Genomic DNA, 144,179 nt, shown 5'->3' on the forward strand with positions numbered 1-144,179 from the left:
GAAGGTGATATTCTCTAGTGGCCTTGTTGAGCTTTCGATAATCCATGCACACCATCCAACCAGTCACTATTCTAGTAAGAATAAGCTCATTGTTGGCATTAGCAACTGCAATCATCCCTTCTTTTATTAGCATACATTGAATTAGACTCACCCATAAACTGTCTAAAACAAGGTACATTATGCCTGCATCCAACCACTTAATGATCTCCTTCTTGACCACTTCCTTCATAATAAGATTAAGTCTACGTTGATACTTAATGGTGGCTTTGTGGTTGTCCTCAAGAATGATTTTGTGCATGCATAAAGATAGACTAATTCCTTCGATCTTTACAATGGTCCATCCTAGTTCTTTCTTATACTTCCTTTAGCATTCGTAAGAGCTTTTCTTCTAACACATTACTAAAAGAAGAAAAAAATAGTAACAAGAAGAATAGATGAGTCACCAAGAAAGACATACCTCAAATGCATTGGTAATGGCTTGAGTTCCAAGATAAGAGGTTCGTCAATAAAAAGCTTGGGTGGTGAAGATGAAGCAATTGGAAGGTCCAAGGACTCAAATTGGGGATTAAATCTCATGACACGTGATGGAGAATCCAACAAATTCAAGCATTCAATAAATTCATCATTATTCCTTTTAGAAGAAAAAATCAAAAAAACCTAAAGTGGATCATTGGGATTGTTCTTAATAAATACCTCATTGGTGACACTATTTATCACATTCATTGCAAAACACTCATTAGATTCTTTAGGAAATTTTAAACCTTTGAAAATATTAAAAGTAACCTCTTGGTCTTGATTAAAGTAAGTTATTCTTTTTCAACATCAATGAGAGCTCTAGTAATATGTAAAAATAGTCTCCCAAGAATAATCAAAATTTCTTGATCTTTCTATCATAACTTGCAGGTCCGAGAACCTAACCGCTAGACTTGGAAAACTAAAGAGTCATTTTTTTAAAAGTCAATGAAAGACCATTAAAGATGAGGTGATGGCTTGCATGTGGAATTTTTTTGAGATAGGTACACTGGAGGAAGGGACAAACAATTCTTCTATAATACTTATTCCCAAGGTAGCCAATCCAAGTGTGATAATAGAATTTAGACTGATTAACCTCATTGGGAGCATTTATAAGATTGTGGCGAAAGTCCTAGCTAACAAGTTAAGGTTGAAAATTGGAGAAGTTATAGAAATGTAGTAATTTGCTTTTATTAAAGGAAGACAATTGATGGATAGTGTTCTCAAAGCAAATGAAATCATAAACTTGCTGAAAAAAGAGGATGAGGGTAGTTTCCTACTTAAAGTGGATTTTGAAAAAGCGTATGATAGTGTTAACTGGAACTTCTTGGAGTTTATTATGGGAAAAATGGGATTTGGGAAGAAATGGATGAAGTTGATGATGGGATGTTCTTTTAATGCAAAAGCCTCAATCCTTGTAAATGGAGTGCCAACCGAACCTTTTAAGATGAACCAAAGACTTAGGCAAGGTTGCCCTCGTTCACCTTTTCTATTCAACATTGTAGTAAAAGCCTTTAGTCAGATGATGTTGAAGGTAGAAGAAGTGGAGTTGTGTCAAGGGTTTCCCATTGGGAGAAACGGATTAGGTATCTCACATTTATAGTGTACTAACGACACTATGGTGTTTTGTAGACTTGTGGTTGAGAACCTTCGAAATGTGAAAAGAGTTTTGAGGAGATTTAAAGTGATTTTCGGACTAAAAATGAACTTTCATAAAAGTAGTCTGATAGGCATAGGGTGGCAGATCACTTGATAAGGAGAGGGGTAGAGAGCATTGGATGTAGGGTGGGAGAGCTACCAATTACATATCTTGGCCTACCTATAAAAGCTAATCATAACTCCTTGAGCATTTGGAAACTGATTATAGAAAAGTTCAAAAATAGATTGTTTAGGTGGAAATCAAAGCTTTTTTCTATAAAAGGGAGGGTGACGTTGTTGAGATCAGTTTTGACTAGCCTCCATATTTTTACATGTCATTTTTCCAAATCCCAAAAAAGTTGTTAAGGAACTTGAAAAAATTAAGAGGAGGTTCTTGTGGGAGGGGACAAATGAAAAAAAGAAAATGCACTATATTAGATGGGACAAAGTGAGTGATTACAAGGAAAATGGAGAGTTTAGGATTATCAAGCTTAAGCAAAAAAATCGAGCATTACTTAGTAAGTGGATTTTGAGGTATAGGAGTGAATAAAATAGTTTGTGGAGAAAAATGATAGTTGGAAAGCTATAAGGAAATCCTACTAACCTTCTGCCTACGATAAACATTGATAGAAAGGCTTTCAATGTGTGGAATAATATTATCAAACCCTTTGTCCCCACTAACGAATTTTTTAAGTAGTTACAATCCAACATTCAAATGGTAGTGGGTGATAGGAGTAGGATAAAGTTTTGGTCTGACCCGTGGGTTGGGGAAGTTATGTTGCACAAACTCTTCTTAAGTATGTTTGCCCTTGCACAGAACAAGAAAGGGTTCATTAATGAACAAGGAATATGGAGTGGAAATGTATGGACATGGAATGTTAAGTTGAAAAGACAATTGATTGGATAGAAGGAAGACTAGTGGGAGCAACTTAATCACATGATTGGTGAATTTCACTTGTACAAGGAGCGGCTAGATTTGGTAGCATGGAAAGGGTTTGCTTTGGGTCTTTACATGATTAAATCCTTTTGTAAACAGGTGCTTAAAAGAGAATCTTTTAAGGGAAATGTTTGGAGAAACATATGGACCAATCTTGTGCCACACTGGATTGAAGTGTCTTGTTGGCAAGTTCTCCACGAGAAAGTGGCTATCAAGTATGAGCTTCCTAGAAGAAACTTGATAAATTGGGAGGCTACGACATGTGTTTTGTGTAACGGGGATCAAGAGACTGTGCGACATCTTTTCATTCATTATCAAGAAGTATGGAGAGTGTGGCAGTCGTGAGGGAAGGAATGGGGGGTTGAATGGGTTGTCCCTACTGATTGGATTAGTGCATTTCACTCATGGAATAGAATGGAAATTAGAAAGGGAAACAAATCTATGTAGAAAATGGGTTTCTATGCTATAATATGGTCAATATGGCTTAATGAAATGATAAAGTGTTTAGAGTTATGGAATTGAAAACTGATCAAGTTTTTGAGCTAGTTAAATTAAGAGTTGCAAAGGCTAAATGGCCCTAAGAGTATGGCTCAATTTTTGACACATATAGGTTTTAAGCCATGGGTGTTGGTTTGAGGGAAAACAAGACAAGCAAAAAAGTTAAGGAATGGTGTACTCCACAGTGTGGTGTTATGATGTTCAATGTGGATGAGGCAACCCAAGGCTACCGATGAAGTAAGGATCGGGGGGGGGGGGGGGGGGGGGGGGTTAGTTATGAGGAATGAAGATGGATGCATAAAAATGGTTTTCTCCAAATCCATAAGGGTGGAAGACATTCTAGTGTGGTTGAAATTAGAGCAATAAGAGAGGCTTTCATTGCTTTTGCAGCCTCTAAATGGTGCTAAACACATAATCTCATAATTGAAAGTGACACACAAAATGCAGTCTGAAGAAAATAACGACTAAACATTTATTTTTATTCTGGAAAGTTACTTGAAGAAGCTCAGAGAGCTTGAGCAGAAAATAGAGAAGAAATTGAGCTCATGATATTAGATCTAAAAAGCATGGATCCCATTTATAAAAATTTTATTTATACTCAGCTATTACAAACTCTCCTCATAAATTGGATCAAGAAAATACTCTTCACTACAATCAAAGCACAATTTCAACAGAAAAACAAGAAGAAGAATCCATGACCGTTGGGCATTGAAAACAAAAAATGATTACCGAACTAAAATGACATCAAAAGATGTGTATAGGACTCAATTTAAACAAAACGACAACATAACATTGCATATACCAACTGAAAATTAAAAACAAACTAAACGACACAAGTAACCATCGTATTACTCTCAGCTTATTAAGTTCCTAACAACAACATTTTTTTCCTTGAAAAAACTTCTTCAGCCTCCAGAACTGTTACTTCCCTCCAATGACTCCAATAAGTTTGCTTCACAGATTAAGTATCAATCTTCAACACAACCCCTTAATTCTTAATTTGTTGAACTCCCAATACAGGAACTCAAATACTCAAATCTTTCTTTTCCCAAGCCCTTTGTGAAAATGTTAGCAAATTGATCATTAGTTAAACAATGAGCTAACTCTATTTCACCCTTCTTTTACAATCTCTCTCAAAGCATGGTACTTAACTCTGATATGCTTAGTTCTACCATGTGGAACAGGGTTTTTAGCTATTACTATTGCTGATAAATTATCAACATTAATCAAAGTACCTATTTCTTGCTTGAATCCCAACTCATTTAGAAGTTTCCTCAACCATAAAGCATGATTAGTAGCAGCTACACAAGCAATATATTCTACCTCAACTGTTGATTGAGCTATAACTTGCTGCTTCTTGGAGCTCCAGGCAAACACAGCACTTTTAAAAGAAAAACAAAAACCTCATGTGCTTTTAGAATCATCTATAGACCCTGCCCAATCACTATTTGAAAATCCCAACAGTTGATTACTTTCCTGCTTCAAATACATTAGTCCAAAATCCACAATTCCTCTCACATACCTCAAGATCCTCTTTGTAGCTATAAAATGAGTCTTAGTAGGATCTTGCATGAATCTTGATAGCAAATTTGTAGCAAACATGATATCAAGTCTAGTGGCTGCTAAATATAACAAAGAACCAATAATGCTTCTATACAACTGCCCATTTGCTTTAGCAGAACCATCAATTTTGCAAAACTTTTCACTAGTGCTTAATGAAGTGCTTACAGCTTTACATTCACTCATATTAAACTTATTCAGCAACTCTGTAGCATATTTCCTTTGATATAGCTCAATCTTATCAATTGATTGTATGATCTTCATTCCAAGAAAGTAAGTCATTTCTCCTAAGTTTGTCATTTCAAACACCTTCTTCATCTGAGTTCTAAACTCAGTTGAATACTCTTATTTAGGACCAATAATTAGAAGATCATCAACATACAGTGCCACAATTAGTAGCTCAGTGCCATTTCCACTCTTCACATACATTGTTGACTCATTTTTGCTCCTCTGAAACCCTTGATCTCTAAAATGATTATCAATTCGAGTATACTAGGCTCTTGGAGCCTGCGTCAAGCCATATAAAGCCTAAATAAGCTTACAAACTTTATTTTCTAACCCTTGCTTCACATAGCCCTCAAGCTGCTCAGTATAGATGTCTTCAGTAAGAATGCCATTAAGGAAAGGGGATTTGACATCCAAATGATAAATTTTCCATCCCTCATTAGATGGCAAAGCAGCAAGCACCCTAATTATGTCATGTCTGGCCACTAGAGAAAATGTTTCCATGTAGTCAACCCCATAAACTTGAGCACACCTTTTAACCACCAAATGAGCCTTATACTTGTTTATAGAACCATCATGATTAAGTTTGGTTCTATAAACCCACTTGACTCTTATGATGGTTTTGTCAGCTGGTCTGTCAACAAGAATTCAAGTCCCATTCTTAGATATCATCTCCATTTCATCATCCATTGCTGATTTCCAGTGATCTTCTTGTTGAGCTTGCTTGAAGGTTGCTACTTTAACTAATGCTACATTGCATTTGCTGTAAATATCTGCTAAGCTCTTTGTACCTCTAACAACTTAACTCTCATTCTCAAGGTCAAAAACATCATTAGCTGCAATATGTTGTGCCTCTACATCAGCTATATTAGTGAAATCAAATTGTCCAACACCTTATTAAACTAATTCCAACTTTGCTTTTTACCAAATACCACATCCCTACTTATAGAAATCTTCTTCAATTCAGGATCATATAACCTGTAGCCTTTTGAAACTTCACTATAGCCAACCAATACTACTGAAACAGACTTTGGATCAAATTTATACCTCATAGCATCTGAAACCATAGCATAGTAGATGCTTCCAAAGGTTCTGAAATGAGACACTTTTGGTTTATGATTAAACCACATTTCATAAAGGTGTTTTACTATCCAAGACCCTAGTATAAGCTCTGTTTAGCAGATAGTTAGCTGTGTTTACAACTTTTACCTAAAATGCCCTTGGCATATTCATTTGATACAACAAGCATCTTTCTATCTCAACTAAAGTCCTATTCATTCTCTAAGCCTTACCATTCTGTTGAGAACTATATAGAATGGTTAACTGATGCTGTATTCCCAAAGACTCAAGGAATAAAGCCCAACAATGAAGCTTTAGATAGAAAACAATCTTCAACCAGTAAGAAAGACAACACTCATCAAAATGAGCTAGTAAAATTTGATTCTCAAGGTTTGATTTTTGAATTGGAAGATGTAAAAGCATTCTTGTTAGAAATGTTGGCAAGCTTGTTTCCTTTCATTGGTTTGGAAGATGTCAGTCCATTTCTTTCAGACCATGAAGGTTTGAAAACAGAAAACAGAAGAAATACACCTGCCTTGGGAAAGGTGAGATAGAGAAACTAGAAAGTTCAAATATTTTAACTTGTAACTAAAATTTGACTTTATATTTGGCAAGAATCTACATGCTAGACGAACCTAGATGTTGGTCTCAGTTATAAAACATTGCACTACTTGTGTTGGCAATCTTAGTTACTGGCTACTACTTCTAGTTACTCTTCGTCATCAGTTGAAAAACTTGTGCCATAAGGATTCTCATAATGCGGCTGATAAGACTTGCTTACTTGATATGGACATAGAGATAATGCGCCTCTTAAATTTTATAATCTAATAATTGTCAGGAATGTGCTACATATGAAATGACACGAGGTAAATGCAAGTACCATATATGCATATTATATTGAAGCCAGCCTTTTCAGACTTCAGCAACCTAAGCTCTTCACTATTTTCACTCAAATTTTTCCATGATGAGGACGGCAACAAGGCTAGTAGTCTGCCTAGCAAGTATCTTTAATTTTTTTTGCTTAACTTAACCACCTCAAAAAAAAAAAAAAGCCTGGTTCTAAAACCAACAGTAGAATTTGATTTTTGATCAAGACAATGGAATTGACACAAACAATTAGTCCTTAGATAACAACATGGCAAAAGATGTTTCACTTAATTAAAAAAAGTGGTAATGGGACTTAGTTCTAGCATCTTAATGAGTATATAAAAGGCAAAGCAAACCTATCAAGATGTTTCAGTTGAGCCACTAGTGGTTGTTGGTCCTTCTACCTTGAAGCCATTTGTTCCATAACAAACAAGGGAGAAAGGAACAAAACCAAAACAGAGATGTTTGAAAAGTCAAATTCATCAAGGTTCAAGTCATCTTATTATTATTATTATTATTTCTCATTAAATTTAGTTGTTCTATGCAAGACATAGACTCCCATACAATCAACTCCCAATTGCTAACTTTATTCTCGTACATAAGATTTGTTCAATTTACTTACAAAAAAGGGAAAGGTTGCTACTTGCATACAACATACAAAATGGCTATGCTTTTGGCATTAAAACTTCATATTAAACAAGATAACAGGATCCTCTATAAACAATAATCACAATATAACTCATTTGTTCTCTCTCCTTGAGAAATCCAGCTTCATGTGAAGAAATTCCCTCATAAAGATGGCTAAAGTATCCGACGGCCAGGCTGATGACAGCCACCATACAACAATAGAGGAAGGGAAATCCCACCTGAATTGTTCTGACATCAGACTTCCTTTTCAACAATTCTAGTTCACCCTTATGATGGGTTTGGCTATGGATGGCATGCTCAAAATACGCAGCGAAAAGAAAATTAAAACCTTTATAACTAAACAACAAAACATGCCTCCACCCATTGATCACCTTGGTGATATTTAACACATAAGAGCACAAAATAAATTATTATTTAGAAAGTTACCTTGCCATGTAATTTCATAATCACGATGGCACTTTCCGAAGCAATCCCGTGAACACCACAAGGAGCAAAAACCCTAGCCAATCAAGTGCTTGGCCTCTAATGATAGTACACACGATTGCACTTGAAACTTTAACAAAGGAAGGAGTTTTTAACTATACTTTGTGCTAGCAAAGGGGACAACAATTGTCCTTTTCTTCTTTTTCACAATCTTAGCTAAACCTTTCTCGAAAATTACTTCATAAGCAATTTTCTCTTTCACACAAAGGGAGTGGTGGCAAAGAAAGAAAACGTTTCTCTTTTTCTGACAAAAACTACGTTTTCTTTAATTGTGAAAAACTTTCATATGAAAAATAGTTAAAAGGTGACTTATATAATTAGGTTAAAATAACTTCAATTTTGCAATTAAGCCTTCAATATTATAACACATTATAGTATTGGGCCCATTACTTAATTAAACTGTTTTAATTAAGTCATTGAAATTTAAAATCAAAACTAATTTCTTTTATATTTTGCAATCAAGGCCTTATAATTATAACTATTTATAATTATGCCTAAAACTTAATTAAACTCTTTTAATTAAGTTTGTAGAAGTTAATTACCTAGCATGTGATTTAAGTCTAACCTAAATCATCACTCTCTCAATTTAATTCAAATGCAATCATTGTGTGTGACCCATTAGGTTCCCAACATGTTGACAATGGAATTGATTAATGACTTAATTGATTAATATAAATTTCAATCAATTAATCTATAATCAATTCCATAGACCAAGATTGGCATCTAGCAATGCATCATGGCCACCCAATTGTTGGGATGTCAAAGGGTTCTTTGACAACCTTTCAGTGTACAGTCTATCAGTATAATTCATTCCCTCATCATATATCCCGGAGATGATAAGAGTTTGGTACAATGTCTACTCTTTTTTACCTCCATATTTGTTTATGCAATTATAGTATTAGCTTTATAGAGAGTTATTAAACCTTTTTCATAATCTCCATGTCGCCTTGGCCAAGGACTTCAATAAGCTAATGTTAACCAAGAACTGATACGATATGTCCTCTAAAACACTTGAGGTGATGATTCCTATCTTGACCACTCATTTGCCTTCAAATGCTTCATATTATACCCAAAAGCATCCTGCTTTGGCATCCTTTGTTAGGCACCCGTAAGGATGAAATCAAAGTATAGCACTCCACATATAAGACAACCTGGTGTCTCAAGTCTAGGGAGTATTTACACGACTGACACATGAGAAATGTTGCATAGACACTAGAGTGTATTACCAAATGCACTTCTCATGGTGGGTCATGTTCAGTGAACTTGCTCTCCTAGGCAAGCACCTATATTCTAACTCCAAGTATCTCTATACTTCAATCTATGAGATCGATTGCTTACTTCCAAAGTAAGGAACATAGAATATACCAGTCTTTAAACATCATTGATGTCCAGTCTCAATGATACATTGACCAGGAACATTTTTAGATTATACTTTAATGCATAAGAATCTCATAACTGCAACCCATTACAGTTTCCTTGTAAGGTATATTAATCTTATGGACTTCATCCAATTAGACTTATAACTCATTATAATTGATGTCTTATTGATGAAGGAAAACCTCTAATCATTCAACATGAATGATACTGTTGCATGATTGAAATAAAGCCTTAACCAATCTTAATTGGGTGCAAGGCTTATCCCAACACCTTAAGCTTGTCCTTCTCTCGCGTAGCTATGCTTCTCTCTTCTGTCAGCTTCATGATGCTACGCTCAGCCTCTTTAAGCTTTGAATCCATAAAACTTAGCTTTGACTTTAACTCCTCAAAATCATCACCCGACTTTAATTCCACCATGCCTTTTGCAGGTTTCAGTTCCTCCACATCCTTTGCAGGACTTGACTGCACACCATCAGCTGCTCTTAGCTCAGCTGTGTCGTCCTTGGAAGTATCAAACCTTAAAACATCCTTAGTTGTTATTAACTCAACTGCATCCTTAGAAGTCTCAAACCCCACCACATCCTCAGCTACCCTCTGAGTGGAGGTATGTTTTCAACTCCACTTGATGCTCTATCTTTTGGGGATGAAGTTTCATGACCTGAATCTTACTTGAACTCTCCATTAATTGGAGCCAAAACAGGTGACTGTGGTGGGCTAGTAAGGAATAATTTTAGCTTCAACTCTCATCAATCTTATTATTATTATTTTTTGATGTGGCTTTTACTTTATTTACTTATTCACCCTGGCGGCCTGGTCAAGGGAATGAACTAAAAGGAATCTAAAAGAATTAAACAAAAGTGGAAAATAAAAAATACGGCTTCATGAGAAAAAACTAAAAGACTTAACGTGCATTGGATTTATAAAAGGAGCCCGGTGAAAGGTTTCGAAATCACAAAATGGCTTTCTTTCCCATGATTGATAACTATAGAATGAAAACAATGGCTTTGCATTGATTAGTTTTGCAGAATGTCATATTGTTTGGATTGGTAGTTTTTGCAGCAGAAGTGGCCTCACAAACCAACCCAGGGTGCACAGATCGTTGCGGTTCCCTTGAGATTCCTTACCCTTTCGGAATAAGGGATGGATGTCTCCTCGATGAATCATTTCTGATCACCTGTAACACCACTTTCAGCCCTCCAAAACCATTTTTAGGACAAGGCAATGCATCTGCCCCAGTCCTGAACATTTCTCTAGATGGCGAATTGCGAGTCTCTTCCTCTATAGCCCGCCAATGTTATAATGCGTCAGGCCTCATAGTTGAGGACAGATCTTCTCGGCTCGTTTTGACAAAATTCCCCATTTCAAATACCCGTAACAGGTTCACTGTTGTTGGTTGTGATACTTTTGAAGCCATTGCTCGAACACGAGGACAAAACTTTACAACTGGATGCCTGTCTCTTTGTGACCAGATTGACAATGTAGCAAACGGGTCTTGTGCAGGCATAGGCTGTTGCCAAACTATGATCCCAAGAGGAATGAGGAATTTTGGTGCTGCCGTTGGCAGCTTGGAGAATCACACCACAGTTAGCAGCTTCAACCCGTGCAGTTTTGCCTTTTTGGTTGAAGAGGGGTTTTATAACTTCTCCACTGCAGATCTTATTGATTTGCGAAACAAAGACGACATGCCTGTCGTGCTTGACTGGGCAGTAGGAAATGTAACATGCCAAGAAGCTCAAAATAATCTGACTACATATGCATGCCAGGCAGCAGATAGCGAATGCTCGAATTCAAGCAATGGACCTGGGTACCGCTGCAGATGCAAGACAGGTTTTCAAGGAAACGCTTACCTTGTTGATGGCTGTCAAGGTACCAATATATTGTAGTATGTTGTTTCCTCAAACGTTTATGCATTACTTAAAATGAAAAAAGAAAAGAAAACCTTGTTCTTTTTATATGATATCGATTGGAAGGTGGTATTCATTGTGACGGGAGGCTCCATTTTTTCGCAGATATTGATGAATGCAGAACTTCAAATCCCTGCAGCGGGGCATGCCACAACTCGCCTGGAAGTGTTTTTTGCTCTTGTCCAGAAGGGTTCGAAGGGGATGGAATGAGAAACGGGACAGGTTGCCATCGTATAGCCAATACAGGCGATGAAAAGAGATTGATTATTCCATTGAGTGAGTATTCTGTTTTAGAATTTTTATTGTTAACCAGTTCAACATAATTCTAATTTCTTGAAACTGACACCAATGGTAAGAATCACATTAGTATTGAAATTATGATAGCAATTTTGCATCACTTTAGCATTGAAATTATGTTATAGCTTGTTGGCTTGGAGTAGAAGAATGATTAACATGATTGTCACCGCTGTGGAGGTTTAAGAAGTGTCGGAATATCATACTACTTTTTTTTTACTTATTCCTACACCTTTTATTTATTTTGAATATGTGTGATGGTTCGGTAGAGTAGAGATTCAATTAATTATTTTGATTACGACAGGTCCTAGAAGTCAAGGTTGTCAACGATGCCTACCTCGTAACATTTTAATCTGTTGAGGCATGCACCTAAACTTTAGAGATATTTATCTGGACGAGATTTAAAAAAAAAAAATTTCAATGAGTAGAAAACGTTCTTTGGTCCACTGCAGCTTGGTCGCCTCCTCAATTCACAGGCTTAACTAAATTCATAATTCCTGCATTGAGCAAATTGAAAATTGGCTCAGAAGCCCCGGCTGTCTTAGTCGTATTTATGCAGTACAACGAATATTCATTAACTTTGGTTTTAGAAACTTTATATTCTTTATTCTGTATCATATAATTAGTATTAGTTAGTATATTATTATCCTGGAATCTTTAAGAATTCATTATTAGGTCAGAATCCTTAAGAACGTTTTGGACTGTTTCTAAATGTGATAATTTTCTGTGCAGGTGTCACTATAAGCCTCTTGGTGCTAATTGTGGGAGGGTGTTGGATATATTGGGGAGTGCAGAAAAGAAAGCTTATCAAATTGAAAGAGAAGTTCTTTGAGCAAAATGGCGGCGTTATGTTACAGCAACAACTGTCTAAACATAAAGGATCAATTGAAACTGCCAGAATCTATACTGCAGAAGAGCTAAAGAAAGCCACCAAGAATTACCATGAAAGCAGAGTCCTCGGCCAAGGTGGTTACGGAACAGTCTACAAAGGACTATTTCCAGACAACAAAGTAGTAGCCATTAAGAAATCTAAAATTTGTGACCAGAGCCAAATAGAACAATTTATCAATGAGGTGCTTGTGCTGACACAAATCAACCACAGGAATGTGGTTAAGCTATTAGGCTGTTGTTTAGAGACTGACGTGCCTCTACTAGTTTATGAATTCATTACCAATGGGACTCTTTCAGACCATCTACACGATGAACTCCCAGCATCCTCACTTTGTATGGGAATTGAGGTTGAAAGTAGCTGCAGAAACTGCAGGAGCACTTGCATACTCGCACTCTGCGACGTCTATGCCTATAATTCACAGGGATGTGAAGACTACAAACATACTGTTAGACAACAGTTACACAGCAAAAGTTTCAGATTTTGGAGCTTCAAGGCTCGTCCCATTGGATCAAACGCAGTTAACCACTTTGGTGCAAGGGACGTTAGGATATTTGGACCCAGAATACTTCCACAGTAGTCAACTAACAGAGAAAGGTGATGTTTACAGCTTTGGGGTTGTTCTTGTTGAGCTACTTACAGGTAAGCAAGCTCTTGCTTTTGATCGGCCTGAAAAGGAAAGAAATCTTGCTATGGTCTTTGTTTCTTCAATGAAAGAAGACCAGTTGCTTGAAATTCTTGATGGTCGCATCGCGAATGAGGGGAACATTCAACAGATCCAGCAAGTTGCTGAGCTAGCAAAAAGGTGCTTAAGTGTTAGAGGTGAGGAAAGGCCTACCATGAAGGAAGTAGCAACGGAATTAGAAGGGTTGAGAGTCGTGGAAAAGCATCCTTGGGTTAAAGTTGATTTGGGTTCTGAAGAAACTGAGAGAACTTGATAGCTGTACATTCAAATGCATTTGGCAGTGGCAATGTAACTGGTAGTGGCTCCACAACTGCTGGGTTTGATAGCATCAGAGACCAAATAATAATCTCACCACCATTTCATGGTGGCCGCTGATTATAACTCCTCCAGGAAGATTTATGTGCACCAAATTTTTGTTTTAAATTACTGTTCAGATATTCGTTTCTTTCTACAGTATTAATTGCTCCTAAAGTCATTTGATAAAAGATTGTTTTCATTTCTTTTTTAATTGTTTACAAAAACAAAAAGTTCATAAATTATTTAAAAAAAGTTGCTAACGTGAACACATTTATTCATACAACCAGGGGCGGAGGGTGGCATTGTCGTGCCCCCAAAAATTTTGAAATATTTTATTTATTATATGTTTTTAACGCTCTTCAAAATAATTGTTTTATTTAATAAGTAATATACATATTAAATAATAAAATAATCCTACAAATCCTAATCAGTGTTACCCTAATTTAAGTTTATTCACAACTCTTTCTCCCTCTCTTTCTTTTTCTCTTTCTCTACTCTTTTTGATTTTTTATTTTACTTTTCTCTCATTTTGGTAATTAACTAATGAAACACATTTTTTTCTTTAAAAAAGAGATTTATGATATTGTGAACTTGGATAAGATAAAATTTTCTTTTATCTTCTTCTTTCTATTTATATTATTTAACTATTATGTGAAATTCAATATATGGTATTTAACTATTTATATTTTATAAATCTAAAAAATATTGTCGAGCACAACTTTTTTATGTTTTTCTTTCTTATTTTTTTTATTTATATATTATATAAACTTATTTTCTATTATAAATCTCTTGATTGTTATTTAAATGCAATGTATTAATTTAAAAAAATTTTAACCTTTATTCCTTTTCATCTTTTTCCCCCCAACAAAAATTAACTAGCTTCCACCCTTACATACAACCATCCATTTTAATTGATGGAATTGGTTCATGCTACTTTAATCATTGACTAAAATCCAAAAACTAGACATTAATAAAAGAATTTTAGGCATGTATGCTACTCTCAAAACTTTGCAGCTTTACAAAAGAGACATCAAGAAAAAAAATTCACTTAGCAACCAGAAAACTCCTTACCTCCCATCCAGCAAATGCGCAAAACAGAAAAGCCTCATAGGAAAAGGCCACCCGGAAAGGAAACCAAGAAACTACAACAGCTAAGCAAATCATCACGATGATATCCATTGTTAGAATTTTCTGTTATGTGGGCTTCTATTAATTGGTAATTTTGATTTAATAAAACAAACTGTTAGTTTAGTCTCATTGTAAGATGAAGCATGAGAGTCCAATTAATATTAAAGTGATCGGTTAATGATGGGCTTTGCACATCTAATTGGGTTACTATTGTTTGGCAGTTGTGTACGCCTTGGCACAATACACCTTTAATGGGGAAGCTTGTATTAGGGTTTTGTTTATTATATATATATGGCTAAGTCCCCTTTTCCCTTCTAATCTAACAATATCTACCCATTGAGAGCTGTCACAAATAATAGAGAAGTGCGAAGAGGAAGATCTAGCCTTAATTAGGATTCTCTGTTTTTTCGCTATGAACAATGACTACCTCTATGAGTCAAACAGATACGCAATAAATAGTTGATGCATTTGTTGTTCTATTCACACATGGATCTAGGGATTCAACTTACATGTGGTATCAGAGCAACTTGTGTGAAATTAGAACCTAACAAAATTTAAGAATTTAATGAATTTATTTTATAAAATTGTATGTTGGTGTATACTTATTTTTGACTGTTGGAAATTTATTTTCCAGTTATTGTTCCTAATCATAAGGTTAGGGCTTTTATTCCTCACAATACATAGATTAATTTTGTATAGAACTCTTCTCTTAACTCGTACTGTAGAGATGGAAATTAGATAATAAGTTTTATGTTTAAACATATAACCTAAAATCTAATCCTTACTTAATCACTTCTGTTCTATATGTTTTAATTTAAATTGGACTCTTAAAATCAACTTACATATGTTATAAAGTTGATATCTAAGTTTAATTACATAAAATATAAGCGTATTGTGATCAATTTTGACAAAAACTTAAAACGGGCTAAGAATGGGTTTTCAAAATTAATTTTCTTAATTAATTGATATTGGTTTTGTAGTAATTTGATGAGTTTTAATGCATGGGCATTACAGAACAAAGTCTTAATTAAGATTTAAAAGGGTCAATTTCATCAAAATACTTCAAAAGCTAAGAATTAGATAAAAATAAGGATAAAGACACAAATGGGTCGAATTTGACTCAATTGGGTCAAATTTGATCCAATTAAAAGTTAAAGAAATAAACAAATCTATTGGGCAACAAAGCCCACTTTCAAGCATGAAGTGTGAGGCGCGTGGGGCCCATTAGGCCCATAATTTTTGAAATATTTGCGAGTAGTTCATCTCTACTTGCCTAACGTTACATATTGTACTATTTTTTTGAATTTTTAATGCATGTTTAATATTTATTTATTTTTATGTGCATTTAATTAATTATTTTGAATATTTCTAATGGGATATTTCTAGAATGAATGTGTCACAACCCAATTTTTGGGTTATGACCGGCGCAAAGGCTCAATAGGCTCAGCCTACTAAGCCCAAGTAAGCCTATTTATATAATCTTATACATTAATCCATGTTTCTTTAAAATCTAAAATTCGTAGTGTTCGAATATAGTTCTTTTGAGAACAACTCACAAAACCCAATCAAGCATTCATAATGGCATCATTAACCATTATATACATATATAGATCAACAAATGAATCTTAACATTTCACATCAAGTATTCATATACACATAATTGGACTTTAATCGTCAACGAAGTGACTCTGGGTACGGTTGCTAACATCTAATGTCATGGTAAACCTACGACAATGGATAGGGAGGAACACCTCGTCTTGGGATCCAATCACCTTTAACTCAGGAAACCTAAAACATGAAGTTTAAAAACATGAGTACAAACTCAGTGAGTGAACATAGGAAGGGAATAAGTAACGATAAGGGAAGTTTAGAAATCATGATGCACTTAAGTTCAAAAACAATATAATTTAGTTTAATTATTGTTAAAAACCCCTCATTCAAACCCTTGGTTGTTTAATCACTCGATGATGAAGGATCCATGAACCACAAAAAATTGAAGAGTGAAAACTTTAGTAGAATTCAAGCAAGTCAAGTATAATAGATTGATTCTCACTGCAGCGAAATTCTGGCCAAATAAAATCTAAGGGGTTTTCACTGCCACAAGGAAGATCCACTCATGCCACATTGTTCATTAAATTGAACACATTTACAATAATAAAGTTTTCTCAAGATTCAATGCAATCACACATTATTTTCATACCCTTTTCTATAGCATATAAAAACAAATCTATGGCATATATATATACAAGCATGTATACAACCACCACCTCACCCAGCTTATGTGCACTCCACACCGCACATAGTCGGAGTCATCGTGTGCACCCCTACATCGCGTACAGCTAATGCCATCATGTGCTCCCCCCACATCACGCACATGGCATATATCATAATCATCATGTGCACCCCTACATCGCGCACAACTAATGCCATCATGTGCTCCCTCCACATCTCGCACATGGAATATATCATCATCATCATGTGGACCCCCACATCGCACACAACTAATGCCATTATGTGCTCCCCCCACATCGCCCACATGGGCAATCTCATCATCCACACTTTCGCACCTCGTCATCACCGGCATGTGCATCCCCCACATCGCGCACACGCACGATTATATTTATTACACAATATTAACTATCAATACGCAACATATATATATTTACATCAGCATCATATAAGGCACAAGGATTCATCATATTGCATACTCACAACATAAAACGTTTTAATAAAGGCTTGTTCCTATGCATAATCTTTAAGGAAAAATCAAATAAAAATCATTCACACGCTTTGTCCAAATATCAATAGATTTTTCAAAATATTTTCAATGCAAGTTCACTAATTTTACGATAGCGGGATATTACATTGCTATTAGTTCGAAGGTGTATCTAGCTTTTTCTACTTGCCGACCGCTTGTTATTTCTCCCAGCACACGCCACATTACTCTAACTTTACCTTTGCACTTCCTAACAACCATAGAAATGCAATACCTTTAGTGTACATCATTCCTTCTCCTCTTTTTCTTTCCATCATGAATCCTTATTCAACTAACTTATATCTTGACACATTTTTACCAAAGTTGCCTTTATCCTTTACTTGCGTTATTCTTTAGATTATAGATACCAGCAACTTATTGATAACTCTATCACATAAATTAACCTTGTCTAAGGATATTTATCAAGTTTAACTATCATTTCCCTAACAATTAGCTAACATATGGAAGCAACTACAAATTTACTTCCATCAAACACTTTCTAAGTTTACATGGAACACTATTCTCATTTACATGTTGCCACCAAGCATAACATCGATATCCATTCATACGCACCAACATCCATAACCTTTTAAGCTTTTCCTAACAACACATATATTCACACAATTCATTTCTTTTCCAAACTTCCAATTAATATAATTACCTTCTAATCATACCCATGACACCACAATAACACTACATATTGCACACAATCATTCTTACCATAGTAAACTAATCATAGGCTTCAAATTATAGCATGAAGCTTACCACTTGGTTTTAGCTTGGATTTCACCCAACAAAATTCATAATTCCCTTACACCCATGGCTACCATAGCTGCCACAAAATGATTCACTCATTATTTTTCCAAGGATTTAACCAACCATGAACTTAAAACACAAAAATCCTTACCTTAGCTTGCTTGAATTACAAATCCAATCTTTTTTCTTCCTTTCTCTCTTTTTCCTTCTTTTTCTCCTAGGGTTTAGATGTGCTGGAAATTGGGGTTAGAAGTTATAACTTTGGTGCACAAGGAATTGGGAGAAGGAAGAAGTAAGAAGAGAAAGGAAATGAAAAGGAAACAAGGAAAGAAAATGGAAGAAAATTAACTTTCCATGGGGGAAAATGAGAAGATGGCGCTAGAAGCTTCAAGAATGAAGGAGAAAATATCTTGTTGGGAGGATAAGGATGATTTGGCTAATAAAGATGAGAGTCAAAGCTTCCTTTGGAAGCTTTGACCAAACGTTGTATAAAATTATCGTTTTGCCCTCCAAGTTTCTTCCCTCTTTAATTTAGTCCTCCCAACACTCATTTAACTCCAATTTCCTTCTATTATCTTCTTCTACACATGTACAAATAAAGCATAAAGTTTGTACTCCAACGCGGTGTCCCCATAATATTTAAAATATTTATTTACTCATGCTATCTTTACTTAAGAAAGACACATAGCCCCATTAACGTCATTTTTCTCTAAAATTTCTCTCATTCTTCTTCTCCCCCACTTAGATTGACCGTATAATCCTCCTTCATGGAAAATTTTGACACCGAATAAAATGTTAATATTTTAATATTATTTTATTTTAAAAATTTCCTCTTGTCTCCTTGGTATCTAAAATACCTTATTATACCTCAATTCACTTCTGAATCACCTTTTATCTCGCAAATTCTTTTTTGAATAAAATATTATTATTTTATTATTATTTTTTTGTGTGCGAAATATTTTATCTCAAACTATTCCTTTCACCTTTCATCACTTTTAAACATTATAATTAATCTCAATTAGCATCCGATAAGCTTTATTAGTCACCATATCGAAGTACAAGATATTACAAAATGTAATAAAAAAATAAAATGCAAATGTTTAAGTTGAATGGCTATATGTACTTTCCTTATATTAGTTTCTAAATTTGTATACTCTTGGGGTTGAAATTGTATACATAATTTAGAGAATATATTGTATTTATTTTTAAAGTTTAAGACCTTAAGTTTTAATGCTATGAATACTATTTGGGATCAAATGAGAGACACTTAGACTTAGTATCTCAGCAAGAACGGTCAATAGCATACATTGGGTTGAGTATGCAAATTAAGAAATTTGGGCAAATAATTAATTCCTGGTTTAAGAAATTTTTTATTAATTGATGTAAGTGTTTGGCTATCAAAGTGGATCATTTACTGAAATTAATGGATTATTTTCTTAAACAAAAGGTTACAGGATGATTTTTTAAATTGCTTGATACAATTACCTACCTAAAAGGGTTATTGTGTAGGGTAATTTAGAATGAGACATGAAGTATCATAGTTGAGAGTATACAGGTCTAGAAGGTCTATCTGCCTAAAAGGGATAAGCTTTTTGAAAACTAAAATATTCTCGTATTAGCTTTATGTGAAGAATGCCTATTAGCATATCATATTCTCTGCCCAAAAGGGAGTTTTTGATAATGCACCTAAACTTTTTAGCTATTTTCTTTTAGTACATTTCGGACTATTGCTAATTATTCCGTTATTGCCCAATTAACTAATAGTTGTATTTCTTGTCTTGAACAATGACATTTACTGTGAATACTAATCGAGCTATTATTGAGACTCTTAACACGTCTAAATTTAAGATATGGAATGAAGATTTGTCTTTTGCCTTAGTTATGAGTGAAATAGGCATACCCTTGCATGTTGATAAGCTTGCTGCCTTTATTGATAAGAGCACTAGTAAGATAAAAAAAAATGTAAAACCCGACCCTATAAATACATGTCATGACATACATGCATTGAGTAGCATGTTATTACGCTAGAAAAGCACCTAAGAATAGACGAAACCCGATATTGTACCTAACGGTACACTTAAATTGATTTAACCTCGAACTAGTTCAAATAGGAATTGTAGGATGAAATTTAATATTTTATAGCCCAGGAATGACTAAAAATGATTGTTCGGAGTTCGAGGGTTCATTTGGGGTAAAATTAGAAATTTTGATATTCAAGGGCAAAATCGTCATTTTGCCACCTAAGATAATAATTTGATCATGGAGTGAAATTTTTGACCAAGATTAACTATTTGGAGTATAATTTAATGATAGGAAGTGAAAAAGTTTAATTCTGGTGATTTTTGGAGTGTAGGGGCAAAATCGTAATGTTGCCACCCACAGATAAAATTTGAGATTTTGAGAAAATTTAGATCAAATTTGCCAAATTGGAGAATGGTATGAGTATAAGGGATGAAAAATATGTCTATGGGCAATTTTTCAATTTTTGGGGCAAGAATGTAATTTTTGACTTTTACGGGGGCAAAAGTGTAAATTTCAAAAATTACTCCACCGAGACTTTGGATGAGTCTGAGAATTTTATCTAAGCTATGAATATATGAGACAAGTGTATGGTGAAAATTTGGAAACAAATGGATGAAATTTTTAAAATGGGCCAATGGGAAAGTGACATGTGGCATTTTTTTAATGATATAATATTATTTTAATGAAAAGTCAGCCCATTTAAACCCAAATTTTAAGTGCTGGCCGGCCATAAGGAAGAACAAGAGAGGAAATATAGAGGAAAGGAAGAAAAAAAAAAGAAAAACCAAAGAGAAACAAGAAAATTCAAAGGAAAATTCACGATTTTCGACCGTTTACGCGTCTAACGGTAAGATTTTTCGATTTTAGCTTGATTTCTACCTTTTCTATGCCTTTATTTCCATTTAGCATGCTTGAGGAGAGAGATCAAAAAGTGATATCAAGGGCTGGACGAAATTCTAGGGGAGAGAAATTGAAATTTTTAGGTTTTGATTTTTAGTTAAATTGATAGTTTTAGTTAGTTAAATGTGTTTAGAAATTAAATTGGGCAAGAAATCATTAAATTTTCACAATACCCACTCTTGGCTGGATGCTCAATGCTGTACAATGATGATGAATTGATTTTATTCTAAGGAAAATGAAGAGAAAATGATGAAAAATGATTAAACGTGATAGAAAAACAAAGTAGAAAATTAACCGAGTTAATGTCCCATTTTTGGCCGAATTTTTCAAGGAAGGGAGTGAGCTGATTTTGTTGTTTTTAGAAGGTTATTGGCTGATATTTAATGGTTAGAAATGTTGGAGAGAGAATGGGATGATTTAGAGCTAAAATGGAGCACGTTAGCAATTTATCGGGGCAAAGTGCCAAAAATAGGTTAATACCACGTTTAAGCCGTTTTAGGCTATTGCATTTCATACCATGCATTAGTATAGGATTTAAGTTAATTATATAGTGATTTAGCATCAATGTGATGAATTGTGTAAATTTTTGTAATGTGTCTAGGAGGAGAGCCTTCCGAAAAAGGCAAAGAAGTCGTACCCGACGAGTAGTGATCGGGGCGTTTAGAAAGCTTTTAGTTTGTACAAATGGTGAGTAAACTTATTATTATTGTAAATTATCTAGAGTTTATTTTAAATGCCCTTTATGTATTTTATGAAATAAGAACGAGATTAAAACGGGATTTTTGATGTTTTAGGAATAAATGTGACAAATAAAAATATATTGTATTGATTATGAAATTGAGTAATTGGAGGCTACAAATTGACTTGAAAAATATATATTTTCCTAGGAATGGCTTATGAGAAATGAGTATATGTGGCTATATTTTGTGAATGCATTGGGAAATTTATGTAAGTTGTTTTACTATGCAGGCTGGATAAATAAATAAAAGCCACGTTATACTGTCGAAATTTTATTAAAATTGGTGGGTTAGTCACTGCAGTGACGGGTTTCCGTGGACTGCCTATTAGAGGGGCACGGTAAACCCAGTTATATAGTTACTCTGGTTGTAGAGGCGATGAGGGTAACTCCTGGGGTAGTATTAGAGCTCACTTCACGTCGAACCCCCACGTGAATGTGTAACTCGGCCAACGCCAAGGAACGGCTGGTTTTTAAAAATAAAAATGTGTTTCACGTGTGAATATTTTAACACCCTTGGCGGACTCGGTTAGATACCTCGGCCAAGGTATCCCCGAGGATTAGTTTTGGCTTGAGCCTTGTTTTAATAAAAGACATAAGCCTTAACAATTGTTTTGGTAAATTACAAATATTTTATGGTTTAAGAAATAAATTGAAAACATTATGAAATGGGTTGAAATTTGTTGTTTAAACTTGCCTCCATTTTACTCGCCTTTAGATATTTATGATAATGTCTGTTTACTTATTGGGATTGCAAAATCTCACCCAACTCCTTTCCACCCATTTCAGGTTCAGTATAGACTGTAGATAGCTGATCTCATCGAGGACTACCATTGGATCTGCATTTTTCAAACCGTAGGTTCACAGTCCTCTTTACTTTTGTTTATTCGAGGGCCCTCTTGTTATTGTAAATTAAATTAAATATATTGGCTTACTGTATTTCAGTATATATAAATTTATTTAGCTTTTATGCTATAAAAATTATTCACGTATAACTCTATAAATATTTTTTTATAAGAAAATAAAATATTTCCCTTATTATTTCTTTTATTTTCTTATTATATTCAAATAACCGTAATTTCGTTTTAAATAAAGATTTTAGACTTTTAAACTCATTTTGAATATGAATTATGTATTTTGTACTTGAATATTACGTTTTAGCCAGTTTTGAAATTTTTGAGAAAAAAATGACCAAAATACCCCTGTGTGACGAAAATTTTATTTTGATTGTTTTTGATCTAAAATAGTATATATTCTCTAAAAACTCGATATTTAACAATGATTGCTCACAGGAAAGGAAAGAAACTGATATGTAAGCCTTACGGGGTTCCGGTTGGCATTCCGGATAATGAGTGTCAATCGGGACGTCGCGGTGATTGTCATGGGCCTGAGGGAGGTTCCGGGTCGTGACAAAAAAACTCAAGAAAGAAAAGAGTAAGAGTGCCTTGCTTAGCACCAATTCCAAACCTTATTACTAGAAAAAATATAGAAAACCTAGAAATGCTTCTAAGGAAGACAATAAAAGGCATGGTAATGGTCAGACTAAGGGGTAAAAGGTCCTAAAATTATTATAAGGAAAAAGGCTAGGTGCTTTTCTTGGAAAGGTCACATGAAACATCAGTGCCCCAATTATAAGTCTTGGTTAGGGAAAAAGAATAAACAAGTAGGTAAGTCACTAGATCTAGTTTGTTTTGAATCCTATGTTATTAGTGCACCAACAAATTCGTGGTGGCTTGATATTGGTGCAACTATTCATGTTGCTATTACACTATAGGTGCTCAAAAACAAACGGAAGCCAAGTGAAAGAGAAGCCAAGCTTAGAGTTGGAAACAATGCTGAAGTAGATGTCAGTCATGTAGAAACCATAGGTTTAAATTTAGAATTTGGTTTTGAACTTGTTTTGAAAAATGTTTTTCATGTACCGACATTTAGGCAATATATGATTTCAGTTTCTGTTATGGATAAACTTGCTTTTTATTTTGGTATTGGTGAGGGAAAAGTTGACTTGCTTTAAATTCTAAAGTTATTGGCGAGTTTAAGCTAGTTGATAATTTATATAGATTATGCTTGGTCCCTAATAATGAATATAGTTGCATGAATGTTGAAAACATTGTGTCTAAAAGATCTTTTATTAAAGAAAACTCGTTCTTGTTGTGGCATAAAAGATTAGGTCACATTTCTAATGAGAGAGTTAAAGGATTGATAAAAGATGGCATTTTACCTAATCTTGATTTTGAGAAGTTAAACACTTGTGTAGATTGCATAATGGGTAAAATGATTAAGACTAAGAAAAATGCGACAACTCGTACTAAAGACTTTCTAGAAATTGTGCACACTAATATTTAGTGGACCTCTTACACCTACCTTGTCTGGTAACAAGTATTTTCTTACCTTTATTGATGATTTCTCTCATTATGGTTACCTTTACTTAATAGATGAAAATTTTGATGCTTATGAAAATTCAAAATTTTCAAAACTGAGGTGGAGAAACAATTAGAGAAAGTTATCAAAATTGTTAAGTTTGACCGAGAGGCTGAGTATTATGGCAAACATGGTACAATTGGACAGCACATGGGACCATTTGCCAAATACTTACAAAAGTGTGGAATTATTGCCCAATATACCATGCCTAGTAGTCCTGAACAAAATGGTGTAGCCGAAACGCGGAATCGCACCCTTAAGGAAATGATGAAGAGTATAATGAGTAGGACTAACCTTTCCGAGTCCCTTTGGGGTGAAGCTATTAAAATTGCTTTGTACGTTCTTAATATAGTGCCTAGTAAGTTTGTTAGTACAACACCTTTTGAGTTATGGACCAATAGGAAACCCAGTTTGAACCATTTTCAAGTTTGGGGATGTCCTATAGAAGTTAGAATTTATAATCCTCTTGTAAGAAAGACTGAACCCAGAACTACTCGTTGCTATTTCATAGGTTACCCAAACCATTGTAAAAGATATAGGTTCTTTTTCTCTGCACGTGCAACTAAAGTTGTAGAATCACAAGTGGCAAAATTTTTAAAGTTGGATGTTGTTGATAAAGCTATGACTGAAGTTGTTGATGGTAGATAGGCTATCAAACATGTAACCATTCCTTTACCAACTTCACAAGGTAGTACAGTACTTGTGACTATTGAGAGAGAGGATCTTGGGAGACATGATGTAAATCTTCCTCCTCAAGAACCTGTTCTTACTCCATTGATGTTCACTCTATTTAGAAAAATGAGGTTGAGGTGCTTTTAAGGAGATCTTCTAGGCAAAGAAAGTCTGTTATTCCTAATGATTACATGGTTTTTCTTGGAAAGAGTGATTATGATATTAGTCATGTGGTGGACCTTGTGACTTTTAGTGATTCCATTAATAGTCCTCAAATTGCAATATGGATGGATGCAATGAAAGATGAGAAGAGCTTAGAATAAGGTTTGGGAGCTAGTTGAACTTCCAAAGGGATGTAGGCCAATTGGTTACAAATAGGTTTAAGGGTAGGTTGGTGGCAAAGGGATTTACTCAAGAAGAATGAGTAGATTATAATGAGACTTTTTCGCTAGTGTCTTCCAAGGATTCTTTTAGAATCATCATGGCCTTAGTAGTACATTTTGATTTAGAGCTTCATCAAATGGATGTGAAGATAACCTTCTTGAATGGTAACCTTGAAGAGTAGTTTTATATCGTTCAACTTGAAAGATTTCAGGAATTAAGGAATGAAAATTTGGTATGTAGACTTAAGAAGTCCATTTAGGGTCTGAAGCAAGCTTTTAGACAATGGTATTTAAAGTTTGATGAGACAGTTACTTCCATGGGTTTTGAGGAAAATAAAATTGATCAGTGCATATACCTTAAGATCAATGGAAGTAAGTTCATTTTTCTTGTGCTGTATGTTGATGATATCTTGCTAGCCAGTAATGATGTTGGATTAGTGCATGAAACTAAGTAATCATTGTCCAAGACTTTCGACATGAAAGATCTTGGTGATGCCTCATTTATAATTGGGATTAAGATATGCCGAGATAGGTCTTGAAATTTATTTGGACTTTCCCAAAGGGTATACATTGATCGAGTGCTAAGCAGATTCGACATGCAGAATTATAAGGCTGAGGATGCACCTATTGTGAAAAGTGATAACTATAAGCTTAGTAAATTTTTGAAAAATGATTTAGAGAATCTATGAAAGGCATACCTTATTTTAATGCAGTTAGAAGCTCTATGTATGCATAAGTTTGCACTAGACCATACATAACTGTTGTAATGGGGATTTTTGGCAGATATCGTACTAATCCTAGTCTAGATCATTGGGTTGCTATTCAAAAAGTGATGAGATACTTGCAAAAGACTAAGGATTATATGATGGTATAAAGAAAGGAGGATAACCTTGAGATTGTTGGTTATAAAGATTCTGACTTCACTGGTTGTCAAGATGATAGGAAGCCTATTTTTATGTTAACTGGATGAGCTATTTCTTGGAAGAGTGTTAAGCTAATGCTCTTAGCTTCCTCTACGATGCAAGCTGAGTTTGTTACTTGTTATGGAGCTGCCATGTAGGCTATTTGGCTTAAAAATCTTATTTTTGGGCTGTGTTGTTGATTCCATTTGTAGACCTCTTAAAATTTATTGTAATAATAGGTCTGCTGTGTTGTTCACTAAAAACAATAAAAGCACTAATGGGTAAAAACATTTGGAGATAAAACATCTGAAGGTTAGGGATTTTGTTAAAAATGGTGACATTATTGTTGGTTGATCCTTTGACTAAGGGGTTAAGACCTATAGTTTTTAGAAAACATGTTGAAAGCATTGGTATTTTGGGGTCTTTTGATGTACTTGGTTAGTGGAAGTATGTTATTTATATAACTCTCACATCATGGTTTACATTTAGTTGTGATGAGACATTTTCTACTTGTTTTAAACATTCATGAGATGTTTAATTTTATATTTGTTGATGATCATTATTAATTGATAATCCATGCTATTATTTGGTATTTTTTGTACATGTACATCTAATTGTTATTTTGCATACATGCTTTATGAAATTTTGAAATTAGTGCCTATCTTAAGAGTGATTTTATTAGTATGTCTCATGAATGATACCAGTAAGGAACCTCAAGGAAAAGTAGGAGACATACAAGCATGTTGTCAACGCTAAACAGATTTCTCATCAAGTTTAGAGAAATCAGCAAGAGGACTAACAGTGAAAATAACACGTTGGGATCACATTTGGGTGTTATTTTCTTGCTACATAGCTACACTAAGATCCACTGTCAATAGGATCACTAGTACTTGTAACTATGGATTGGTCTTATGTTAAGAAGTAGCATAATGACTGCCATAATTCAGTATTAGATGTTTTTATTAGACAAGATCATTAAGACGCTGTCTCGTAGGGCTTAATATTTTTAAATTATGGCCACATCAAAATTAAGTCAATCAGTTTGGAGTCTTGTTTTCTAAAGTGTTTTCTTAAAGTCAAAATAAACTCCGATTAATATTGCCCAAGTGGGAGAATGTTAGAATTATCTATTATGTGGGCTTCTATTAATTGGTAATTTCGGTTTAATAAAACGAACTGATAGTTTAGTTTTATTGTGAGACAAAGCATGATAGCCCAATTACTATTAAAATGATCAGTTAATGATGGGCTTTACATGTCTAATTGGGTTAGTGTGGTTTGGCAGTTGTGCAGGCCTTGGCCCAATACACCTTTAATGGGGAGGCTTGTATTAAGGTTTTGTTTATTATATATATTTGGCTAAGTCCCCTCTTCCTTTCTAATCTAATGGTATCTACCCATTGAGAGCCGCCACAAACAATAGAGAAGTGTGAAGAGGAAGATCTGATCTTGATCAGAAATTCTCTGTTTTTTCGTTGCAAACAATGACTACCTCTATGAATCAAACAAGTACGCAATAAATAGTTGATGCATTTGGTGTTCTAATATTCACACATGGATCTAGGGATTCAACTTACATCTATGACCCAAGACAAATTTCCTTTGACAATGGTGTCTAAAGGACTTGTAGTACACCACCTAAGCGAGAAAGGCACACAAAACACAAAACTGCATCGCCCAAGAGGACATAGCAAAAAGAATCAGCAAGACAAATGGAAGAGCTAATGATTTCGAGCTCCTTAACTCAACACACTCCTCAACCCAAATTTCTCACTCAAATTAATTCAATGTGTTGTAAAAACTAATAAAACCTTAAAAATGTAGTTTTAACCTATTAACTGAATTAGATCCATTAATTCGGTTAACAATCGAATTAATGGGTCATGTGCCTTAGTACAGTAAAACCTCACTTTTTTAAATTTTATTTTTTCCATGCAAATTACATAATAAATATAATTCGATTATGTAAATTTAACAAATCACAAGATTAATAACATTAAAAAGTTTCAACAAACATATATGAAATGCAATGAAATGATCTAATGATAATTATATTTTATAGAATTATTTTATTCCAATTTTGTTATTAAATATTAGCTAAGTCCTCAATTTTCATTTATAATTTAATTATTTTTAGTTATTTTTATAATCAGTTTATTTTTTAGTGAGTTATTTTAATTTTATGTTATTCCTTTTAATTTGGTTTTTATTTATTAGTTTTTATATTTTTTTGTAGGATTAAAAGTGATTGGGCTTAATTTTGGTAAGTGAGATATTGAAGAACCCGAAAGTCTGTTTGCATATGCTTCAGTGTTTTGGCCATATCTCGAGCTACAAAACTCCAAATGATGCGATTCTTACACCATTGGAAAGCTAAGAGACATAGCTACAATTTCATGAAGACAACTTTTCCTAGTTCTGCCTTGAAGATAGAGAAAATCATGTCAGAAAATGGCTGGACGTATTGTGTCGAGAATAGAAATTTGTAAAGACTGATAATTGATTTTTGGGCCTTTTATTTCACTTTTAAACCCAATTAAACCCTAGGTCAACTTAAGGAACTTTAGTTTTAGTTTATTAGTATAAATAGGATATGTTTAACAACATTGGACACAACCCTTGGGAGATTTAAGAAGCTAAAAGTTGAGGTTGAAATCAAAGCGACAAATATTGTTTTGTTTTCTTCCTTGGCTTTTATTGTTCTTGTTACTTTCAATGGTTGAATTTCTTATAATGTTATTTTATTTTGCAATTATGAGTAGCTAATTTTCTTTTTCTAGGATTGCAATTGAACTCACATGTAATATAAGTTTTTAATCTCTTTCTTACTTATTTTTAATGGGATTTGAATTGTTTATTCCAATTTGTTCTGAATGCTTTTAATTGCTTGGCCACCAATTATATTGTTCTAGGAACCTAAACAAAATTTGGGAAGGGAGTTTAGAGTAGACTAAAATTGAGATAGTATATGATCATATTAATTTATTTACGTATAGGATAGGGGTATACCTATAAGCCATATGTAGCCAGATTAGAGCCTGCACTTAATGAGTTTGTTTTAATTTCAATTCACATAGGGATATAGTGTTTTGGTTAAAATAAATATTTTTATAAGATAAGTGGGGAGACCTTTATAAATAATTTAAATCTCTAGGTTAGCAATTCACCCTATTGAAATAGATTAAGAAAGAGAGGTCAGATTTAGATAAAGTGTGAGGGATATTGTAATCCTAAGCTTGTTTGATTTGATTTTTACACAATTATATTGTTGCTTTGATTTTTCTTTTTAGTATAAATTTTGGTTAATTGGTTTTAGTTAATTAATTTAGTTATTCGAATTTGATTGTTTGGATAAGATTAAATTGTTATAATTTTAGTATTTAGTAAAATTTTAGATCAATTCTCTGTGAGATCAATACTCTGCTTGCTATTATACTATCTATTCGATACGTATACTGACGTAATAGGATTTTAACTGACATCTAACAAATTACAATATGTTTATATTATTATATATTTTATAATATAATATTTTATATTTTTATAATGTTATAATATATAAATGGCTTATATATAAATTAGTTAATTCGATTAATTGTAAAAAAAATTTCAAAACCGAAATCAATCAAATTAATTGATTTCAAAATCTCAAATTATTTTATACATATATACATATATATATATATATATATATATATATATATATATATATTTCTTTAAAAGTCCAAATGTTCTACATCTTTTCCATGAGCAGCATTATTCTTCAAAATTTTCCTTTTTGTAGTGCTAACTAATTTAAAATATTATGTAGAGATAAAACTACAAGTTTATTTATTTTATTATTATTTTCTTATATGCCCATATATATATATTATATACTAATATATTTTCCATTATTATTATTCTTTATCTAAATAAATTTATTCCTACATTCCATGCCAACTAAAAATTACTAGTAAGATAAATTGAAATGACATAAAAGCAACCAATAAAACCCAACAAGGAACAAAATAAAATGACCCAAGAAGATTTGTTACCAAGCTTAGGTTGTAGTTGGTCCAAAATCTGTATGAGTTTTCTCCTAAGACTAAAACGGGCTCACGAGCCAAGCTTAAGATGCCACGGATAATGACTTGCTTCAAGGTATGTTTTTCAAATCCAACCAAGGACAAGGGCTTGCTTCAATCAAACCTTTTTTTTTTTGCCTAAAAAACACCATTTGGTGCTCTTCTTCTTACTTTTCTTGTTGTCACAAAACAGTACCGTTCCTTTTTCCCTAAATCCTAGCTTAACTTTTTTTCTTTTCTTGATTCAAGGTTTCTTTCTTTCTAATTCCTAGCCCTAGCCGCAGCCTTCAAATTCCTTTTTCCTCTATTTCTTTTTCTACTTAATAGCTCCATCTTCTTTTCCCTACCCGCAGCTTTCACTCCTTCTCTCCCCTAGTTGAAGTTTTCGCTTCTTCACCATTTACACAGCTACCACTACCACCGTGCAATCGCCAATCTCTTCTCTCTTCCCTAAATCTCATAACCCCAAAGCCCTCTTAATTTCCTAAATCAATGAAAACTTTTAGAAAGAATCGTATCTCGAGCCATACTTTTGTTGCGATTCTTTTATTTTTTTTTCTTTTGGTTTTTTTTTTTGGAATGTGGTTTATGCAGTTGGTAGGAATTAGAAAGTCTAGTTCTAAGTTTTTTTTTTCTTTTTTTTATGGTTTTCGTATGTGCTAAAGTTTCTTAGGGTTTTTTTTTCTTTTTTCCAAAGACCTCCCTTTTTTCTCCTTTCTTCTATGTTGCTCTCTTTTATTTTTTATAGGTAGTGAGGAAGGTTTTGAAAACCTTTCTCCCATGCCTGCTACCATGGGCAACGCCTTAGATACTGCTAATGGTAGAGCCTAAGTTTGGTTTCTCTCAAAAATTTCTTTTTCCGTACAAATCAACGAAGGTAAAATGGTAAGGGTAAAAACCCTTTTTTGAAAATAAGTAAACTCTCTTTGGAGAAAAGGGAAGACTGTCATGGAAGCAAACTAAGCTAGCTACCATGGCAGTTGTCTCGACTACCATGCCAAGCATGGCAGCAAGGTTAAAGGTGTTTTACTTTTTTACATTTTTTCTTCTTCATTCTTTTTTTTATTTTCTTTTGTTTTGTTTATTTTTATTTTTTATTAATTTTGGTTTAAATTGGTGTCTACAATGAGTATAATGACTTAGTAAGTAACTAGCATCTTTTAAATTAAATTAATCATGTTGTGAAAACATTTAAGCTAAATTATCAAAAATAATTACGCAAAATCAAAATTGAGTAGTCTAGTATTCATAAACATATTTGCTCAAAAATAAGATTCTCGAATAATAGATATTTACAAAATTTCAAAATATTATAAATTTCATATGTTTGTCAATTGTAACATGTATTGACTGTACTTTTTTTTTTTTAAAAAAAAAGTGATTCTATTAGCACTAAGCCACCATGTCAATCAAAGTCTTTAAGCCATTTGCTAAAAACTTTTACTAGCATAATATAACTGACTTATGCAAAATGGAGAATATGAACAATTATAGAAGGAAATTGACTTTCACAAAACCTCTGTTGTAGTTTCTATCCCTATACTAAGCTATCCAAACAAAACAAAGATCTTTACCTTTTTCCTAAAAACTAGAGCTGTAACAAAGAAATAACTAAAACTCTAGATCTCGTCAAGCATGACTTTCAAACCCATTGTCCTGAGTTCATGTACTTGAATAAAAACCAAGAAAAAAAACAACCACAAACAACAGCAACACTTACAAGAGTCCACAACCAAAGTTTCACATCTTGTTTTGTGGAGGAACATGACCGGTGCATGGACCCAGACGGGTATAGCTTGTTAGGCCCAAGTAAGCCTCCTTTCGGTTATACATTCATATCTTAGCCCATCAAACATGACCATTATACATGAAAGCATACAATATTAACACATGCATGCATTCATGGCAACAATACACTATTATGGAACTTCTTAATATAACTATTTAAGCATATTCACTCATTAGCAAAAATTAAAGCTAAAACTCATACATCATGCTATAATCATTCCTCCACACCTTCGGGTGTCCATAAAAGCTCTTAAGCCATCCTTGTACATATGTCTATAGCATCTATAAAGTAAAATAATAAACATTGGCTGCATCACTATAAACATGTGCAACATCCATAAACATAAAATAATAATCGACTCGTCAGCGGAACATGACTCGATTCTTTAAGCATCAAGTGGCTGCTAGACACTTACCAATGAAAGATGAACGGATCATGCCTTTGTGAGTCGAGAGCTGAATGCTATCATTGATCTACAAACAAAAAAATAATTAAGAAAAATAACATGTGAATTTCAAAGACTCCACAAATGAATTTGGGAAGAAGATAGGCCAAGAAGGAGACTTTTTGCACAAATTACATTGTTAATGTAAACACGAATATTGAAATAACATACTTCATTTTTGTATTTTTTTTTTTTTTTTTTAGTTTTGGATTGATTCTCTCTCTAAAAGTTTTAATAGGTTCAATCTTCTTTCTCTCTCTTTGGAGAAGAATTTGACAATTTAGATTTCAAATCTAAAAAATAAGACTTTTAAATATAAGGATTTTATTATCCTTTTAGTGAAACTTATAAGGGTCGTATTTTTTTTATTGGTGAAAATGTTAATAATGTTACCTTTATGGAAATAGTGGTAGTAAAAGCATGAGGTTTTTTTTGGAAAAAAAGAACTTGTGAGAAAATGTCATAGCACAAGAGATCTATGTGAAGTTTTATCATTTTTCTTGATTTGATTTGATTTCATGGGATTTTTTTTTATTAGTGTCGTAACATGAGGGTCTGAGAACCCGACCATTAGACGTATTTTTTTATCTAGGTGCAATTAGCCACCTATTAAATTTGTTCTTTTCGATGAAGTTCTAAATTAATTTTAAGATCACTTAAAGAACAAGACTCGGTCTACGTATTTCAGAATTAGGTTCGGGAGTGCAATTACACACGGGAAAGGATTAACACCTTCATGGTGCCCGTTCCATGAATAGTACCTCTTAATCATATGTTATCCTAAACCATTGATTTTATTCTTATGTTTTCTTAATTATTGTTTATTTACTTTATTCTCTATTTTATTAGCAAATTAAAGCATTTTATTCAGTTTCACTAGTATGACGTGCGTATGATGCAATTATGAAATACATGGCAAAAAATTCAAACAATGCCAAACGAAAACCTTTTGTTGAGAATATTTCTCAAATTCATCCATCTGGGATCCAATGATATTCTTTCACCTAAAGAATTATCCGAAAAACTCGCATTCGCAAGTTTAACGAGTAAATCCCATCATCGGGATAATCATTCGTATTTGAAAAATATTTTTCGTGAATGCAAACCTATTACGAGCATAAGCCTTTTATTAAAGATGTTCTTCGAGCAATCTTATTGTACTGGTGGGACTCGAAGGTATCTTTTCATCCAGAAAATTTTTCGAAGAAACTCTCTTTCGCAAGCTCTCTCAAAAAGTCCCATCATTGGGGTTTTGACTCGTGCACATAATACGTCTACATGCCATGACATTTAAATGATGCAGTGATGGCGTTTAATATAATTACAATTCTCAATATATTTTTTTCAATTTTTATATAACTTTTTTATTATTTCTTTGCAATTTCTTTTATTTTTTATATTTCATTTTCATGTATGTGTGTATGTCCTAAATAAATATTTTATTATTGTTACTATTATTTTCTCTACCTAAGCTTTCTTTTTTTAATTTAAGCATTTATCTACTTTTCTATCAATGTTTATTCTTTACCTACACCTATATTTTTTGATAACCAAATATTCTATTTTACTATTGCCATTATTATTTATCTATATATTTTACCTAATCTACCTTTTTGTGAATAAATATTTCTTGTATTTCTAAATATTCTATTTTTATTTTTACTTATTCACCAAACCTACTCTTTGACCAAATATATATTTTCTGTTCTTTTTTACCTAACCTATATTTTTTGAATAACTATTTTTTTATCTTCTCTCATTAATCTATTTTTTCCTGAATATTTGCCTCTTTGATTTTAGTTGTATTCATTATTCCTATGAGTCTATCATCTTTGTAAATTTTATTTTTATTATTTATTTATTTGTCATCATAAATATCATTATGTTTCATAGTCTTATATATTCTTAAAACTATATATTTCATCTGCCCCTTTTGTATTTATTATTATTATTGCTATATTTATTATTTTCATTTTTTCATTACTTTTTTTTATATTTTGTTTGACTAGTAATTAGGTTAATATATTTTTATTTATTTAGAATTTAAGTATCGAGACTCGAAATTAAAACCCTCCCATCGTATTAGTAGGATCTCAATCGAAATCTTTAACTAAGAAAAATCCATCCGGGGTTGCAACTTCTCACACTCCAAATAAAAATTTCATCATTAGTACTATTCAAGTAATGACACATGTTCCTCACTATTATTTCTATGTTATTATTATTTTTTTATATATTTTTTATTTTATTTACATCCTTTTTTACATTTTTTTGCTTATCTGAATCCATATATTTTTACTAAATATTTTATTTTCCCATTTTTTATCTAGATCTATTTTGATAATTGAATATTTATTCATTACTTTTCTACCTATAGTTTCAATTTGTCTTTTCTTAATATTGCTACCCTAATCTATATATATATATATATATATATATATATATATATATATATACATTCTCAATCACTATTATTACTAATATCTTTTAGTTCATTTTATTTTATTTTGTGTCATCATTTATTTATTAAACCACATTTACCTATATACTAAAAAGAAGTAAAATATTAATTATCCAAGCCTAAGATGGCCCAAAGAAAGGAGAAAGTTTATACCTTAGTGTGGGTCTGAGGCAACCTAAAAGGGACAGGCCAAGAAGAAGCCCGTAGTGCACTAGCCAAACGCACCGTTAGGGCATTATAATCCTCCCAGACGGCACAATTCCAAGCTCCCCCTTTAGCACCAAACCACTATCAATAAAACTATGCCGTTTTGCCCACTTATGCATAGGTATATAAACCCCTTTTTTCATTCTTTCCTTACACTTTCCCTTCCTGCTTTCTCTCTTTAGCGGCTACTCTCTCTGACTTCTCTTTAAAACTTTCAGCTTTTCCTCTCCCTCTCAACCTTTAATAGCAACCGATCCCTAAAACCTTTTTATTTTCGAAAATCTCTCCTCTCCTTCTATTTAGTTCGAAAGCCACCAAATCTGAAACCTAAACTCTCCAAAACCATGGAAATCCCAAAAGAAAAGAAAGAGCAAAAAGAAACCCCCTGATCCCATTGATTTTTTTGTTTTTTTTATTATTTTTGTTTTTTTGGTTTCTTTTTTGTGTTTAGTTTTTTATTGTACATAGGAGTTTCAGCTGGTAGAAATTAAGGGCTTTTCTTTTTGTTGTTCTTAAGTTTTTTCCTAACAAAGATTTCTAGGATTTTTAATCGAGATTTCTAAGGCTTTTTGGCTACTACGTTTTTTGTTTGCATCGCTCTCTGGGATTTTCGAAAATCTCCGCCCCGTTGGCCTTTTTTCAATCCAGTTTTCTCTCCCAACTCTAGCCTCTTATCAAACCAAAAATTTGAGGGTTCTTAAAGAACCCGATTATCCTAGTTTTTGGACAATCAGAAGGTGAAATTATGCTTTTCTGAGCATGATTTCACATATGAGAGCCTCCAAGTCAAAGAAAATCCATGAACGTGACCCAAATCCGGCTATCCAAGGGGCATTAATTGCTCTGTGCAAGCCGTTTTTCTTGAATTAGTTGACTATGGAGGCCAAGTTTCAGTTTTTTTTTTTTGTTTTTGTTTTTCTAACAGTGATTTACTTATTTTATTTATTATTTATTAGTTTATTTATATTTAGGAAAAAGGTGTCTACAATTAGGAAGTAAAATAAATATTTATATTTTTGGATTTTATGAATTTGGAAAAACCTATTTCCCTTTTTAATTGATTTTTTATTTTTTATTTTTTTTAATTTTGGTTTTTTGTCTTAAATGATCCATTTTGGCATTGCGTTTCTGTTTTTCTATTCTTGGTGGGCTTGTTAGCCTAAAGCTCAAGTCTATTTATTGTGGATTGGGCTTTTGATCCAATTGGTATACTGGTCATAGGCCCACTAACATTTAAGGCCTAAAGATAGTAAAGACACACATAAAAATAAATTAAAATAAAATAAAAATTTGTAATAAAATGGGACCAAGCCCGAGCAAATTTGATGTCCATAACTGCCCTCTTTATGCACTCTTTAAGAATCAGGAATTTTATAAAGACGTATAGACGAAGATTTTTGTTCAAAAAAGTCCTTTCAAAATGAGGTTTAAAAGGAATAAAAAAAACTCTACCAAGGCTCCATAACTTAAAAAAAAAAATAGAAAACTCATCCACCAAGGTTCTACAACTTTAAAAGAAAATAAAAACTCCTTCATCGAGGTTTCACAACTTGTCTATCGAGGCTTTACAACTTTAAAAGAAAATAAAAACTTGTCCAAGAAAGCTTTACAACTTTTAAGGCAAAAATGTTAAAAGAAATAAAAACCTCCTCCGCCAAGGTTTCACAATTTTAAAAGAAAATAAAAAAATCTCCTCCACAGAGGTTTCACAACTTTAAAAAGAAATAATAATAATAATAGTAATAATAATAATAATAATAATAAACATTTCTTAGCAAATATCATTATGCAAATTGCTATTATGATATGCAAATGCTTAACTTTTGGGATTGATGTCATGCTAATTACAGCTAGACAAAATGCAATATCTAGACCACTTACTACCAATTACTTTTTGGTGGGACACTTAATAGATGTAACTTATTGTCAATTACTTTTGCTCAAAGTACCCCATAGGTCTCTATACTATGAATTTTTTTGTTAATTTAGCCTCTCTATCACAAAATTGGTTAATTAAGTCTTTATACGTTGAGGTTTTGTTCAATCTAGTCCTTCCTCCTAATGCAGTCCATATTTATTGTTAATGTTGCTAACGTAGCTTTGATATGTCAAACTTTGCTAACATGATAATGACTTGACATTGACATGTTATTATGGCAACGATGATGTGGTAAGGTTGAAAAAAAAATTGGTGAGATGCTTAATAGATGTAAAGGACTATAATCTTCACCTTTGATTTAGTTTGTTGATCATATTCACAAAGTTAGCTTTCCAAGTTGGTAAAACAATGGAAACTAATGATGTGCATATGATTGTCCATAGTCATGTACACCATAGAGACCATCATACCAACTATAATAAAACCTTTATAAATTAATAACCTCAATTAAATAATATTTTTGATCGATCCCAACTTAAGACTAACATAGTAAATTAATAATTAACTAAATTTATAAGATAATACATTTAAAAAAAACATATAGGCCCCACTTAATATATAAATATATAATCTCTTTATACATCAAAATTATATATATACATGACTCAATTAAAAGATCTTTGTAAAATATGACTCCAATGTTACTTATTTTTTCTTGAAATTGATGTCTTCTTGGACCTCATATCTTTAACTTTTTTTGGTGCATTAAGATCCATTAGTGTAGTGTTCTCGTATTGTAAGAGAAAATTATACAATGTGATTATTGCTTTGAGTGCATCTTTGTATGAGACAGACCCTAGTCTAGAACTATCGTCTATATGGAAAGGAAAAACTTTATCTAAGGGAGGACAAGTTACTATACTTAAATTGGTTTTTAGCAACATGCCTTGAGTTTAGATGTTTTTATTTCAAATGTCGGTCCAAGTAAGAAACACCATTGAAAATATTCAAATAAATTTTTGTGAAGAGGCCTGAACCTAGTCTGAAAATTGCACCATGTTACTTGGAGGAATGTTTGTAATTATCGAGATGCTGATGGGTTTGGCTTGGTTGATTGAGGGCTCAAAAATAGGGCACTTTTAAGCAAATGGTTGTGGCATTTCGACAACAAACTGAAAAGCTTCTAGAGACACATAGTTGTAGAAAAATCCAATCTTAAGCATAGCAGTATTACTCCAAGTGTCGGTAATCCTTGTAAAGCGTCAAATCTGTGGAAAAACATTACAAAACCGCTCTTAGGAGTTGGAGATTTCAGCAACCTTGTTGTTAGTGGCATAGGACTGTCTCTTAGAAATGGATGCAGAATCAGTTTTTGGGATGAAGTATGAGCAAATCGCTACATCCTCAAGATTCCTTCCGAGGAATTTTCACTCTCGCAGTGAAAAAGAGGGCAAAATTACTGACTTCAGGGAATGGATCAACAATGATTGAGTTTGGAGTGTAGATTTAAGACGAAATGTTTTCGGATGGGAAAGTGAACAATGGGAAAGCTTTAAAAATCTCATTGAAGCCCAAGCTCTCAATAGGGATTTTCATGATAAATTAAATTAGAAGGAAAGCTTTAGCGATAATTATTCCACTCAATCTTTCTGATGACATGCTATGCTCTCTAATACCAACATTGAGAGGCACTAGAAGTCAATTTGGGTGGGACTTGCTCCATTCAAAATCTAGATCTTCTACTGGAAGTTGCTGAGAAGGCTTGTCGCGGTAAAAGTTATCTTGGCGAATAGTTATATCCTCAGTGCTGACGCTATCTCATGCCTCATTTGTAGGCAAGAACCTAAAACTATAAATCATCTTTTTTCACTTGTGAAAAGTCATGGATGCTCTAGCAGCAATGGGGAGCACTATGGAATGTGCAATGGGTGACGCACCATGACCTTGTGGTATGTTTCCTTGCTTGGTTTGAATTTGTTGTTTTCACTCACAATAGCTTGATTTAGAAAATGGCATGGTTTGCCATCATTAAGGCAATTTGGACAACTCAAAATGAGGTGGTCTGCAAGGGTAAAGAATGCGATGATGAATAAATTTTCGAACTTATTAAGGTATGAGTTGCTTGGTGGATGAACGTCAAATGGCCCAACCTTAATATCTCTATTGGGGATATGTCTAGATTCCTTAATGAGGGTTTGATCCTTAAGGAACATAAAAAGGTCAAGAGTGTGAAGACTTGGAATAGACCATAAAATGGAACTTTAAAGTTCAATACAGATGGATCATCTAGAGGATACCCCGATGAATCAAGTATAAGAGGTATTCTAAGAAATGATTTAGGATATGCTCTTGTTTACTTCTTTAAAGCCATCGGCGTCTATGATTCCAACAAAGCTGAGCTAATGATGGTAAGAGAAGTTGCGCTCATCTATGCTGCCTCTATGAGGGATGAAACGTTCCCCTTTACCTTGGAATGTACAATAGCAATGTTGTTTAATGGATAACAAACCCCAATGAGACCCCTAGGAGACTAAGATAGCTGGTTATCCAATCTTGCAAAATCCTAGAAAAGGTCAAGGTATGGCAAATTAAGCATGTCTTACAATTAGCTAATGAAGTTTTTGACAAACTTGCAAAAGAAAGTGTACAATGCCCTAGTAACCTCCTTTGGATTAGTAATGAGACTCTTATAGATGCTGACCATGGTGAGACCACTGGGAATGATGACCACTAGTGAAGGCCCTTCTTCCATTGTGCTGATTATATTTTGGCATTTCCCTTTGTCCTTCGATTAGCATTCATCTGGGTTGATTTCTTTGAGAATTTACTATAGGTTTAAGTTACAAGATTTATATTTTCATGTGAACTGGATTGCCTTTACCTTATGTATAGAAAGGTCTCTCGTTCTCATTTTGTATGAGAGTTTTGTGCTTATAAGGGACTCAGTTTGTTAATCTCGTTGCTTTAGGAAGTAAATGGTCTTCTCTTATTTTGAGTAAGGGTTTGAAGTCCTTTTTTGTTTGGCTTCAAGCCACTGTACATATTACTCTTCTTCAATACAAATTTACCTTTTAAAAAAAAACTTCATCTTCTTTATTATTTCCCAAGATATTCTCAATAATTTCCATTGCGAATAATGATAATTCATAATTCGGTAATTAGCTAATATTGGTATAATTACAATACATAATACATGTAATAAGTTTAATGTTTTAGAAAAGAAAGAAAGAATTCCTTGATAAATTAATTTTTTATTAATTAATATATAAATTAATAAATTATTAATTTATAGATTAAATAATATCTTGATTAATTAATAAATTTTCATGGTCCTAAGAATATTAATTTATAGAGATTTTATTATACCAATAGTTTATCCCATTTTTCTTTCATAATCAAAATTAGTAAGATTACTCATTAATTGAATCTTTCATGAATATTTTTCAAAATATCCTCATAGGTATATATTCTTGATATTCAACAAAATCCATAATTTTTTTACAAATATTTATGGATATTTAAAATATCCATAATTATCCATGAATATGTATATCCATAGATATTTTGTCATATGGATACTAGATATACCAATTCACAAAAAATTAGTTTCATGATTAAAATCAATCAAAGTATAACTGTTTAAAAGAATTGTATATTTATAGACAATAATTTTTCACTTTACTTGATTTCTTTAATTTTTTGGTAAAATGTATAAAATGTAAAACGATCTTTGTTTTTCAAAATTAAAATATATAATGATTTTAAATGTATAGTATACTAAAATAATAGTTTCACATTGAAAATAAGAAATTATTAGAGAAAATTGTGAGAAAATGACCTCGTGATAAGGTGATTTAAAAAATAACCATCCATATAAAGTTATTTGTTTCTAGCCCAAAAGAAGCATAAGTAGACAAAAATACCCTTAAAAACATTGTTTCAAATAAATGCTTAGCTGTTTGAGCTATCTCCCTCCCGTCAGAGAGAAAATAAAAAAATAAAAATAAATGCTCAGCTGTTTGAGCTCGGTCATCTTTCTCTCTTAACTCTCTGAACTGTCTCAACTCTGCCAGCTCTCTGTTGAGCACCATCTTTGTCAGCTCTCTCAGATCTCCGAACAGTATGAGCTCTGTCAACTTTCTGTTTAGCACCATTGTCATTTGGTTGTGGTCTATCTCTCGGCATTTGGCCATATTATTGTAGATTAACAGACCCTATAGCAAAGATGACATCAAGGTACTTGTTATTGGGTTTATTGTTGCAACACACTTAAATTTCTAAAACATTTGGTGTAAATTAGAACATGGATTAGAAACAACGCCCAGAGTTGTTACACGGCATGCATTTATAACATGTGTTAGCGTTATTTTAGCGTGTCATGACATTGGTTATATGCATGGCGTGTTACAACATTTTACGTTATATGCATGGTGTGTTACCATATTTTACGTTATATTTGCAAGGCGTGTTACCACATTTTACATTATATGCATGGCGTATTACCATATTTTACGCTATATGCATGGCATGTTATAACATTTTAAGCTATATGCATGGCGTGTTACCACATTTTACGTTATATGCATGGCGTGTTACCACCTTTTACATTATATGCATGGTGTGTTACCACATTTTACGTTATATACATGGCGTGTTACAACATTTTACGTTATATACAAGGCGTGTAATGTAATGACTGACAAATTTTTGAACACGGCATGTATTGTGTAAAATGATTGATAATTTTTTTTCCAAAATTTCAGTGTGGTTTCAATTGTGCAACTTGTGATAAGACACGGTAGTCAGTGGGTGGATGGCATTTACAAGGGTGGTGAGTCACGAATGTTGGGGGTTAGGAGTGATTTGTTGTTTGCGAGCTTGATGAAGCTGGTTGAAGATGTTGATGGTGCAAACTTAGAAATTGACGAAATTGAGTTACATGCACTGATCAGTACACCTAGAGAGCTATCACGACCAATTATCAAGGACGATGAAGATGTTGCATTAATTATGCTAAAACAAAGGAATGTTTCAGCTGTGTATTTCAGCATTAAAGGACTCCAAACAAATGTTATGTCACATGAAAAAGTTGAACAACATGGTAATCAGCTCAATCAAAATAAGATTTATAATGCTTCACATATACCGAGGAATTCGGTCCGTAACCCACAACAATGGCAATTGAGGTATGCACAAGAGTTTGTGCTGCTCGGTAGACAGACGACGTTCATAGAACAGTTGGCTGCACAATTCTGATCAGGATGTGCATCAAACCAATTACTTGCTTTTGTCCAACAAATGCAACGATCAGGTGAAACTGTAGAGTGTGTAATGCCATTGTCAAATGAGAATACGACACTTGAGGATAACAATGTGAGGTTGGAGGGTGACACTACGACGTTGGAGGATAATACTGCATTTGATGAGGGAAATGAGGATTTCTCCGTTGCTGGTGAAGATAGATTTGATGACAATTTAGATGATGGGCTTGAACAATGGCATGATGACAGTTCAGATGATGACTGGCTTTATGACAGGGACATTCCAATTTACGATAATGTTGAAGGTGAAACGGAACCTGTTGGAGGTGTTGATGTAGGAGATGTTCAGTGTGATGACCCCATATATAATAACCCCATTGCTGGTGAGAACATGATTCTTTCCCTTGATACATTGCTCGATGACAGTTATCAGGAAAGGAGAAATGTAGGGATATCTCGTACATGGCTAATTGAAGGTGCATAAAGGTTCTCCTTTCAAACAATTACCACTGAGGAGTCAACATGTGCTGATGATCGCTTATACAAAGGAAGAATGTTTTCGTCGAAGGTCGAGTTGAAACGAGCTTTGAACATGTTGGTTATAAAAGAGAAGTTTGCGATAAGAGTAAAAAGGTCATGTAAAGATCATTATGAGGTTGGTTGCAAGGACAAGGCATGCAAGTTCAATGTGCGTTCAGCAAAGTTACCTGACAAAGGAGAATATTGGCAAGTTCGGATGTTCCACAAAGTACACACTTGTACAATTGATGGTTTGCAAGGGCGATTTTCAACTATGAGTGTGAATATAATTGGTGAACTTATGTCACATAAACTTCGGGCTAATAGAATAGCATTGAGACCTAAGGACATAATTTATGAGATGAGGGTTTAGTGGGGATTGGAATGCTTGCATGGTAAGGCTTGGCAAGCGAAGAAGTATGCGAAGAGGCTTGTTTTTGGTCCCCTAGAGGAGTCATTTCAACTACTACCCTCATATTTTTATATGTTGGAACAAGAAAATCCTAACACAATGACTACAATGGCTACTGATGAGGCAAAAAGATTCAAATATTGTTTCTGCTCATACGGGGCTTGTATTCGGGGGTTTAGGGATGTAATGCGTCCTACAGTTGTAATTGATGCGACACATCTGAAAGGCAGGTTCAAGGGTGTTCTGTTTGTCGCTGTATGCAAAGATGTGAATGAGTGCGTATATCTAGTTGCATTTGGCATTGGCCATGTTGAGGATGAAGACTCGTGGATGTGGTTTCTTAGCAAGCTGCGTGATGCGGTTGGTTATCCTGAAAATACTATGTTTATTTCTTATCAACATCTCGACATTAAGAAAGCAATCCAAAATGTATACCCAGAAGTGCACCACGGTTTATGTGGTTACCACTTGAAAAAAAACTTTTAAAACAAGTTCAAGCGTGACGACGTTTGTATGATTTTCACCCTTGCTCGAGATTGCTATAAGGTTTTCGATTTCAACAGACATATGAACCAACTCAAACAGATTCACGTGGGAGCCCACGCTGACCTTATGAGAATAAGGTCTGAGAGATGGGCATGTGCATGTTCACCAGCAAGGCGATACCAAATGATGACATCCAACATTGCGAAATGTGTTAAATCATGCTTGAAACATGTAAGACAAATGCCAATCACTGTTTTGATAGAGTTCATCAGAGGCATGTTCCAGCGTTGGTTCCATGACCGGTACGAGGAGGCCGTCAAGGTGACCACGCCCCTCAGCCCTTGGGTTGCCAAGCAGTTGAGCAAACGGTTCAATGATGCACATCGCTTTGTAGTTAAGCTTATCAATCAAGTGGAGTTCAAAGTTAAAGACGGGAAGATGGACGGACTTGTAAACCTGTCCACGAAGATGTGTTCATGTTGTGAGTTCCAAACAGACTTACTACCATGCAACCATGCCATTGTAGCAATAAGGTCAAAACATATTTATTTCTTATTTGAACCCTAATTGACATAGCATTTACATTGTGCTTGAAGATTGAGTTTGTTGTATTTTTCAGTAAATGGAAACATGAAGCCATTAAATTCTGTGCTGACTACTATAAGACAACCGTTTTGGTGGAGGGTTATTTGAGATCCATTCGCTCGGTAGGGTATCCTAGTGAGTGGGATATCCCCCTTCATGTGAAATAAGTTGTCGTCTTGCCACCACCTTGGCGAGGCCAAGCAGGAAGACCTAGGAGAAGAAGGATTCCATCAGCTGGTGAAAGCAGTCGAGCATGGAGATGTTCACAATACAAGAGGTACGGGCATAACAGACAAAATTGCCCATCCCCATTTGTAGTTCCATCTACAAATCCGACACCATTTCCAAGTCCATTGGTGCCTCCACGAGTGAGCCGACCCAGAGCATGCTCAAGTTGCAAACAAATCGGTCACACACGCAACAATTGTCCAATACGAAGGAGAATGTTTGAAAATGTAGGGTGTGTTGTGGATAAAAACAGCTTGTCCGCCTAACTAAATGTGTAACCCATGTGCAATACCTTTCTCACAATTTTCCCTTGCAATATCTTACATTCATTCATATTTTTTAGTGTTTGTTAGTTTCCTCTTATAGATGAGTCTTTATTTTTTTTTATTAATTTTATAGATATATTATTTGAGTATTCATTTCATTTTGTCCGTAGTTTTGAACACTGAATAGACTTGTGAAGTCTTTATACTGTTACCCCATTTCTCACATTTGATTACCAATTATATTAAACAATTAATGATTTGATTTAATTTTTTTCTATTTCATTTGATTTAACCTTTTATGTTCTTACAATCAAATTCCTTTCTATTTCATGAGTAATTAAAATTCGCCAATACTTTCTGCCTCTGTTTTTCTTCTTGCTTGTTATTCACTTCACCCACCTCAAGTGTAATTATTACTTTATTTTAGATATTTAAGGAAAGCTTAAAAAGAGTAACACCTGTTATAAGAAAAATAATATAACTTGATATTTTAATTGTTATTTGAGTGATTCCAACTCTGAGATGCTTATCCATACTCAATATTAAAAATTCTTGAAGTTCAATTTTCTTTTTCGAACCTTGCCAAATATATGTCTATTTTAACAATGAAAATATAAGTAGAGTTTCGAGAATCTCATCAGCTAAGCACTTTTATTTATATTTATATAATTTATATGTCATGAATTTATATTTTTAATTTAAAAAATATATTAATAACATAGAGTAAAGTTTTTATTTATAAATTCAATAGGATTTGTGGTATTTTATAATATTCAATTGTGAAATTGAGAGATAGTGTTGTCATCAACTTTGGTTTGTTTATATACAATGTTCTTGTTGTATTAACTCTTTTATTCATATAGAAAATTAGTTTGAATGTATTTTGATTTTTGTACTTCGAATAGAAGTACATGTTAATGAACAATTGGATAAACTTTAATATTATTTGTTATAGATTTATATTTTTAATATAAAAAAACTCATTATATAATAAAAGAAATTGATTTATTAATTTAAAATTATTCCATTTGTTAATAATATGAGCTCTATGACATGTAAATATAGAAAATCAAACAAAAGAGATTAATTATCCTTGAAGATATGGACAAAGAAAAAGAACACGTGTAATTAAATTAATTCATCTAAATTATGCTAAGCTAATAAAAGAAATGCCACATGGCAGTTTTGATCATCTAGTGTGGGGGTTGAGATTAGGCTGTAATTGGTATATGTGAATGACATTCTGTGGTGACACGCTGAGTGGGAGCATATGCTTGTGGTGACATGCTGAGTGCATGCAGACTTATGGCATGACATGCTGACTTGTTATAATCTTGTGGGGTGACATGGCAGGGGCCAATTATGGTAACATGCTGAGTGAATGCAGACTTCTAGCATGACACGCTGACTTGTTGTAGTCTTGTGGGGTGACATGGCACGGGCCAATTGTGGTGACATGCTGAGTGCATGTAGACTTCTGACATGACACGTTGACTTGTTGTAGTCTTGTGGGGTGACACGGTATGGGCCAATTGTGGTGACATGCTGAGTGCATGCAAACTTTTAGCGTGCCAGGTTGACTTGTTGCAGTCTTATGGGGTGACACAACATGGGCCAATTGTGGTGACACGTTGAGTGCATGGAGACTTCTGGCGTGACACGTTGACTTATTACAATCTTGTGGGTTGACACGGCAGGGACCAATTGTGGTGACATGCCGAGTGCATACAGACTTCTGGCGTGACACGCTGACTTGTTGCAGTCTTGTGGGGTGACACAGCAGGGGCCAATTGAGGTGACACGTTGAGTGAATGCAGACTTATGGCATGACACGCTGACTTGTTGCAGTCTTGTGGGGTGACACGGCAGGGGCCAATTGTGGTGACACACTGAGTGCATGCAGACTTCTGGCGTGACATGCTGACTTGTTACAGTCTTGTGAGGTGACATGGTAGGGGCCAATTGAGGTGACACGCTGAGTGAATGCAGACTTATGGCGTGACACACTAACTTGTTGCAGTCTTGTCAGGTGACACGACACAGCCCAATTGTGGTGACACGCTGAGTGCATGCAGACTTCTAACGTGACATGGTGACTTGTTGCAGTCTTGTGGGTGACACGGCACAAAATTAATAAAATTAATAAAATTTTAGCTTTTGGATTTTTTGGATTTTTTCAATATGAAGTTTATCTCTCTATTTTTAGCTTTTCACTTTTCAGCTTGATTTTATGTTTAATTGATAAAGAAGAAGTAATGGCAAAGTAATGTATAAAATGTATGAATATTAAAATTAATAAAATTAATTATATATACAAAAAAATGATGTACATACAAGGGTCAATATGTTCAAGGTTCGCTCTCACAACTGTTGAAAAAATTTTCTAGAGCGTATTGGTGACGCATATTTGTAATCATATTCTACTTAACTCTGATATTTTTCGATTGCAAAATATCGTCAATGTACCTTATCATGAACATACCGTAGCTGAAACTATCATTTTGCTTATGCACTTTAGCTTTTGGCAAATAGATATCCAATGGCATTGGCGTCAAATCCCGTGTCTTTCGACATGTTTTGTTGAAATAACCGGCTTGGTGGTAGATGATTGACAGAATAGTCATAAGGGGTGTCATTTGAGTTGCACGCACTCCATTATCTTTAGCATCCGAAGTTCTTGCGGAGTCCGTCACCTTGATCGTCCACTTCACCAAGTCGATCTTCTCTACCACCCAATGCCCACCCACATTGCAAGGTGCGAGGATGAAATCGACATCTTCCCTTTTTTGTCGTATGTCGGCCTCTCACCCTCTACGTAGCCCCACAACTCATCCAGAATTTCCATCTTGGGCTGGGCATTTTTAGTTAGAAATGCGGTGTGTAGCAGATGGATGGTGTCCTATGAAGCATGTATACATTAGCTTACACTTAATGCAAGCAAAAACTTAGTATTTTCAGTATTGAAAAATTTTCAGATAAACTTATGAGGAATATTGTGTCAACCACGCATGCACGTGTAGTGAACAACTTCAACTTCGGCCTTGTCATCCGCTTACAAAGTACGTTGAGGCATGCGTTTATATGTTCACTAGTTATTTCTTCTTTGGGATCCTTTAATGTTGTGAAAAATTCAGCACCTTGATCCCCTAAGATCTCGACGTCATTCCTACATATGTAACAAAATGAATTTCAAAAGCTTTGTGGATTAATGTTTCATTAAAAAACAATATTTGTAATGTTATTTATGAGTTTACCTCGCACACTCGTTTTTCTTGAAAGCTTCGTATGCTTGCACCAGTGCATCCTTGATATCTCGACGGCTCACTGAGGGGTCGACGTACGAGCTTGACATGTATTTGCTCACCAGTTTGACCCATGTCTGCTTAGTTGGGTCTGAAATTTATGTTACACAATGATGGACATCAGACTCTACTGACAACAACCGTGTCCTGCTAGCTTCAGGAATGCTCTGAGGAAGATGATCCCCTTCAACCTGAAGTGATGCAAGGTTCCCATCCCCTCCTTCTACTACCTCGACTATTGCATAGGACTCAAGAAGATGTTGTCTTTCAACCACGAGCGAGTGAAGGTCCCCTTCCCCTCCCGCAGATGCATCGATAACTGAATCAACCTCAGGAACATGGACTCCTTCAGCCACGAGCAAGTGAAGGTCCCCCTCCCCTTTGTTGATGCATCGATAACCGAATCAGCCTTGGGAACATGGACTCCTTCAGCCATGAGCGAGTGAAGGTCCCTTTCCCTTCCCGCAGATGCATCGATAACCGAATTAGCTTGAGGAACATGGACTCTTTCAGCATCATCCAATTGAAGGGTCACATCCTTTGCCATAGCATCATTTTCGTCATGGCCAACAACATCATCGTGAATGTGAACAGTAGCTTCATCATGCTGCCTATCATCAGCATCATTGTCGTCCTCACCAACATCATGAGATGAAGGACCGCCCTATAGAACAAGACAAATGGGAAAATCCGTTAGCTCATAAAATACCACAAACCATAAATCGAGAACAAAAAATAGAACTACACCTACTAAACATAAACGACCAATATATGAGCGAAAATAAAATATTGTACTTGTGATTTCAAGCCCTTTAGAATACGAGCAATGACACAGTCCTTAAACGTCTACATGGCCAGAGTCAATGACTAAATCGAAGCCTTCAGCTTTGACATGTCGTTTTGTACCGGTGCATGATCCGTCGCAACTGACGCTTCGTGACTACTCTGTCATTGACTCTTGTTGAATGGGTCAACTACAATAAAACATATTACTGTGTTATTCAATAATCATATTAGGAATTATTGAACATTAACCTTAGAACTTTAAAATCCATACCGACGACTCGTTACCATTGTGCGGTTGAGCAAGACCGATCGGTAGTTGAGGAGCTACTGTCGCCTCTTTCAATTGCAATGACAGAAATTACTGTGTTACTCGATAAACATATGAAGAAATGTTGAACACAAACCATTACAATCGATCTTACCAACGACTCGTTAGCAGTGTGCGTCTGAGGAGGACCTGTCGGTGGTTGAAGAGTTATCGTCGCATGGTCCAACTACAAACACAGATATGTTATTTGATAATCACATATGGAATTGTTGAACACAAATCGTTAGAACCATCCTTGCTGGCTGTTCACTGCCATTACCATGGTCGTCCCTTTCCTCCATCAACTTAGAGCCCGACAGCTCATCCACTAAAGCAGCGACAGTGCACCTTCACTTCATGCCACCAATGGCTCTATTCTTTTTTAATTTGCTCTTTTTTTCCCAAGCACCTAAGCCCTAGTATGGTCGATCCTCTAATGGCCCTATTAGCACGTACTGGTGGCCCTTAGATAACGGGACATCAATGTCCACAAAATACTATCGGCTGGCCTCATCCGAGGTGGGCTTCAAGGTCTCGACTGCCCACAACTGCAAAATAAGAATTGTGATTAAATTTTAGGTAAAATTATTATACAAATGCACAGTAGAAAATTAGTAGCTGTTCACTCACCTGCTCAGATGACTCCAACTGCTCAACTGTTTTGTAGAAGTCTTTCAGCTTCTGATTGCATTGCCATCTGCACATACGTGGGTAGATGTCCTTCGAAGCAGAGGGTAACTATTTTTTGGGAGGCTGAAATTGCCTCCATTGCCCAGAACTGCAAGTCAAATGTAACATTATCAGACTGTAAATGATAAATGAGTGTAACTATAAATTTTATGTTAAAACAAAATAGATAAATGTTTAGTGACAGTACCTATATCACCCACGTAAATTCGTAAATGTTGTATCGTAAATGAGTAACCTTCTGCGACTTTGAGTCAGGCACTTCGAACCCTTTCAAAAAGTAATCCTCAATTAGCCTTTAAACATAGTGACCCCATGGGAAGGCATTCTAGGCGTCGATGTCCTCCACCAATGAAAATAGCCAAGGCGTCACCCGTCTATGGCAATCTTGACCAAATAAAATGTTATTCGCAATCAAGACAAGTGCCATCTTGGTCATGTCGCCTAGTCGTTGAAAGTTGGCGAAAAGTATCGAGCAACTCCTGCAGCTTAATACTTTAGTGTTCGTTCCAGTATATGGCATGAATTCCATTCGCAACAACCTCGTATGGTTTTATGAACATATCGGGCATTGGACCAAACTTCAGTCCGGTGATAAGGCAGAACTCCTGCTTTGATATTGGCCCCTTGGTCTTGCCAATGGCAAACCATAGCTCGTGCTCCATTGCCTCTGTCTCATTGATTCAACGAATCATGATGTTATGCAGGAGACTAGCGCTGAAGCAGCCTCGTGGATATACGTCTAGCAGCATTTCGAAACATGTACGCTTCACTGCATCGTACTCCATTTTCTCTTTGAGAGTCTTGTTGATGTAATGTAGTTACGACCACTTATAGTGGGTGTTGATAGCGACATTGAACGCCCATTTCTCCCTCGGCGCAAGAAGCAAACTATCAAGATTCTTATACTGACTGGATTGCACCTGCAAAACATGGCACACATGCACGATTGAGTTAACCCATAATGTGAAAACAAAGTATACTGAAGAAAGAAATAAATGTTGTTACACACCATGCATATTAAGTAAAATGTTGTAACACGCTATGCATATCAAGTCAAATGTCGTGACACGCCATGCATATCAGTGTCGTGACATGCCAAAATCTGTAATTAATGACTCGTTATACCTAAAGTCGTGACACGCTAAAAACACAAAAAACCAATTAACCCATAACACACCAGGAACAGCCATGACACGTCAAAAACCCAAAAAACAAGTTAATCGACAACATGCCAGGAATAACCGTCACACGTCAAAAATCCAAAAATCCAGTTAACTCACAACACGCCAAGAACAACCATCACATGCTAAAAACCCAAAAAACCAGTTAACCCATAACACGCCAAGAACAGCCGTCACAGGCCAAAAACCCAAAAATCCAGTTAACCCACAACACACCAAGAACAGTCGTGACACGCCAAAAACCAAAAAATCCAGTTGACCCACTACATGCTAGGAATAGCCGTGACACGCTAAAAATCCAAAAAACTAGTTAACCCACAACACACCAGGAATAGCTGTGACACGCTAAAAACCTAAAAAAACAGTTAACCCATAACACGTCATATGCAGACAAGGACCCCCTTCAACACTTTGGTACAACCATAAAACCAGGAAGAAAACAGTTTAAACAAAGCATAACAATTGCAAAAAAAAAACACCAAACAACCCAAGAAACCAACAAAAAATCAACAGTTTAAGCAAACCAACCTAGCAAAAAATCAACGAACAAAAGAAAGATTAATTTTAGAGTGACTAACTTCTTCACTGATAATCGACATTGTTGTTGTGATGTAGTTAAGCTTGCAAAGAATGAAGTTGAACTCTCTGCTACCTTCCAGAATGAGGAATGAATGAAACTCTCTTACTTCCTTCACACAGACGTTTGTGATTTCAGAAAAATATTTAATTAAAACAAAATGGCCTTTTATATTCATTTCATTCGTTTAGTGGAAGTCCAAACGCCTTCCTCGTCATTTGTTCGCCTTCTTTCACACCATGACGTGTCACATATTAAACCAACGGCGTGTCACACGTTCAAGCCATGCTGTGTCACACGTTTTGACCATGACATGTCACACACTCTAAACGCTGCCATGTCACACCCGTGTCACATATTCTCATTGTGCTGTCTCACACATTATCACTCTACCGTGTCACAGATTCCCTCCATGGTGTGTCACACATTTTAAACCCTGCCATGTCACACATTATCACTGTGTCATTTCACATATTATGACCCTACCGTGTCACAGGTTCTGACCATGGCGTGTCACACACTCTAAACGCTGCCATGTCACATATTCTCACCATGCGGTCTCACACATTATCACCCTACGTGTCATTAATTCCCTCCATGGCGTGTCACACACTCTAAACCCTATCGTGTCACACATTATCACTATACCGTTTCACACATTATACCCTTGTCGTGTCACACGTTCTGACCATGGCGTGTCACACACTCTAAACGCTGTCGTGTCACATATTCTCACCATGCGATCTCACACATTATCACCCTACGTGTCATAAATTCTCTCTATGGCGTGTCACACACTCTAAACCCTGTCATGTCACACATTATCACTGTGCCGTTTCACACATTATAACCCTGTCGTGTCACACATCTGACCATAGTGTGTCACACACTCTAAACCCTGCCGCGTCACACCTTTGTCACATTCTCACCGTGCCGTCTCACACATTATCACCTTGACGTGTCACACACTCTAAACCCTGTCGTGTCACATATTCCCACCATGACGTGTCACGCATTGCTACCATGCCGTGTCACAAACTCCATACCTTGCCATGTCACACCCGTCTCACATAGTCTCACCATGACGTGTCACACATTGACACCATGCCATGTCATAAACTCCATGCCCTGCCGTGTCACACCCGTGTCACATATTCTCAACATGACGTGTCACACATTCTCACCATGTCGTGTCACACATTCCCACCATTCCGTTTCACAAATTGTAAAACGCTACCGTCACACAGACCATATGGCCTACTGTAACATGACCATTTCCTGCTTCAGATTCAGATCTTTCTCCTTTTGATTCACCACCATATCAAGGATTTCTGCTTTCACATTATTCTCGAAACTTTCGATTCATCACAATCGGTTCCTCATTCGATTTAATATCACCTTTTGTATTATCTGAATGCCATGTCCAAAATATCTAAAAAACCATTATTTTGTTTTGCAGAAGCTTCTGGGGAAAAAATAGGATGTTTTGCACAAAAGTAAATGTTCAAAAATTCTTCACATATTTATTTTCTAATTTTTCGCCTGTTTGAAAGTACGCGTTACCGAAGATGTCTCATTAAGGGCATTTTTGTCTCAAAATCTCTTTTGGTAGCTAAAAACAGTTAAATTTATTTGAAAAATTATTTTTAAAAACACTTTATTTTCAAGGGCCAAAAAAAAAAAATTTCCCCAAATTATTACTATCTATTTTCATATGAAGTATGATTTATGAAAGTTAATTCCTGAAAAGTTATTAATCAACTTAATATTGTGGAAGCTCGGAAAACATTGGCCACTAGTTATGATCCCCATGGACCCCATCCCATATTCAGCCGTGCGTCATGGTGAATGCCTAAAACTAAGTCAATCGATAATTACATGGATGGAAAGACCAATTGATGATGCTGTCAACGAAGAAAATGCGAACGTTCGGAAAGCTACTATTGATGCCAACCATGTTTGACTGCAAGTAAATACATCCGGCTTCGGCTATTATTTAATTTAATATGAATATCGATTGCCATCATTATGGAGAAGGTAAAAGAATCAATTGGTCCATATATAGTGATATGTAATTTTTTTTTTTAATACATGAGGAATTCGTTTGAGAACAAAGATGAAATTACTAAACAAAGGGAACAAGCTCTAACCTTTTGTTAAAAATAGAGGTAAAACTACTGGGCAAAGTATAGGTTGTTGCGAAATCATTAAGTGCATCATATAACATATATTGACGTTAAGTTAAAATGATAATGAAAGACCCATCAAGATGTGAGTGATAGTAGCAGTTCATCATATGACTTTTGCTAGGTAAAAGAAAAAAAAAACACAATTACTAGTTCCTTAAATAAATTTAATTTTGTTTCCAATATGATATTCAGATTCTGAAATTTCATTAATTGCAGTTTAGTTAAATTTTTAGAGAATTTTAATATCTTGACTTGATGAAACCAAGATATTTAGTATCTTGACTTGATGAAGCGAAGAAGGACATATCGTACCTCATGCGTAGTTTCTGTCATGATGTGAAGTTGTATCAATAATTCAAAATTGTAAATAAATAAAAAACTAGAAGGACAAAGACTTGGAATCGCTAATTGCTCATCTCCAGGTACGGGTTGGTAGGAATTTGCCGTGTAAAACAGGGCTTGCAATCAACGCTACTAGAATATTACCCGTGTGCAACACACGGACCTCTTTGCACCCCTCTCTTTGCTTCAACATCTTTTCTCTTTCTCTCTATTTGCCCTTCACACGGTTGACTCTGACCCCTTTACACCTCTCTCTTTCTCTCTCTGACCTCTCTCTTTCTCTCTCTCTCTGCTTCAACATCTTTTCCCTTTCACTCTCTCTACTCTCCACGTGATTAATTCTGGAAGCTCCATTGTGACTTCGTTTTAAGTATTCTAAGATTGAACCCCGCATTATGTTGGAGTTAAATAAAAAATTATTTACTTGATTGAAGAAAAAATTGAGTTAAATTTGTTAACATTTAAAAGCAAAGTTATGTATAAATAAAAAAAAAAAGTCAGCCGTGAAAAAAGATCTTAAATTAAAAATTTGTTCTATCTTAAGAAGTGTTAAACATTGAAGTGAAGAATAAAAACCAAAATAGAACAAAAAAAAAATGATAAGAACCAAAAGCTAGACACAACACCCATCTCAGACCACATATGTCAACAATGCGTAGAAAATCCAAAAGACAAATTAATATTCCCAAATGCAAACACAGCACTGAATCCCAAAAATCGAAACTCTCTAATTGAAATCTATGATAAAATATTAAAAATTCATGATTCTTTATTGTTTCCAAATCGATCCAAGAGCAAGCTTGAAATATAGCGTAGAATCGAGGGAAGCTAACAATGAGGAAAGCTGAAAAGATAAAAATGATCAAATAGATCTAAGCCGACTCGAGGAGTAAAAGAACAAGAGATTGGAATGGACAGAGAAATACCAACAGGGTCAAATGACTTATTAATGTGGGCAATTTAAGTTTTATTTGAGAACCCATGACAGAGATTTCAAAACCCTCCTTCAAGTTTGACAGGTTCAAAACTCTTTTCTAGAAAATGTAACTTCTCTAGCTATGGAGAAAAGAGATATGAACTTGACTAATGAGGAAACGTGAGTTGACTGGTTCTTTTGTAAAATTAAACTTTATAATAAGTTTAGAGATTGATGAGAAAACGTGGGTTAACTGTTTCTTTTATAAAATTAGACTTACTAATAAATTTAGAGATTAAAAATGTAAGCATTACCTGAATCGACACATCAATAAATGAAGAAGTCTCTTTAAAACTTCTTTTTACTTATATTATAGACTAGAGTATGACCTGTGTGCAACACACGGGCCTATTTGCACCCATCTCTATGCTTCAACGTCTTTTCTGCATCGCTTTATCGGCCCTCCACGTGGTTGACTCTGACCTCTTTGCACCCCTCTCTTTCTCTCTCTTTGCTTCAACAACTTTTCTCTTTCACTCTCTCTGCCCCCACGTGGTTAACTCTAGATGAGGCTTCCTTTTACTTTTACTTATGTTATAGAAGTCACAACTTTTCATATGGCAGCTTATAAGAATGAAAACGTGATCAAATATAGGGTCAGTTTTGGATCTTTAAATTACATAAGTTATAGGTTATAGATTTTAACCGGAATTGAAAGGAAAGTTCTCTTTTTTATCATGATTTTATATATACAAGTAATTTATCTATAATCAAATAATTTTGTGTTATGTTCTTCCGTTTCAAGCCGTCATGTGTAATGTTTTCGGTTTTCGGTTTTCGTTTGGTTCCTTCTGACTGCTTTCTTATATGCTAGGAATTAAGGTCGCTACTCTTCAGTAGTAGGATAGTGACTCTGATGTGGGGATTTGGGTATGAGTGTGCGGTGCTTGATGTTTTTGAGTTTTAGGTTTTTCATGTTTTGCTCAGATTTTTTAGGAAAAGGGTAGAGTAATTTCTTTTGTGTCGATTGTAAATGATTAGGCTAGAAAATTGCTAACGAACTATGTGAAGCAGCTTCCTAACGGCAATTGAATGTATTTTTATGCACAAGTTTGATGTTTCATGTCAGTAAAAGTCTTTGGATGACATGCTGATTTAGTACTAATAAAATCATGTTTCAAATATATATATATATATATATATATATATATATATATAATTATGTCATTCACTACATATAAAAAGAGCAACAAAATAACCATGAAAATCAACAAAGATATACAAAAATAAAAAAAATCAAATATAGAATTGGATCAACCTCAATAATATCGAGACATAAATTATAATATAAAACTTTTAAGGTCTGTTCTTTTTTATATCATTAAGGAAGGTTTGGTTCATGAAAAAGGGATTCTTAAAACAAAATGTTAATTGTAGGTGAGTGATCAGCACCCTTCTTTCTTATACTAAAAATAAAAAATAAAAAAAAAAACCCCAAAGAGGAACCGTTAGATTCATTTTGCAATAATTTTAGACGTGAACATGCACTTGCTCCAGTGTTCACCCATTGAGGCTATAACTTTTTGGGGAAGAATATCTTCCCAGGTAGAAAAATTATGAATGATTAAAAGGACATGCAAGCCAATTTTCAAGTCAATGGCCAATTAACTTTTTTTCTTTCATCAATAAGAAACAAATTAAAGTTTTAAAAGAGCAAGAAAAAGAGTCTGCACGGTATAGTTGACCATGACTTCTTTATTGTGCACCCTCTCTTGGGTGCACTGCTTCCTAATTAATGGATATGAATATTCAACCTATAAATTATACACTTGTTTTAAGTTTCAGTTAAGGAAACTGGCCAACGGTACAATAACGTTACAAAATGTAATATAATCCCCTAATCATAGTTTGAGAATCCCTTAATTTTAGCTTTGATATTTTTTAGGTGAATGCTAAAGTATTTCACATGTGTGCAATCTGTATAGCTGGATTAACTTCCCATTAAATCTATTACAACTATAACTCCCCTTACGGGTGCCGCTGCTTATATTCAAATATTTGTTGCTGCTGTTTTAAACTTCAATTGATGCTGTTGGCTGTTGCTGTTCCTTGGGGGTCAATCTCTCAAATGATGGGATTGATCCCTAGCAAGCAGTGAGTGATTTCTTAGTTTCTATACAATCCTTTATCCTTTGCAATCAATCTCTAACGGGTAGTGAGTGATCTTTTGGTATTTGTCCAATATGGATTGATCTCTTATCCTTAGGCATTGATCCCTATAGTTCTTCGGCTGGCTTTCTGCTGTTGCTGGTGCTTCTATTGCGATTGTTTGATGAAGATACTACTCAACAAATAAAGAAATATTTCAAATTACGATAACATAACCAATATCATTACACATTAATTTGTTGGAAATCAGAACTTTATAATCTTTTATTAGTATTAAGCACCCAAAAAATTATGGCCATGGAATATCATAGTTATTGCAAAATATTTTTGTTTACCAAACTCTTGTCCCAAATATAAAGACTGAGATAGCTAGCTTTAGATAGAAAGAGTAGTATGATTAACAAGGAAAAAACCATATGCTCAAAAATTTAAGAAGGAAAAGAAATTCTAATAGAAAATTTTATTATCTATCTTTTTTTCCCTACAACCATTTCCATCACTTTATCTCAGGCTAAACAAAGTCATAATTTAGACCAAAAGAAAAAACAATGAAGCCATAATCCAGTTGGTGTGACATACGAACATGGGATTCTTTTGCGGGCAGATATCCTAGAAAAAATTGTTTCATGTAAGAAACATGGCCAATAATTGTTAAGCCAATTTTCAATTTCTTGCATTCTACGTGGGGTCAGTGCTCGTTGACCCAGAATTGATTCATTGTTTCGCCCCGTCTTTTGGTTACCTCATCGTCGAACAAACGTTGAGCTTCCCTAAAACAAAAACTAGCAGAATATTTGAAATTTATCCAAATTAAATACCATATGTAATGTTAATATCAGCCCAAATATGAGAATAGATTTATAATGAATTAATGATATTAACAGAAAGCAATCAGCGGCAGATATAAAAGGAAAAAGATTTAATATTAAAAAAATAAATTATTTAAAATATTCATATAAATCTTTTTTTATTATATTTAATCAAGTCCCCATAAAAATTGTTGACTAATTGTTACCTACTTGTGATTTTAACATGGGGCTGATGTTGAGGGTGAAAATGCCACTTGCTCATGTTATCATACCACATTAATATACCATATTAGCATAAATTATGATACATCAACATATCACATCATCACTAATTATGACATATTAGCATGTCACATCAATGTCGCGTGGTATAAGACAATGACATTTTGATGAAGTCAATCATTAATTATAAGAGGTTATTTGACTTAAAATAAAAATATAAAAACTTATTTTGTTCAAAATAAAAGTACAAGGGTTTGACTAAATGCAATAAACGTATAAAAGCTTATTTAAATTTTTTGAAATAGTTTAGAGTTTTTTAAATATTTATGTTAAAAAACCAATGGAATTATAACAAACACAATTAGAATTACAAAATAATTTTTTTAAAAAAGGTATAAGTCAAGTTCAGAAAGTCTTGTGTTAACAATAGATAATTAAAAATTAAAAACTGAAAATTCAAATCGATAAATTAAAATTTTTTTGTTATAAATTAAGTGTACGAGGGGGGCCTTGTTTGTAGGGTTCTTTTCAAAAATAGGCCCCATGCAAAAGATATTTTTGAAAATAGGATTTTTCATAATTTTAATTATTTTTAGCCAAGCGAAATAAAATTAAGACAAAATTACCTTTAATGAAACCAACCCATATGTTTGGCTCTGCACATCAACCCGTCCTATATTAACAGATGAAGTATTTATAACTCCTCAGTTCTCATCAATAGACCATACATCTCCTTACAAAGCATTCTCTTCAAAGTATTCCTCACTAGTTCAATTGTCAAACATTTTGAGCAGTGATAGAAGCATTTTGGAGTGGTTTTTTACATAAAGGTAGTTCACTTATTGAGTAGTGAGAGGAAGTTCACATTCCACGAAGAAAGATAGGCATATATTTTTATTTTTATTTTTAACCATGCGGAGAAAGGTTTAGGGTTATTCTTATTCTTCATGTTATTCATTTATGGTTCTTAAGTATAAATATAGGCATACTGCTTGTTCATATTGATATTCTTGTTGTTTGAAACTGTTGAATATAAATTTGAATTTTGGTATTGTTGGTGTTTTTTGACTCGAACAGTGGCAGGGAATGCATGACTGGTTGATAGGCATGCGTGAATGGTTGATAAGAATTGGGTTTAGGGTCTAAGAATTACGTGACTAAGGGCTTGTGTGAGTGGTTGACACTCTATGTATGACTGGTTTAGGCATGGCGTCATTTAGGGTGAGCGTGATTGAGTTAGACATTGCGTTTAGGGATTTGACATTGTGTGACTAGTTGATAGGTCATTGAGTGAGTGGTTGATAGGCTATTATGTTACTATTAATAGGTTATTGCATGACTAGTTGATAGGTCATTGCATGACTGGTTTATAAGGTCAATAGAATATCGGATAGTCAACTTTGTTGAAGTTCTACAATGATTTTTCCTCTTAGCACCTCGGGAAGAACTCATCATCACAGGAAGCAGTTCATATTTGGCCATCATCAAATGTTGAAATGTGTTTGGATTATATTCCTAAAACACCTTAATCTTATCATGAGAAAACCATGCAAGTCTTGAAAGAATACAAAGAATGTATCCCTAACCCTTATGAATGATCACAAAATCTTTAGGAAAATGGTGAAATCATGATTAAAGCTATTGTAGGCGAAATTGAAAAGAAAGTTAATTTTTTATCATGATTATATATATAAATAGAAGTATTTTAACTTAAATAATATAATTATTACATTCAGTATATAAATAAAAAATTAACAAAATAACCAAGTAAATCAACAAAGAAATACAAAAAAAATTCAAATGTAGAATTGGATTAAACTCAAAAATATTGAGACAAAAATTGTAATATAAAACTTTTAAGGTCTCTTTTCTTTTTATCATTAATGAAGGTTTAATTCATGGAAAAGAGAAATAATTTTTTAAAACAAAAAGTTAATTGTAGGTGAATTATCAGCACCCTTCTTCCTTATACTAAAATAAAATGAACCAAGAGAGAAACCACTAGATTAATTTTGCAATAATTCTACACGCGGACATCAAGTGTTCACAAGTTGAGGATGAACTTTTGGGGGAAGAATATACTCCAACGTAGAAAAATTACGATTGATTGAAGGACACGCAAGCCAATTTTCAAGTTTATGACCAATTAGTTTTTTTTTCCATAAGAAACATATTAAACTTTGAAAATAGAAAGAAAGAGTCTGCGCCATATAATTGACCATATGACTTGGTTATTGTGCACCCTCGCTTGGGTCACGTTGTCAAGACGTTTGGAGCTTCCCAGTCAATGGCTTTGAAATATTATTCAAGCAAGGTTTCCTATAAATTAGTGGCCAATAATTGGTTGTTCTCCAATTTATCCTAGATATTGCCGAGAGAGGGAGAAAAAAGAGTCATGGGCTTGCATAGAATCTCTAAGGAGCTTGCCCTGTTTGCAGTTACGCTCACATTAATAGCAACATCAGTAGCAGCTCAAGCGAAACCCCGCTGCCAAAGCCACTGCTGTAATATCCGCATCCCATACCCCTTTGGTACAGGCAATGATTGTAACATCAGTACAAACTTTTTCATCAGATGCGACACCACTTTCGACCCCCCCAAAGCATTCTTAACTACTAGTAACCTTGAAGTTCTCAACATCTCTCTCGATGGCCAGTTGTGTATTCTTCCTAATTGACCAAGTTATGCTTGTTATAACTGTCGTAACATGTGAGTCCGAAAACTTAACCGTCAGATGTGAGTGAAAACACATTAAATACTAGGAGTCGTTATCAATTTTTTTTTACTAGATGTGATTAGTCACCTATTGACTCGATTCTAATCGACGAATTCTTAAATTAATTTTAAGCCCCGTCGATAGAATTTTAAACTAGTCTACGTTTTTCTAGATCTAGATTCGGAAGTACGATTATACTCGGGAAAGGATTAGCATCCCCGGAACGCCCGTTCTATGAACGGTACCATTTTTAGATTATCTTATTAGGTTTTAATTTTTTAAGTTCACTATATTTTTTTAGTTATTATTCTCTTATTTTATCTCCTATTTAACCTAAAATGGAATGCAAATGTAAGGCGAGATGAAATGCATGGCGTGAGATAAAAAATATCGGACGAATGACCTTTTATCGAGGACGTTCTCTCGAATCCGCCCATCATACTGGTGGGATCTGGGGTGTTCTCTCACCTAGGAAATTATCCGAGAAACTCGTCTTCGCAAATTCAACGAATAATTTCCATCATCGGGGTTATCGTACGTTTTCTTTAAAAGTAATATTTTCGTGAATAATGAACCTAATACGAGCGAAAACCTTTTATTAAATATGTTTCTCGAGCCCTCTCATCATACTGGTGGGACTCGAAGATATTTTTTCACCTAGAGAACTTATCGAGAAATACTCGCCTTGGCAAGATCCTCGAAAAATCCCATCATCGGGGCTCAAACTCGAAAACAAAAATATTTATATGCAATGATATGCATGATGCAACATATATATGTTATGCTAATGCAATTATCTATTTTTTTGTCATTTTTTATTATTTAATTATTATTTTCATTTTATTTCATATTATCATATTTTTTATTTTTTTATTCTCCTATATTTATTTTTTTATATTCTAAGTTTCTCCTATATATTCCTTGATATTTCTTTTCTTATTAACTTTACATAATATTTATTAATTTATACCTTATACCATTAGATATTTAATACTTGATTTTAAATCATTTAGTGTTTTGGGTTTTCCTCATTAATAGTTTTTATTATTTGTCTATTTATTTAATGTCATGGATATTACCTTTTCACAAATTTATTATATACATATCTGAATCATTATCATTATTGTTTTATTTTATTTATTTTTCATTTTTCTTCCCTTTTTATCTATTATTTGTTTATTTATTTATTTTGATGATTTTGTGTTGTTAATTTTTTATTTTTATAAAAAATTTCTAGATCTCAAAATTGAGGCCCTCCCATCGTACTGGTGGAGTCCTAATTCGGATTCCGAACCTAAGAAAAATTGGCTCGGGATTGCGACTTCTCGCATCCAGACCGATCATCCCATCATCGGTATTAAATTAAACAATTATTTTATTAATAATTCTTTATCTTATCCTATTTTAATTCTATCTCCATTTATACCCATCTCCATTTTATATATAGAACTATCTTTTCACCCAATTGATAATTTCATATTTTATTTTATTACATTTTGATTCTAATTCTTCCTAACTTATTTTCATTCCTATTGTCTCTACATAAATTTACATAACTATGTATCTCATAAATATGTTCCACATTTCATCCTTTCCCATACTTATATTTTTTCTAAACAATATTCTAAATCAAAATATACAATCCTATTATATGCATTTATTATTAATCTAAATAAATCAATTCTTAACATTAAATGTTTACTGTTCCTATATTTACTAAACTAAATCTATTAATTTTCAGTGACTAAGTGTTTGTTTATTTCTCTATGTATATTATGCTTGGATCTGTTTTTATAATTAAATAACTATTTTATCTAATTTTGTTATTATTATATAGAATATATGTACTCTTATATTTTACCATCTTTTTTTTTTGTATCATTGAATGTAGTATTTTTACCTATTTTCTATATTATTTTTTATATATGTTTTTTTTTTCTCTTGATACTTAATCATTTAATCATTTTCATTTTTTATATGTATCTTTTCTTTTATTCTACCTAATAACCTACTAAAAATAATTTGTCTTCCTACCTAACATTGGGCCCAGCACAATCACAAAGACCAAATCAAAAAAGCCAAAGATTTACCTCTTATGGGCTAAAAGCGGCCCAAGACAGCTGGCCACTCCAAAAGATCCGACCGGCCCCTTTTTGGCTCCAACACTCCACCAGCAAAACGGCGTCGTTTAGAGATCTCCAAAAGCTGCCCCTTTTATTATTATTTTCTTTTCTTCTTTTCTTTTTTCCTTCTTCCATTGTCTATCTCACTCTTTCTTCTCTCTAAAAACCAAAATTTTTGACAACTAAACAATCGGTTTACCCCCTCACCGGTAACACCTTTTTCGTACGTCGGTGGCTCCTAGATCGGCATCACCCTTCTCTACCGCTTGGAGTCATCGGCGTCCCTCAACCACTTTAAAAAAACTCTCTTTAGCCGACCCCTTTTTGTCGACTGGGTTCTTCCTCTCACAAAACCACCGATCGACTCCTCAATCGACGTCGATTGACTTCTCACCTCTCCCTCCTTTGGTCGGCAACAATCGGCTCCCTTTTCACTCTCTCTCTCTGCCGATCGGCTTTCCTCTCCTCTCTATATGTACCGCCGGTCAGGATACCCAACAGCCTAAAACGTCTCCCAAAACAACTGCCCCAAAACCCCTCTCAATCTCCCTAAAAATCAACTAAAAGTTTCCTTAAAACAAGATCAGCTACTCTCCTCCCCCATTACGTATTTTTTTATGATTTTTTTTTTTGGTTAAGAACTTGTGGTTATGGCTGCTATATTAGATTTTTTTGGTTTTTGATACTGCTAGGTTTTGGGTTGCTAAGGATTCCTACGGTTTTTCGATTCAATTTTTGGCTCCCCCCTCGAATGCTATAGTACCTTCTCCCCTTTATACTCGGTTCTTGGCCTCTTTAGGGGGCACGCTCCATTACCTTGCCAAACGCGAGTTTTTCGCGTCTAGCACTATAGTGGTGCTACTGGCAAGGGCGTCCGTGCTCTGCCAGTACTCTTTTTTAAAAAAAAAAAAATTATTCAGTTAATTAATTTTTAATTAATATTTAACTTTTATTTATTATTTGTCAAAATTTAAGTGTCTACAACTGCCTCTCTTTGCACATTTCAATAATCCAAAATAGTGCAAAGACGTGACACTGTACTTGACTTAAAATTTCTTAATTCTCTTACCAAAGCTTTTTTCTCTTTTTTTTTGGGTTTTTTTGTTTTTTTTATCTTTATCTTTTTTTATCTTTTTTCTTTTCTTCTATTTTTTTTGTGTGTTTTTTTTCTTTTTGTTTTGTTTGTTTAAGAGAAAAAAGAGACTCTTAGGTAACGAAACTTTAAAAAATGAACTCCTCAAAGCTGAGTCAATGAAACTTTAAAAATAAACTCCTCAAAGCTGAGGCAACAAGACTTTAAAAAATGAACTCTTCAAAATTGAGGCAACGAAAATTTTAAAAATGAACTCTTCAAAGCTGAGGCAACTATATTTTAAAAATGAACTCCTCAAAGCTGAGGCAACGAGACTTTTAAAAATGAACTCCTCAAAGCTGAGGCAATAAAATTTTTAAAAATGAACTCCTCAAAGTTGAGGCAACGAGACTTTTAAAAATGAACTCCTTAAAGCTGAGACAACGAGACTTTTAAAAAATGAACTCCTTAAAGCTGAGGCAACGAGACTTTTAAAATGAACTCCTCAAAGCTGAGGCAACGAAACTTTAAAAAAATGAACTTCTCAAAGCTGAGGCAACGAAACTTTAAAAATCTTGAGACTAATTATCTGAAATTTTTCAAAATGGTTCTCAAATTAACCAAGGCTTGATGTCTTTGCATGGTTTTTGTGTTGCATGGATTTTTACCTTTCCCAATGCATAGAAATATGTGTGAATGTTGACTATTGCACAAAAAATTTTCGACCTCACTGTTGCATGGTCATGTGCATGCATGTATGATGGCATGACAAGAGGAAAAATTACCTTTATCTCATCATTTCATTTCAGTGTCTTCATCTATTGAAAACCATTCTTCCTATCTTTGCACAGTCTTCTATGATTTTTGTGCAATTGCCAATCACTTTATCACAAAAGAACTTTCATGCTAGTCTTGTCATATCATTCCCAATTCTTGCAGTTATTTCCTGAAGATCGACATCCCCATGAGATCATGTATAAATTCAAATTTGATTTCAAAGGTTCCATACCTCTCGATCCTTGAGAAAAGATTCACAAAAATGTTTATCTCATCATTTAAATCTTTTGATCCTCTATTACAATAGCAAAAGCTACTTTACAAAAATGAAGAATTCTCCATTACTTTCAAAGCATCTTGAATTTTGATAAAATTTCCCCACAAAACTAATTTTTTATGACTAAAGGTAGTTAAAGTTTGGAAGAGAACTGAGTCAATTTGACATCTTTCCAACATGTGACACTTAAATCTCTTGAAAATTGATGATTACTGATTGAAATGATTTTGGATGAGCCAAATGATAATCTGGTCTTTCATATGCATTGGATGGTTTAACACATCAGGGTCTTGGTCAACAATAAAAGTTTTTCACCATTCATGGGGAGAAAAAGAAGAAAAGTTGAAGTTTATTTGTCTAAGCTCACAAAGGTATGTTGATTTAGGATCAAATTTGACACTCTCTAAGCCTCATGATGTGTGGAAAGATGATAAATGTCAAGACCAGTTATTACAAGTTTAATATTGCATAAGGCTATTTTGACAGAGATAGGCTCAAAATTCAGTACGGATTTTTTTCAAATGATCTTGAATCTTTAAGGGTGTTTGAGAGTCTTAAACCCTTAGGAAGGTGTCCAACGGATTCATCTGCCTTGAAACAGTCTATCTCTAGTGTTTCTTGTTATCACCTTAGTTGGAGTCATGAGTGGTTTCATAAATTCCCATTTTCTCTCTAGACTACCCTTTCGAGTTTTCACCCTGAAGCTTCATTTTTCACACTTGCTTTTTTCTTTCCCCCTTTTTTCGTCTTCGCTCTAGATTGCCCATTCTGGTTTTCACCCTAGAGCTTCATCTTTCTCAATTGCTCTCTTTTTTTTTTTTGATTGATTGTTCCATCATGCACTTGAAAAACTCAAACTTAGTCCAAAATGATTTAAGGGATTCAAAAAGGTAATTTTAGCAAAGAAAAGAAGTCAAGGTTTCCTTTTTTATGTGATGGTCTCTTTCTATAAGATAACTCTTCAATTTAAGTATCCACACTTGATCAAAATGGACTTCTTCAAGCACGTAATGTAGGCTATGGTTAAGGGTTTTGAAAAAATGGATACAAAGGCCCAAAACCTGTATTTAAAGAGGATTAAACCAAGGATCATTTATTTCTGCACTAAGGACTCTTTTAAGACATTTGTCCTTTTTCAAAGCATACTTTTTTCACCATTTCTCTTCTATGCTTTTTCTTTCTTCCTTTCTTTTTTTCAATTTTCATTTTTACCTTTCTTTTTTTTTTTAACCTTCACATTGATGGATTGAGTTCGAAACTTTCAAGAACTCAAATTTGCATCGACTCCCCAAAATATAAAAGATGTTCATTTTTCCCTCAAAATGAATCTTCTATCATCCATGCCTTTTACAGACATTTTTCTTCATAATTGGCCCCCAATGTGGGAGGTGATCCTTGGTTAAGGTGCATTTTAGAGACAATTTAATAGGCTCAAAAGGGTAGCAAGTGGATAATTTCTCATTTGTGAAGAGGAAATGAAACATGGCTATTTATCCTCTCAACTATGGTTACTTATATTGAAGAGTAAACCCCTAAAAAGGAATAATTTAAGATCAAAGGTTGATTTTTCTTCCTTTTTTTTTTTCATTTTTGACACCATTTGGGTATTTCAAGTGCATAATGTCACTATCAACTTTCCTCACCATTCTCTCACTCTTTTATTTTTCACAACTGAAGATTGAATCAACCTTTCTAAAGTGAGAGGATTCATCAAGAATGTTTTCTTTCTTAATCAACCACTCAAATGAAGGCTTAGGAGACAACTCTTAACAATAAAGGTTCCTTAGAAGCCTTCAAAGATCTAATATCAGAACACCTTATCATGATCAACTCTTTTAAGAAACACTTTTGCTAAATGAGAGGGGAAAATGGCTATTTTTTAAAGCCAAGGTGTCTTGGAGGTATTGGGTAATTTTGTTTTAAGTCATCATGCCCCAAAATAAGATCAAGGATGGTTTTGAAAGGTTTACATTTGGCATACAGTTGAAAAAATTTTGAGAGGTTTTGGCATATTTGAGACTTTAGCATAGTCTTGACATTTATTAACCTACCACATTCAAAGTCTTTACAAGAGTGCCTGGTTTGCTTGATTTTTAAAGAAAAATTTTGCAAAACAATCAATTATAACATTGGTCATTGCCTAGACCAAGATCATTGTCTTTTGGTATCACATGATAAGGTTAATAAACCTTCAAAACTTTATTTCCTTTTGGACTCAAGTTCTTGAATATCCTTATTTGAATGGTCTTGGGCTCCAAAGTGTTTGAATAAATGGTTAGAAAATGTTTGCAATGACAAGTTTGTTCCAAACAGTAACCATCAATTCTTTCGAGATCATGTGCACATTTTATTGTAAAAAACCTTTTTCCTGTATGACCCTTTTTTTTCTTTTTTTTTTTTTGATCTTGTAAACATGTTATAAAACCTTTATTGAAACAAACGTATCACATCATAAAACTTTAAAAATTTTCATTCAACAAAAACATTAACACTTCAATTACCCTAACAAAATCCTACTCATGCCATGCATCTAACTACAAAATAAAAACTCCGAATCATTCATTTTTCCTACAAGTAATTTGCTTGAGACATGAGGCTTTTTCAACTTCCGAACAAGAGCCCACTCTACGGCATAACCGATTTCCAACGTTCCATAAGCTCAAGAGTCAAGCTGCCATCTTTGATGAGATTTTTAATTTTCTCTTTCAATTGCCTACACTTATCTGTTGAGTGTCCAATTGCCCCCATGTGATAGTCACATTTAACATTAGGGTCATAATTCCTTACGGATGGGTTTGGAACTATCTTCATTGACACCAGACTGAGGTATCGATTCTCAATTAGTATAGGCAAAAGTTTCAAGATTGGCATAGGCAATTTGCGAAGGTTGGGTTTTGGCAATGATTGAGGCATAAGTGGAGGTGTGGGTGCTCTTAGATGAAAAATTAGTTACGGAATTAGTTGATAGGGATACAGGCTATGTGAAATATGATTCTGAGTGGGGTTGGAAGGTTGGTTTGCAGGATGAAGATGGTATGGATTGATGCCCCATGGTTGCTCTTCACATGTGATAACTCGTGCCTCCCCTTTCCTTTTTTTTGAGGCATTACAATTTCCCATGCTATTGACATTATTCTCTTCAATTTTACCGTTCTTAATTACATTCTCAATCATCTGCATATTCAACTCGTCCATCCCTTTCATAAATTTGTCTAAACCCTAATCTTTACTTGGGATACTAAGTGAAATGTTGGTTCTATCAAAGACAGATTGGCCTTCCTTCAATGGTCGCTTGAGGAGTGGTTCAGTTTGAAGCGATTAAAATTCTTGAGGGTGAATTCCATTGATTTTGTTGAGACGTTCAACCATATCCATTAATTTGGCAATCTGCCCTTTCATCTCTCAAAGATCAAGTCCGAACTCTTCTTGATTTCGCTCTAGTGCGCTTATCCTTGCTTCCAATTGATGTTCCATATCCTTCAACCCCCTTAACTCAAATCAGATAAATTAGAAAAGAATTTTGAAATTTGACTAAAACCTTTCTAAATGTTTTCCATAAATGTGGATTTGTTTTATTCTCTTCAAACCTAATAAAATTGTGTGGTTTTTTATTATGGGAATAAATATAGCTAAAAATAAAGAAAAGATGAATATATGGATATGGATGCAAATATGTCATGTGTATGAATGCATGAAATGCAATGATGCTTTGATGAATGGATGAAGTGATATGCAATGGAGTACCCCCAAAATGTAAGAAAATTTAAATGCTGTACATGCAATGCGAGTACAATAAAAATCATTTAATTAAAAATCATGTAAAGTGAGAAGTGGAAGATCTACTCAAAATTAAAATCCCCCTTTTTTTTCTATTTATCTTCATTGGGTGAGTTTGAATTTTGGGCTGAATCTTTGGCTATCATATTTACTACTGATTCTGAAGCTTCCACATAGAATTCAATCATTGATTCGTCCATCATCCTTTGCACTTCTTTACGGAAGGAACTACAATCTTGGATTAAATGCCCCACACATCCTTTGTGGTATAAGCAATATGGTCCTCAGAGGTTTCCCAAATCATTCATGTCAGGACATTCTGGCCAAACTTCGAGCATGTCAGTCTTTACCAAGGCTTCAAACACTTTTTCCATGGGGATTTTCATATCCCGAATGTTCCTTTTAACATACACCTCCCCTTCAATCGCATTTACCCCTGCCCCAGCATGATTTGGCAATGGGTTGTTGTTAACGTTCTGTTCCAGCTTCTTTTCAAAGTTCAAGATTCTTACCTTGATCAACCCTTGCACCTTATGTTTAAATGATGTACAATTCTCGATCAAGTGACCTTCGACTCCATGATGATAATCACAATGGGTGGAAGCATCATACCATCTTGGGAATGGAGGTTTTAATGGCTCTATATATAAAGGTGCCACCAGATGATTTGCAACTAACTGAGTGAAGAGTTCAGCATATGGGATTGGGATTGGGTCAAACTGCACTTTCTCTTGCTTGTTTCACCATCCTCTTGATTCATCGACAGTATTATTGTTTGAATGTGTTATTTGTTGTGTGGTTGAAGTTGTAACGGGTGTGGAAGTAAGTGGGTGAATATTTATGGGGTAAAGTGTCCGTTAGATGAGAGCATATGGGTACATGTTAGAAAAGGCATTTGGCATGGGTGGATATAGGTATGGGCTTTGTGAAGTGTTGTTCACAACTGGGTAATAGGGGTATGGCAGATATGGTTGGTAAGGGTTGTAACTTCCTCCTTAGGGTTGTCCCGAAGTGATGGCTTGGGCTTCTCCTTCCTTCTTCTTAAAAGTTCTCCCTTTTTTCGTGTTTGTCGTATCACCTCCTTCTATCTTCCCTTACTTAATGGCAGTTTCTATCATCTTTCCTGAAATCACCATATCAGCGAAGTTTTTTATGGCACTACCGACCAACCGTTCATAATAAGGGGCCCGTAAAGTGTTAACCAACATTACGGTGGTCTCTTTCTCAGTCAATGATGGCTAAACTTGAGAAGCCACATTTTTCCATCTTTGAGCATATTCTTTGAAGCTTTCAGTGGGTTTCTTCTCCATGTTTTGTAAAGAAAGGCGATCCGGAGCCATATCTGTAACATGCTTATACTGAGCTACAAACACCCAAGTAAGGTCCTTCCATGTGTGGATTCAATTGCTGTCTAGTTGGACGTACCATTTTGCTGCAGCACCAGTGAGACTATCTTGGAAGCAATGTATCAAAAGCTTGTCATCATAGGCATATGCAGCCATCCTTCTACAATACATGGTGATGTGTGTGATTGGGCACTTGGTTCCATCATACTTTTCAAAGTCTGGAACTTTGAATTTTGGGGGTATAACCACATCTGGAATAAGACAGAGTTCGATTGCATCCATAGAATAATACATTCCCATTCCTTCTATCATGCATAGTCTCTCCTCCAAAAGGTTAAATTTCTAGTGGGTATCGGGATTGTCCTTCAATTCAACGGATCCACACTTGAGCTTCTCTTGTTCCTTTGGATCGTCCAGATCAGGTATAGAGATGGGATCTGAAGGACTTGTCCCTCCAATTGGCCTCTGTTAGGATAAGTTGGTGGTGGCCCTATAGGCATGGGCATCCCAAAAAATGGATATTGTCCTATCGATGGCATGGGGATAGACGCATTCCTTGCTGGTGGTGGTGTGAATCCTGGTGGATATACAGGATCTGTATTGGCTTCTGTCTGTTGAACATTCTGGCACACCAAAACTCCCCGCCACTCTCTTCCCTTTATCTGTCGACATCAACTCCAAAATCTTTGACAATTGACCCATGATCTCTTATTGCTTCTTCTCAATCTTGTCCATTCTCTCCGAGTGTTCGTCCCGTGTGATCTTAGAGCGAACTCTTGTGCTGTATCTGTGTAGGGTTCGTTTCTCTGGAATTTTGTTTTGATCTAGCTGATCGAGCTTTATGTGTGAGTTAGAATTTTATTGAAAAACATTGAATATTATTTCTTATTTAAATCATGCAATTATAATGCGAATGAAATGTATTGAAAAGAAAAATAGGAAAAATATTGGCCATCCAACATTTACCACAAGAAAATCCACATCAATAAAACTGAAATATCAGATTATATCATTGTCTAAAACCATTACATAACTATTAAAAGGAAAACCAATTTGGTCATATTGGTCCCTAACCATCCTGAGGTGATCGATCAATCGCTCACTCAATTTATCCCTCGGAAGAATCTCTCGCTTGAGTTCTTCGATCTTGTCTGCCATTACTTGCGCTCTAAATGCCACTTCTCTCATCTATCTTAGTATCCATTGCATTTCAGCTTCTTTCATTTGAAGGCTTTGTGTGCACAAATTATTTCTCTCCCTCAGCTGGAAATACTCTTGCCTTACTACTTCATGTTGTGTTTTGTAGCCCTCCATGGCAGTTTCCATCAAGCCGCAGTCATTTTTCAACTCTTGGATAGTCTGTTCTTGTCTTCATACCTTGTGCTGCAAAGTGTTGTTGACATTTTGGATTTCTTGCATTCTGGCTATCAGAGAAGAATTTACTAGGTTTGCTCCCTCAAACTTGCTTTGCCACTCATTCCGCTCTTCCAAAGCCATCCGTACCTTTTTTATCGTCTCTTTCTTCATTTCTTCTAGCTCATCCTCATGCTTCCGCTTCATATTCGCCATCTCTTTTTCAAGTCTCTTTCTTGTCAACTCACCCTCTAGCAGAACATCTTGAGGTTTTGGGCTAACCGGATGTTTTGATGGATTTTTCGAGGGACATATGACATCTTTCACCTTTTGGTCGTGCCAAGTATCATATCTTGTGGTGACTTCATCGGTAAACCTCCCTTGATCCACTCGGCACATTTTCTTTCAGTCTTGTGTAATTTCCTCAATTTTCCTTAACGTTTTCAGCTCTCCATATGTAAACTCTAACTGGTTGAGCTGGTGAGTCATGGGCACGAATTGCTCAGATCTGAACTGTCTTTGTACCATTATTGATGCATAGCTAATAGCTCTCCATGGTCCCATTAGCGGCACCCACGGCTTGTCCCCGCATTTATACATCACTTGCATTCGCGGCATCCATGGAGCTCTCCAAGTCACTTCAAAGCTCATTAACCTCCAGAGCCTTGCAACCCATTCTTCTTTCCTCTTGTAGTCGGGCCATTCACTTTCGCAGAACTCAAGGATAGGATAACTCGCAGACAGATAAAGCTTTCAAAATTTGCTCTTTTTGCATTCGAAGTGGCTTTTGATCCATATGGTTAAGAGTTGGGCACATCCGATGAATCGTCCCTCGTTTTTGCGTCGACAAAAATTCAAGGATCTGAAGGTTTCAGCTAAGATGGATGGTGCCGAGTTGATGCTCCTCGTCACCTGATCGAAAAAGTCTATGAATGATACCTCCACATGACCTAGAACCTTCGAGAAGATCACTAAGCCATAGATTGCCATCGCGAAAGTTAAGAGACCTTGTTCATCCTCCATGTGTTTTTTAATATATCTGTTCAAGAAACTCCACGGAAGGCATCTATGTCTATTTTTTTCTTCATATGCTAATCCACTTCTACCGTAGTCATTCCTAGCAACTTGGCCAACTTTCGTCGGTGTCCCATCTTCTAGGCCCTCTAATAGATCTTGCCAGGCTACATGTGATCTATCTAGAGTAGAGAGGAGTACTCTTCTATGGTAAGGGCCATATCCACCTTATTAAACACAAAGCAACGGTATGAAGGAACCCAAAACTGGACAATGGCTCAAAGCATCTGGTCATTAACAGGTACATATAAGAGCCATGCAATGTGTCCATACTTGCTCTGAAAGTTGTCTCGGTGAGCACATCTCCATTGTTCCCAAATTCCTATCATCTATGTGAAGTCATTCTGCTGAAGGTCCAGGTGAACTTTCTCAGGTAAAGTTAAGATATGTCCTTGGGTCAAACAGTCTCCTCTTTCTTGTTGAATCTGCCCCATCTGTAACTCTATCTCATAGTCATTTCTGTATATGTTGAGTGGACTTGCTGATGAAGATGCCATGGATGTAACCGGGATCTCTTAAGTTCGATATTGTGCAGCCAATATTTCTCCTATATGCAATTACGATGTATGCGAATGAACATGTAAAATGCACATGACAAGCAAAATAAACTTAAGTTAGTATGGTAAAAAGAAAAAATGGAGTGTTAAAAATAATGAGAGAATAATAAGTGATATCATGGGTATTATTAACGTCATTAGACATTATTTACTCCACGATATTTTATTATCTCTTGGGAAAATTTAAAATAGAGGGAGTGAAAGAGATTCCTCCATGTGTACCTACTTACAGGGTATATCCTCACGGGTAAGGCCCTACCTAGGGTTAAGCTACCTTGGTATTCTATATGCTGAGTTGGGATTATAGATAGAGCTAAAGTTCCCAAATCGTTCCTCACTATCGTCCACACGGACTAGTAAGGCACCCTAGTCCTCACCCATTACAAGCTTCAAACGGACTAGGTTCAATTTGAATGGGAGTCTTCACTAGCCCATACGGAGGTTATCACCTCACGAGAGCATAGCTGCTAAACTCCCTCCTAAAAATGGACATGGCTCGGGTAGAGGGCTTATGCATGAATATAGAATGTGTTGTGTGTGTGAAGAAAAACATCGAGTTCGAAGTAACAATCTCACATCCCTCTATCCAAAATCCACATAATTATTAAAAGCAATAAAGTAATAAATGCGAAATAAATGAATGCACCAAACAAAATATGCAGAACAAATCATTAACACTACGAAAACATCAAATTATTTATAGCCTTGGATAACCTATCATTATTTAATGGTTCGACTCTTGGAATCCCCAGTGGAGTCGCTAGCTATCGTAACGTGCGGGTCCGAAAACCCGACAGCCAGACGTGAGTGAAAACTCACTAAAAACTAGGAGTCGCCACCAATCTTTTTTCACTATGTGTGATTGGCCACCTATTGACTTTACTCTAATCGACGAATTCTTAAATTAATTTTAAGCCTCGTCGATAGAATTTTAAACTGGTTAACATTTTTCTAGATCTAGGTTCGGGAGTACGGTTATGCCCGAGGAAGGATTAGCACCCCCAGAATGCCCATTCCATGAACGGTACCATTTTTAGATTATCTTATTAGGCTTTAATTTTTTAAGTTCACTATATTTTCTTAGTTATTATTCTCTTATTTTATTTCTTATTTAACTTAAAATAGAATGCAAATGTGATGTGAGATGAAATGCATGGCGTGAGATAAAAAATGTCGGACGAACAACCTTTTATCGAGGACGTTCTCCCGAATCCGCCCATCATACTGGTGGGATCCGAGGTGTTCTCTCACCTAGGGAATTATCCGAGAAACTCACCTTCTCAAATTCAAAGAATAATTCCCATCATCGGAGCTATAGTACGTTTTCTTTAAAAGTAATATTTTCGTGAATAATGAACCTAATACGAGCGAAAGCCTTTTATTAAAGATGTTTCTCGAGCCCTCCCATCATACTGATGGGACTCGAGAACATTTTTTCACCTAGGGAACTTTCCGAGAAATACTCGCCTTCGCAAGATCCTCAAAAAATCCCATCATCCGGGCTCAAACTTGAAAACAAAAATATTTATATGCAATGATATGCATGATGCAACATATATATATGCTATGCAAATGCAATTATCTATTTTTTTGTCATTTTTTATTATTTAATTATTATTTTCATTTTATTTCATATTATCATATTTTTTATTTTTTTATTCTCCTATATTTTTTTTTATTCTAAGTTTCTCCTATATATTCCTTGATATTTCTTATCTTATTATTTTTACATAATATTTATTAATCTATACCTTATACCATTAGATATTTAATACTTGATTTTAAATCATTTAGTGTTTTGGGTTTTCCTCATTAATAGTTTTTATTATTTGTCTATTTATTTAATGTCATGGATATTATCTTTTCACAAATTTATTATATACATATCTGAATCATTATCTTTATTGTTTTATTTTATTTATTTTTCATTTTTCTGCTCTTTTTATCTATTATTTGTTTATTTATTTATTTTGATGATTTTGTGTTGTTAATTTTTTATTTTTATAAAAAATTTCGGGATCTCAAAATCGAGGCCCTCCCATCGTACTGGTGGAGCCTTAATTCGAATTTCAAACCTAGGAAAAATTGGCTGGGGATTGCGACTTCTCGCATCCCGATCGATCATCCCATCATCGGTATTAAATTAAACAATTATTTTATTAATAATTATTTTATTAATAATTCTTTATCTTATCCTATTTTCATTCTATCTCCATTTATACCCATTTCCATTTTATATATAGAACTATCTTTTCACCCAATTGATATTTTCATATTTTATTTTATTACATTTTGATTCTAATTCTTCCTAATTTATTTTCATTCCTATTGTCTCTACATAAATTTACATAATTATGTATCTCATAAATATGTTCCACATTTCATCTTTTCCCATACTTATATTTTTTCTAAACAATATTCTAAATCAAAATATACAATCCTCTTATATGCATATATTATTAATCTAAATAAATCAATTCCTAACATTAAATGTTTACTATTCCTATATTTACTAAACTAAATCTATTAATTTTCAGTGACTAAGTGTTTGTTTATTTCTCTATGTATATTATGCTTGGATCTGTTTTTATAATTAAATAACTATTTTATCTGATTTTATTATTATTATATAGAATACATGTACTCTTATATTTTACCATCATTTTGTTTGTATCATTGAATGTAGTATTTTTACCTATTTTCTATAATATTTTTTTAATATATGTTTTTTTTTTTAGTTTCTATTTTTCTCTTGACACTTAATCATTTAATCATTTTCATTTTTTATATGTATCTTTTCTTTTATTCTACCTAATAACCTACTAAAAATAATTTGTCTTCCTACCTAACATTGGGCCCAGCACAATCACAAAGACCAAATTAGAAAAGCCAAAGATTTACCTCTTATGGGCTACAAGCGGCCCAAGACAGCCGGCCCACTCTCAAAGATCTGACCGGCCCCTTTTTGGCTCCAACACTCCACCAGCAAAACGGCGCTGTTTGGAGATCTCCAAAAGCTGTCCCTTTTTTTTTCTTTTCTTTTCTTTTTTTTCTTCTTTCCTTCTTCTACCGTCTATCTCACTCTTTCTTCTCTCTAAAAACCAAACTTTCTGACAACCAAACAAATTGGTTTACCCCCTCACCGGTAACACCTTTTTCCTGCCCCGACGGCTCCTAGATCAACATCACCCTTCTCTGCCACTCGGCTTCACCGACGTCCCCCAACCACTCTAAAAAAACTATCATTAGTAGACCTTTTTTTGCCGGTTGGGTTCTTCCTCTCACAAAACCACCGATCGACTCCCCAATCGGCGCCGATTGACTTCTCACCTCTCCTTCCTTTGGTCGGCAACAATCGGCTCCCTGTTCACTCTCTCTCTCTGCCGATCGACTTTCCTCTCCTCTCTATATGTATCGTCGGTCGGGATACCCAACAGCCTAAAACGACTCCCAAAACAGCTGCCCCAAAACCCCTCTCAATCTCTCTAAAAATCAGCTAAAAGTTCCCTCAAAACAAGATCAGCTACTCTCCTCCCCCATTATGCATTTTTTGATGATTTTTTTTTGGTTAAGAACTTGTGGTTATGGCCACTAGATTAGATTTTTTTGGTTTTTGATACTGCTAGGTTTTGGGTTGCTAAGGATTCCTAGGGTTTTTCGATTCAATTTTTGGCTCCCCCCTCGATTGCTACAGTGCCCTCTCCCTTTTATACTCGATTTTTGGCCTCTGGAGGGGGCACGTTCCACTACCCTGCCAGACGCGAGTTTTTCGCGTTTGGCACTGTAGTGGTGGTATTGGTAGGGGCGTCCGTGCTCTGCCAGTACTCTTTTTTTTTTAATTATTCAGTTAATTAATTTTTAACTAATATTTAACTTTTATTTATTATTTGTCAAAATTTAAGTGTCTACAATAACTCAACCGAACCAAGCTCATCTATCAGTATACGGCTCGACCTTGCCAAATTCTCCATATCTCATACCAGCAACAAGTTCATGGCCATTGGTTGTGATACCTATGCCTACATTGAAGGTTCCGTGGGCCAAAAGTATTCAACCGGATGTCTATCATTTTGTAGTAACATTACGGATGTGATAAATGGATCTTGCTCTGGTATTGGCTGCTGCGAGACGTCTATCCCAAAAGGAGTGAAGAGTTATGAAATAAGTTTTAGCAGTCAAAACAAACATGCCGGTATATTGAGCTTCAATCCTTGCAGCTATGGATTCGTTGTGGCGAATGCAGCCTATAACTTCTCGACTTCAGATCTTAATAATGATAAATTGCATAACGAGACATTCCCAGTAATTCTTGACTGGACAATCGGGAATCTAACTTGCAAGGATGCTAAAAGGAATCCAAAAAACTATGCGTGCCAGGAAAATAGCGATTGTATAGACCCAAAAAATGGCCCTGGATATTTGTGCAAGTGTCCTGATGGTTCTAACGGTAACCCTTACCTCTCTCCTGGTTGCCAAGGTAAATAAAAACATCAACTTGTCCATTTTGGATTTAATTTGATGAATTTATCTTATTTCCATGGTCTGTTATAGCTTAATTAAAGGTGGCAATCGGGCGATTGGATTGAGTTTGGGGAGCAATTTTGAGTTAAAAGAAATTTCATTTTCAAGTTATTTTGAATTTAAATCAATTTAGATTTGTTTCATTCATGTTCGATATTCGAGTTATTTAAATTTGAACCATTAAAATAGATTTATTTTTGAGTTTAAATTGTTAATTTTAAAAATAAGATCAATTTAAATTTTTATTGTTTTATATTAATATTTCGAATTATTCACATTCATATCATTTTGAGTTTAGATTAATTTTAATTCCAGTTGTTTCAAATTTAAGTCAATTTGGGATAGGACTATTGACTTTTCTTGATCAATTTGAGTTAAAGTTGGGTTTGGGTTACTTTACCACCTCCCTCTCTCTATATATATAAGAAAGTATTATACTTTTGTGTTCAATATATATTTATAATTACGGATACCGGTAGTATTTGCTAATGATAATCAATATACTATTTTAATAAAAACTTTTGCATTTATTACACTCTTTTCATCAGCTTCAAAAGTAGACAACATAAATTATAAATTACTTTTCCAAAATATCACCTAGCATAACTCAGCGTTAGAGTAACCCCTGCTAACATTTCCTTTCTTTTTAAAATGTTTGAAAATTTTCAGATATTGACGAGTGTGGCGCATCGAATCTTTGCAATGGAACATGTCACAATGTACCTGGAAGTTATTATTGTTCATGCCCCGAGGGGTTTGAGGGTAATGGCTGGAAAAATGGAACAGGCTGCAGTCCTAAAGTCATCCCGCGCCGTCAGAGTTTACTCATTCTTGTTGTTGCACTAGGTTGGTACATATAAATGCTAGTATAATACTTTTTTCGTCTTTTTTTTTTTTGTCCCTTTAGAAATGAAAGTTTTCATTGATACTGGAAACTGCATGTGTAAGAAGTAATCTTTCATAAACATGGTCTTTGGGTCAATTTTTTCCTATATGAATCTCTCGTAATATCACTCTTTAAAAATAATGATTCAAATTAATCATATTGATTAAACCATTTTATAACGACTCTAAAAAGTCTAAGTCATTGAATATATAATGCATAAATCCTTTCATTCGTATATTGACTAATAGATGAAGATTATGACACATTATTTTTTCAATTATTCATTGAGTTTGTATCAATCGAACTTTTACATTCTTCTCTACAGGTACTTGAAAGTACTTTTAGTTTTTAAGGAGTCTTAAGTTTATCCCACACACACTCTATATATATGTGTGTGTGTTAGCTACAAATGGAATTTTAATAGACTATTTTTTTATTACTTACTAAACATATTTAAATCCACATGCTAATTAAGTGCTCTTGATTACAAGTAGTGGCATTGGCTTCTGTAGACACCCATTTAAAAAATAATAATAAAATATAAAATAAAATAATGAAAAAAAAAAAGAAATGGTTGGGCGTACGCCCAACCATCTCTTCCCCCAACCACCATGAGTAATGAGGGTTCTGGCTACCAACTCCTTGCTGCTAGAACTCCATTATCGGGTTGTCCAAATTTTTGGACAACTTGGTTTTTAAAGATTCACAACTTGCAAAAAAAAAGGGGGCATATTTTGAAAAACCAGAGAAAACGATCCAAAAAAAATCCTGAAAAAAAACATCAAAAAAAATAAAAAAAACCTAGTCTACCAACCAAAAACAACCACAAATTCTCAACCAAAAAAAACCACAGAACAATTAAAAAAATGAATCAAAAAATATGCAAAAAAAATAAGAGATGTAGGAGGTGACTATTGGGGCGTGGGTTTTGATTTTTTGGGAGGAGGTCTGGATTTTTAGGAGAGATTTTGGGTAACCGGTGGAGTGTTTTAGTTGGGTGGGTCAAATCTGGTGAAAGGAAAGGTGTGGCTGCCAACGTTAGAGGAAGGACACGGTCTACGCCGGTGAAGGGAGATTTGGAGTTTTGGGCTTGTAGCCGTCCAACGGAGAAAGATAGATTCGGTTAGGGAGCGGCACCGGCACAGTGAAAAGAGAAATAGGGGGTGTCGATCGGTGGTTTGGGAGAAAGAGTGAGGCGGCGTCGGTGACGTCGAACGGCTAATAAGGGCTTTTGTTTTGGGAATCCGGTGAGAAGGTTTTTAGAGAGGAGGAGGAGGGTCCGGCAGTTAGAGAGAGAAAGTGAGGGGAAGAAATGGGAAGAAAAGAAAGAAAATGAGGTTTTATATCTAAGGTTTAAAGTGAAACGGCGTTGTTTTGGGGAAGGTGTAGTGGTGATCAAAATGGTGTAGTTTTGGGAGGCAAAACGGCGTAGTTTTGGGAGAACTCAAAAGACTTTTCCCAAGTGCTTGAAACGGTGTTGTTTTGGACCTTAAGGGAGACTGCTAAAGCTGGTCGAGCCAAACCCAAAGGGAGCTATTGGGTTCCTTGGACGTTAGGCTTAAATAGTCTAAGTTTGGTATGGACTCCTTTGGACCTTATTATTTGGATTACTATTGAGTTATTTGTTTATTATGCTTATTGGGCCATTTAATTTTTTTAGTTTAGTTTTGGGTTATTTGTTTATTATTTTATTGGGCCATTTATTTTTTTTATCTAGTTTTAATTAGGTTTCTAAATTTAAAAGGTATGCTTTTAGTTTTATTTAAAGTCACTAATTAAAATAATAGCTAATTACTTGGATGATACCGATGATGGGATAATCGGTCGGGACACAAAGGGTCGCAATCTCGAGTTAATTTTTCCTAGGTTCGAAATCCGAATTAAGGCTCCACCAGTACGATGGGAGGGCCTCGATTTTGAGTTTTTGATTTTTTATTTTAAATAAATAAAATTTTACTACATAAAAAAATTAGTCAAAAATTAAAAAAATGATAAAAAGTATAAATAAATAATGAATAAATAAAAATTTTGTTTCACCAAGATAACATAGAATCACAAATAATTTATAATGTATCTAATTACAAAAAAGGAAAATATTGGAGAAACTTAGAATGAAAAAGATAAAAAAATAAATAACAAAAAAAATATAATAAATAAAAATAAACTTCACAAACATAGCATATATCTCTATTGTATCATGCAAATCATGGCATATAAACATTTTTGTCCACGAGTTAAGTCCCGATAATGGGATTTTTCGAAGATCTTGCGAAGGCGAGTTTCTCTCAGAAAGCTCTCCAGGTGAAAGGATGTCCCCGAGTCCCACCACTATGATGGGAGGGCTCAAGAAATATCTTTAATAAAAAGGCTTTTGCTCGTAATAGGTTCATGTTCACGAAAACATTATTTAAAAAAAAAACGTACAATAATCCCGATGATGGGATTTACCTAGTAAACTTGTAAAGGCGAGTTGCTAAGGGATTCTCTAGGTGAGAGAATACTTTTGGATCCCACTGGTATGATGGGCGGATTCGAAAAGTACACTCAATAAAAGATTTTCGTTTGGCATTATCCCAATTTTATGTCATGCATTTCACAATTGCATCATGTGCATGTTAAACCCATAAAAAATGAAATAAAATATTCTAATAAAAGATGAAATAAATAAATAATAATTAAGAAAATATAAGAATAAAATAAATATGTTAGGATAATATATGATTAAATGGTACTGTTCGTGGAATGGGCGTCACGGTGGTGCTAATCTTTCCTCGTGCTTAACAGTACTCCCAAACCCAAATCTAAAAGATACATAGACCAGTTTATCATTCTTTCGACAGACCTAAAATTAATTTAGGATTACGTCGAGTAGAACAAAACAGGGTGGCCAATTACACCTAGAGAAAAAAAGATTGGTGGCAACTTCCAAATCCCTCCACGTTTGGCTGTCGGGTTCTCGAACCCGCACATGATGACAACTTCTTTGCCCTGCTCTTGGGCATAACATTGTTGCATTTGATACTCAGACAACGGCAGATTGCCAAACTAAAAGAAAAATACTTCCAGCAAAACGGTGGCAATTTGTTGCAAGGCAAACTTTCCCAACGTGAAGGGTGCGGTGAAAAGGTTAAATTATTTGCAGCTGAAGAACTCAAGAAGGCAACAAATAATTATCATGAAAGTAGAATCTTAGGACAAGGAGGACAAGGAACGGTTTACAAAGGAATATTACTTGATAATCTAATGGTTGCCATAAAAAAATCCAGAATAGGAGATCATAGCCAAGTTGAAGCATTCATTAATAAAATATCTGTGCTCTACCAAATCAACCACAGAAATGTTGTCAAACTCCTTGGATGTTGTTTGGAGACACCGGTTCCACTGTTAGTCTATGAATATGTGACTAATGGATCCCTTTTTGACCATATGCATAATTTTGTTGGTGCCTCGTTTCTTCCATGGGTAGCTCGTTTAAGAATTGCCACAGAAACGGCAGAAACCCTTTCTTATTTGCACTCTGCTGCTTCTATTCCAATTATTCATCGAGACATCAAGTTGGCAAACATACTCTTAGATGAGCATTACACCGCAAAAGTTTCTGATTTTGGAGCATCAAGATTGATCCCATCCGACCAAGCACAAGTAACTACAATTGTTCAAGGAACTTTTCGTTACTTGGATCCTGAATACATGCATACAGGTCAATTGACTGAAAAGAGTGATGTCTATAGCTTTGGGGTTGTTCTTATAGAGTTACTGACGGCGTAAAAAGTGGTTTGTTTTGAAAGATCAGAAGACAATAAGGTTTTGCCTATGTACTTTGTTTCTTTGATGAAAGAGGACCGCTTGCTAGAAATTATCGATCCAAGGGTGATGAATGATGGAAACCTTGAGCATCTTAAAGAAGTAGCAGCTTTAGCTTGGAAATGTGTGCAAATGAAGGGAGGAAAGGTCGAGTATGAAGGAAGTTGCCCATGAACTAGCAAGACTGCAAGCAATGAAGAAACACCCTTAGGGTAAAAGTAATTTACACGCAGAAGAAGCTGAACACTTGCTTGGTGAATTGTGCAACAGTTACGATAATGGTGCATCTAGCAGCTCAGTGGGGTATGACAGCATAAAAAATCAAGTCACATTTGAACTTGAAGGTGCACGTTAAAAGCATAAATTATCATGTGCTAAAATGATTTCTTGTTTCCGTGTCCTATGATCTTTTGAATTTTTCCAACAGTTTTGTTTCTGGTTTTTTCCCCTAGTTGTTAGGGATTTTTGTTAAGTTAATACTTGCATGATAATGTACACTTGTCGGGCTTTTATTATACTTTGTTTAGATGTACTTGTCATTAGTCATGCATGTTTTCTCTTAATTCCATCTCTTACGTGTATAGCTGCATGAGTTTGTTGTCTTTATGTCATAACACTTCTGTTTATAGTATGTTACAAGTGTTAATCATGCTTGCTGCATATTTAACTTGTACTTCAATCTGATCAGTGAAGTATGTTTGCAGTTTCTTGTAACCATTGATTGTCTTTCTTTCAAGTTCAGTAAGCCTCTATTTTTTAGTTTTATAACAGAGCCTCTTTGCAACCTTATACTCTGTTATAGACTAGAAACATGACATGTTACTAGAGCTCTTGCAAGTGTAAGATCCCAGTTGGACTTGAAATACCAATAAACTCACCAAACATCTAAAGTCAAGCCACCACTCTTCAAATTTCTCAACCTTTAGCAATAAGTGGACTCCTATAGTATCTCACCCATCTCCACCAATCTTTGATGACAAACATTACTCAGTGTGGGTCATCAAGATGGAGCTCTATCTCAGAGGATATGACCTCTAGAATGCCATAGAATCTGATAAAGAGCTGCTTGCATTGAGAGATAATGCAACAATTACTCAGATTAAACAATACTCTGAAGAAATAGCACAGCGATATAAGGTTTTGTAAGGTTTTGTCCTTCCTTCATGCAACTGTGGCTAAGACAATATTTAGTAGAATCATGGGTTGCAAGACTGCAAAGGAAGCATGGAATAAACTCCAGGAGAAGTTTCAAGGCTCTACAAGAACCAAACAAATGTGGGCACAAACTCTTTGAAAATAGTTTGAGCTTCTCAAAATGAAAGACACTCAATCTGTCATGGACTATACCGATAAAGTTATGTGCTTGGTAAATCAGATTCGCATGCTAGGTGAAGACTTGAAAAAGGTACAGGTTGTTAAAAAAATTCTTAACAGTGTTCCAAAAAAATTTGAAGCGACGGTGTCCTCTTTAGAGCAAACTAAAGACTTGTCTCAACTCATTATTACTGAGCTAGTGAGTGCACTTGAAGCTTATGAACAAAGGACTTATAAACAAAGGACAACTGCACGTCAAGATACTACTGAGGGAAGTGCATTAGTCATTAAACACAAAGGGAAAGTCAACCTTGATTCTGGTTCCAAGAAAAATTCCAAAGAGAAAGATAAAAAGCCTTTCCAACCAAGTCATGCCTCTAACAAAAAAAGCAAGTTTAAAATGTGTTCTTGTTGCAAGAAACGGAATCATGCAGAAGAACATTGTTGGTTTAGGCCAGATGCTAAATGCAAAACTTGTAATGAAGTCAGTCACATGGAGAAAGTTTGTAAAAACAAACAAGTTGCGATAGATAAACCAGCAAATAAGACTAAAAAAGATGAAATGCCTAAAGAAACCTTGTTTATGGCACTAATAGATTCTCATCAAGTTAATAATCCTCAATGGTTGCTCGATAGTGGATGCTCCAATCATATGACTCCTTTTAAAGCTATGTTCATTGATTTGGATAAGAATTATAACTCAGAGTTAAAATAGGTAACGAGCTTTATCTACAAGCAGAAGGAAAAAGGATAGTCAGTGTGCAAGCTTGCATTGGCACCAAGTACATTTTTGAGGTTCTTTTAGTTCCAACCATCATTCAAAATCTATTGAGTGTTGGACAAATGGTGGAGAACTCTTATGTTTTACTATTCCAGGATTCTGTATGTTTAGTCTATGAACCCACAAGTGATTATTTGATGATTATTCCAATGAGAAAGGGAATCTTTTCCCTAAATTGGAATAATTTTTGCATGCAATCAACCTTAATTACTGATGAGACAAACTTATGGCATAAGCGGCTCGAGCACTACAACTATTCCTCTCTTAATCAAGTAAGTTCTACTAGTTTACTTGATAACTTACCTAAATTGTCTAACAAAGGTCCAATTTGCAATGCATGTCAATTTAGGAAGTTGTTGAGGAAGCCTTATGTTTTTGTCAGTAGAAATTGAGCAAGAATCAGGCTTGAATTGGTTCATATTGATGTAGTAGGTCCTATGAAAGTTAAATCATTGTCTAGCAGTAAATTCTACTTAATATTCATTGATAATATGTCTAAATTTTGCTGGATATATTTCTTAAAAGAAAAATTTGAAGTATTTGAAATGTTCTTGAAGTTTAAGGCCAAAGTAAAGCTTGAGACAAGTTGCAAGATAAAGACCTTGAGGTCTGATAATGGAGGTGAAGATACCTCAAACGAGTTTACTGAGTTTCTCCTGAGTACTGGAATTTCTCATCAACGCACTACACCATATTCTCCTCAACAAAATAGTGTTTCTGAGAGAAAGAATGAAACAATACTCGAAATGTCCAAATGTCTATTGTTCGAGAAGAATCTGCCCAAGCAATTTTGGGTAGAAGCTACTAGCACAGCAGTATATCTGCTCAACTTGCTTCCTACTAGAGCCTTAATGAATAAAACTCCATTTGAAGCTTGGCATGGCTTTAGGTTATCTATTGATCATCTTTGAATATTTGGAAGTACTTGCTACTGTCATGTGCCAAATACACAACGTGACAAGCTTCAACGAAAAGCTCATAGGGGTATTTTCATAGGCTATAGCACACAGTCAAAGGACTATCAAATTTATCTACCAAAAAAGGACAGAATAATCATTAGCAATAATGTTACGTTTGATGAAGCTTCCAACTAGAATTGGAACATAGAAACTATTGCCAATAATCAAGTGCCTGCTTCTATCTTTGTGAATATTGATGTGCAAGAAAATGATGTGGTTACTGATGAACCAATTTCTGTTGATAACATTGATGATGAACCTGTGAGACGGTCACAGTCCATTTATGATATTTATCTTAGCAGCTTTGTGGCCATAACCGAGCCAAACACATTTAGAGAGGCCATACAACATCTTGACTAAATAAATGCTATGTTTAATGAATTGGAAGTAATTAATAAAAATCAAACTTAGAGCTTGGTTGACGAACCATCGAATCATCTTGTTATTCTAGTCAAGTGGGTGTATAAGAGGAAACTAAATCCTGATGGGAGCTTAAACAAATACAAAGCTCACTTAATCGTGAAAGGGTTCAGTCAGAGACCAGGTTTGGATTATAGTGAAACTTATGCTCCTGCTGCCCGTTATGATACAAGTCATTTACTACTTACTTTATCTGTTGTTTTCGGTTGGAAAGTGCATCATTTATGTTAAGAAACATATTTAATTGATGGTTATGAAAGAACTTATAAATGAAGTAAATAGAGTTTTAAAGAGAAAAACCAAAGATATCGAAAACCAGCTACTAGACACTAAAGAAAATGATCATAATAACATTACACACTTGTCTTACAATACATTAGTTAAAAACTGCAACTACAAAATTAAAAGTTAAGGAAAATAATCTAGCTTAGTTAAAAAAGAAAAACCAAAAAGTTAGTGTCGTGATGGGCATATTCTAAGTTTAGTACCTAGTATGGGATAACCACCCATTACATGAAACGTGGCCAAGTACCACAGCCAACTTTTAACATTAATTATTAAATAACCACTTAACAATGAGCAAAGCTTCACTGTTGACACTGTGAAAGACTTCAAAGCTGAGGCATGAACCACTCTCAACACACCTCTTTGGTTCCTGGCTTACAGACTCCTAATCTGGCTTTCAAATAAATGAATTTTTCTTTGCTTAATCCTTTAGTAAGGATATCACTCTGATGTGTTTAGTGCGACCATGCTACACAGGATTTTTGGCAATTGAAATGGTTGACTTGTTATCAATTAATAGAGTAATGCCCTTTGTTTATACGAAACCTAAGTCTCCAAGCATCTTTTTGAGCCAAAGTGTGTGGTTTGTCGTTGAAGCAGCCAAGATATATTCGACCTCTGCTGATGACTGGGCAACGACCTCCTACTTTCGAGAATTCGAAGAAAAAACAACACTACCAAATGAAAAACAAAATCCACTCGTACTCTTGGAGTCATCCAAGCATCCAACCCAATCATTATCACAATATCTCATTAGCTCCTTACTTTCTCGTTTTTCAAACTTAAATCCAAAGTTCATAGTTCCCTTGATATATCGGATAACTTTTTTCATAGTTGAAAAATGAATCTCTGATGGAGCTTGCATATATTTGGATAATAAGCTTGCTATGAATATTAAATCAAGCCGTGAGGCTATTAAGAATAGTAAAGAACCGATTAAACTTCTATAAGTTGAACAAACAGCTGTTGGAGCCCATCATCTTTATTAAACTTTGCATTAGTAACCAATGGAGTTTCCACCATTTTACAAGCTTCCATGCAAAATCTTTTCAGCAGTTCACAAGCATATTTGCGTTGATGTACAAATATAAAATCAGAAACTTGATGAAATTGCAAGCCAAGAAAATATGTTGTTTCCCCCAAGTCTGACATCTCAAATTCTTGTTTCATGCTTTTTTTGAATTTATCAAGAACTGACCCACTAGGACCTGTGATCAACAGGTCATCCACATAAAGAGAAATAATGAGCTTATCAGAAATAGATGAATCACTTACATATAATGTAAGTATAAGCAACAGAAGTATTGATACTTCCACAGTAAGTATCAATACTTTTGTTCTGGGTTTGAAGGTATTGATACTTGTTCATCGAGTATCTATACTTCATTCATCAGATGCATTTTTGGGTTGCAAGTATCGATACTTTTGGTCTAAAATGCAAATTTCAGGATAAAAACAAAAACATTTGACCTCCCTAAGTCTCACCTTTCAAATAAACTCATTTGGCAACCAAAACACACAGTTTTATGTTTAAAATATTCAAAAATATCATTAGAAATCACGAATTTACATGCTCACCAAGTTAAGTTACAACTTTAACCTTTATTAAAGGTTAAGGTTTCACAAAGAGTGTTTTTGATATAGCGTACAATATGCAAAACAACTGAAAATGAGATGAAAGAGGAATAGCCATAAATTGGTGAATTAAATGAACAATATACGTAATATCAGACCAGGTCATTATGAGATAGGCTAAACTCTCAACCAATTAGCGATATAAAATAGAATCAGTAAGAGAAGTATCGTTCATTAGAGTAAGTCTGACATTAGGTTCCAGGGGAGTAGAGACAGTTTTGCTATTAGTAATATTAGCTCGAGAAAGCAAGTTAGATGCATACTTAACTTGAGAAAGATGGTAACCATCAAAGATGGAGGAGACTACAAGCCTCAAGAAATAACTAAGAGAGTCAAGATCCTTCATTTCACACTACTAACTAAGATCCTATTGTAATTCTTAATACAAATCTTATTATTACTAGTTATAACCATGTCATCCACATAAAGAAGAAGAAAAAAAATACCATGATTCATATGTCGAATAAATAATGATGAATCATGAAGACTCCAATAAAATCAAGCTGAGCAATAGTGGAATTGAATTTTGCAAAAAAAAGCTCTTGGTACTTGTTTCAAACCATATAAGTCTTATTGACGCTTGCAGACTTTATAAGGAGGATGAGCATAACTAGGTGGAGGTAAAATGTAAACTTCTGCTGTAAAATACCATTGAGAAACGCTTAATAACAGTAATGGCTAAAAGACTGCTTATATAGGTTACGTGAGAGCAAATATTTCTTCATAAGATATTTCATACTATTGAGTATAACCCTTGGCCATTGAACAAATATTATAACGTTCAATAAAGTCACCTGAACGGGTTATGATTTTATAAATCAATTTGCAACCAATACAAGTCTTACCATTTGAGACGTATGTGTCAAAGTTTCCAACATTAAGAATAGAAGGGGAAGGATATTTGGAGTTAGACATTTGTACGAGGGAACAAGAAATGTGAATTTTTTTTTTTGTTTTTAGATAGAAAATAGGCTAGGCAGAAGTAGAAATGAAGAATGAGAATGAAGTGAGGAAATTGTTGGATTGATTAATGGTGATTAAAATTCACCATTGAATATCATAGTATTAAGCACCCAAAGCACTGCCATCATTGAATATCTTAGTTATTGCAAAATACTTTTGTTTACCAAACTTTTGTCCGGAATGTAAATAATGAGACAGCTAGCTTTAGAGAGAGAGTAGTATGATTAACAATGAAAAAAACTATATGCTCACAAAAATAAAAGGGATACGAAATTCATATAGAAAATTTTATTATATATCTTCTTATTCCTACAACCACTTCCATCAATTTATCTCATACTAAACAAAGTCATAATTTTGGTCAAAAAATAAAAACAACAAAGTCATAATCCAATTGGTGTAACATACCAACGTGGGCGAGCAAATATTGTAGAAAAATTTGTTGCAAGTAAGAAACACGATCAATAATTGTTAAGTCAATTTCCAATTTCTAAACAGACAATTTAGCATTCTACGTAGAGGGTCAATGCTTGTTGATCTTGTACATGGATTCATTGTTCCGGCCCTTCTTTTCGTTACCTCGTCGCCAAACAAACTTTGAGCCTATAAAATTACTAGCAAATATTTGGAATTTCTCCAAATTATAAAAATCATGTATAATATTAATATCATAGCCAAAATGTGGGAATGGATTTATAATGAATTAACGATGTTAACTGCCAGCAAACATTGACAGATAATAATAGCAAACACTACTGGAATTAGGAGAAGATTTTTCTTTTTATTTTTATTTTTAGAGGAATTACGAGAAGTCTTAAACAAAAAATTTAACTCAAGCTCGGAAAGTCTTTTGTTAAAAATAAATAAATAAAAATTAAAAAATGAAAATTCAAATCCATAAATTAAAATTTTTTGTTATATAAATTAAGTGTACGAAATTAAAAATAATTGAATAAGTATATGATGACAGTCCCCATCTACATTTGGAAATTATTATCATTAAGCAGCGTGATGAGTCAAAGTTAGGCGCGGCCCTTGTTTCAATTGGAACGGCCTCTTACGGGTCAACGAGGAAAACGATTGGTGGCTGCTATGGAGAAAGTTCCAAGTAATGCTGGATCAGCTGAAAGAAAGATCAAGGGGAAAGAGTCAGTCATGGGTAAATTTATGGATTTGCTGATAAAATAGGTAATAGGGAGTCTGGGACCAGTACCTGCTGCCTGGTCAAATATTTCATCCCTTCTTTGGGGTAACCGCGTCAAGCAAGCTTGCCTATAAAATTTTTAACAAAGTGCAGAAATACAGTCCATTACAATTTATAGTTGAAGAAAAATGGGCATTAGTTTGGCAGTGGTTGTTGTGAAGCTTATCTTGCTTACTACTCTGTTGGAAGCTACAGCAAGGATAGCAGCAGCTCAATCGAAACCCAGATGCCTAAGTCAATGCGGCAATGTTAGCATCCCATACCCCTTCGGTACAGGCGAGAATTGCAACATCAGTAAAAATTTTTTCATCAGATGTAACACCACTGTTATACCCAACAAAGCTTTCTTAACCACCAGTGCGATCGAAGTCCTCCACATATCTCTCGACGGTCAGCTGCACATCCTTAATCCAGTAAGCTATGATTGTAATAAGTCACCAGGAATCGATTTTACTAAATACAGGATCCGACTGTCCAAATTCCCCATAGATAATAGCAGAAACAAATTCACAGCAATTGGGTTCAACACGTTTGCTATCGTCAGCGGCCACGGCGTAAAATATGAGACCGGCTGTCTATCACGATTTAATGACATTAGCGATGTAATAAATGGGTCTTGCTCTGGCATTGGCTGCTGCCAGACGGCTATCCCAATAGGAGTGAGGGATTATAGAATCAATTTTAAAAGCTATGACAACTCCTCCAATATATTGCCTCCTGAATATCCTTGCAGATATGCATTTGTTGCAGAGGACAGCGCCTATAACTTCTCTAGTTCAGATCTTGGTGGTAGAGATTTTCAAGAAAAGAAATTTCCAGTTATTCTCAATTGGACAATCGGGAATATAAATTGCAGTAAAGCGAAGGAGAACATGACTAATTTTGCATGCAAGGAGAATAGCAACTGCGTTGATTCAGAAAATAGTCCAGGATATCTCTGCAAGTGTTTTGACGGTTTCGAGGGGAATCCTTACCTTCCCAACGGATGCCAAGGTAACGACATCAATTTCCCCTGGCCTGGATATTATTGCAATAATGTATTAAAAATAGATGAGTTGTGATTAAATTTCTTATTTTTTCTTGGTACATATGAAGCAAAGAAACAAATCTTATCTGTTCCATCATAAAATTTGAATCTGAAATCTTAAACCAAAGTTTGAAATTGTACATATTGCATTTAGAACATTGAACTTTTTGTGTTGAGTAAAGTGTGTGTATTCTAATATTATTTCAATCAATATATTTGTGGTTTGCAGATATAGATGAGTGTCAAACTTTAGATCCTAAGCCTTGCAATATGACTTGTCACAATTTTCCGGGAAGTTATAATTGTTCATGCCCGGAAGGATTTGACGGTGACGGCTGGAATAACGGAACGCGCTGCAGTCGCCCAATTAATAATAAGAGATCTCGAACCAATATTTTTCTAGGTTAGTATGTTTTTTAAATGTATATTTTTCCTTCTTTATTTTTTTATTTTTTTTGGGTACATATATTTTTGTTATGAGAATAAATATATTCTTTTGTTATAATGAAAGGTTAATAGGCAACATAGAAAAATAAAATAAAATATTTCAAGTTAGTAAGAGCTTTAAATGATCATTTACTCGAAAAAGGTAACTGAAAATTTAATAACAGTACTAAGAAAGAAAAGTTATCTCTATTGATCATTTTTAATTTGAAATTTATTTAATAATTTCTTATTAATTTTTTATTTGTTAGTTTTTGTACACATTATCTGTAGATTTTTTTTTAAGGCAAAATGAGTGTGATTATATACATTAATAAAGCAAGGGAAGATAGTCCATGTACAAGCATCTAACACCGCAGCATGTCAACATTCAAAAGATAGCCCTGTGACATATCAACCACTTGATAATGGTTCAAGAGAGGTTGATCAAGCCGAAAGCTAGCAAAAGTAAACCCTGTACATAATTCCTAAGTCAGACAAAATTTGTAGATGATTTAATATGTTAAATATCATAAATATAATAATAAAAATAATAAACAAAACTTGTAGATTATGATTTGGTCAATTCCAATTAGCATTTAAAATATAAAAACAAAAAATATATGTAAGTAGAAAAATGTATTTTCATGAAAAACACTCAAATTTAATAAATTTTCTTCAAAGGACACAATATATTATAACTAATAGCAATATTTAACAAATAAATTTGGAGATCATTAAATAAAAGGAGAAAGGAGAAAACATATGAATTTTAACATATATCCGTTCGGCATTACTCATTTCATTACATATAGAAAACGATATAAGTCAAAATTTAATGATTCATTAAGACACACCATCATTTAATTATTTAAAATTTATGAGTTTGAAACCTAACTAAATCATTAATCTTAGGAAAAACTGTTTAATATTCATTAAATTACAACTTTATTTCCATAAACTGTATACCTAAACTAACTTTGATTAATTAGTAAAAAATATTGCAACATGTAATAAACTTGTTGTTGCTTATCATTAGATCATAATTTATTTGTTTATTAAAATGTTGATTGCCTCTCAGTTCATTATTTTTTAATTTGTTATTACTTTTTTATTAATTATTTAATAATATACATATTTTATCAATTATATAAAATAAATTGGATTAAGTTACATCAATTTAAAATTACTTAAGTCTTACACTTTTGTATAACTTCATGTACAATTAATATTTTAACAAACCGAATGTTGGCTTTAAAAACCTACTTTAATTTGTTATGCATGTAAAGTAGAGCCGGCCCTTGGGTGAAGCCACCCAAGTAAGGACTTTAGGCCTCCAATTTGGAGAGGCTCCAAATTTAGAGAAGATTTATAATTTTATAATAATTATAATATAATTAATTATATTAAAAATATATAAAAATTAAAAAATATATAAAAGTAAAAAATGATTAATAAAATTATTTGTTCTCTCACTTTTTTAATTATATGCCTAATAAATCTCAATTTTCTATCACTTCCTTAATTCTAGAATGCTATTAATTGTCAACTATATTATCTTATTTTCAATCAACTAACGGTTATATGTATTTAATCATCTCCATCAGTTATTTTTTTTCACTTATTTTTCTTATTTCCAATCAACTCATTTAATTATTTCCAACAACTATTTTTTTTCTATATATAAAACTAATTATTTTTTTAGTTTTCTATATAGCGGTAAAAAGTTGAAGTCATTAAATAATAATAGTTTGAAAGAATATTGTCTTAATCTTAAATGTTTCTTAAAATATAATAACTATTCTGATATTGATGGTTTAGATTTATTTTCAGAGTTAAAAATTTAAAAAAAAATTATACAGGAAGAAAACAGTCCAATTAACATACTTAATCATAAAAGAAAGACTCGATTCTTTTTCAAATGCATATATTGCTTTTAAAATAATGTTAACAATTCCAATAAGTGTTGCCTTAGAAGAAAGAAGTTTTTCAAAATTAAAATTAATAAAATCCTATTTAAGATCAACAATGTCTCAAAAAAGATTAAATGGATTGGCTATATTATCAATTGAAAAAGAAATATTAGAAGAATTTGATTATAAAAGTTTAATTGAAAATTTTGCATCTCAAACAGCTAGAAGAATAAAATTTTACTAATTTTTTTTTAATTTCAATAAAAAAATGCCTCATTTGAATATTTCGGTTTAACTCTTTAAACTTATTAGGCCGCCTCTGATGTAAAGTTTCAAGTTAATACAATATTCATATTACATCAATTGAGAAACTGTTTTCAATATATCTTTAACTGTTGAAATTTAATTATTATCGAATAAATAGTTAGATATTTTCAAGTAAATCGAAATTTGACATGCATAATCCATGTGAATAGAATATCAAATCCAACAATTGGGTTAACAAAGTATAAATCAAATAAAAATATATGAAAGGGTGCAAAATTTAATTCATTTTATACCGATTTAAATGGATCCCTCCTCTATATAACTCCTCATTCATTATATAAATTTATGCATATTTTATTAATTATTTTAGAGAATTAACATCTATATCAATTTATTGAGCTATTTAAACTTTATTGACTATTTTTATATTTTATGAGACCTAATATAAATTTAAATTATTATCATAGGAGATAAGATTAATCATATTGTGTGTTAAATAAAAACAGTAATATCACCTTTCAATATTTTTGAGAGCGTATAATATGAAAAAAATATTTATATCAATAACTCCTCTGTGTGCAGGCAAAACATAAATACAAAATATTTTTTTCTTAGACTTCAAAATTGATAGTGAAATGTATTTTTAATATTTGAATCTCTCTTTTAATTAGAATAGATTGATTTCTTTATTTGATGAACACACATACACTATATATATATATATGATTTAAAGGTGTTAACTATATAAAATAAAATTGAAATCTTCTTTCTTACCTTTTCATCAGTTTCAATAAAATTTTCAAACATAATCAGTATCATCAAAAAAAATTTCACAAAAAAAATTATCTTGGACTTTTTAATATGAAAAAAGCGCTCCAACTATTTTCAATATTATTTTTAAATCGAATTTTTTATAAAACCTTTTACAAAAATTCTATGTTTTATGCTTTTATGAATTTATTTTATAAGTATTTACTTCAGATGCTCAACTTGAGCTTCATCTTGCACAAAAAAAAAAAAAAAATATTAACGTATTCAAATTTGTTGATTTGTAATTCAATCAAGTTGGGTTTCACATTCTTATTTTTTGTACACCTTCAATGAAAATTTCGATTTCTTTTTCAAATTATGATTTTTATATAAACTTGGTTGCATTAGGATTTTTTTTCTTTGTATATTGGTAATCTAGTTATTCATAATATATTATCAAAGTACATAACCAATAAGTTAACGTACACACCAAACTTTTATTTTCAAAATTGTTTTTATTTCAATTAATATATGTTTATATTGTAAATTGGTAAATGAATATTGCTTCAGTTATGTACAATCTTCACATATATTAATTGGTTATTTAGTCATTTGGCAAATGAATTTTATTTATTTCAATTGAATTTTACTTTCTTCCCAAACCCAAAAATATTACCTAGTCAACATATTTAAATCCACATGCTAATTAAGTGCTCCAGATTACAGGTAGTGGCATTGGCTTCTTTGCCCTGCTTCTGGGCTTAACATTGTTGTATTTGATACTCAAACAAAGGCAGATTGCCAAACTCAGAGAAAAATACTTTCAGCAGAACGGTGGCACTTTGTTGCAAGAAAAACTTTCCCAACGTGAAGGGTACCGTGAAAAGGTTAAAGTATTTGCAGCTGAAGAACTCAAGAAGGCAACAAATAATTATCATGAAAGTAGAATCTTAGGACAAGGAGGACAGGGAACAGTTTTCAAAGGAATTTTACCTGATAATCAAATGGTTGCCATAAAAAAATCCAGAATAGGAGATCATAGCCAAGTTGAACCATTCATTAATGAAATATCTGTGCTTTACCAAATCAACCACAGGAATGTTGTCAAACTCCTAGGATGTTGTTTGGAGACACCGGTTCCACTGTTAGTCTATGAATACGTGACTAATGGAACCCTTTTTGACCATATGCATAATGTTGCTGGTGCCTCGTTTCTTCCATGGGAAGCTCGTTTGAGAATTGCCACAGAAACTGCGGAAGCCCTTTCTTATTTGCACTCTGCTGCTTCTATTCCAATTATTCATCGAGACATCAAGTTGGCAAACATACTCTTAGATGAGCATTTCACCGCAAAAGTTTCTGATTTTGGAGCTTCGAGATTGATCCCGTCCGACCAGGCGCAGGTGACTACAATTATTCAAGGAACTTTTGGTTACTTGGATCCCGAATACATGCAAACAGGTCAATTGACTGAAAAGAGTGATGTCTATAGCTTTGGGGTTGTTCTTATAGAGTTACTAACAGGACAAAAAGCGGTTTGTTTTGCAAGATCAGAAGACAAGAAAATTTTGGCTATGTACTTTGTTTCTTTGATGAAAGAGGACCGCTTGCTAGAAATTGTCGATCCAAGGGTGATGAATGATGGAAACCTTGAGCATCTTAAAGAAGTAGCAGCTTTAGCTTGGAAATGTGTGAGAATGAAGGGAGAGGAAAGGCCGAGTATGAAGGAAGTTGCCCATGAACTAGCAGGACTGCAAGCAATGAAGAAACACCCTTGGGGTAAAAGTAATTTACACGCAGAAGAAGCTGAATACTTGCTTGGTGAATTGTGCAACAGTTACGATAATGGTGCATCTAGCAGCTCAGTGGGGTATGACAGCATAAATAATCAAGTCACATTTGAACTTGAAGGTGCACGTTGAAAGCACAAAATGTCATGTGCTAGAACAATTTCTTGTTTCGCTTCCCTATGATCTTTCAAATTTTTTCAGCAGTTTGTTTCTGGTTTTTTCCCATAGTTGTGAGGGATTTTATCATTAGATGGCCTATCATAATTGTTATCCAATAATCAGACATCTGAAACCAGTTACTCTCATGTAATTTCTTTGTTTATTTCTCATTTCCTGCCAATGCGTAGTCTTGTCATCTTATCTATGATTCAAGCAACTTCCAGAATTATACTGCTATTTTCAAAGTCTTGAGATCTGGTCTATATCCGTGATCCCACTGCTTTGCCTTCTGAGTTCTGAACCCTCACTTCCATTAAACATTTTGCTATAGGGATATGCCTTCTAGATTCATCTTAAATGTAAAAATCATCCTACTCCAGCGTATAGAGAAGCTTAGGATCATACAGGATTGATTCCTGACATGTTTAAGTTAGGGATAAAGCAATTGTGATGTGAGAAGCAAGTTGGAATTGATTGCAGAAGTAATCCTGACCTGGCGAAGACTTCCTTCGATGGGCAACAGCTGTAAATGGATACTAAATCACAAATCTGTTCAAAAATATAGCTACAATGACAGGAATCAAACTCTGAATTGAGCCAGGCATCAATGGACATGTATAGTTCGAAGTCTTCATCCGAAATCTGATTCATTTTGGGAGCTTCTAATCAATAAACTAGGTACCACTGTCTGTTTTATCCCCCACAATACAACACTAATCAGATTGCGATGGAGACGCTTTCTTTCAAGGAAAAAGATGTTAAAAGACAGAAGTGGAATTCCTTTCAAAAATAGAATTAATTTCAAAGTAATAAGAGGTGAATAAATTAAAATACATGCGATACATCATATTCTTTTACCGGGAAAATTATCCCTAATCTCCAGTAAGTTAGACTAAATTATTTCGTGGAAATATACTACACAAGGAAACTTTTAATATTAGCTTTAACGGGTTATTTATCCTCACAAACATGAGCTATGCATCATAAGAAGGCTCAGTTATCAAATCTAAATGAATCCGTGGATCAATTTGTCATACTGCAATTTCATCTGATCAATGATGAAGAGCTAGTCAATATTCTTCACAGTAAACTCTGTATCCGCAGACCAAGTTGAACAAATCTACATGAGTATATGATCCTGTCCATGAGCACAACAGACTGATATATTTAAATTACAGCTGACTAGTTTACAAAACTCTGTGTGCTCTCTCCTGAATCTGTTTGGTGCAGTCTCAAGGTAAAGAGACTACAGTTAGCAGCAGTAGAACTAGAGCCCTTCAATGGCAACTAGACGTTTCCATCTGATGAAGGGAGACTTCTTTCTGTTTTAACTGCTTTCGACGTTGATATTGTTACAGAGTTGGTACCTTTAGAGGGAGATGAGGATGGAGCTGGAAGCTTCTTGGGCAGCATCTGTTCCCAATACTCCTTAGGTAATCTTGATGCTTCTGAGAGAACAATGAAAGCAAGAAGAGTGAAGAGCAAGCACTTGTGCCTCCAGGAACCTAACATGTTTGATTGTTGATGATCAAAAGATGCCTGGAGCTCTCCTTAACTTTCAAAGATAGCTTTAGAAGGTTTGTGGCAGCAGACATATTGAGTAATGTATGGAGACTGCCAACTTGTCTGTTTGAGGAAAGATGTGTCAATGGCAGACAAAGGGGAATTTGATAATAGTAAACTGTTAAGCAGCTCATGTTGTTGCTCTCATTTGTCTAATAAGAAGTAGAATCTGAGAACGCTAGTGAGGAATTTGAGGGATATAAATATTTATTTGGGGCCAGACATTGGCTGGGTGTATATATTTATGTTTGATCTTCCGGGTCTGGTAACAAATATTTGTTGTCAGAGCAGCTGTAGTGCTATAATCAGTAAAGCCACTTTGACAATATAATACAACAAAGTAAGAACAATTAACCAACTAGGTATGCTAATTTAATAACATACATAAAATATTCACATGCTAGACCATTATGCTTCATGTTGCTCATGATCAGTAGCATGAAGCATGCACTATAGGTTCTTAGTACTATCATAAAACTTAATTAGACTAAACAGAGAACATTTTCTAGCACTATAATAGGTTTTTGCTTTGCATCTTGTCCATAACTAGCTTGAAATGTGTATTCTTGTCATTGGGGGAGGGGGGGTGGTTGACGAGATGGATTAAAAGATAGCTTTTGGCTCTGTCCTCAAATTTTTTTCAAGTACACAACAAAAGAGAATAAAAACTTATGGAGCACCATAGTAAACCAGGGAATGCATGTATATCTATCAATGGTTTGTATTAGTTATGACATTAATTTGATTTGATTTGCCAAACCTTAATGATAGCATACAATGCATTTTCTGAAGCATATTATATGAATGCACGGATGCATACTCTGTATACAAATCAGACCCCATAAAAGGATGTGGTATTGATAAAAGAATTTGCCAATAAAGTCCCCCAAGCCTATATATGCTCGAGAATAACCCCACCTAACCCCTAGCATTATTGTTCTTTAATTTCGATCATGCAAACATGAGGATGGTGCCCTTTTCATTATTTTTTTTAGATAGCTAAGAAGGCAAACAAGCTTATAACAACATTAGAAAAAGGTTAAGAACATTAGAAAAGGAAGTCCAAAAGAAGCATCTTAGACACTTTTGTATGCTACTTTACCAACATTCAGAAAATTTTACAATAAAATTTGTAGCAGTTTAAAACAGGTCATCTGTAGCGTCAGTGAGATAGGGATATATTTTATTACAAAGCCAGTGGTTTTTAAGGCACTCAATGTCTTGAAAATTATACCAAATAGTGCTTTAACAGCAATCAAAGGTCCAACAACTGACGTTTTTCCTCTTTCATTGTTTTTGTCAAAAGGGCAACTTGGCCGATTCACTGTCCTTAACAAAGAGGAGAGAGGGTGTCCACTGAATCAAAAATTGAACCTCTTTTTGATGCTAGAAACTAGATCATTTTACAAGGTAGAAGAATGTCGGATGAAGAAAAATATTTCAAATTGGTGTAGGCGTGTTTGGAACAGGAAGAGTTGGAAGGAGGTGGACACTGCGCCTGTGTCAGAGTGGGTCCATTCCTTCACTCACTCATTGTGGTCTAAGTCTTGTTGACCAATTTGGTTCTGACAAGTTTTTAGTTAGGAAACTTGGGTTTACTATTAGGAGACCAGCCGCGAAGTAGTGCTACTAAAATTGACAGATCAGGAAGGAAAAAGGTTAATGAAATTCTGATTATAATGTTACTATGATGTAATACCAACAATCTGAATGTTTTTTGCCTTTTCCTCTCATCAACTATCAAAAGCTTTCTAGAGAAAAATGTGTAATTCTATGGCCCATCAACTGGAAGAAGTGTTTGCACTCCGTCTCCAACAATGTATGGCTTGGGTTGAAGAGGCCGGTCATTTTGTTTTTCCATGTTATTTTGCTTGCGAGGGCTCCTATTTGTGTTTGTCCTGGAGTCATGCCTATGACCATGAGAGATAAAGATATTATAGTATTAATAATCAAAATGTAAGATCATTCCTAGCATCTTTAACATATGAAAGACAGGCATGATGGTAAATCGTGTTTGAGATCAGTACCAAATTATAGCGTTGGGTCAGCAGTGGAAATGCTGCTCGCCTGCCAATATAGAAGATAGCCCATATCTTCCTCAAAAGTTCAGTTGTCAAACCCCAATAATTAAGCAATGGTCCATAATCATGCAAGGCTAGCTACACTTTTAATATTTACTATTTATAAATGAAACATAGCTGAAGATACACGATTATACACATGCAACTAACCAACCTGAAGTTTTGACTCGTTGATCATGTAAACCCCCTCTGCGGGGGAAACTTCTAGCACGACCTATTGTTGGCCACAAAAAATGATAAACCAGAAATGCATAATTTATATACTAACAGTAGGGAGTAACATCAAGAATGAATTTGATTTTCAATAACATTCATAGTAATGAAATTACACATTCTAATTCAACCAGGGAAAATGGACACAAAAATTGTAACTGATATAAGCAGGTCTAAAATAAATCAACTATATAATTTTACATTTGCAAATGGATCACTAGACCTATGGTATATTATAACATCCTTGCAAAAAGAATTTGTAGTATCATGCCAAGTGCGGCAAATCAAATGATGGACGACTTTATAGTTTCTTCCTCAGTGGGACGCCAAAATGTCTTGCGAACACAAAGCAATCCTTCGTTGTCTTTTGAATAAATCATCCGGATCTCCCATTGTAGAGATTTAGCCAAGCTCTCCACCTCACTTATGGTTTCACCATTGTCTCGTACGATCAACTTTCCTTCTGGCCTCAGAATTCGATCAACTTCTGCAATTACTGTAACCAACTTGCACCTATGGCCAGGAAAATCAACATCATATCAGGAAGGTAATCTTGGTTGAGAATGACAACTGCCAGAAATATAGCACGGAAGATAACAAACCTCTTTTTGGTAGTAGAGAAGAGATGATCAGCATGAAGAACATCATATGTTCTGGGATATGTATTAAACGATTCACACCAATCATGATATATTCCAAACAGGCCACGTTCATAGATGATTGGAAGTGTATCAGAAGAGTCGATTGGAACTACATTCATAACCCACACTTTCAAGTCTTTCAGGGCTGCAGCAAACCTACAAACCGAAGCACAAAAGCATGAAAAGAGCAAGAACTAGGATAAAAGGTTATACAAACATCGAGATGCATTTCAAGAGAAGATATTTTAACAATAGCAACCGGGCAAAAATATTCTTGTAAATAACTTTTTTGAAAGTAGAAAAAAAAAAAAGGATAAACTGGTGAAAGGGGAAGGAATAGGGAGAAGAGAGGGGGATTACTTTTCCTCTAAAATTTGATACTTTCTTACAAAACCAAATTATAAGGTCCAAAAGGATGTGAGCAGAAATTTTCTTCCTTGGCAAATAAGATTATTGTAAGCTAATATTCAACTGAGCCTTTAATTTCACTTTGGGTAATTTTAGTCTTGGAAAAAGAAAGAGCCTAATAAATTCTGTCATAACTACAGAGAGGTTAATGAAATACCCTCCGTAAACAGCTTTCATATCCATGACATTTCTCACAGAAGACCAGTTGATTCCCATCCCATTCAAGTATGACTGGGAGACAACTGTTTTCCAGTGATTGTAGTCGGCAGTGAAATCCTCCTGAGCAGCTTTACCATAAACGCCAACCTGAGAATTCAACCAATATGGAGGTTGTTCCAACCGTTCCGGCCATTGTGCAGGCCAAAGGGATCCACGTTCTGAATCTACTGGCACTTTGTGCATGCATGCCTGAAGGGGTACATTCCTGAAGACATGAACCAGAAAATATTACCGAAGAGACTAGTGCAAACATTATTCGTCAAGAAAGTTGGGAGTACATTTCACTAAAGAGAAATGCTCCTTTAACCTAGTGAATACTTTTAGAGCAAATGTCCATGCATTAGCTTACATGGACAAAACTGCATTAGGAAACCGTTAATGAAACCCATAGCATAAAGCATGTGCCATTCGCCCAAATGCAGCTTAAAAATTTAACAAAAGAAAAAAGGCAGGGGGCAATGGAAAATAATAATAAAAAAAAAAGCAATCCCTCTGAATTTGTTTCATTCTGAGATGGTTAATTGGCAAGTCAGATGGAGTGTTCAAAGGAAAAATTAAGAGTCATATTTTGTTTCTCTATGTCTCAAGATATGCATGGCTGAGATACCTAAACGGAATTAAACACAACTAAATTTGGATCTACTTAATTTTTACATTTTAAAATAAACAAGAGTTTAGGACTAATTGTAGCCAAATTAAAGAACTTCTCTCTTTTCCTAATGACTAATTCTTGTAACAGTGAAGAAGATAATAAAATGTAGCACCTAAATTTTATGTTAGACACTTTTAGAATTGCACTGCAAGGTTTATGGTGACAAGAAAATCATATGCAGTAAACTTAACGTCACACCCATTCAATCATTTTAAAAGCTGGTTTCCAATTGATTATGAACTTTATTTCACATTTTATTTGGGCATCATTTACAATTATCAGGTAACATTTCATATTTTGTATAGTGACTGTTAAGCAAGCGAAAATATACTGATGGTTAAAAGTAACAATTACCAGGCTGCATTAGGATCATCAGATTCTTCACAAAGTGGAGGTATATTTCTAGATCTTTTATTGTAGCACTCATTGGAAGTTGGCTTTCGATAAATTGCAGCTCCGACAGCATTCAGTCTGTCCTTTTTAATGACCACCAGATCCCAGCACATTGACTTTGTTAGCCGAGACATCTCTGCCATCAATAACCACGGCCCACAAAAAAGAAATAGAAAGACACATTAAGGTAAATCAGAATCTAATTTTCTCTTTGGAGACACATGACTAGATTATAAAGTAATTTACCTTGCCAAATGCCAACATCTTCAGGGAGCTTCTGGTAGACTGGAGTAGCAGACCACACAAAGTAACCACCAGGTCGCAGGACACGATTGAGCTCTAGCAGAAGTTTGCCACCTGAAATATGCCTCAAAAAGTGTCTCTATATTAGAAAAGAATATAACAGTAAATAACTAAATACTGATAAAAATAGAATGAAATTCCACCTTCAATGTGCCAAGGGACCCTGCAACGTGCACAGTGCACAAGATCAAAGACAGAACTAGGAAAAGGTAGCCTTTTGGTGCCCATCACAGATAATATGGCAGGAATTCCACGTTCAAGTGCAAACTGCACTTGGGCTTCATGCTCATCCTTAGGAGCAAATGACATTGCAAGAACATCTCTTTCTAAAAGATAGCCTCCAAAGCTAGCCACCCCACACCCAACATCCAGTATCACATGGCTTCTTTTTCCCCACGCAATTTCTGGAACAGACTGCATTGTTGAAGCAAATTTGCATTCAAAGTAAGAGAGAAAAAATAATTTCAACAAAAAATAAAAGCTATACAAACTAAATCCCAAGGTAGTTAGCTAACCCAACTGGAATATTAAAATAAGTTGAAGAAAGGAGAATAATAAAAGTAAATGAATACATAAAAATAAAATAAAATAAAGGAGATGAAGAAACATTAAGGACTACATAAGCAATGGGTAATGGTTTGAGTAAAAGTTTTTGGGAAAAAAAAGAAATAATGATGCCAATGTTTTGGAATAGCTTCAAGTTCCTGGGGTGGCTCAGGTTTCACAATGGAAATAATGTGAGATGTTAAACCAGATGAATGTCTTCATTAGATGAAATGGCGTATCATAGAGAAAAAAAGTCCCAGTAGCTAAAATAGGCTATAGCCAATTATCATAAATTTGCTCATTAGAAAGAGTTAAGTGTGTGCGCAAGCATGTCTATATATGATTGTTGTCCAAGTACACATAATGAAAGAGAGTGAGAGACAGCTTATTAGAGTTAAGTGCGTGCATGCATGTATATACAAGTAGAAGCTTAAGAGAGATCTAATTTGGAGGACTTGTATGATTGTCCTGCACATGGTAATTTATGTGGTTTTTTTAAACATAATAATCATACAGATCCATGGCTCTAAGTAGATTATAGACTTCATGATTTTAATCATGTCAATAATAAATTATCTAGAAAAATGAAAAGGAAATTCTTAAAATTACTCTTCACAACAATGTGCTGCTTTTTCCTTTGAAAGCATTCTAAAAATAGTTGGTAATCATAAATTAGCAACCACCAATGCATAATATAAGCAGGAATATATCCAAACAGCTTATGTTAGTAGACAGAAAAAAAAAATGAAAAGGACTTACATCTTGAATAAAATCAATGTAATGAAGTGCACCATTCTTAAACTGAGTTCCACCACCAGGAAACGTAAGGTATTCACCATTTACTTTAACCCAATTTTGGTGCCCCTTAACCTCTGCAAGCTTGGTGTGGGGGACATTGTAGTACCATATCTGCACCAAGAACCAAAACAATAAATTTCAATCAAAGTAAATACAGAAAACACAAGCACTTGTTCATGCAGCAGATAGGTGTTTACTTTGTCCCTGCTTTTAGGCCACTTTACTGAGCGCTTGTATCCTTCAGGTAGAGGGACAAGACATGTAGGAGCTTCTGCAGGACAATGCCTCTCTCGATGTTCATAGTGCTTTGTACTTGGAAGCTTTCTGATAACTTGCCAATTGTCTAGGCAAGGTATGTAGTCTGGCCCAGCAGTTGACTTACAGACTTTCCAATGGTGGCCATTCTTTTCACTGGATATTGAAGAGTGTTGTGATTTCTTCTCATTCTGTGATTCTACTGCTTGAGTTGACCAAGCTCCATTTTGAGTAGTAGACTCAGTCAAAATTTCTGACTGAGCACCAGCAGGGAGCATCTCATTTGAAGCTTGACTGTTTTCCTGGCTTTCCACACTATTCTTCACAGCACTTTGTTCTGAATGTTTGTCTTGATTTTGGTCATTCTTCTCCTCAGTCGAAATAGCCTCTTTGTCAATGCTTTTAGTTTTATCTGCAGTTTCTTCTTCCTCATAGTTCTTCTCACCCTCAGCTGACTCAGATCTGTTTTCACCTGAGCTCTCCTCTAATTCTGTCTGCAAATTTTTATTCATTTCACCACCTTCATTCTCTGCTTCTCCAGTTTCTGAATTTGATTCTCCCTCTCTTGCATTTGTTTCCCCATCTTTCCCATTTCCATTCCCATCATCTTCATCCACCATTTTCAGTTCATTTTCTGACTTAGTTTTCTCATCAGAACTCTCATTTGCATGATTCTCTTCCTGGTTTTCCTCAGCTGAATTCTGGGACTCCGTGTTCTCATTTTTTCTCTCAACCACTAAGTTCTCTGTCATATTATCCTCATCAGTATTTTCAGATTCTTTATAAGGCATACCAGTGGCATCTTCTCTTGTTGCACCTTCGGGTAGATCACCTGAGGTATCATCAAATTGCTTAGAAACACTTTTTGGCACTGTTGGTTTCACCTCATTTGTGGTCTCCTGAGATGACAATTCTGAATTCTGAACTGGAACAACTGATGAGGACATGAACATCCAAATCCCAACTAAACAAAAAGCAACAAACACAACTATAGTAGCAGTCGAACAATAACTTGATGACTTCCTCCCATCAACTCTGGAATACTTGGCCAACGCCATGCTTCTTTGTAATGGATTTTCTTGTTACATACAGCTGGAACGGCAATAACAGCTAATCAATTAGTACCACAACCAAACGTCTTCCAATCTTATTTCAACAATAAAAAACCAGTTACAATTTCATGTCCATATAATTTAGTAAATCAAACTGATAGATAAAAACATCACGGCACAAAAAAAAAGGATCTAGACAGCGAAATCTATAAACCATTGAATCCAAAAGTAGAGCAGATAATTATTTGCGGCAGTCAAAAACCACCAATATGCCAAAACAAGCGAATGGGAACTCAATCACTTGTATCTATTCCTCAAGTTTTTCTATAAGGAAAATAAAAAACTTGAAAATATTAAAGCTAAAATCTTCCATAGAAGCAACCATTACATGTTGCTAGTAAAGAGTTAACTCCTAAGTAAACATAGCTACCAATAATTTTCAAACATCATTGGTAACAGCAAATGAGACCAATACAGTGTTTTTCTAAATACAATGTTTTCGAATAAAGATTAAAACTTTATACTCAAATTTAAATCTTTTCTTGATTTACGAAAGAGACCCAGATCCATAAATATAAGACCCATAAAAGTTCTCTCAGATTGATTCTTCAATCTTTAGCTATTGAAGTTCAACTTACATAAGTCCTGATCAGCAAAAAAAGCAGAAACAGTAACTTAGAAACAGCATTTGACATTACCTTAACAGATAATGAAGAGTTTAGTTGCGGAAGGAAAAGACAGGAACAGAAGAAAGATACTATCTAACTTGAAAACATGAATAACAAAGAGAATGCAGAAAAAATCTATGTACTATGTTTATCATGACAGGAGAAAGGATTTAAGACTGTACCTCTTTTTTTTTTCTCTGTTTTCTTTGGTGGGGTTGTCGTAGTAGGGATCTGGGTCTGGAGAAATTTAGCTGTCTTTGCTCATTTTATTAATCTCATTGGTAAAAGGACAGAGACACAGGAGGTGGGAATGAAGCTGAAGCTGACTTTTTATGCAAGTGGAGTTCCGGCCCTTGACAGCAGATTATTACTATACTACTGGTATGCTAGTATTATGTTGGTTTCTGCTTGGCTTGATGCTACGTTTACTGGGAATGCGGAATCGGTGGAAATAAATATCACTGAGATCGGGAAAATATATATCTATATCTTGAATATTGCTATAATTATTTTAACCATGTTAATTAATTACAAATTGATTAATTGAGGAATGCACATGTCTTCAATTTGGGACTCTCAATCTCCATGTGTCTTGGGAAATTCCTTGAACCACATTTTTATTTTATTTGGGAAATGACAAATCATATCCAATACTTGATTTAATGATAATAATTTACCTATCTCTGATTTAAAAAAATATATAATCTATCTCAAAACATTAGTAAGAGATATGACAAATCATATGTTTATAATTAAGAATTTTTTTATTTAATAAATATGTCTTTTAAATTAAAAATATGATTATTTGACAATAATAATGTTACTAATTTCATGTAAATAATATTTTTCATTTAATAAATATGTTTTTTGTGATCATGATAATAACATTATGTTCATGAAATTTACCTAAATAAGACTTTTATTAAATCTACATTTAAAGTAACATAATTGATTCAAATTGATAGTCCATTTTAGGCAGCTGACTCCTGGGGCACATGCTTGTGCTCCAAAATTTTCTCTCATATTTGAAATCTCATCATTTTTCTTTTATGTACAAATGAGCATAATTTATACTATTCTTTTTATGTACAAATCTTCATAAAATTTTTTAAAATGAATCATTAACAAAACTTTTACGTAGTTTTATCTCATTCTAGCAAACGAAATTATTTTATTTTCAAAATGAAAAATGAGTTTAATGTCGAAAAAAAAAGGCATGGAGAATTGTCACAGCAGCTTGTGACGGCGATGTCGGCGTTCATTGCACACTGCACCGACACTCAATTTTACATGCAGATATGGAAGTCGCTTTCAAAAGCCCATTAATCAGAACATGGGCCATGAGCCCACCTAAGCTTACCTTCATTAAATTCATCAATTTTTGTTTTTTATATTCATTTGAATACATCATCTTTCTATAAAGATTTCCTTGACATATCGTTCATAATGATTTTCCTCTTTTTTTAAAAAAAGAAAAGAATTAAAATGGCATAATGTCACTGTGCTAACAAGACATTCTAGGTGTACTTTAGGAAAAGAAATTCTATGATGGGCCTTGACTGAGGTCCCCTCTGCCAGTCGTTGGGCCAAGCATAGATTGGATACATATTGGGTCCACAACATAGGCCTCTATTTTGTTACACCTGACTCATGGAGTCTCAGTTCTCACCAAACAAGGAAAATGCACCTCTGTGAAACTGCAAAAGGGAAAAGTTTGGCCAAAACGCACCGTAGTGAAAGTGTTTGAAACAAGAACCCAAATCACATGATAAATTTTCAACACATCATGAATAGTATATCATCAAAATGACACCCTATGCCTTTTTCAAACTAAATTTGCTGTTAACAATCAAATTCCCTTCCCTTGCTAATAATGTCATGAATTTTTCCCCACCAGAACCCGATTATAGCCACATCATTACATTATCCAAAAGTTATCAATATTTCAACAGACATAGATGACCTGGCGCAACCTTTAAACTCATGCAGCCAATCACAATCCTCCTGCCAATATTTTCAAAATAAAAAAAAACAAATGTGTGATTGACATAGATGTTGGACCAGTGGGGTCCAATGAATCACAAATCCTCGTGAAACCAAAAACCAAAATCTCTGAACATCAATTCTCCACGTACCCATCATATCATCCCCTTTCTTTCTCTCTGGAAAAGCTCACAGAGAAGACAATGGTGGGCTTTCAACAATGAAGAAGAAGAGAAAGAGTAGGTTATGCTTGTCCCATGGCCTGCCATTCTGCTTACTATGCCTCCTTTTCACCTTCACCATTCAAAGACTATGCTGCCAAGAACAGAAAATTTCGGCCTTCAGAAGGATTCAGGCCTCTTCGCCTTCAGGGTTCTTCCATTAGCAGCACTGCTAGAGCCTCCTGCAACACTCTTGTCTCTGAGGTGTTCTTCTATTCTCTCTTTTTTTAGAAACTCTTGTTTTGTAATGGCATTGTTATATATAAATGTTAGATGGACGTATTTCAACTTAACGGCTTACTATCATTAGGATTATTAGCAAAATGACAATTGGCTTGTTCTTGAAATGGAAGTTGCTTTAAAGAATGGCATTTTTAATGTAGTTTTAGAATATGCCTAAGTTTTGTTCATACACCATTAACAATCTCTACTTCCTTCATTTTGGCTGGCTAGGCTTTGCTTAGACTGTTTATGAATTAAATCGATGCCTGACACACATTATAGGGGAAAAAAGGCATATAATCTAGTAATATTTTGGTCATGTTCATAATATTAAAGTGGTGATAAAGTTAATCTCACATAAGTTAAGTTGGAATATTCTGGATATATAGATATATAAAGATAATTTCACCTTCTGTAAATTGATTTTAGATTTGATGTCCATCTAAATTTCAACTCGGCTCGGAATAGGCATCTTTGTGGGCTTATATGATAAACTCGAGCCATGCTTTGGGTGATTCAGTGATGGGAAATGTAAAATATCATTGCATCAGGATTGATGGACTTGAAACATTCACCCGATTTCACTTCCACATAATTTGCTTTGCAATTACAGAAATGGCTCCCAATTGATGCTATTAGTTCCTGCAGTGATATATTTCCTGCAGCCACAAAACTCCATACTCGAGTCCTCAGCTTGTTACAGGAAAGACCTATGGTGCCTGCTTGATTTCATGTGACCTAGCCTTTTTGCTTTAATTTATTACTTCATGAAGACAATGCTAAAGCACGGCATGTTCTTTTGCGTGGTTGCTTGAAAGTTGAAACTGTGCCATAGCTGCGTTGTGTATAAAAGAGATTTACTAAAACTAATCATTAGCTTCAAATAGGAATGCATTTAATCCTGTCTATTGCCTGTTGTATATTTTGCACATGATGAAATAGGCATTGTATGGCTAGTTCTGGAAAAATCTAAACATAGAAATTGCACTCCTTACAGCATTTTCTCATGTCAATTTATGAATCCCAATCACTGACTGAGATCCTAAAATTCTGTTTTTCAATCTGTTTCCCCTGCAACAATTGAAAACAGCATAAAACTTCCTGCCCATATTAATTGAACATTATACTGAAAAAGTTGAACCAATTTCCAGTTATTCTTTTGGATTTTATTGTCCGATTTCCAGGCTGCAAGGCTTTTGGGTCCTCCAGCAAGTTTCGAAGCTTCAAAACTCAAAGTTGCTTTCATGGGAGAGGGGCTAAAAAATTATTCTGCAACAATCCCAAGAACCTACATCCTTTCCCACTGTGACTTCACAGCTAACTTAACATTAACCATCTCCAATGTCATCAACCTTGATCAGGTATGAATTCCATTATTTTGCTATCTTGGTATTTAAACTTTGTACCAAATGTTCTTTTTTTTTCTCTCTTTTTTAACATTGTACCAATTTTTAAATCTGCACAGATTTTTTGAAATTTGTTTGAATCTAAAAGTTCTGATGGAGGTATAAACAGTTAAATCTTCATGGAGTTAGCATTCAGTATGTCGTTTCCATTGGTGTGAATATATTTGCATTTGAGGAATTTAATTTGAAACACCTAATATTTGATTGCTCTGTTATACATTGCATGTGTCCATGGCAGTTGAAAGGGTGGTGCCATAAGGATGACGTGGTAGCTGAGTGGAAGAAAGTGAGAGAGACCATGTTACTCAATGTGCATTGTTACGTAAGCGGTCCCAATCTCTTGCTTGACCTTGCTGCTGAGTTTAGATACCACATTTTCTCCAAGGAATTACCTTTGGTAAGTTTTCCTCCCTTACATCAGAAAAGAATAAGACTACAAGATGACTAGAAACTTAGAACTCAGCTTTGATGTGTTTGACTTTCACATGGCATCTTTGTGATCTCAATATGAATTTACTCCTCCATTTAGCCATCGAATAAACTGATTTATCTTTCAGCATGCTGTGTTTACTTGCAATGCTAGTGACAATCTGTTGGTTGAATGACTAATACTTGCTGAACTTTTGTTGCAATGCAAAGTAGGTACTTAAAGCTGTGCTCCATGGAGATTCAGTCCTTTTCACCGAAAACCCTGAGCTACTTGATGCTGTAGTTTGCGTTTACTTTCACTCTAGCTTGCCAAAGTACAATCGCATAGAATGTTGGGGACCACTCAAGGATGCTGCAGAGGTAATATCAAACCCCGATAGTTTCATAGTTTGCTGCATACATTCAAAGGCTGCTTACTCTCTCTCAAAGAATTATCAATGCCAGCTTTCAACTGGTTCTTTCTGTGAGGAAAATCATTAACCTCAACAATGAACCGGTTTTTTCTCAATGGAATAATTGATTTGACAATATCATATATAGAATTATTTGAAATTACAATATATAGTAATTCAACTGCTAGCATTTTTTATTTTCATCAGGGAAGACTAGGCAATCAAGTTCAAGGTTTATTAACAGCACATAAGGAAAGTTCCTCTCCGCCAGAAAAGTGGGGAAGAAGGCCAAAATCCATCTTTCAAGCTCTGTTTACTTTCCTTCTTTGACTTGTGTAACTGGTCAATGGGCTGGTTTCTTGCCTCATGGCTGCAATACAAGCCAAGGACAAGTGAAGTGGAGAAGAATACAATAAAAGTTGAATACTAAGACTCAAAAGGCAAGGCATCCATTTCATGAAAGAAGGATTTTGCTTCTGATTCTTTTGTGATTGATGCATTAGTTGAATTGGATTGGAAATGTAAATGAACAATTCTTCTGCAACTGAGGCCATTTGTTCATTCATTAACTAATGGCTATTTTCTTTGTTGCTTTGTAAATCAACAGTAAAGCTATCTTATTACAGAGGGTTCTCTGTTAAACTTTCAAAAAAATAAGTGAAGGAAAATGAATGAGAGTAGAGAGAACGATTAAGAGCAGTAAGATGAAGAAAAAAAAACAGAACCTCATTTTCATTCATATCAATTTGCTATATAAAGCAAGTACAGAAAACAGAATAGAAACTAACAACTACCCATTAAGTGAACTCAATAGATAACTGATCCATAATTCTAAGTAGTAGACTAACAAGTGTCAAGTAGGATAACCAACAATAACTGACTGCAGCATAAGAAAATAAGACTAAACTTAACTGAGTCTTATGCATCAGCATGTAGTGTCTACTGGCTACTCAGATAAACACTGTCAACAACTAAAGAGATGCATTCCAACTTCAACACACCTCCTTGGAATGTATCTCACACACACCAAGCATAGTCTTGAGATAAACAAATCTTTCCTTACTCAAACTCTTGGTCAGAATATCTGCTAGCTGTTTAGAAGAATTGTAGTGATACACAGCAATTTCTTTTTCTTTGATGGCATCTCAAATGGCATGATATTTCACCCTTATGTGTTTTGTTCTCCCATGATGCACTGGATTGTTGGCAATATCAATTGCAGATTGATTGTCAATCTAGAGAGTTGTTTATTCTCTTTGCTTAAATCCAATATCTTTAAGCATTTTTCTCAACCACAAGGCGTGATTAGTAGCAGTAGCAGCAGCTATATACTCAGCCTCTGCGGTGGACTGTGCAACTACATCTCGTTTTTTGCAATTCCAAGTAAACACAGCACTACCGAAAGAAAAACAAAAACCTGTGGTGCTTCGAGAATCCTCAAGACTTCCAGCCCAGTCACTGTCGCAATACCCCAATAGATTATTGTTGGATTTTTTACTGAATTTGAGACCAAAATTCATTGTCCCTTTTACATACCGTAACACCCTTTTGGCTGCAATAAAGTGAAATTCTGATGACTTTTGCATATACCTTGAAAGAACACTAGCAGCATACATTATATCAGGACGAGAAGCTGTCAGATACAATAAACATCCAACTAGACTTCTATAAACTACACCATTAACATCTCCACTACCATCATTCTTGCAAAACTTATTGTTTGAGGTTAATGGTGTGTCTACTGACTTACAAGCTTCCATGTTGAATCGTTGCAGCAACTCCCTTGCATATTTGGTTTGATGAATACATATATAATCTGGTTTTTGAACAAATTCCATGCCCAGAAAGAAAGTCATCTCACCAAGATCTGTCATTTCAAACTCCTGCTTCATCTTCATTTTAAAATCATCCACAACATAACTATCTGGACCTGTGACAAGTAAGTGATCAACATACAATGAGACCAACAAATTTACAAAGCCATTTGAATTCAACACATACAAAGTTGGCTCATTCATGCTTCGATTGAATCTTTTACTCCTCAAGTAATTGTCAATTCATTCATACTAGGCCCTTAGAGCCTGTTTAAGACCATATAGTGCTTTAAGAAGCCTACAAACTTTGTTCTCATTTCCTTTCTCTACAAAACCTTCCGGTTGCTCAATGTAGACATCTTCTGTTATGAAGTCATTCAAGAATGCAGATTTCACATCTAAGTGCCAGATCTTCCAACTTTCTTTGGCTGCCAAGGCTGTTAGAAGTCGAATGGTATTGTGTCTAGCCACTGGTGCAAACGTCTCAGAGAAGTCTACCCCATATTCTTGAGCATACCCTTTAGCTACCAAACGTGCCTTGTATTTGTTAACTGATCCATCTGCATTAAGTTTAGTTTTGAAGACCCACTTAACCCCAATCACTTTCTGGTTTGCTGGTCTGTCTACAAGATGCCAAGTTTGGTTCTTGTTAATCATCTCAACCTCATCACACATAGCTTTAATCCAGTGTTGATCTTTGGCTGCCTCTGTATAACTTGTTGGCTCCAAAATAATAATATTGCAACACTCATACACATCTTGCAGATATCTTGTGCCTCTCACTAAATAATCATCAATATTTTCATCTTCAAGCTGATTCTCCAATTGAGCTGAACCATCACTGATAATACTCAAGTCTTCTGAGCTTTCAACTGAGTTTGTCCCCCAATTCCACCTACTGAATTCATCAAATGCAACATCTCTATTGACTCGAACCTTCTTGGTCTCAACATCATATAGTCGATATCTTTTGGAAATTTCGTTGAAGCCAAGATTAATAACAACATGTGACTTAGCATCCAGCTTTGATATCTTTTCATTAGGAATTTGAGCATAGCCTATACAGCCGAACACTCTTATGTGAGAGATCAAAGGCTTGCATCCAAACCAAGCTTCATGAGAAGTTTTTGAATTCAGGCTTCGAGTTGACAGAATATTTAGCAAATTCACAGCAGCATTGATAGCTTCTGCCCAAAAGCTTTTGGGTAATCCTTTCTCAAAAAGAAGACATTGAGCCATCTCGATTATGGTTCGATTCTTTCTCTCACTAACCCCATTTTGTTGGGGACAATAGGGTACTGTCAACTGATGCTTTATACCATTCCGAGCTAAGAAATTCTTAAACTCATTAGATAGATATTCAGTACCATTATCAATTCTCAACATCTTCATAGTTTGACCAGATTCTTTTTCCACAAGAGCTTTAAAAAACAGAAACTTGGCATAAACTTCTGACTTATATTTGAGAAAATATACCCAACTATACCTGGTAAAGTCATCAATGAAGATCAGATAGTACAAGCTTCCATTCAGTGATTCAGGTTTCATTGGTCCCCCAACATTTGAGTGAACAAGCTCCAATTTCTCATTAGCTCTTGACAAGCTCTGCTTTGGGAATGGAGTCCTGCTTTGTTTTCCCATTTGACATATTCCACAAACACGTTCAGTGTGCTCAATGCTTGGAAACCCTTCTACAATCTGTGATGAGGCCATCAGCTTCAAGGAATTATAATGAACATGTCCTAGACGTCTGTGCCATAGTTTAGTATCACTAGAGATACATTGATAAGCTTGTTGTCTATTCTTCATGAAGTCAAGAGGAAAACATTTATTCCTCATTCCAACAGTAATCACCTCCTTACCCAAGGGATCAAAAATCATGCAAGACTTATCTTTAAACCACAAAGAATAATTGTCTTCCAAGAGCTGACCAACACTCAAAAGGTTATGGCTAACTTGTGAAGAATAAAATGCATGAGAAATGGTTTTGATACCTGTTGGTGTTTGAACTCCCACAATTCCTTTCCCTTGTATCTTCAAATACTTGCCATCACCAATCTCCATTTGAGTCTTAAAGTCTCTATTTAGTTTCAAGAAATTTTCTTCATTACTTGTTATGTGGTTAGAGCAACCACTGTTTATCAACCACTCTGTTTTTCTCTCTCTCAAATCAGTGTTTTTGATCATAAACAGTGCTTCCTCTGCAGCCTTCTTTTCTTTAACTACAACTGCCTTTTTTTCTCCTCGGGTTCTTTTGGCTTTGCAAACTTTTTCTATGTGACCCAACTGATTACAAAACCTACATCTCACATCTGGTCTATACCAACAAAAACGATCAGCATGGCCCATCTTTTTACAATAGCTACAAGGAGGAAACTTACTTCTATTTTTTTTTTGTTTACCATCATTCATTCTCTTCTCTTTATCTTTCTTTTCACCTTCATTTCTTCTACTGCTACTACTTGGATTCTTGCTTTTATTCTTAACCAACAGAGCTCCTTCCACATTATTCTCATGCCTTATAGCCCTTCTTTGCTTTTGGGCTTGTAAGGCATTCACCAATTCTGTAACAGTGAGTTGAGAGAGGTCCTTTGAGTCTTCGAAAGACGATATTTTAGCTTCAAATTTCTCTGAAAGACTTACAAGAACCTTGTTAACAATTCGCCGTTCGGTTAAGTCCTCTCCAAGTAGTCTTAATTGATTGACAAGCTTCATAATCTTGTCTGAATATTCCTTGATTGTTTCATCATCCTTCATCCTCAGAATCTCAAACTCCTTGTGCAGATTGAGAGCTTGCATTTGTCTTGTCCTCTCACTTCCATGGAACTCATCCTTGAGTCGATCCCATGCTTCCTTTGGGCTATCACAAGTTATAATTCTTGTGAAAATGGCATCTGACACAACAGATTGGATGCAAGAAAGTGCCTTATATCTCCTTGCTACATCCTCACTATGCTGTTTAATTTGAGCAACAGTGGGATTAACATGTCTCATCACCGGAAAGTCACCTCCCATCTCCACAATCTCCCATAAATCAAAAGCCCTAAGATAGGCTTTCATCTTCACAGCCCATATAGCATAATTTTCTCCTGAAAAAACAGGAGGTGTTGTGACACTAAACCCGGATGAAGCCATGATAAACAATTTTTTGTGCAAGAAGAATAAAAGGCTGAGATCTTTTGATGAAAAACACTCTACTGTTTCTAGCACCCTAGGTCCCTCAAGATCCTAGAAGCTCTGATACCATGTTAAACTTTCAAAAAAATAAGTGAAGGAAAATGAAAGAGAGTAGAGAGAACGATTAAGAGCAGTAAGATGAAGAAAAAAAAATAGAACCTCATTTTCATTCATATCAATTTGCTACATAAAGCAAGTACAGAAAACATAATAGAAACTAACAACTACCCACTAAGTGAACTCAATAGATAACTGATCCATAATTCTAAGTAGTAGACTAACAAGTGTCAAATAGGATAACCAACAATAACTGACTGCAACATAAGAAAATAAGACTAAACTTAATTGAGTCTTATGCATCAGCATGTAGTGTCTACTGGCTGCTCAGATAAACACTGTCAACAACTAAAGAGATGCATTCCAACTTCAACACTCTCCTTCTAAGTTGCTTGCAACCTTAATACAGAAACATCAGCTATTTTTTTGAAAATTATGGTATATGCCACTTATGGAACTATATATTAAATCTAGATTATATAGCTGTGACAAAATTCCCTTTGTGTTTTGAATGGCAGGAGTGTTAGGCATTCTGGCAAACTCAATACCAGTTGTATTCATCATAGAATTCGAGGTTCAGAGAAATTTTTGGTACAAAATCCTTCATCAAAGTTCCAATCCATACATATAAGGAAAGGAGAGAGGACTTCATGTTTAATTAGGGGAACATGGTCAATTGTTAAAACTTATTATAACCTTCAATGTGGAAATTACTTCCTAGAATTTAGTCTTCAATCTACTAAATCTTGATATGTGCAAAATAGGAAAGTAAATAAAATGATGTCATTGACACAATTACTATATATATTAATTGTGAACATATTTCCAAAAAAATAACAATTAACTGACTAGTATACCATTGACTTTGATAAAGTAAACTAATTAAACTTTCCACAGCAAATAGAAATTATCTCCATATAACATTGAGACTTTATATTATTTTTCTTATGCCAACAGGTTATTCTTGTCAAACAATATGTATATTGTAAATTTGTAATTGACTTATGACTTTGAAGTCCCTATCCATTTCTTGTACAAAATTCAAAACACCATTCCCTATTAATCCCTAGTCTGTGTACTGATGCTAGCTTCATTATATGTGTAAGTTGCATGTGATGGATATATATATATAGATCCTTCCTTGCCGGCCTGAGTGCTTGTAAATTGTAAGGTTTCCAAAAGTAAAAGAACTTAAATTTAAGAATAACTTTATTGAAGAAGATAGTAATTCCAAATGTCTATCCATAGCTTCAAGAGTCCTGTGCATATATACATGCAGGCCTAGTCGAGACGGATTCTAATGTTTACAAAACATCATCCCAATTCAGACACCTACTTAGCCCCAACCTTTGTTACATGCACAAGTTATGCGGTGTGGCACTAAAAGTCATCGCCCAAAGGACTATAGCCGTTTATTCTTCACCTTTATATAACCCTTTCCTTGGCAATTGAATGAGTTACTTGGATTAAGACTACGACAATTAAATGTGAACAAAAGAACGATAGTCCTTATTCTCCTACAGTAGTTTTTTATTTTTTAAAAGCAAAAAGGTCTCGCAAAAGGAGACTTGAAAAAGGCAGCCAGAATAGGCATGCTTGTCATGTAGAAAGGCAGTAGGCTACAAAGGGGGGAGAGGGCTGCTGCATTAAGAATAAACACAAGGTACAGAGCACGTTGAAAATAATAAGCTGGGGGTGGTCTGCCCTTTACCGGTTTTGGAAGTGCGCCCTGAAATCCCAAGTTTAATATTTTGAAGAATTCTGATATCCACTTATTTCAAAGTTTAATATTTTAAAGAATTCTAATGTTCACCGTCACTAAACTCATATATTCTTTACAATTCCCCCTTTATTTATCCCTCTCTTTTTTTTTGGAATATCCCAAAAATATTATATTCTCTCTTTTTTTTTTGCAGACGTAATACTCTTACTTTTCTATATTTCAAAATTACTTTTCATGATTTTTTTATTACTTTCTTGCATTAAAAGTCATAGAGAATCAATACAAAATCTAAAATTTTATTATAAAACACATAAAAAGAATTTTTTTTTCTTAAATTCCCAAAAGAATTAAATAAAAATAATGAACTTGAAACGAAAAGAGTAATATTGATTAAGTTCATTTTAATTAAGGTTAAAATTAGCGTGAGAATAGAACAAAATTTATCTTGTAAAAAATTATTAAGTTCGTAGGCCTCAAATCTAAAACAATTAGTTGGCGTCTGCCAGCTAATTGAGAGGGAGATAAAATTAAATACACATACGATCTGGTCATTTTCATTGCAAGCGCATAGAATATGGTTGAATCAAAATTTTGCTGCCGGCTTAGATCTCCACCTATCTGTACCCTATCCATTAAATAGTTAAATATTATGACATAATTTTGGATTTTTGGCCCCATATATAGTTTAAAAGTTTATTGCTAAGAAGTACTATTGTCAAAAAAAATGTGGAGGATTACTTTACTATAATAGTACATCATCTTTGATTTAAAGATAAAATACCTTCACTCTTTAAATTTTGATTAATATTATACAAAAATTTATTAATTTTTAAAATAGACATTTCGTCTCAAACATCTAAACAGCGTTAATGTTAAATATAAAATATTTAAAATATATATATTTTTTTCATTATTTTCTTTCTCTCAGGTAAGTCAATGATGTCTCTTGCATCGCCTGACCACCCTGCGCTCCACTAGAGAGCACGAGGCTCCCTAGGGAAAACCAGATTGGGCTCTCCAGGGGAGCTCTAGTGCTCCCTTGGGGAGCCCAATCGAAGCTTTTTCTTTAAAATTAATAAAAAATTAATAAAATAATATAATAATAATTTTTAAAATTAATAAAGGGTAAAATTAATTTTTTAATATTATTATTTTTTTAAACTAACAAAAGCACTAACGGTTGATTAACGGCTGAATTTATGTGTCTATCGAAAGATATTTTTTTGAGACAGAGTGTTTTTTTCGAAAACTAATAAATCTGTTTAAAATTTCAATTAAAACTTAAAAGATAAGGTTATTTTACCCTTGATTTAATGATCATAATTTGAATTATAAGTAATTCATTATTTTATACTATTAATAATGAGTAAATTGTAACACAAGTTTAAGATAGTCCAAACTTTTAAGTCTTTTAAATTGATTATCAATCTTATTATTTTAAAATATTTAACATGATTATATATAGTTAAAAAAAACATGATTAAGTCTTTTTCAACCAAAAATATTGGAAATAAGAACGAAAGAGAAAAAACTGGCATTGATTAATTCGTCGTGTTGTAACTTGTAGCATTCGATAGGATTGGAATGAGGTGTTCCAGGTTCGAGTAAATAGGAGAATCAGCAGCAAGTGCATGCCTCGATGTTTACAATGTTAGACCGAACCGGTTGACTGGAATAAAAGAAGTTTCCTGTTCTAAACTGTTCTGATGATGATTGATTGGGATGGGATTGACAAAGAAATTCATTCGTTTTTTTTTTTATGTACATACAATGATACAATAAATAATTCAGTATACTTTGTTGATCAAACTCTCGCTAGTTGTCCACTTATTAGTATATACATAAAGAAATTAAGAAAGAAGATTTGAGGGCCTTTGCCTCTGATAGTGAATGCCACGTAAATTAGATGGAGAAGAAGATGGTAGAATGCAACAAAGACGGATCTCGAGATTGCAATGCAAAGCTGAGAAAAAGGAGAAAATGCACTGCGGCGCCTGTGAGAGGGAAGATAAAACGCAGGATCTTCAATAAATTATATCGACGGCTTAAAGTCACAGTCAGACAGATGAGTCATCTTCTGTTCAGCCGTCAACAACGGTAGCATGCAGTTCGTCATGGCAGCATGAAGCATGTCAGTTCATTGCAATATATATAAATATTCATGCGTATATTTACATATTTATACAGTAGGTCGTCGTGATCAATCGTAACATGCATGCATGTTCTTACTGTTTCTTGTTGTTTTAGCCTTTTAATTGGGCTTTTAGCAATGTTTCAAGTTGTTAACACACAATACTGAAATGAAATAATGACAGTGAATGAAATCAACATTTTACAATTACGTTTATCTAAGCCTCAACTAATAAAATTTAAGATTTTGACTTAAAATTTATAGTTGAATTTTCAAGTTTGAGTACAGAAATAAAGCAAGATTTATGAGCATAAGGGAGTGTTCTAATTTAGTGGGTAGTTCATGATTCAATTAATGAATCTTCATAAATATATCAAAAGTTACAATTACAGATTATTTTTGTTTCATGTTTCATGAAATTTTGTATTTTCAATGTTGTTGAAAAGTGATCGTAGACTTCAGAGACAAATATGAATATATAGTTTTTAATGACAATAATTGTATAGCCTAATGAGCACTCTGTGTAAATTCCCTTATTTCGGAAATTATCAGGTTAGCTGAAGAGTAAGTGAGGGCAAAAGTATAAATATGAACCGAAAAAAAGAAGCCAAGAAGTAGAGGACAAGTTTGATTTAAACTTGTAATATTGCTTACAGGTTAATGGGTATATTCGGCATCGTATTATCAATAAAATTCTTTATGCTTTTTAAATATATATATATATATATATATATATATATATATGTACGTGTCCATATATTTTCATCATTTTATTCTAATATATTTTGTTATTCATTCATGCATGAATCAACGAAAAAAAAATAGTAAAAAGATGTAAGATGAAGATTTCTAGACGCACAAGTTAGAAGGAGATGACAAGGGAGTTTAAACCCCATCTTTCAATCCGACAACTTGAGAGGATTTTCTCAAGGAATTACGAACGTATTTTTTAACTTCTGGTGTTGAAATACGAAAGCTTTGCCGAAACACAAAGAACTTAGTTGTGCTAATAAAACTTTTGTTGATTGGCGACAAATTAAGATAATGATTTGGTGCGATAGTGAAGTATTAGTGGAAGTTCATGTAAAGTACATGAAAGTGAGCCGAAGGTTCCTTCTCTTAAAAACGCCCAATATTGCACAAACAATGCAGCATTGGAAGCTTCCTATATTTCTCAACCGAAGGTTCCTTCTCTCTATCTATCAAAGGAAAAAAAAAAAAAAAAGGGTTCCTGTAGATAAGATTTAAGAAGATATACTCTTAAGAGATCCATCTCTTCTATTTTGTCCAAAAATGTGAATTTGACACGCCAACATGTCATATCATCGCCTTTTTAGCCACTGCTGCTAGCTACAGTTAACTCATCTTCCATTTCCTTACAAACAGCACGTTCGGGGGTGAAGAGCCATACTGTTATGGGGAGACCACCGGCTCTCAAAATTTTTGAAAACTTTTAGTTATTATATATACATTTGTAATAATCTTGGAGAGTAGTATATTTATCAAGGTTGTGGATATTTTAAAAATTTTAAAATATTTTATTTATTATATATTTTTAACGCTCCTTAAAATAATTTTTTTATTTAATGATTAATATAAATAATAAAATAACCCCACAAATCCTAATCAACTTTACCCTAATTCTTAAGTTTATTCACACCTCTTTCTCCCTCTCTTTCTCTTTCTCTTTTCTCTTGTTCTTTGATTTTACTTTATTCTTTCCTATGCAACTAACTACTAAAACACACTTTATTCTTTAAAAGAGATTTATAAGCTTGTGAGCTTAGACAATGACTACTCACAACTAGTGTGTGAAGTTAAGAAGAGATAAAGTTTACTTTTATCTTTTTTTTTTATTTATATTATTTAACTATTTGGTGAAATTTAATATATCATATTTAACTATTTATATTTTATGCATTATATTTTATGAATCTAAGAAACATAGTTAAGCACAATTTTTTTGCAAGTCTTTATTTTCTTTTTCCTTTTGACTTGCATGTTATATAAATTTATTGTATATTATAAATCTTTTGATTGTTATTTAAATGCAACGTATTAGTTTTAAAAATTTTTATTTTATTCCACTTTATCTTTGGCCTTCTAACAAAAATTGGCTAACTTCGCCTATGAACACATTAAAATGTTTTTGGTTCTTCAAAAGTTAGACATTCTTTTATCTTGGATGGCTTTAAATTTTGTTTGGCTTCAATTTCAATTTATTTCACAATTTTTTCAAATTTTTGGACAGCTTGTAATTTTTGGAATTTTTCAAGTGTTATGGTGAAATTGTAGATATTTATAATCTTGCTAAAAGGAATTTTGAAAGTAAAGAATTTGAGTTTATGTGATTTGTTAATTCCGTTAATCTTGAAAATCTTTTAAACTCTCTTAATCATTGGTGGTTTCAAACTAAGATTCTACAAAGCTAAAGGTCATTTTAGCACTTCTAATCTTTCTAGCAGCATTGGGATTGCTTCAATTGAATTGTCTATTTATTTCAGCTGTTAGTCTTTTTGGAGTTTCAAGAATCTTCTCCAATTGTTATTATTACGAAATATACGGGTATATGTAATTTCAAGAGCAACATGCCCGAATTCCAGGAGCAATATCCACCATTATTTCGTTTCTAGTTCACCATAATTCCAAGCAGCATCATTTGGAAACTTTTCATTCTTTCCAGCATTTTCCATAATTTTCTTAGGGATTTTAGAAAATATCAGGAGTGATAGAATTTGTACAAAGTGTATATATGCTTTTATCTTGTCAATAAAAGACATGGTTTTTCTTATTTCAAAAACGATCCATGGCTTATTTTTTTTCGTAGTTAGAGCTTGGTTATTGTTCCTTGTGAACACTAAATTTTATTTTATGGCACAAAAACTAACAGAAACCCAAACAAAGACCTCTATCAAAGCCATGAATGACAAACCATCTCACTATGACATGAGTAATTCGGATAGACCATGTAACTTGTTGGTATTCCATCCATTAAATGGGACTAACTATTCAACATTGAAGAGATTTGTAGTCAATGCATTGCGATCGAAACACAAACTGGTATTTATGGATAGAAAATTACCAAAATCAAAAGAAGATCTAGATGAGGATGACTGGCTGACTTGTAACGCTATGGTGGTTGCATGTTTGTTAAACTCACTCAATGAGGAGTTACCTAACAATATTGCATATCATGACACTATTTATGACATTTGGAGGGATCTGAAAAAAAGCTTTTTGTAGGGAAGTAGGCGTCGTATTAAAGAGTTAAAAAGAGAAATCGTCAACAATAGACAAGGTGAATTAACAATCTCGTCTTACTATACAAAAATGAAGGGGCTTTGGGATCATCTTAATAGTTTTGTCCAAGTCCCGTGGATGGGGATGTGTGAGTTATAGCTGTGGAGTCTTAGCCACGGAAAAAGAAAAAGAGAAATTGCATTAGTTTCTAATGAAGTTGAATGATTTTTATGGTGTTGTAAGATCAAATGTTCTCTATAAAGACCCATTACTATCCTTAACAACTACTTATTCTCTGTTGATTCAAAAGAGGTGATGATGACAAGACCAATTATGGAGGTAATAACATTCACAATATATACTAGAAAGAAGAATCAAGATCCAAACAGGAGGCCAAGATATAAGTATTGTAAGAAGACAAGTCACACAAAGGAAAATTGCTTTGAGATTGTAGAATATCCACTAAATTGGCAAGGGAAGAAAAACACTTTTCAAGCAAAAATAGTCATTAATATAGCAGTTACAAAAATGAAAGGAAAGGAGGTGCATTCCCAACAAGCAAATCAACAGCATATTGTTCTAAATCAAATGGGGTTATCTCAAACTCAATTTAATCAACTAATGGCATACTTAGTGGGGACAAACAAGGAACTCCCATTGTAAACTTTGTTGGTAAAATTTCTTATTCTTAAAATTAGATTTTGGACAGTGGGGCATCTGACCATGTTGTATCAAATTCAAAACTGTTAAAATGCAAAAAATCAAGAAAATCTATTATGAAAGTAATGCTTCGAAATGGAAGAAAGTCATAAGTTGATTGTGTTGGAGATGTTCAACCAAATCAAAACATTGTTTTAAATGATGCATTTTTCTTATCAAATTTCACTTGCAATTTAGCGTCAATTAGTTGAATTACGCAAGATTTAAATTGTTCAATAATATTTTTCCCGAATGGATGCATTTTGTGAGATCTTGTCACTAAGAAGGTGATGGGAACAAGTAGAATGAGAGGGGGGGGGGGGGGGGGCTCTGCTATTTATAAGAAAGAAATCAGACTTGAAAAGAAATCAGACTTGAGCAAATGTTGTGAGATTGAAGAATCAACTAGAATTGCCACATAGAAGGTCAGGGCATATCCAATTTCCTAAATTGAAAGGTCTATTTGATGTTTCGTTTGAGAATACAAGTTTTTTCCCATGTGATGCGTGTTACAAGGTCAGACAAACTTGATTGTCATTTCCTATTAGTCGGAATAAATCAAGAAATTTATTTGAATTAGTTCATGTTAATACTTAAAGACCATATGACACTAGCATAAATGCTAGAGGTAATTATTTTTTTTACTATTGTTGATGATTCTTCGAGAAGTACTTGGGTTTACTTAATGAAAACTAATAAAAATGAAGCTCCATTTTTATTTGAGCAATTTTTGAAAATGGTGTAAACAAAGTTCAATGTACAAGTGAAATCAGTTTGGTCAGATAATGTCCAAGAGATTTATATGGAGATTTCAAGAGGCTTGTCATAGACAAAGGAATTATACGCTAAACTAGCTACACACACATACCTTAACAAAATTGGGTGGTGGATATTTATTAGAGGTTTGCAAGAGCTCTTCGCTTTTAGGCTAATCTACCTATAAGATATTGAGGAGAATTAATGTGTAAAGATAGCTAATTATGTTTGAGTCATTTGTATTTGATATTTGGGCTAGTTAGGTTCAAGTCATTTTGAGTTTAAGTTATTGACTTTTAAAATCAAATGGAATTTAATTTTGGACGGATTTTTCAAATCAAGCTAGATTTTGTTAATCATAATTAAGTTATTCAAAGTCACATTCCCATTTACGTGTAGCATATCTCCCATGTTGATTTTTTATACCATAAAAAAGATTTAAAAGTCATTAACTAATATAACAAGAGAAGAAACTCATGTACAAGATAAGCAAGCTCGTTGGTATCAATGTCAAGAAAGTATTCTATTTGCTTAATTTTCTCTTCTAACCCCAAATAAATTATTTTTCTAAAAATTGATCTACAACTTGTAACACCTCATACTTGGGATGGTAGCAAATACGACTTTAAGGATAAGATGAAGGTCAATGGAGGTAAATTGAAGTTCTTTAAAAATGGTGAAAGGTGAAAGGTGAAAGGAATATTTTAAAATAAAATAATACTTATGCAACAGGTTTTGATTTCAACTATGGCATGGTTAAGATTTATACAATAGTTTTTTCCATGGCAAGTGATTGTTATTTACGTGAAGAAATATGTACTTTTCAATTGGTTTATACATTTGATATCATTGTGTTCTTGCCATGTGAACTATTTTTAAGTATTTAAATTAATACATGATTTATCATAATGTTGCAATAATGGTTTTAAAGTGCATGTTACTTGTTTATAACAGTGTAAAGATGATTTTATTATGATATAATGCTGCATAATCAAATATTGTTTTGTATTTGCAAGATTGTCCCATTTGAGTATTAAGTTATTTATCACTATTCTGGTTTTTATTATTCAAATGTTCCACCCTTATGCTTGTTTCTCATCCTCGCCTTGTTCACTGAGCCAATGATTACTGAGTCTGTGAGACTCACATCAATATTTCTATTTTGCAGATAAGTAATCAACTTAGCGTACAGCTTGACAAAATTTTCTATCTACTTCGGTGTAGGTAAAGACATCTCATAGTACATTTTCCTGAGTCACTTTGCTGTTAGAGGTCCTTATTGTGTCAAGAGATTTTAAGAACTTGTCTTTTGCTATAAAATGTAAAACAAATATTTATATGAGAATGAAATATGTTGTATCGAGTGAATATATGTTGTTAATGAAATTATAATGGTTATGAGATTTCCAAGAGACATGTTGTGGTTTGTTGAGTTGATGAATTATGGAGGTTTGCTCGAGACTTGGCGAGCTTGCTCACAAGCCTCGAGTGTTAATAGCGATTAAGGAACGGTCGTTACATAACCCGAAAATCACTTAGAAGAATCTAAGTATTCTCTTCACGCTCGCAAGCCACCTCAGCTCCAGTTCACAAAAGATCATCGTGTCGTCCTCTAAAACCCTAACTTTTCATTAAAGCATAAAATGGTAAAACCTTAGGTGAGCTTGTAAATTCTTGTTTTGGACACATATCTTGAGTTTTTATCTTTGAAAAATATTGCATTTTAAGTACTAAGTTGATTTAATAAGTATTAAAGGAAAGAAAAGTCAAAATAGACATGTTTTCAAGTTAATTTTTACATCCCAAAACAAAAGTATTAATACCTGAAGAACAAGTATTGATACTTGCTACCCATAATGCTTTTAAAAGGGATTTTAAAGAATAAGTATCAATACTTGAAATCCAAAACAAAAGCATTGATATTCTTATCCCAAGTATCGATACCGAGTCATCGTTTTTATAAAAAATAAAAGGAGTAAAACAGACTTTTCACCTTAAAATTTCCCTTTTAGGTTAATATTAAACCCCCTCAGCCTTATTCCGCCTCCCTTAGCCATTTTCAGAAATCCCTCAACCTCCCTCTCATCTTACTCTCTCTAAAACTCTCACGTTTGAAGATTCAAAGATTGGTTTTGATTTTCCGAAAATACAAAAGTAAGATTTTCAGCTTTCAAACTCTTTAAACTTTGATTCCAACCTCTGATTTATACTCTTCCAACATATTCACGTTTCTCTCTCTTAAAGTTTTGAATCCAAATTGATTTTCTCTCTCTAGAAGCTTACAAAGGTAAGAGAAAAATAACTTTAAGCTTCTAAGTTCCTAGTTTATGTTTGAATGGTAGATTAACTAGTTAAAAAGTTAGATTAGACTAAGGAATGAAAAATGAGTATCTTCATGCACAATTTTGGTGGGCATAATTGTTTTCTAAGTGGTGTGAGAATTCAAACCTTGTAAGATTCACTAAGTTGGTACTATGAAATAGTAATTAATTTGGACAAATTTCTACCACCGGCTTCATCAGCAAGGTAGCTTAATACTAGTAACAGAAGTTTCATATCTTGATCAAAAGAGAGAATGGCATCTAATATTTTAAAGACTAAAATTTGGGGTTTATTTGATTTTTTATTTTTTATATCTAAGATGATCTTTTTGGTCACTAAGATGATTTAGTAAGTTTTGGATTTAAATCTTAAATTAAATGATTTATTTTGTTTAAACACAAACTGATTATTCCATCAAATTAAGAAAGAAGAGTAATTAGGTTGTTTTTCCTTTAAAAAAAATCACTAAGCCAATCATTTTATGCCATATGGTTAGGCAAAAAGAGAAAACAGCCATTTCCACTCAGCAACATTTTTTGCCATGTCACAGAGACATAATCAAAATGACATGTCAACCTGTCATCTGGTATAAAATTGTCAATTTAACCGTTGACTAACGAAAGTTAGTTAATAATTAGTGAAAAAAACTTATTTGACTCGAAATAAAAATTTATAATTTTAATTAAATACAATAAAATGATAAGGGATTAGTTGACTCTTTTGATATAGTTTAGAAACTTATTTAGATATTTAACCTTCTTTTATTGATATCCTTGATATTCCTTCCCTTGTCATCTATTTAGAGATCCTATCTGAATCTATGAAACTACACAAGCCAACCACACAGCTTTCAAGCCAATAGCAGGCCAGGCTAGGTATTTCTGGCGATTAAGGCCTTTGCTTAGAAGTTTCTTGTAGAAGCAATGCGGTTTAATATGATATTGTTGGATTATATCTACATGTTTATTTAATTGGAAAGTGTAAATATGGAAGTTAATAGACAGGAATCATAAGATATGGTTAACGTAACGTACTTGTCAACAGAATTTTACACAAGTGGTCCAGAGAATTAATAAACCGAAGAATGGACAGCTTCCAGTTGGAGAATCACACGTTCGCTTTCTGTCAGTAACTGACACACAAAAGTACAAAGATTATTCATAACATTCGCAACAAAATACACCTTTGCAAATTTTGTAAACATGTGAACTATTTGTGAAAGTTATTGTTTCCCCATTTTTTGGCCTTGTAGACGATATATATTAATTTTTGAAAGTTGAATTGCCCTTCTGAGAAGAAATAATTTATGAAATTTAGTATATAGTGCATGAAAGTGGGAGGAAGGTTCCTTCTCTTACATGTTACTACATTTTTGCGGCATATTAATGTCTCGATATTATATTTTTTTCTCATGCAACCATTTCTCTCTCTTCTCTCTGTGTCTCTCCGCACGCATGGATAAGAAAATAATTGAGATTAAAGAGTCGGCAATGGAGTCTGAAAGACCAGTTGAATGCGGGATTAAGAAGAAGAAGAAGGAGAAGAGGTGCCGAGTTCCTCCCATCAGGGGAAGAGTCAAGCGAAAGATCTTTGCCCTGTTGCTTAAAAAACTGAAGCTGGCAAGCCTGTACTTCATTCGTCATCACCTCATTAGCAACAGCAACAACAGTTAGCCATTTCTTGCTCCTTTAATTCTATAGAAAATATATTTTCAATTCTGCGCGCGGCAGCAGAAGCTTCATTAATATCAATGACCATATAAAATTAATGTTACTTAAAACTTCTTGTTGTCCAATCGTTATGCCCTTCGTATCTCATTTTATTATTCTATAATAGTAAATTCATTCCAAAAGTAGAAAAGGAAAGATTAAATAGGAATAGTCAAAGTTTATAGGGATGGTCGTTGATGATGAGTTACTTCTAGCTTAAATATCTGCCTTAATTAAGTAGCCTGTATTTTTTTTTTTAAAGGAATGCCTTTGTTATTTTGGGTTTATAATAATAAAGATGGGAAGCTTTTATTGTGTTTTGGTGAATGATATATTGATAGTTCTTCAAAGAAATTCAGTTAATTTAGCAAGGTCGAGCATTCACAACTATTAATGTTTCAGCAACATCTTTGCATTGCATCTACAGTGATGAATGGATGATACATCAAAAAAAGCTTATTTCAATAGCTTATCCGTAAACAAGTTTACGGAATGTCAATAGGCAGCTCTCTACGTGCATTTTGTGACTAATACTCTTTCTATTTTTCTTGATGTTTCGTCTCAGCCCTTTTCAGCATTAGTTTTATTCTGGTTTTTCTAGATTAAATGATTAATCCTTGAATTGAGTCATAACTCTTTCATTTGTACTATAAACAAATAAATATATAAAAGAATTAAATTTCTTAGATATTCATTTTTTTTAAAAAGAAAAATCTTCCGTTAGGTTGTTGTCATGGTTTATGAGATCGGAGTTGCTTAGTAGAGGTCTATTTGGATTTGATATTTTCCTTTCATCAATTTTAAATCTATTCGACCCAAAACACACATACAAATATATATATATATAAATATATATATACCATTTTTTACTTTTCAAAAAAATATATATATACTTCTTTCTTGTCTAAGTGGTCCTTTTTCTTCTGCATGTGCCTTCTAGAATCATCAATATCATTGACATAGAAGTGGTATAATTGGGTGGGCAGGTCGATTGGTTTTAGGTCAAGTCATTTGGGGTTAAATGAAATTAGAGCCGTTTTCGAGTTTGATTGGATTGTTATGGGTTCAAGTCACTCCCAGCTTTGAATTTGAGTCATTCATGTCAGATCATTTAGGGTTCGAGTTGATTCTTAAAACCAAAAGCAAGTTAGATTATCAATCTTAATTAAATTATTTAAGGTTATATTTTTGCATTGTGAATTTGTGATATATATCTAATTTTGATTTTTAATATCACGAAAATATTCTTTTAAGAAAATCATTCATATATATAAGAAGACAAAAACAAGTGAAGTCAAAGTCATGTACTAATTTAAAATTTTTTTACATTATATATAAACAATTTGCTTCCTAAAAACTTCATTAATAAATTTTGATTGGTTGATTGATATTTAATTTTCATTTCCATTATCTCGTGGTTACGACCTTATACTATAAGTGAAATAAAATAATGTCTAAAAATATGCATCGGTTTAGTTTTATTATTATTGAGTATTGTTTTTAGTTCATGAATTATTTTTGTTTTTAAAATTTTTTATCTATTTTTAATTATTTATTTTCATTATTTGGTAAGAATGAAAAATAAAGGGCAGATAGAAATTAATATTTTATGTATGATCTATTAGAGTAACAACTGACTTTAATTATAATAATAGAAAGAACTTGTTTTTTCCTAGAACGTAGAGTGGCAATGGAGTTTTCGAGACGCTTTGTATTACCTAACTCTCGAAATTGACTCGAGTGGGTAAAAGATCAAACTCAAAAAATGATACTCCCAGTATTTAAATATGTAAAATATATGAATATATCCAATGAGCAGTTTGTCTCAAAATTAAACCAATAAACAGCACAGACAAACCATAAGCAATGTTTAGAACCCACGTTTATTTAATAACATGAAAACTCATAATCTAATACAAAAAACTGATAACCTAACAACTGTTCACAAGCTGTACCACTCAAAACCAAGCTGACTACTCGAGCTGATCAAAATGACCTATTGGGTTTGGATGATGAAGACGACTTGGCTTTTGCAAAATCAACGAGGTCTTTGAAGAGAGCATCTTCTGGTTTTACTTGTTTGCTTGGGGTCGATGAATTAAGAGAGAGATTTTGAGTTTGTCCAACCAAGCTGTCATTAGAGGAACCTGATCCATTATTGGAATGAGGAGCACCACCAGTATAACTGTGCTGTTGCTCAAAGAATTGCTGTCTCTGATTATACTTAGATGGTGGTGGCGGTAGGTTTACTGTAGGACTGTCCCAGGGAGCTGGCGGAAGCTGCTCAGCATCAGCAGATTTGCTCAAGGAACCTGGTTTGTCATAAATAGGCTGTCCACTGAACACAGGCAAGGATCCAGAGTCAACAGAACGGGAAGGAGGTGAAGATGGAGCTACAGTTGAAATCAACTGTGGGGAGGGGTTTGCGTATGTTTGAGTTGGAACAGAGTAAGGCGTAGGTTCACTTCTTTCAGGGGAATCCTCAGATTTGAAGGCATCACCACTAAGATAATCAACCATGCTTGCATTTCTGGCAACTGGCCTTTTTGATGATGGTGGTGGAGGAAGAAGTGGACCAACTCGCCCAGGCTCATTGTTAGGTGCTCTCCTGCCCTGTCCTTGAGAATTATCCCTAGATGATCTGTATTAAGTGAGTATGGGGATTCGTTAAATTAGATTAAAAGCGAAATACAATATAGGAAAAAGAATAAGGAGCCTTGCCACTGGTTACTCAAATCTTAAGAACCTACACTCAAAGCACTCTTTGTGTGTTAAAAACCGGATGCATTATAGAGAATAAACAAAGAAGACAAGACCACTGCATTTTCATCCATAGATTCCTGCTATTACTTCCCTTAAGTTTCAGTAATCCAATGAATACAACGAACACAATGGAGACCAGGGAATGCAACACAGCAACAAAATATGGTTTAGTGTCCATAGACCATTTCCATGTTCTAAGTAGATGAACTAGTACAGGTAGAAGGTTCTTTGTTTGAGTTTTTCATGGTTTCAAAGTGCAGACGCTAATCTAGTACATTGCCAATATTTCTATTAAACTAGCAGAAAAAATGTTTGAAAAGAAAAAGGGAGGGGAGTGAGCAAGAAAAACATGAGAAAGTCACCTGTGAGCCAGCTGAACAAATTCATCTTCTGATTCATCATCCTCATGGTTAACATTAACAAGTGGCACAACAGGAGTTTCTACCACTGCTCCTGTGGTAACAGTGTTTCCTTTCATAATGTCATCATGCCGACAAAGAACACGCTGCAAATTATCATTTAGTGCCAACCCCTGACATAAAAGTTCCTCGTCCCTGAAAAAGCAAAATCCATCATCAGCAAACACTCTATCTAATAGCAGGGAAAGCAGCCGAAGATACAAACAGATTCTCACGTAGTATTATTCACAAGCAGCATGACACGTTTTTGGTAAGAACGGCATTGATCAACAAGGTCTACAATCACTTCTTGCTTCACAGCCTGCCACGATCCCAAACAGTAAGGACTAATCATTAGACTTGCATCAGGCTAACAATATTTATTAATTTAATAACCTGGCATGTACTATGATCATTAATTTATTACATTTCTCGCAGCAGAATAAGTCAAGAAGCTCAGACAGTAAAAAACTTAATATAAAGTGCAACTTACATTTTTTCCACACCCAGACACATATATGCAATTCATAAAGAGATCAGAAAATATAAATTAATGAGATTATCTAATAAGGTTTGTAATATTCTCAAAAAAGAGAATCCATTTAAGAGGATGTCAAAGGGAAAAAAACAATGGGTAAAAAACAAGATTTACATTCAGAATGGATGAGTGACAAAGGAACAGAGGATTGATGAAGGGCATGGAGCCAATCCCATAACTATAGATTAATGCTCAGAACAATAAACTTCACTAGTACTCAATATAGGAATAAGTAATCAACATTTATCAGCAAGCAGACAATCAGAAAAATTAGAACAGCATAGACCATGTGACAAGCATAATAATCCAATTGCAGGACAACGTTTTTACCTCAGGGGTCTTGGGATCCAAAGCACTAAGCATTTCCATTAATACATCTGCTAATCCACGAGCATTTTGAATCTCTGGCAAGCTGAAATAGCAAAGTTCAATCTCTATAGAGGCTATGATAACAGAAATAATGCAGGGGTATGCAGGAAGTTCATGGGTCAGCAGCACAGATGTTGCATGAAGATGGAAAAAGAGATGCAGCAACTGTGCAGTGGTTTATTCTGGTGTAATTAGTATAAAGAGAAAAGGAAAGCTTAAGCTTCATGTCCCAAAGTTAGAAACAATATCTTTGAACCAAAGGCAACGATGACAAAATTTCTAAGTTGACTACAACACTCTAACAAAAGTCAAGGCTGACTGATCTTTTTATCATTTCAGTGAGTTAAAATCCAGAAAATTTTTTCTAACTTCCAATTATCCAGAATGATTTACCTAATTTGCTTAACTATGAAGATAAAAATAAAGGATGATGTTAAAAGAAAGGTTTTCACGAAATGTCCAGAATCAGTTCTTGATTTATAAAAGAAATAAATTTGAATATTCATTTTTACATTATTATATATTTATATAAAAAGATATTTCCAAAGGAACACAGAATAAAAATTGTTAGATATTATAATGGTATATAATTTAGCATACACATGATTGAATATATAAATATATAAACTATTCACAGATGATTTACAATTTATATCTAGACAAAAACTAAAGCATGACAAGCAAGAGAACAGAGATTGATCCTAGCAAAGGAGTTGTAATTTTTCAGATACCAAAACAAATCTTCCTTTTTTGCAATCTATTTCATATTGAACTAAGAAGCTTTGGCCAAAACAAAAAAATGAAAACAGAACTAAGAAAGCACATATTCAAAAATAATTTCAGTGAAGCAATGGTTTCAAAATCTTTGTCCTGGCAAACATGATTTGTATCAAAAAACAACCACATAAACTACAACCAGAATATATAATGGTTTTAGCACATAAAGTACCTAAGACCAGAAGCATCAGACTGTAGAGAGGCCTCAACAGCGGCATCTTCATATGCTGAAGCAGGATGGTGAGTAACTGGATGGGTCTGAGGTGGAGTAAATAATGGAACACTATTCTCTTCTCGAGGAGGAAATTCAACGCCAGCAGCCTGAAAAAAGAATGAAAAAGAAGAAAAAAAAAGAGTAGTTAACTTCAAGAAACTATTATAGATTGATATGATGGAGAAATCACTATACAGAAAATTTGACTTTCCAAACAGCATAAACAACAAGCCAATGATTCTTAGTATTGACAGGTGTAAGAAGTCAATATACAAATTTTACAACACCAAAATTGCTCTAAGAAACCTCAGAAGAAAAATAAAGAAAGACAAAATATAAGGTAATTAACCGAAGAGTTCAGGAGGGAAGAATCACGAAGTTACAAGAGTAGGATGAGTTTGTATCTGTGAGTGTGGATAAAGTTATTCAATTTTTTTGATATTTTATTCCATAACAACAGAAACCAACAGAAAAGTACAAATATTGAACAGCAAATAGGATGCTGTCAGTTAATACATCAAACTAATGGATGAAATTTACAGGTCAATAAAAAACTAAGAAACTGCAGCAGGATTATACAAACATAACCAATGAACCTAAACTCTTTCTGCAGAAACTACCAAATTAAGTCAAAAGAGACTATACTGAAAGATATAAATAGAAAAGTTAAGCATAGCCTCATGATATTGGAATTAATATTTTCTGGAAATCATGACAATAAGGGTCTAAAGCTAAATTTGGATAAAAACTATCTGAATGCATTTGCTAGCCTTTGTTTCCTTTTCCTTTTGCTGTTGAGAATGGGATTTCATCGGCAATGATTTAATAATTAAAATGCATTCTCAACCATGGCCACAAATAACTCTAAATCACAAAATATATTGTTATAAATTAAATAATTACAGTTCTTTCAGTCACCAAAACCTTGGGCTGCACAGACAAATCTACACATAGTATTGTGTAGGCAATTGCCCCACTGAACTTTTAAAAATTTATTGAAATTATACAGAAAAATTTAAAACTTTAATAGAAATAATCATCCCCCCCCCCCTCAAAATTGAAAATATTGAAACTTTTAATGAAAATAATACTTTTGCCCCTCTGAAATTTATCCAAACCTAAAATTTCAAGCCTATGAATCTTCTTGAGTTAACCATCAATTTAATTTAGACTATCATTATTGTATAAGAAATCCAAAAAAAAAAATTATAATAAGAAATTCTAACATTTATTTTATGTAAAACTATTTATATCACCTTTCATGACATTAGTAAGGAAATATGCATGTCATTTATAAAAATATTATATAAACACATTGTTTTCAACTTGATATTCGATGTTTTTCGCAAATGAAACAAAACCTCCATATAGCTAGTAATTTAAAAACTTTTTATGATGAACTTTCTTTTCTTCACAAAAGAAAGGGCTGTGTTGAATTTAAGATATTTATCAAGGCTTCATTTCACTTTTATTACTTAAACTAAACCTAAGTCAATGTTTAATGAATTGACTAAAGTAAACAGTCATTTAGATAATTTTGCTCCCACTGATATAAAATCCTACATCCATCCCTGTTGGGCTATTAAGACACTTATCCGGTTCATGTTTCAAGAAAAGATAAATTAGAGAATATGAAAGGGGAAGGAGAAAATTATCACACTCCAGTTTTCTACTGCATAGTTTTAACCAACCAATAAAACCTGTTTTCTCTATGGTCAAAACATAAGGTAGAAATTTTAGTTATGTATTACATGCATTGAAGTGCAGAAAACATTTAACCTGATATATTCAGGCACAAAAAGAACATGCTCGAAAATATTTTTGTTTGGAAAAATAGATGCTTAAGAAGAACCAACAAAAGAAAGGAGGGGCACATAAAGGTACAATAGAACATTTACCCGTAATTCATTATATGCCGCAAAATATTGAGGATACCTCCCCCTAGATCCTCCAAAGGCTTCTTGCCATGTGTCTATCAAAATAAGTATCTTTTCCCTGACATTCAAGTCAGGCTGCACAGTTAAACCAGAAGAAGCATACAAGTAGTAAGTACCAGAAAGGGAGAAAAATAAAAAGAAATGTCAGGTATCACAGGCCAGGCGAAGATAAGGCACCTTCTTCTTTACTATTTTAACCATTTCATGCAAGATATCGCGCTCCACAATCTGCTGAAAAACATGCTCACCACAATTTTTGCTGAGAGAATCCAATACCTAGACCAATATAGAGCAGATATGAGGTATCAAATTACTTTTTTATCATCATGCACCACTAAGCAAAGGCAGGATGGTACCAAGTTCATATTCACTAGAGACCACATGATTAAAGAAAATGAAGACAACCTAGATATAGATATTTTTACACAATTGATTTCAAATAAAAATTTAAAAGAGCTATATTTATGATATCTGAACCAGGGGAGAAAAATGTAACTCACAAAAAGTGATAGCAGCTGTATTTTTGGATTTTTACTGCCCAGGCGCTTCTTGAGGACCTTCAAAGCATCCTTAGCTTGGCTGCAATAGACATGTAGAGAATGTCAATGAACTCAACAAACATTTTCATTGAAGTCCTGATAAGTTAAGGATCCACCATGCATCAGGAGTGTTAATAAGTGGCTGGGCTCAAGTAAGAATGAGGCAGTAATGAACTCAACCAAATAGCAGGACAACCATGCAACTTTCATAAGGAAGGGTGCGTCAGGTCTATGCAAAACCCCTTGAGAGGAGAAAATCATCCTTCAAATGATTAAATAGGAAATGGCAATATACACAATGCATTCCTTAGAAGCAGTCTAGATCTTTCTGCCTATTCAAACATTTTCACCCAAATTCAGACCCTTTAATGCTTTTCCTAGTAAAAGTGATAATTACAACCCAAGAGCAACTCAGGCACAGAAAGTGCACAAGGAAGACATTAAAGACAGGAAATTCATACATACATACATACATACATACATATATGTGTGTGTGTGTGTGTGTGTATAGAGAGAGAGAGAGAGAGAGAGAGAGAGAGAGAGAGAATTTGAGGAAAGATGGAAAAGTTAAAAGTGTCACATGGACATATATACCAAATAAGTAGCTTCATAGAGAATAAAAAATAGCAAGGCTGCAGTGTGTGAGTCCTACATTACACGGAGTCAATTCTATATAAGGGTATCCATTCTAAAGTTTGACTCACTGTCTATTCAAATTTTTCACTTGCATGATCAAGCTAAAAGGAATCCAATAGTAGGATACAAATATGCATATCACACTTGAAATTATCTCTTTCCCTCCCTTCTTCTCAATTTGGCATATAAGTATGCCCTAAAGTCCTCTTCTTCTTTTCATTCAAGCTGCAGCACTTTCAAGATTTGAAAAATCTCTCCATCCCTCCCTCTCTCTCCACCTCCCTCACTCATAGCATATAAATTTGCCCTAAAATTCCTCTTCCTCTTCTCCTACAAGCTACAAAGGGTACCATAATTGAAAGATCCAAAAATCAATCCCTTCCACCCTACCTACCTTCCTCACTCTCTTTGACAAATCAAGTCATGACAACTTGCCATCAGCATTATTGGGCCAAGCTACTATTTGACTGGAGCTTGAAAGCCCAGCTGTCATCAACAACTATGACTCTGTGATCTCCCTCCAAGCTCCACCTCTTTCCTTATTGGACAACCACTGAATTATAGTAGAGCGTCCTACCCCACCCTACCACAAATTAAAAGTGCATTAACAATCTCTTATGATATTATGCTAGCCAAAGATGCATTGTATCACAAATTTGACTGAACACAAACAAATAATGATTAGAACTTCCCTTCAGCAAACAAGGGTGGAAAGTTTGGAAATTACCCAAGTAGACCACATTGCATAACTTAAACCACAAATCAAAAAATGCTGGTAAGAATATCTGTGCTTCCAAATAAATCAATTATCCATTTCCCAAACAAAAAAATTCACACTCATAGATACTAAAATGTATAAAAGAAAAAACAGAATTAGCAAATGTACAGCAGAAAGCCCAAGCTAAGAAATAAAAAAATTGATACCCTGGATCCATGTTTATAACGTCGCATAGCTCCATGGTTACAGCCCAATCTGGACCAATGAGCATGTCACTAGTTGCCCTCTCAGCACATGCTGCCGCGTTGTTAGCCATGACCACCTGCCTCTTTTATAGAGTACCAAAAAATCTGATTATTCTATAGGCACAAACTACACGAAAATCAATCACAAAATCACTCAATATCATGAATTGAGGCAAATTTCATGACTTTAAATAAAATAACTGAAGATCACATACTAAGCTAGCAGTCATCAGAATCAGCTCTAGAACATGATCATCAACAAAGGCAATTGAAATTAAATGAAACAATAGCAAGTACAACCCTATAGAATAATAACAATCTATATAAAATACTTGATAACAAGGATACCGAGCAATAAAACCCCAGAATTCTAAGCCCAGGATTACCCCAAAAATTGATGCATATCCCTTAATACCACATTTATCCGATAGAAAGAAGAAAACCCAGACCAGTAATCGAACCCCAGAAAGAAAATGAACAAAATTGAGAGCAATTAAGATAAAAAAGCAAGCTTGAATATCAGGTTCTTGCCCCAAGTGATCAAACCGATAAAACCCAAACTTCACCAAACAAAAAAAGAAACAAGAAATACCAAGATATCTTTGAAGGGTTTTGGGATTGAGGATCTTACCTAACGACAAAGACCAAGAAGAAGAGAGAGGACGATTGATTGTGTAGTATGTTTATATGAAGAATGACTTCTATTTTTTTTTTTCTGCGCTTTCTCTTGGACTTGGTTGAAGGGCTTGTTTTTGTTTTGGTGAGCTTTTTTCTTTTTCTTTTTTTTTTCACCCTTTTTCCAATTTTGGCTTTGCGTCAGCTTTTGGGAAGCGATAGAATCAAATTGGACTTTTTTTTTTTTTCAAAAGAAAAATACTTTTAATTTTAAAATGGGAAAGAAAACAGAACAAAGGAGTTAGGCACAATTTTCTCTGGTGTTTATATTTTTAACCTAAAAAAATTCTCTACGACAGGCTGTGATGATGGTTTGGGTGACCAAACTATTATTTTAGAAAAAATAATGCTTCTCTATTAATCTATTTTTTGAAATAAAATATTAATTCATTTTTATTTTTGTTTGTGTTAATATATCCATATTTGAAAAACATTACTATTACATATAGTAACTTTAATGCAATCACAACAACATTTTGATGAAATGTAAAAGTAATACTTTATAATATCTTTCCTTGTAAACTTCAATTTAAATTAAAAAAGTTTTTTTAAAAATTCATAAACGGACCAAATAAATAATCTCCGACTCTAAAGAACTAAAGGTCGGTCGTTAAAAACGAATGACCAGTGGTGCAACATCAAGCTTTAAACAATTTATTTATCATTACAATAATCCCCCATAAATACAGTAGTAGCATTTATTTTATGGAAATAAAAAGGTTTCCTATTTTGACTTTTCTTTAATGGGCGGAGGAAAATTCACTAATCAAAGGCGTGGAACCGCGTTATTTGTAGTTAAGGTCCCACTCTAAGGAGAGCGAGAAGAAATGGTTGGCCAATTTAGAAGGTTAATCTACTAGATGTCAAAGGAAACCTAGGGGTGGGACCCTTGAACCACTCACAATGGTTGACCCTGTCCGAACCAGATAGATAGTCATGGTCCAAGTATATATCCAAGGTGTTTTGGTCGGATAGCCCTTGCTGCAGAAGGCTTGATGTCGTTTCCCTGTTATGATCATGGAGAAAAATTATACAGTTTTTGTTCACATTTTGGGGATGTGTTGGACAGTGATCGAGGATTCTAGAATGGGAAGACGAAAGAAAAAAGAGTGGAAAAGTAAAATGTATATAAAAAGATTACGAGAACCATTTGGGTTAGTCGTATCCAAAGAATTTTTTCGGCAAAATACGCATAGATTTCCCCATGCCTGTGCATGGAAAGGCTCATTGCTTCTTAGACTCCCCTTACGTTTTTTATGTATTTGCTTTGATTTATTTAGCAAGTTGAACTTACAAGTGCGCTTCAACTTTGCCACGCTTCTGATCGTTCGAGGGAATATCTACAATGAACTAAGACTAGTTTTGAAAATGGACAAAATAAAATGTCAAAAGAAAAAGCTTAAGAAAGAAAAAAGTGAGTAAAAAAATGAAACAAATTAAGTTCTGAATTAGAGTATCAATGCTAAACTACTTTTAAGTCGGCCAAAAACTGGATCCAGTCTTGTTATAAACATAATGGATTACAGACCATCGACATCACATAAATCAGCAAGTTATGCTACAAATATTATGTAATGAAACAATATTCTGACTAGAATTTGAGCATGTATACCATTAAAGTCCTTGCCCAGTTCTATATGTAACGCTTCAATGATCATTTGTTTAAAAAATTAAATTTAAATTCTTTGTCTTCTTATCAGAACAATATTAAAAAAGTAAAACTTATAGGGTCCTAAAGATGTAATTATTTATTCAGATATTAATTGCAGTTTTACCTAACCAAAAATTTGTTCGCTGTACAAGTTAAAAGTGTGCTACATAAGCTCGAATATTCTTGTCCGTTTAGGCTGTCACTGGCAGTTAAATAATCCAGCACCTACTTTGCAAGCACACGAAGACCACAAGACGCTGAGAGGAAAATAGTTGGGCAATTTTGGAGTGGAACAACGGCTTGATTTGCTCTTTTGCTACTTCAATTCAATTTATTCATGACAGAAAAGTACACACAGAGGAAAGTACAACTCTTCCTCCGTTTAAACTAAGAAGTCATGACACCACATTAAGATTCACCTCAACTCATGACCCCCTCCACAACCGAAAGCAAATAACAGGGTTTACAGTCAATACAAACAACAGAACCAAGCCATCTAAAAACAAGACGGTGAAACAAGTACAGATTACACCATTTATCTTGCCCCACCAGCCTGGAAAATAAGGGCCCTACCATTGTGAGACAAACAGTGCTGAATATATAGGCAATGCAATGCAGATTTATTTACCAGCAAAAAGGAAAGTCACCTCCAGACCCAACTTGTCCGTATGCATCTCTTATTGCTACCATGCAAAAACATTTCATCCTTGCTCACCCCGACTTTGGTTAATGAATCTATGAAGTTATTTGCTTCGTGGAATGTATGCACAAGGATAATGTCCCCAATTTCTCCCCTATTAACAATTTCATTAAAAATCTGTCATGATCTCATTTTCTCATTGCAAAATCATGAAAGTGTTACTTTAGAGTGTGATACTTAACATCACATATCTGATGTGAATGTAATTGTTAAAACTTATATAACAATCCAAGTCCACTATTACTAGCAACTTAAGCTTAAACTTTTGAGAGTCACGTGGTTTAAGTTCGAAAAGCTACTGGGCCAGTGATTGGACTTGAATCATTATAAATGGTATCAAAGTCTACACCAGTCCAATGTGGGTTTTTACATTACTCTGGTGAGATCTTGGTCTCGTGGATGTGATGTATGGCATTGATGAAGACATCAAAGATTTGAGTGGGTGGGATTGTGATACCCAATATCTCATATATGATGTGAATGTGATTGTTAAAACCTATATAACAATCCAAATCCACCACTACTTAGCAACTTGAGTTTAAACTTTTAAGGGTCACGTGGTTTAAGTCCGAAAAGCTACTGGGTCAGTGATTTGACTTGAGTCATTACTTAGAGTCAGATTCAATTTTCTAACTTTTTGTGCCAACATAGGATGAGGACGCAAGCATTTCCAGCACATAATTGATAGCCATGCGTTTTGCAAAATTCGAGCCTTAAATCTCATATGGATCAAAAGATAAACTCATGACGGACCCTGAACAGTCCCTCAGCATCCAACCAAAATCTACCGACCCTAGTTTCATCGTGGTTTTCCCCTAGCTGACCCATTAATATGGAATTTCATCTTGTTGGGAATGGGTTTACCTTTTTGGACGATTTTTCTTTTCCTTTTCCGACCAAAATACTTTCTTTACAATTCTTTTGTATTCCAAATGTACATGTAATAACTATACAACCATCTTTTTGTTCTTATTGTTATGGATCAGTTACCACAGTCTTCCATGTTGAATTACATGTTCCAAAACTCTTGTTAATGGTGCTCGAGAATGTAGAGAAAAAGAGAATATATTATTTTTTCTGACTTACAAAAAAACTAACTACCTTAGATTTGTAAAAATTTTGTATGTCATTTTATTATATAAAGATAATATCTCTATTTTGCTGGGATAGAGAGATATATAGTATCTCTCTAAATCTTAACTGCATTAGTAAATTTTATCCCTTAGGTAGCGTTTGGTATGAGTAAAGTGAGAGCACATTTCTTGTAATGTGTTCAATTAAATTATATTACAGTATTTGTTTTGCAACAGACCACTGCAATATAAGATTGCAATGCAATTACATTACAATTAAGGGATGTAATGTGATTACAGTCCAAAACCAATGCAATCACATTACATTGCACTCTGCAATGTTATTAAAGACATTTTTACCTTTCAACTTTACTACTTTGTTAAAAATATTTTATAATATTATAATTAAAATAAAATATATAATATAAGAATTAGAAATTAAAATAAAATAAAATATAAGAAATTAAAATTTATATAATGTAGGTATAAGAAATTAAAATTTATATAATGTAGGTAAAAGAAATTAAAATAAAATATATAATATAAAAAATTATATTAACAAAATAAAAATAAAAAATATAATATCATAATAAAAATGAAAATAAAATATATGACATTAAAAATATATTTAAGAGATGATATTATATAAAAATTAACAATAAAAAATACAAGTATCGTAAACTTGTATTTTAATAAATAGGGGTAATTTTGAAAATTAACATTACATTCCTAACAAAGTAGTTTTAAACCAAACGCTACAATATTATCTTCCCTACATTTTAATCATTATTTTGTTTGTATACCAAACAGTGTAATGTTATTTTCCCTGCAATAACATTGCTTGCAATCACGTTACTTGCAATCATATTACCTATAATCACATTGCATTGTAAAGTACCAAACACCACCTTATTGTTAAGATATGGATTATTAAATGGTTAATCTAATTCACATTTAAACAAATTAAATTCAAATTTAATATATCCTATCCCAATTATTAGAATTCTAATCTAATAAATAAATTTCTTAATTATTTAATCAAAAAATCAAAATACTATCCGTCATTAATTTAAATAAATATTTGTTAATTATTCGTAATAATTAACATAATTGCATTCCATGTGAACGTAACACATTTAAATGCAACATTTCCCACTCGTACACATTGGCATCAACGTGTACAACTCCCAATCTAACTCATCCTCCATTCATTGTCATATAGGGAAAATGGAATGTGCGACCAGCAAGAAAAAGGTACCGATGAGTAATGAGATATTAAATTACCATCTTATTAACATAACACCGCTCAAGTTCTTGTCATGCCCAAATCATCTCAATCACTTAAGGTTTTGTATCTTTGACCCCTCTCATAGATAAAAGTTATGTAGAATCTCTTTATGTGTTTAAACTCATGGTTATATCAAACAACTACAATATGTTTGGTTGGGAGAATGAAATAGCTATTTCCCTCATATTTTTAATCATTTTTAACACTTTATTTGGTTGGAAGGAATGGCTATATATTCCTTAGAATGGCCATTCAAGGAGATGAGGGAATAACTAATATCAAGGCCCCCTTAGTATTGGTTATTCCAAAAAGCAAGGAATAGAGTAAAGATGTTTATGGACAAAAGTACCCTTTAATAATTTTAAGAATTACCATACTATATAAAATACAATTTATTCATTTTTTACAATTTCTTTCTCTCTTTACCCAACTATCTCTTTCCTTCTCTCACTAAATTAAAATGAATTTAAAATTTAAAAATAAAAAAGAAAAAATTAAAATGAATTTAAAATAAAAAGATTGAAGTTTTAATTATAAATTATAAAAAGTTAATATTTTAAGCTTAAAAATTAAATTAAAATTTTAATTATAAATTTTTTTATATTTTAATAGTTTAAAAATAAAAAATAAAAGAATAAAAGAACAAAATTATTGTTTTAATTATAAATTATTAATATTTTAAATGAAATATAAATTATTAGTATTTTGTAAATTAAAATAAATAATCATATTAACATTTAAATAACAATTTATTAATATTTTTAATAAATTATAAAAAATAAATATTTTTTTTGGATTTGGGGGAAGGGGGATTTATACCTTATTCTTTAAGTAGGGGATCATGCATCAACTAATGAGTCAAATGCTCGGGTGTAAAAAAATAAACATTTTAATTTAAAAATTAGATATTATAATAAATGGTATTTTTGTCATTTATCATTTATTCCTTAGTTATTCCTAAAACTATTCATACCAACCAAATATTAGAATAATTCATAATAGCAATTCCTATCCTATTCCATTTCTATGAACCAAACCATATAATAATAGATCATCTTTTATCTTATTCCCATGGAATGGCTATTCCATTCTTACTTTATTCTTTCTATGAACCAAACACACATCTAATGTTTTATAACCGCCCAAGCAATGAGTTATAGACCATGCATGTGTGTTGTTTACTAACTCATCCTTGGATACTCATGCCAATCCATTAAGATCTAAATGCTTTATTTGTCATGCCTCGTTAAATCACATCATTCCTAACCC

At 34.0% G+C, this 144,179-nt stretch overlaps 4 protein-coding genes and 4 pseudogenes across 7 annotated transcripts; 4 read left to right on the plus strand and 4 right to left on the minus strand.

Moving 5' to 3' along the window:
* Window positions 1–7,488: 7,488 nt before the first annotated feature.
* LOC18592450 (uncharacterized) lies at window positions 7,489–10,047 on the minus strand (annotated as a pseudogene). Its single transcript, XR_016027936.1, has 2 exons — window positions 9,575–10,047; window positions 7,489–7,710 (listed from the first exon to the last, which is right to left on the minus strand). The product of XR_016027936.1 is annotated as an uncharacterized LOC18592450 (transcript).
* Window positions 10,048–10,075: 28 nt separating this feature from the next.
* On the plus strand, window positions 10,076–13,451 carry LOC18592451 (putative wall-associated receptor kinase-like 16; annotated as a pseudogene).
* A 47,081-nt stretch (window positions 13,452–60,532) lies between these two features.
* On the plus strand, window positions 60,533–82,781 carry LOC148761143 (putative wall-associated receptor kinase-like 16; annotated as a pseudogene).
* A 7,249-nt stretch (window positions 82,782–90,030) lies between these two features.
* LOC18592452 (putative wall-associated receptor kinase-like 16) lies at window positions 90,031–96,521 on the plus strand. Of its 2 annotated transcripts, XR_016028034.1 has the most exons (4): window positions 90,031–90,980; window positions 91,244–91,417; window positions 95,094–96,377; window positions 96,458–96,521. XR_016028034.1 is itself a non-coding variant. In XM_018126410.2 (3 exons), the coding sequence occupies exons 1-3, from the start codon at window positions 90,116–90,118 to the stop codon at window positions 96,287–96,289; spliced, it is 2,235 nt and encodes a 744-aa protein (XP_017981899.2). In that variant the 5' UTR covers window positions 90,031–90,115; the 3' UTR covers window positions 96,290–96,521. The 2 variants fall into 2 exon arrangements, 1 of the variants encoding a protein (XP_017981899.2); XM_018126410.2 differs by having other exon boundaries at window positions 95,094–96,521.
* A 3,716-nt stretch (window positions 96,522–100,237) lies between these two features.
* LOC18592453 (putative methyltransferase PMT24) lies at window positions 100,238–106,547 on the minus strand. The gene is made up of 9 exons (XM_018126206.2): window positions 106,291–106,547; window positions 104,331–105,480; window positions 104,095–104,244; window positions 102,933–103,203; window positions 102,733–102,843; window positions 102,448–102,622; window positions 101,380–101,646; window positions 100,776–100,970; window positions 100,238–100,686 (listed from the first exon to the last, which is right to left on the minus strand). The coding sequence occupies exons 2-9, from the start codon at window positions 105,444–105,446 to the stop codon at window positions 100,458–100,460; spliced, it is 2,514 nt and encodes an 837-aa protein (XP_017981695.2). The 5' UTR covers window positions 105,447–105,480; window positions 106,291–106,547; the 3' UTR covers window positions 100,238–100,457.
* A 1,667-nt stretch (window positions 106,548–108,214) lies between these two features.
* LOC18592454 (STAY-GREEN-like protein) lies at window positions 108,215–111,386 on the plus strand. 2 transcript variants are annotated; one of them, XM_007019207.3, is made up of 5 exons: window positions 108,215–108,516; window positions 109,686–109,895; window positions 110,179–110,337; window positions 110,583–110,729; window positions 110,969–111,386. In XM_007019207.3, the coding sequence occupies exons 1-5, from the start codon at window positions 108,349–108,351 to the stop codon at window positions 111,089–111,091; spliced, it is 807 nt and encodes a 268-aa protein (XP_007019269.3). In that variant the 5' UTR covers window positions 108,215–108,348; the 3' UTR covers window positions 111,092–111,386. The 2 variants fall into 2 exon arrangements, with proteins under 2 accessions (XP_007019269.3, XP_017980869.2); XM_018125380.2 differs by having other exon boundaries at window positions 108,217–108,516; window positions 109,719–109,895.
* A 622-nt stretch (window positions 111,387–112,008) lies between these two features.
* LOC108663009 (secreted RxLR effector protein 161 pseudogene) lies at window positions 112,009–112,779 on the minus strand (annotated as a pseudogene).
* Window positions 112,780–130,169: 17,390 nt separating this feature from the next.
* LOC18592456 (TOM1-like protein 3) lies at window positions 130,170–138,326 on the minus strand. The gene is made up of 10 exons (XM_007019210.3): window positions 138,155–138,326; window positions 137,485–137,606; window positions 135,886–135,964; window positions 135,563–135,661; window positions 135,347–135,460; window positions 133,407–133,555; window positions 132,419–132,500; window positions 131,787–131,872; window positions 131,515–131,706; window positions 130,170–131,030 (listed from the first exon to the last, which is right to left on the minus strand). The coding sequence occupies exons 2-10, from the start codon at window positions 137,592–137,594 to the stop codon at window positions 130,376–130,378; spliced, it is 1,566 nt and encodes a 521-aa protein (XP_007019272.3). The 5' UTR covers window positions 137,595–137,606; window positions 138,155–138,326; the 3' UTR covers window positions 130,170–130,375.
* Window positions 138,327–144,179: the final 5,853 nt, after the last annotated feature.

The sequence above is a fragment of the Theobroma cacao genome, chromosome 8 (genome assembly GCF_053813885.1).
Source record: "Theobroma cacao isolate CCN51 chromosome 8, ASM5381388v1, whole genome shotgun sequence".
NCBI lineage: Eukaryota > Viridiplantae > Streptophyta > Magnoliopsida > Malvales > Malvaceae > Theobroma > Theobroma cacao.

Bases quoted from the DNA above. Each gene is read 5' to 3' on its own strand.
- LOC18592452 (XM_018126410.2), top strand. From the start codon at position 90,116: ATGGGCATTAGTTTGGCAGTGGTTGTTGTGAAGCTTATCTTGCTTACT. The intron at 90,981-91,243 runs GTAACGACATCA...TGTGGTTTGCAG, and splicing joins CCTTCCCAACGGATGCCAAG to ATATAGATGAGTGTCAAACT. The intron at 91,418-95,093 runs GTTAGTATGTTT...TCCAGATTACAG, and splicing joins TCGAACCAATATTTTTCTAG to GTAGTGGCATTGGCTTCTTT.
- LOC18592453 (XM_018126206.2), bottom strand. From the start codon at position 105,446: ATGGCGTTGGCCAAGTATTCCAGAGTTGATGGGAGGAAGTCATCAAGT. The intron at 104,245-104,330 runs GTAAACACCTAT...TTCTTGGTGCAG, and splicing joins GGCCTAAAAGCAGGGACAAA to ATATGGTACTACAATGTCCC. The intron at 101,647-102,447 runs GTAATTGTTACT...TCATGTCTTCAG, and splicing joins GATGATCCTAATGCAGCCTG to GAATGTACCCCTTCAGGCAT.
- LOC18592454 (XM_007019207.3), top strand. From the start codon at position 108,349: ATGGCCTGCCATTCTGCTTACTATGCCTCCTTTTCACCTTCACCATTC. The intron at 108,517-109,685 runs GTGTTCTTCTAT...ACCAATTTCCAG, and splicing joins GCAACACTCTTGTCTCTGAG to TTATTCTTTTGGATTTTATT. The intron at 110,730-110,968 runs GTAATATCAAAC...TATTTTCATCAG, and splicing joins CACTCAAGGATGCTGCAGAG to GGAAGACTAGGCAATCAAGT.
- LOC18592456 (XM_007019210.3), bottom strand. From the start codon at position 137,594: ATGGCTAACAACGCGGCAGCATGTGCTGAGAGGGCAACTAGTGACATG. The intron at 133,556-135,346 runs GTAAATGTTCTA...TTCTTTTTTCAG, and splicing joins CGGCATATAATGAATTACGG to GCTGCTGGCGTTGAATTTCC. The intron at 131,031-131,514 runs GTGACTTTCTCA...CACTTAATACAG, and splicing joins TTTGTTCAGCTGGCTCACAG to ATCATCTAGGGATAATTCTC.